The sequence below is a fragment of the Emys orbicularis genome, chromosome 3 (assembly GCF_028017835.1).
Source record: "Emys orbicularis isolate rEmyOrb1 chromosome 3, rEmyOrb1.hap1, whole genome shotgun sequence".
In the NCBI taxonomy this organism is placed as follows: domain Eukaryota; kingdom Metazoa; phylum Chordata; order Testudines; family Emydidae; genus Emys; species Emys orbicularis.
In genome coordinates this window covers 129,010,681-129,112,197 of record NC_088685.1, presented here as the reverse complement: position 1 = coordinate 129,112,197, position 101,517 = coordinate 129,010,681, and the positions used below count along the sequence as shown (strand labels likewise).

The 101,517-nt window shown below is 42.3% G+C and overlaps 2 protein-coding genes across 2 annotated transcripts; one reads left to right on the top strand and one right to left on the bottom strand.

Annotated features, from left to right (window-relative positions):
* Positions 1-4,674: 4,674 nt before the first annotated feature.
* Positions 4,675-6,936, bottom strand: LOC135876857 (C-C chemokine receptor type 6-like). The gene is made up of 2 exons (XM_065402217.1): positions 6,928-6,936; positions 4,675-5,757 (listed from the first exon to the last, which is right to left on the bottom strand). The coding sequence occupies exons 1-2, from the start codon at positions 6,934-6,936 to the stop codon at positions 4,675-4,677; spliced, it is 1,092 nt and encodes a 363-aa protein (XP_065258289.1).
* Positions 6,937-38,929: 31,993 nt separating this feature from the next.
* RNASET2 (ribonuclease T2) lies at positions 38,930-79,078 on the top strand. Its single transcript, XM_065401613.1, is given in 11 exon segments — positions 38,930-39,013; positions 39,016-39,134; positions 46,349-46,453; positions 49,305-49,371; positions 57,995-58,050; positions 60,302-60,359; positions 61,527-61,597; positions 67,583-67,696; positions 75,784-75,829; positions 76,044-76,118; positions 78,544-79,078. Coding segments are annotated over 11 exon segments (984 nt in total). The 3' UTR covers positions 78,733-79,078.
* The last annotated feature ends 22,439 nt before the right edge of the window (positions 79,079-101,517 follow it).

Genomic DNA, 101,517 nt, shown 5'->3' with positions numbered 1-101,517 from the left:
AAGATTCTGCAATCCCTTCTAGTTCTTGAAAAGACAAAAGTAACACAGATGTTTTAGAAACAATAGCCAGGAAAGGCCTGATTACAAATATGGGAACTCAAAAGGAGTTGCTCTTTGAGCTGCTCAGGAAATAATGAGGTACGGAGAAAAATGTTCAATTACAGCTTTAATGCAAAGAAGCATTGTGGTAGGCTTGAGACAAGGTGCTATATCATCATGTTTCAGTCTTGGCTGTCCTATACAATTTTAATAAGTAAGTGTATATAGGACATAGTTACTTCCTCTATTTCATATAATTATATGATCCTTCTTTTTATCATGAATAGAAGAACCAGAATATAACTCTTTACTGCATGGTAACAAGTGCCTGCTGAGAGGTAGAACGAGTGCCCTCATTCTCATTGGCTAAGTGGCAACTGAAAGCACTTAGCATTACATAAGAGGCACTCACACCTCTAATGATTGCCTTTAATGTATAATATAAACTGGTAAACAATGTGCTGGGTGAAAAAAATGAAGAGAAAGCTAAAACAAATCTAGCAAAACAAGCTAGCAACGTAAAATACCTGTTTCTGGAGCAGCTACTCTTGGCTAAGTGGCAATATACAGTTAAATTGTGGCTTTGCCACAAGCCCTGACGAAGGGCCAGCATGTAGTTGCACTGATGCAGGAGCAGATCACAGACCATGATATGATTCTTGCTGGCCCCTACTCTTCAGCTATTTCTGTGGAAGATGGTGCAATGGCCCCACAGAGGCTGCTCTCCCTCCCTTACTGTTACTAGTAATATGAGTAGCTCCTGTGTGGGAATGAGGGAGGCCTAGATCCATAATGGGCCTTACGTGCCTCAGTGCATGATTTAGGCCCCTAAGTACCAATCTCAGGAGCCAGTGAGATCCACAAGACTCCTGCTTGGTTGCCACCTAACCCCGTATGTGTCTAAACTCACCCAGTACCTAGATTTCCAGGATAAAAATTCCTTAAGTACCTACATTTCTGTCCTGTTGCCTGGCTCCTGCCTAAATCCCAGTGCAATTCAAAAACTGGGGAAAGAAAGGTGGGCAAATATGTATTTTACCTGTGGGGCCCATTCCCAAATTGGGCCACATTCAGAATCTGGCCAGAGGAGGAGATGGTAGTGCCTCCCTTATCATTCTTAACACAGTGCTTAGAGCACTCACCTAGGATGTGGGAGACCCAGATTCAGTTCAGTCCTCTGCCTGAAGGGGGAAAAGGATCAAACCTATCTCAGGAGAGTGCTCTAACCACGGAGCTATAGGACAGGGGAGGGCAAACTTTTTGGCCCGAGGGCCACATCTGGGTGGGGCAATTGTATGCAGGCCCATGAATGTAGGGTTGGGGTGTGGGAGGGAGTGCGGGGTATGGGAGGGGTTGCGGTGTGCAGGAATGGGCTCAGGGTGAGGGGTGCTGGGTGCGGAAGGGGGCTCAGGGCAGGGGCCTGGGGTGCAGGAGGGGTGAGGAGTGCGGGAGGGGGCTCAGGGCATGGGGTTGGGGTGTGGGGTGCAGGAGGGGTTTGGGGTGCGGGCTCCAGCCAGGCACCGCTTACTTCGAGTGTCTTTGCAAAAATCATAGAAGTAATATTAAACACATTTTAAATGATATTTTCTACTATAAACAGCAAAATACAGTTCAAAATCTTGTATCTAATGATAGGGGAAGGAGGAAACATTGAATAGGCTTTATAATAGAGCTTTTAAAATGAATGAGGAATTTTCAATGTAATCAAGTGACCCTGTTTCAGCTATTTAACATTAGGATAATGAAGACGGAACTGTATTATTTTTCTGCCAATCTGTTATCAAACTTTTATTTGCTGGAATTTCTACTAGTAAGAATGCTTTGCTATTTATAGGTAAATCTATCTATCTATATCTATATCTATATATAATATTCTCCTACCACTCCCGTTATATATATAATATTTGTATTTTTGTATGATGTTTGTATAATTTACAGTTAATTAACAATAAAAGCCGGATCTAATTTCCAAATTTGAAGAGAGAGTCAGAAAAATCAGACTGGTATCTATAAAATTATGACTGGTGTAGAGAAAGTAGATAAGGAAGTGTTGTTTACTACTTCTGATAACACAAGAACTAGGGGTCACCAAATGAAATTAATAGGCAGCGGGTTTAAAACAAAAGGAATTTTTTCCCCCCACACAACGCACAGTCAACCTGTGGAACTCCTTGCCAGAGGATGTTGTGAAAGCCAAGACCATAACAGAGTTCATAAAAGAACTAGATAAATTCATGGAGGAGAGGTCCATCAATGGCTATTAGCCAGGATGGGCAGGAATGGTGTCCCTACCCTGTTTGCCAGAAGCTGGGAATTAGCGACAGGGGATGGATCACTTGATTACCTGTTCTGTTCATTCCCTCTGGGGCACCTGGCACTGGCCACTGTTGGAAGACAAGATACTGGGCTAGATGGACCTTGGTCTGACCCAGTATGGCCACTCTTATGTTCTTAAGAAAAAAATAGACTTAATATTTATATCTGGAAATCTCAAACTACTTTACAAACATCGATGAATTGCTCTAATGAGAACAGTCCCCATGTAGCATGTCCCATCTGTGTTCTCCCTCAGTACCCCATCAGCACCAGCAGTACAGCTCTTGGCCCTGTCATGCTGCCACTGGCAGGCACTCTGCTGGCTCCAATCTGCTTCCCCCTTCTGCAGCCAGTTAAAATCATGCAAGGGTAGTTACTCTGCCAAAGCCAAAACTTATACTAATCTGAGAAGGGAACAGTCCAAATGCAGAAACTATTCCCCAGACACCTATGGGGATCTAGCTAGTCACTTCCCCACATTTCAGCTGTTCTGCAAAGGAGCTGTGCTTGTAGAGATTGAAGCAAAGCAGTTGCTTTTGCTCCTTTCTACACTTTGCCCCCCATCCTCCATTTCAGACTGAAATTGATTGCCTGCTATACTTCAGAACCAAAATCATTCCCTCAAAGATTCCAAGTTCCTGTCTAGAATATTCTCCTACCAATCCTGTTTATGAAGGGGTGGGACTTCTTCTCTGGTTCTCTTCTGACCTCTGTTACAATTTTATGAGCTCCCATAACAAACAGAACTTTTAATTAACCAAACAGAAGTATTAAAGAAACTCTAACAACCATTTTAAGGTAGCTGTGCTATTTACATATTTTTCTGAGTGTTGTGCATAATTTAAAAGATCAGTTAAGTTCCATCCTGAATCTTTATTGCTGAAATCTTGTGTAAATATAAAATGTGAAAAAAGCTAAATTACATAACAGATATATCCCAGTTTAATGCTGGATCATGATTAGGTTGTACTGTATGCCTCCAGCACTGACTAATAATTCTTACAGTTTATTGTATAAGTATTCAAGCTTTATTCATAACGGGTCAAATACTGAAGTCCTTACTCAGTATTAACTCCGGCAGACTTTACATTGCAGTCAATGAGCCAAATTCTGCTCTCAATCGTATCAATTTCTGAAGACTGTGGAGTTACTCCAGATTTGCATCAGTTTAGCAGGTAGCACAATTGAGCCCAACAGGAATTTTAATGCCTAATAAATACTGAGAAAAGACTTCAGGATTTTTCTCCATGTCACTGTTTGTCCAATAAAATAAAATATCAGAGTATCAAGTGAGCCAAATACTGCCCTGTTAGTCCATCTTCAATGAAAAACAGAAAGCACTCATGTGAATTTAAAATTTCATTTAATAAAGCAAATAGGCTAAAACACCATTCTGAATATTTCTCTTTCTCAAGGACAAATTTACAAAATGGTCAGTTTCAGAGGTGTCTGAAGTTCCACTGCCAAATCAGGAAAATAACTCTTCTTCTCAAATAAACCTTACTTTCTGTTCCACAGATGATAAAAACTGAGGAGATGTTACAAAACCTTTCTGTGTGTATTTTAAAAATATATATACTATTCCCTTCAGTAGCCATGCTAGTATTGGCTGTGGACAATTCAAGAAGGCACAACTATATAGGGAGGCAGCAGTCAGTAGTTAGGGCACTGGACTGCATGGGGTCTCAGGAGACCATTCTACCACAGACTTGTTATGTGACCTTGAGCATGTCCGTTCCCAGTCTCTGTCTGTCTTGGCTATTCAGAATGCAAGCTCGTTGGTGCGGGGACTGTCTCTTACTATGTGTATGTACAATGCTAGCACAAAGGGGTCCCAGTCTTAGGACCTCGAGACACTACTGCAATATAAATAATTAATAATAACATAAGTATAAATGGAGTTGGGCTGGTGGTGAATTTGCCCTTTTGATTCTTTTAAAATTGTTGTTATAATATGAGATAGCTGAAATGAGCCCTGTTTTAAAACCAAAATACTAAGGCAATGTTCAAATCAAACTTGCAATTTTTCATTAGAATCAAGGAAGTTGCTTGATAAATTTAGCTCTCTGGAGAATTTTAAGTGCCTGTATTTGAAAACAGCATAAATATTAGCTAGACAGTGATTAATACGAGTTTTCCATAGTCGTGTCATTCTTCTGTTTATGTTAATTGTTTTGATGGACGGAGCTATAGATCATAGGAAATATTAATTAGGGTGTTGGAAAGTCAAAATCACTAGCTGTGACATGAATAATGAGATTGATTTGGATTGGTGGATGAATATAATCAAAGCTCCTTCATAATAATGTTGACATCATATTACATAGTAAAGGATGACACATTGTCACTCATAATTTCACTTGTCTGCCTTGAGTGATAGGTATCAGAACTTATCCTTGAACTCTTGGTCTTGTATTTCTTGTATCTCAGGTACCACAGATCCTTCATCATATTCACAAAGTAACTTCTAAATTTCACCCCAAAAGCGTGGAGCACTGGGTTCAAACAACAATGGAAGAAGGCCAGGGCTTCTGTAATGTACTTCGCAAAGGCTATTTGCTTTTCACTATCACACGGTTTAATCAATTTACCCATATTTGTGGCAGTCACAAGAAGAACCATGTTATATGGTACTTGACAAACCAGGAAAACAATCACAATTAATACAATCAGACATATTGCTTTGTTTCTTTTGGAATTCTGAGCTTTCACCAAGGTTTTGACAATGAATGCATAGCAAAATACCATAAACAGCAGAGGGATAAAAAATCCAAATAGAAGTTGCATACCCAGCAGCAATAATTTCAACGTAGTGCCTTTTGTCTCGGTATTGGATCTGTGTTCACAAATCTCGTTTGTTTCATGGACGGAGTGGCTGTAGCTTTGACTGAATATGAAAGTGGAACTGGAAATTAAAATTGACAATACCCATACAACCAAACAGATCAGTCTACTGTATGCTAGCGTTCTAGCCCGAAGTTTAAATGACTTTGTTGCCTGTACAATAGCAATGTATCGGTCCATACTGATAAAGGCCAAGAGCAGCATACCACAATTAAAGTTGATTGCATAAATACCTCTGGTAATTTTGCATATGAAGTCACCAAAGATCCATTTTTCAGCAGCATAATTCACTGCCCAGAATGGAAGAGTGAGAACAAACAATATGTCTGCTATGGCCATGTTAAAGAGGTATATATCTGTCATAGACTTGGTTTTTTTATATAAAGCAAAGGTCATTACTACAAAGATGTTACCCACTAAGCCCAAGACACATATAATTGAGTATGCAATTGGCAAAAATACTTTTGTGAAGTTTCTGACTTCCCCCTTGTCACATGGTGATGTAATTTTGTCATAATCAAATGGATAGTCTGGATATTCTGTGTAGTTGGGTTCTACCTGCAAAAACAATACAGCCAGTTAGTGTAAACATTAGTATTTATTTCTGCGAGTTCTCTCTATTGCGTAAACAATGGAGAATTGACGGTATGAGACATAAAGGATCAAATTCTGCTTTTAGATACATCCTGGTGTCTCAATAAAAGTAATGGAAATATTTGGCCCCAACAGTGTTTGAAAGTTAAGCATACAAATACTACTCCCAGTCACTTTTCTTTCAAATCCACCTTTTCCTCATCAGCCTGACCAGCAAAATCCTTGTGCGCGCCAGTGATATGCTGTCAAAACTCAAGCAAAGGGCTCCCTCAGAAATGTTCTTCTTCAGTTGGTGATACACACAACGTTCTCTAAATAAAATTCCCTCTCCCCCACTGCATACTTGCACAGAGCACAGCTCAGACAATCCAGATCTTTATTGTCTCCTCCAGCATTAGTTCTTTCCCACAACTGTGAAAATACTCTACTTTAACAGAAGAAGAATTTTCTCAAAGTGACAGATGTGTTTGAAGGAGTCTGGAGAACAGCTGGAGAATAACTCAGAGACTTTAAGGTCAGAAGGGACCCTCATGATCATCTAGTCTGACCTCCTGCACATTGCAGGCCACAGAACCTCACCCACCCACTCCTGTGATAGACCCCTAACTGCTGGCTGAGTTACTGAAGTCCTCAAATCATGGTTTAAAGACTTCAAGTTACAAAGAATCCACCACTTACATAACACAGTCCCTAACCTTGAATGTTGTTTTACCATATTTACAAGTCTTTCTTCTAGCATAGTGTATTTTTATTGTTTTTCTTGCGCTTTAGCAATGTTACTAGGAGCCAATGAAAGATCAGCATTCTTTCTAGCATTCAAATTAGTGCTGTACTCCTTGTAGTATTGTTCATTGAGTTCCTGGAAATATAGTCACTAATGAGCATAATAAAATCGTCACTGAACTATAAGTGGGGGAGATAATCATCTGGAATAGTCCACAGAACTCCGTACGAAAACGTCAGCAGGATATCCAGTGACAACACAGTCTATGAAACATCACATCATCACAAACAACTCTCATTAGCCAATCACTCCCAAGGTCATGACAATTTGTCCAGCACTTTATAGAACTGCCACTTCCAAATCAGCTGTTTCATTGGTCTGTTAATACACTTCACCAATACACTGCTTACCCCATCCATTTTGGTGATGTGCTTCTTCTGATGAGAAAAGAATTGGTGAGGACAGTTCTGGTATCCTCGGAGTCCCTGTGCAGGAGGCAAGTGGATTGGATCAGGAGAGCAAAACAGGAAGTATCAAGAGATCAAAACAAGAAATATACAGTAACAGAGAAAACTAAGACTAACAAAATTCATCAAAATATATTGTTTTCACGGAGATGTTCTGGTTTTGATGAAGTCTTCGTTGAAAAGGTAGGACATTTTTTAAGGCAGGGGAAAGTGAGTCTTATACAGTATTCTAGAGCCTGGTAGTTAGGGCATTGGCCTATGATGTAGGAGACTCAGGTTCAAGTTCCTGCTCTGCCAGATTCAGAGTGATCTGGGATAAAAAACTCTGCTGGGGAGCAGGGACTTGAAAATTGGGTCTCCCCCACCACAGGCCAGTGCCCTACCCATGCACTCTCCCTTGATGTTTGTGAAAATGTTTGAAAGGTTTTGCTTTCATGCCAATGCAGAACAAAAACTAATGTCAACATCTCAGCAAGTTGCAGCGAAACAGAATTGTTCTCTGGTCAACTGTAGTTGAAGGTGATAGTACTATTGAACTGAAATTGAGTGTGTTTGTGTTGGTGAGGCAGAGCAGTAGTGGACTAACACTTGGAGACTCGTATTAGTTGTGTGAATTCTGCCTTAACTTATGATTTCTTTGCTTTTCAGTATTTGCATTGTTGTGAGGAAACATACAGTCAACCTTAACTCTAATTTAACAAACTTTTTTGTTTAGGAATTATTTGGATTTAAAAAAATGCATGTGGAGCTGTGGAGACTGCAGACTCATTTGTGAAGTGGCTGGAGAGAGAGGCTCTCTGTGAGTGGGACTGAGGAGATGGTCTTCTCTGTTTCAGACGTGGCACGCCCATTAGAGAAAGCTTTAACCAGTGCTCCAACTTCCTTTGCCTGCTTCTCAAAGTTTTAGTTGTGAAGCTGCAGGAGCCTGGAAGCCTGAAGAGGTTTGAGCACCTGGTGGAGGAAGCTTGAATATTATTTAAAGCTCTTTCTTGGAAATATAAAGTTTCAAACCAAGCAGATGTGATTGTTTAACAGGCTCCATTGTTTCCCCAGCTCTGCTTCCTGGCCAGCTCCACTCTCAAGACCCTCGGACAGTCTCTATCTGCTTCTTTAAGTCTTGAGTAGGCACTTTCTGTCTCCATCCAGCCATTGTCATTTGTCCACTGTCCAATCTCCATTGTCCCAGCTGATTTTCTTGTTTGCTGTAAGTATCAGCACTCACATGCAGGACAGCTGCTCCTTCCTATGGCTTAACCAAGATGCAGGAGACAGGCTGTACCTGAGTCCTTGCTTATAGTTCAGCCAATGAAGCCCTGAATTAAATAGCTGTAAGACAGAGCTATCTCTGTCAGTTTCTCCCTAGGTGATTTACCTTGCAATTATATATTAAAAACCACACACTCTGTTACAATTAATCAGTGTGAAATCAATTATTTGCCACAGTAGTTGTTGTAAAATGCATTTAACAACAAATAAGTTGAAAAATTGCATGCAATGTAAATAGAAATAGTTATGGCTCAAAGTATTTACAGACCATACACATCAATTAAAAAAAATAACCCATGCCTTAGATTTTGGAATAATCTACAAGTGAGTCTGTTCTCAATTCTCAAACTCCAGGGACCCTAAAATTAGGTTCAGCCTCCCCCCTCCCCCCCCCCCCAAGCAAAAAATCAGAAGTGGCGATTGTCACGGAGTCACCGGGTGATGCTCTGGAACTACTCCATATGAAGCCAGTCAGGACTCTGGGGGAGCATGCCTCCTCTCTCTGAGCATACTGTCTCCAGGGCAAGAAGCTTACACAGCTTCGACCTTCCTGGGTCTGACCTCAGAGCATTCAGCATTCCCTTTTCACGCCATGTGCCTCCCGCAGTTAGGGTGACCAGATGTCCCGATTTTAAAGGGACAGTCCCGATTTTTGGGTCTTTTTCTTATATAGGCTCCTATTACCCCCCACCCCCATCCAGATTTTTCATATTTGCTGTCTGGTCACCTTACCCGCAGTGAGTCTGCACAGGCGGGGCTCCTGGGGAAGCCGGAGGGCCCTGCACCCCAACTCCGCAGTCAGACGTGACTCTCAGACAGCTGGTAAAACAGAAGGTTTATTAGTCGACAGGAACACAGATTAGAACAGAGCTTGCTATTACAGACATCAGTGACTTTCAGCCAAGTCCATCTTGGGAATCCTGGGCCAGAAGCCCTGGATTCCCCCTCTTCCAGTCCCCCTCAAGCAGACTCCCCGCTTCCAGCTACTCGACCTCCAACACCCTCCTTGATGCTCCTCCTCCTTCTCTTTGTCTTGCTTCCCCTTCCTGGGCAAAAGGTGTCACCTGGTCGTTCCTGCATCTCAGGTTACATAGGTGCAAACAGCAGGGCAGCCTCACCTGCCCTGAGGGCCTCAGCAAAAATCACACACCCAATTCCTACCACCTAAGTATTGGTGCAGTACACAGGGAAACTAAGGTACACACAGTATTAGTATAGGAAAGTAAGACTCACATGCAACATAACAAGATAAATAAATCCCCACTTTGTCACAGTGATATAAAAAAGTTTATAACTCAAATGAATTAACACATTTACTTGAAAAACTCTCACAAATTATAAAAAGTAAATTCGGTCAGTTTGGTGAGGATACAGAATTTAAGCCCCATTTTAAATGGGGTGAATAATGACTGCAGTATTTAACCCTGAGTCCAAAGATTTGCCACACTTCATGCTGACTGCATTAGGACTGCACCCAGCCCTGTGTTCTGAGGCGTCGGTGAACACCATAAAGGACTTGTCAAAGTCCGGGTTTACCAGCACCGGGCCCTTGACCAGGGTATCCTTCAGAGCACAGAGAGCCCTCTGGCACTGTTCAGTCCAGACCACCTTATCTGGCTTACCCTTCTTACATAGCTCAATGATGGGGGCGGCTATGGAGCTAAAGTGGGGCACGAACCTCTGATAGTAGCCCACCATCCCAATGAAAGCCTGGACCTGCTTCTTAGTCTGGGGAGCGGGCCAATCTCTGATCACCTCCACCTTGGCTGGCGCTGGCTTTAGGCAGCCGACCCCCACTTTCTGGCCCAGGTATCACACTTCTGACATCCCCACTTTGCACTTGCCAGCTTTTATTAGACCTGCATCCCAGAGCTGGTCCAGCACTTGTTTAACCTGGGACACATGGTCCTCCCAGGTCTGGCTAAAAACACAGATGATATCAATATACACCAGGGCAAAATTCCCCTTGAGTAACTGGTCCACCAGGCGCTGGAAGGTGGCAGGTGCCCCTTTTAGGCCAAAAGGTAGGACCCAGGAACTCGTATAACCCCAGGAGGGGGATAAAAGCAGACTTCAGCCGGGCATCCAGATCCAAAGGTACTTGCCAGTAGCCCTTCGTGAGATCCATGGTAGCGAGATAACAAGCCCCCCCCCACACACACCCCCTAGCTTGTCTAGAAGCTCGTCAGGCCTAGGCATGGGGTAGGCATCGAACTTGGTGATGGCATTAAGCCTCTGGTAATCCACACAAAACCGGATTGACCCATCCTTCTCGGGGACCAACACCACGGGAGAGGCCCCAGGGCTGGAGGACGGCTGGATCACTCCAAAAGCCAGCATGTCCTTGACCTCTCTCTCCAAGTTCTGGGGTGTTTTCCCAGTGACCCAGAACAGGGAGCATCTTACAGGAGGGTGGGCTCTTGTCTCCACCTGGTGGACAGCCAGGTTAGTGAGCCCAGGCCGGTTGGAGAACAGCTGCTGGTAGGAACTCAGCACCTCTCGGATCTCTGCCTGTTTGGCAGGGGTTAGCTGGTCAGAGAGGGGAATTGATTCCAACGAAGGGCCAGCCCCGTCTTAGGGAATAGATCTACTGGGGATCATCTCCCTGCTCCTCCCACTGGCCACACACAGTCAGTACCAAATTCTCCCTGTCAAAGTACGGCAGGGAGAATGTCATCATGTTGACATGGTACACCCGGTGGCTGTGAGCCCGGTTAGACAGTTCCACTAAATAGTTTTCCTCATTCAGCTACTTGATGACCTTAAAGGGCCCGTCCCAGGCAGCTTGTAGTTTGTTCTTTCTCACGGGAATGAGAACCATCACCAGGTCCCCAGTGGCATAGGAGTGGGCACACGCTGAACGGTCGTACTAGACCTTCTGCTTCCCTTGGGCCCTGGCTAGATTCTCCCCGACCAAGTCCATGAACTCAGCGAGCTTTTTCCAGAAAGTCAGTACATACTCCACCACTGATTCTCCATCGGGGGAGGCCTTCCCCTCCCATTTGTCCCTCATCAAGTCCAGGGGTCCCCTCACTCTCCTCCCATACAGCAAATCGAAAGGAGAGAACCTGGTTGATTCCTGGGGCATTTCCCAGTATGAGAACAGCAGGTGGGGTAAATACTTGTCCCAGTCCTGTGGATGCTGGTTCATGCTTGTTTTCAGCATCATCTTTAGGGTCTCACTGAACTTCTCCACCAGCCCGTTGGACTGAGGGTGATACACTAAGGCCCAGGTGTGTCGGACCCCACACTTCTCCCACAACCACCGGAGCAGAGTTGACATGAAATTGGAGCCCTGGTCTGTAAGGACCTCGTTGGGGAACCCCACTCTGCTGAAAATGCTCAGCAGTGCATCTGCCACAGTTTTGTCTGCCTCAATAGAGGACAAGGCCACTGCCTCGGGATAACGAGTAGCAAAATCTACCATCACCAGAATGTATTTTTTCCCTGTCTGAGTTGCCTTGCTGAGGGGTCCCACAATGTCCACAGCCACCTTCTGGAAAGGCTCCTCTATGACAGGCAGGGGCCTCAGAGCTGCTTTTCCCTTGTCCTGGGCCTTCCCCACCCTCTGGCAGAAGTCGCAGGACCTGCAGTATTGCTGGATGGCATCAAAGACCTCGGGCCAATAAAAGTTCCCTAGCAGCCTCTGCCTGGTGCGCTGGATTCCCTGGTGTCCCGAGAGAGGGACATCGTGGGCCAGGTACAGTAGCCTGTGGCAGTACTTCTGGTGGACCAGTAGCTGCCTCCTGATCCCCCACAGTTCCACTTCCTTTTGGGGAGTGTGACGTTGTGCAGTCTATATGGTTTTATAAAAACTTGATAATAAGTCAATATAATGTAACTGGGATAGTTTTAGAAAAATTTGACAATAAGTGAATATAATGCAACTGGGGTATGCTTTGTGCAAAAGGTCTCTTGTAAGGTATCATTACAAAGCTCATAATCTACTGAGTATGATCATCTGATTTGTATAAATGTATCACTCTTGTAGCTAAAACTAGAAATATAAAATATAACTCTGAGGGCCTATTGTAATTATGTAAAGTGTGGGCCATTAATGATGGTTTGGAATCTTGATGACTCCCATTAACCAGGACCATTGTCTGCAGATGGCTGTTTACCTGTGAGTCTCCCTGTATATGTGTGTGCTGGCAAGTGAGTAATGAAGTCTTGCAGTGACATGTGATCATGTCACCTGAACTGGAATCCATCTTTAACCTGGTGCTTTTCCAGTGAGGGGGGGGTGGAAACCCAGAGGGACAAAGGGTTCCCGCCTTATGCAAAAGATATATAAAGGGGTGGAACAGAAGAGAGAGGGAGAGGAGCCATCATGGAGAATCCCCTAGCTAACACCTAAGCTGGAACAAGAGCTGTACCAGGGGAAAGAATTGTGCCCAGGCCTGGAAGGTGTCCAGTCTGAGAAAAACTTACTGAAGCATCTCTGAGGGTGAGATTATCTGTATTTAGTTTGATTAGACATAGATTTGCGCATTTTATTTTATTTTGCTTGGTGACTTACTTTGTTCTGTCTGTTACTACTTTGAACCACTTAAATCCTACTGTCTGTATTTAATAAAATCACTTTTTATTTAGTAATTTACTCAGAGTATGTATTAATACCTGGGGGAGCAAACAGCTGTGCATATCTCTCTATCAGTGTTATAGAGGGCGAACAATTTATGAGTTTGCCTTGCATAAGCTTTATGCAGGGTAAAACGGATTTATCTGGGTTTAGACCCCATTGGGAGTTGGGCATCTGAGTGCTAAAGACAAGCACACTACTGTACGCTGTTTTTGGGTAAACTTGCAGCTTTGGGACAAGTGATTCAGACCCTGAGTCTTTGTTAGAGCAGACTGGAGTGTCTGGCTCAGCAAAACAGGGTGCTGGAGTCCTGAGCTGGCAGGGAAAACAGGAGCAGAAGTAGTCTTGGTACATTGGGTGGCAGCTCCCAAGGGGGTTTCTGTGATCCAACCCGTCACAGGGAGCCCATTCCCAGTACAGGAATCCCTTCTCCCATAGGAATCTTTCCCGGCAGCCTTCCCCCAGGGGTTTCGCCGTGCTGTGGCCAGCAAGTTCCCTCAGCTTCTCTAAGGAGGGATCCTTCTGCAGCTTGGCCTGGAATTCAGCATCTGGGGAAGGGATGGGGACCTGCTCCCTCTCAGTGGTTGGGTCCAATGCCGCAGCCCCGCCAAGATCTGTCCCCAGTGGCTCCTTTCCCGCTGGGGTAGGAACCTGCATCCCCGGCAGGGCACCACCCCTGGTGTCAGGGCAGAGTGCCCTTCGCTGGCTCTGGCTATGGGTGATGATTAGGGTGACGATCCGCCAGGTCACCCCCATCAGCACCTCGGTTGGCAACTGATGGTGCACCCCCACATCTTTGGGCCCCTTCTTGATCCCCCATTTCAGATGTACGCTCGCCACGGGTACCTTAAACAGGGGCCCGCACACACCTGTCAGGGTCAGGTAGGTGTTGAGCACCACCTCGGGCCGGGCCAGCGTCACCTTAGCGCCCGGGTCCCAGTACCCAGTGACCAGCTTCCCATCGATCTCCAGGGGAATGAGGCACTCGCTCCTCAGGGGCCGCCCCACAGCCACCCTGCAGACTGAGAACTTTGAATCCAGAGCATCAAGCCTCCCTGAGGAGCTGACCTGGGAGACTCCTCCCTCTTGGGCCATTGCTAAACTGCCAGTCCCTCCTGCCTGGGGAGCCAGCTCCTTCTCCAGCTGGGCTCCCACCCAGTTAACCCTTTGAGGGCTTGGTTTGCTCATCCTGTCCCTGAGCTTTTGGCACCAGGCCCATCTGTGGCCCCTCTGCCCACAGTAATTACACCTCAGGTCCCATTGGTCCTCTGGGGCCGGTCGGTCACCTTGGGTACTGGCTGTGCCCCGGCACTGGGAGGGATTTATCAGAGACTCCCTTCAGGGAAGCCCCTGGGTGACCCCCCTTCTGCATTGATGAGGGCCTGTTCCCCTGGGATTCCATTCTATATCCCGACCTGCTGTCTACAAACTCATCAGCCTGCAGCCCTGAGTAGTGCAGGTCCTTTGGTCTCTTGTCCACCAGCCATATCCTCCGGTCAGGGGGACAGAGTTCATATAGTTGCTCCAGTCCCATCAGTTCAATCACGTCCTCCTTGGTCTGGGCCCCGGCCCCATTCACCCACTTGCGGGTGTATTCCCCCATCAGCATGACCAGTTCCAGATAGGTCATCCCCTGGGTCTTCTGCACACCCCGGAACCTTTTCCTCTATGCCTCAGGAATCAGCTCAAACTTGCACAGCAGGGCTTGTTTGAACAGTCCATAGTCCCCTGCTTCCACCTTATCCATCTGGCTGAACATCTCTATGGTTTTGGGACCTAGTAAGGAGGTGAGATGCCGAAGCCTGTCTGCAGGGACAACCTGGTGCACATTGCAGGCCTTCTCAAAGGCAGTGAGGAAGGCATCTATATCATCCCCTTCCTTAAACTGAGGCAGCACTTTTTTATCGGAGTTCCCTGCGAGCTTAGCCACCCTGGGCCCATTCCCACTCACCACATTAGGGGTCTTTCTGCTTCTCAGCTCCGCCATCGCCAGTTCATGCTGCCTCTGTCTCTCATGGTCCTGCCGTTCCTTCTCACAGCCCTCCAGCTCTTTCAGTTCCATTTCCAACTCCAACCGTCTCAGCTCCACCAACGGGGAACTTGGCCGTGAAGATCCCTTGCGGTCAGGTAGGTGGATCCTGGGGCTGCCTGGCTGCTTTCAGCCCTCCCGTGTTCCTGGTTGGGTCAGTGGCTGGGATGACCCCTGGAGCTGCCTGGCTGCTTTCAGCCTCACTCGCAGCCCCAGCTGGGTCAGGAACTGGCTCCGACGCCACGGTAAGGAACATCGCGGCGAACGCCCTGCGTGATGCGACAGAGAAGCGGATCAGCAGAGCCCCCTCCAACCAAGACATCGCCACCTTCCTGAGTGGCTCCCTGGATGGGGAATTCGGACGGGACGGGCGCAACATCGCTTCACTGTGGTCCCGCACTCGCAACGCCACGCGTCGCCTAGGGAAGTGCATCAGTTGCCGCTGGGAGTGGTGCGAGGAGCGCCAGGAGCTGGGAGTCCGGGTGCTGCACATCAGGTCCGACGACAACACCATCGTCACCCCGAGCGCCAGGGGCTTGCTGGAGAGGACTCTGAAGACCGCCATCCACTCGCTGTACGTGGAAACCCTGAAGCATAAACCAAACCAGGGTAAAGCCTTTGAGTTGACCAGCAAGTGGGACGCCAGCAACCACTTCCTCGCCGGGGGCGGCTTCACCTGTTTCGCCGACTGGCAGTTCATCCACCGTGCCCGGCTCAACTGCATCCCGCTCGACGGAGCTGTCCGCCACGGGAACCGAGACAAGCGTTTCAGGAAGTGCGGCTACTCCAACGAGACCCTGCCCCACGTCCTGTGCAGCTGCAAACCCCACTCCAGAGCCTGGCAGCTGCGCCACAATACCATCCAGAACTGCCTGGTGAAAGCCATCGCGCCACGCCTGGGGGAGATCTCTGTGAACTGCACCATCCCCGGTACCGACAGCCAGCTACGACCTGACGTGGTCGTCACCGACAAGGTCCAGAAAAAGATCATCCTCGTCGACGTCACAGTCTCCTTTGAGAACAGGACCCCGGCATTTCGCGAAGCCCGAGCTCGTAAGCTGGAAAAGAACGCCCTCCTGGCTGACACCCTGAGAGCGAAGGGCTACGAGGTGCAGATGGACGCCCTGATTGTCGGAGCCCTGGGCGCCTGGGACCCTTGCAACGAGCGTGTGCTGGGGACCTGCGGGATCGGTTGACGCTATGCACGTCTCATGCGGCGCCTCATAGTCTCAGATGCCATCCGATGGTCCAGGGACATCTACATCGAGCACATCACTGGCCACCGACAGTACCAGGAGGCGTGAACCAGAGTGACATCATTCTCCCACTATGAGAAAGGGACCAAGTGACCTTCTCCGTTGGATCATATGAACTGGAACCATAAACTCCCTGAACATTAAATCTCACCAAATGAGGGTCAATCCATCCTCATCATCATATCCACTCATTATACTCCACACCTGAACATAGCCACTCTATGAACTTCATACCCTCATATCTCAATGCCTGTACTTTGACCCATCAACCTTTTACCCCCAATCGGGGATATTGCAGATTATGTATTCCTTATGCCACCGGATCTTAAACCAAACTTTGCACCCTCGATAATCTGTACGTTATTCCCGATAACCAGAAACTTCTATGCTCAAACTCTGTTCACTTTTTTTTTAACATCATCTTAATAAAATTTTTAAATATGTACATACTCCACGAACTGAGCATTTGAGCTTGTTCCAGAATCTGGGATGAGCCTATGTTGTAAAAACTGAAATGCTCAAAATAGCACATGCATGTGAATGGACACAGGGTGCTAAAATTAAATTAACCCAGGGGTTCTCAAACTGGGGGTCGGGACCCTTCAGGGGGTCACAAGATTATTACTGGGGGTCGCGAGCTGTCAACCTCTACCTCAAACCCTGCTTTGCCTCCAGCATTTATAATAGTGTTAAATATATTAAAAAGTGTTTTTAATTTATAAGGGGGGGGTGGCAGTCAGAGGTTTGCTATGTGAAAGGGGTCACCAGTACAAAAGTTTGAGAACCACTGAATTAACCCCTCTGGAGCCTCGGGGAATGCAGGGGAGGGGGGTCTCCTTGGTAGGGTTGGGAAGGAGGTAGGTGGTGTAGGATATTGCTCTTCTCATGTGATCCCTCCCCCATGGCTCTCCTGGCTCTATCACTGTTAATCTAAAGTGGCTAATTTTAAATGAAGCTACCCTCCCCTGACATGAATCTCTCTATGGCACTGCTCCTTGTCCTCTCACCCCTCCCCCCCCAAAACCTCCCCAACCACCACCTTGGGACCCCACCCCCCATCAACTCCCCCTGCTCCCTGTCCCCTGACTGCCCCAACCCCTATCCACCCCCCCCCACCGAGTCCTGATAGACCCCCGGAACGCCCACGATCCAACCCCCTGTTCCCGTCCCCTGACCGCCTCCCCCAGAACCTCTGCCCCCTCCCTGTCCCCTGACTGTCCCCGGGACTCCCTGCCCCTTATCCAACCCTCCCGGCCCCCTGCCATGCTGCTTACCCCCGCCTCCCCCCTCTCCTGGAGCCTCAGTGCGCCGCGTCCAGGAGCGGCCCTGGACAGCGCTGCAGCTGCCTGGCTCCAGCGGGACCTGGATGCCATTTTAGATTTGGTGCTGGTGAGTAGTGAGGACCTCGTTGAGGAAATGGTTGTAGGGGACAACCTTGGCTCGAGTGACCATGAGCTAATTCGGTTTAAACTAAATGAAAGGATTAACACAAATAAAACTCTGACTAAGGTTTACAATTTCAAAAAGGCCAACTTTAATAAATTAAGGCAACTACTTAGGGAAGTGGATTGGGCTAACATACTTAGAGAGCTAAAGGCAGATGAGGCCTGGGATTATTTCAAGCTGAAGTTGCACGAGCTGTCCGAGGCCTGTATCCCGAGAAAGGGGAAACGGTTAATAGGCAGGAGAATTAGACCTAGCTGGATGAGCGGGCGTCTCAAAGGGGCGATTAAGAAAAAACAGAAAGCGTACAAAGAATGGAAGAGGGGAGAGATCGGCAAGGAAACCTACCTTATTGAGGTCAGAGCATGTAGGGATGCAGTGAGAAAGGCCAAAAGCCGTGTAGAGTTGGACCTCGCGAGGGGAATTAAATCCAATAGTAAGAGGTTTTATAGCCATATAAATAGGAAGAAAACAAAGAAAGAGGAAGTGGGACCGCTGAAGAATGTAGATGGAGTGGAGATTAAGGATAATCTAGGCATGGCACAATATCTAAATGAATATTTTGCGTCGGTCTTTAATAAGGCTAATGAAGGGCTTAGGAATAGAGGGAGCAGGACAGAGGGGAATAAAGGAGGGGCGATTGACATTACAGTATCAGAGGTGGAAGCCAAACTTGACCAGCTAAATGGGACTAAATCGGGCGGACCGGATGATCTTCATCCTAGAATATTGAAGGAGCTGGCGCAAGAAATTGCAAGCCCCTTAGCGATAATTTTTAATGAATCTGTAAACTCGGGGGTGGTACCGTTGGACTGGAAAATAGCTAATGTGGTTCCTATTTTCAAGAAGGGGAAAAAAAGTGACCCGGGTAACTACAGGCCTGTTAGTTTAACTTCTGTAGTATGCAAGGTCTTGGAAAAAATTTTGAAGGAGAAAGTAGTTAAGGACCTTGAGGTGAATGGCAATTGGGACAAATTACAACATGGGTTTACGAAAGGCAGATCGTGCCAAACCAACCTGATCTCCTTCTTTGAGAAAGTAACAGACCTTCTAGATAAAGGAAATGCGGTGGATCTAATTTACCTCGATTTTAGTAAAGCGTTTGATACTGTGCCGCACGAGGAATTATTGGTTAAATTAGAAAAGATGGGGATCGATATGAAAATCCAGAGGTGGGTAAAGAACTGGTTAAAGGGGAGACTGCAGCGGGTAGTACTGAAAGGTGAACTGTCGGATTGGAGGGAGGTCACCAGTGGGGTTCCTCAAGGTTCGGTTTTGGGTCCTATTTTATTTAATCTATTCATTACTGACCTTGGAACCGAATGTAGGAGTGGGCTGATAAAGTTTGCGGATGACTCAAAGTTGGGAGGTATTGCCAATTCGGAGAAGGATCGGGATATTCTGCAGGGAGACTTGGATGACCTTGTAAATTGGAGTAACAATAATAGGATGAGATTTAATAGTGAGAAGTGTAAGGTGATGCATTTAGGGATGACTAACAAGAATTTTAGTTATAAGTTAGGGACGCATAGGTTGGAAGTGACGGAGGAGGAGAAGGACCTCGGAGTCCTGGTTGATCGCAGGATGACTATGAGTCGGCAATGTGACGTGGCTGTGAAAAAAGCTAATGCGATCTTGGGATGCGTTAGGCGAGGTATTTCTAGTAGGGACAAGGAGGTGCTGCTTCCGTTATACAAGGCGCTGGTGAGACCTCATTTGGAGTACTGTGTGCAGTTCTGGTCTCCTATGTTTAAAAAGGATGAACTCAAACTGGAACGGGTACAGAGAAGGGCCACTAGTATGATCCGAGGAATGGAAAACCTTTCCTATGAAAGGAGACTCGAGGAGCTCGGTTTGTTTAGCCTAACCAAAAGAAGGCTGAGGGGGGATATGATTGCTCTCTTTAAATATATTAAAGGGATTAATACCAAGGAGGGAGAGGAATTATTTCAGCTCAGTAGTAATGTGGACACGAGAACAAATGGATATAAACTGGCCGTGGGGAAGTTTAGGCTTGAAATTAGACGAAGGTTTCTAACCGTCAGAGGGGTGAAATTTTGGAACAGCCTTCCGAGGGAAACGGTGGGGGCGAAAGACCTCTCTGGCTTCAAGATTAGGCTTGATAAGTTTATGGAGGGAATGGTTTGATGGGATAACGTGATTTTAGTCAATTAGGCATTAACGTGCCATCGCGGGTAAAATGAGGGCCCGGCTGTAGAATCTTGCCTGTATGCTCGGGGTTCTACTGATCGCCATATTTGGGGTCGGGAAGGAATTTTCCTCCAGGGTAGATTGGCAGAGGCCCTGGAGGTTTTTCGCCTTCCTCCGCAGCATAGGGCAGGGGTCGCAGGCTGGAGGATTCTGTTGTGGGTGGGTCAGCTTTTGTGGCCCGCATCATGCGGGAGGTCAGACTAGATGACCATATTGGTCCCTTCTGACCTTAAAGTCTATGAGTCTATGAGTCTAAGTGTGGAATTTCCCCTCAAACTACACTGCCTTGAGGTGGTGTAGTGGGGTGGTCACCTGCTCCGGCCTAAAAGGGCTTGCAACAGCCCAGGAGAGGGCTGTGGTTGGAGCAAGTAGCTCCCAGGCCAGGAGGGAGACACTCTCACTCTCTCTCTAGCCTTTGGAGAGGGAGGGACCAGGCTGCCTGGGGAGCTGAGGAAGGTACTGAGGGTACTGGGGAAGGGGCGGGGAGCTCCAGCCTAGCAGAGGCCCCAGGCCGGCTGCAGGCCGAAGTAAGGGCCCACTAGAGGGTACTAGGGCTGCTACCCTACCTCCGTTATAGGTAGAGGCAGCAGGTCCAAACCCAACCTTGTCTGTGATGAGTGGCTGATACTGCAGTCCGCCCCAGTGAGCAGGGGCTAGTTGGTGACTGGCAGTAGCCTACGACTGAGGTGAGGCGGAGATAGTGGGTGTGGGGTTCCCCTGGGTGGGGAGACCCACAGAAACTGTGGTGGTACTGCCTGGTGGCAGCACCCAGAGAAAGGGTCACCTGGGGTCTGGGAGGGACACGGGGGCCAGCGCAAGGCGAGACACCGGCCGACAGAGGGTGCTCCGGAGGCTGGAGAGCTAATTCCCTGAGAGACCAGCAGGAGGCGCCGCCGGGTGAGCCTGCACCCCATTACAGGTGAACAAGATTAAATCTCAGGCCAGTGATAGCTTTTCTATAGATAAAAATGTCACAATTTCAAAGTCAAATATATCATGTGTTGCAGGACTAGAGAAGGGAAATTTATACTTGGGGGGGGGAAGGAGATTCCTAGCTTCACTGTTCACTGCCAGCCCTGAAATGGCTTGCACTACTGGACTTCAATAACTTTTTCAGGAATAAAAAAACTCTTTTAGGTTATTTTTAAAGGCTTTTATGATTCCTTCTGAGACCTGCACAGTTGGACTCATGGTAAATAAGGCACTTGGGATTACAGGCAGAGACATACATTAAAAGACTAAATACATTTTTTATAATCTCTCTCAAATATTTCTGCAATAGTTTTTTTGTAACGTATATAACATATACAGAATTCATTATGGTGGTGTGGTGTAAAGGTTTTATTGGAACCCAAATTCATGGGGCTAAAACCCTTTTACTGCCCCAATTATTAAATATATAAAATAGAGAGCTAGAGTGCTTTCTTGGGTATAACTAATCACCGTAGTTTTCTCATAAAGATCGGATCCTAAAGACTCAGACAACAAAATAAAATGACGGAGAATCACAATAGAAAAGCAGAAATGAGAGAACTATTTTATCAATAAATGTGTGTATATAGAACCTGTTTTATAACAACCTCTACCATGTAGTCTATGGAAAAAATGCAAATATGAAGGAAATCAATATCATCAGGGTAATATTCCCCCAAAAAATTAAGATTAAGATATTTAATGGGAAAAATCTTGAAGTCTGCATTCTTATAAGCTATTTCTACAAATATGTATGGCTCAAAGTTAGAGGACATGAGAAGAGAAAAAAGAAGTGAAACATTAATAACAAATAAGGAAAATTGGAGAAATGAAAGATCTTCTAAAATATTTTTTTAGCCAGTGTACCATACTGCACAGTCCGGCATTAATTCTGTATCATCTTGTACATATCTTTCAATCATAAAACTCTCTGTAAATAAGTGATACTGAACACACAGGTATCCAATAATATGGAGCTGACTTGGGTTCTGAATCTGCACTTGGTACTCTGACAAAGCTTTAATTGACTTTCAATGGGTGTTTTACAAGATTAAGGAGAGCAAACCAGTGTTCCCTTCATTCTGAGACAAAAGTAATGAAAGTAACTTCAGCAGATTTAGAATATAATTGAGTCAACTAAAAATGTTTACATGTCTGTGATGCTCATTTCTGTATGATGGCACCCTGCTCCCAAGTGCATCTATGACATTTGTACATTCAGTGCACATAGAACCTTCTGTCTCCTACAAAATGCCACAAATTTATGTAGCTAGACACCCCGCATCTAGAGCATTCTAATAGTCTGACTCTCTCACTGAGGCCTTGGCTACACTTGCAGCTGTACAGCGCTGTGAGGTAAACCTGTCTTCGTACAGCTGAGTAGGGAAAAGCGCTGCAGTCTGTCCACACTGACAGCTGCCAGCGCAGTGGTGTGGCCACACTTGCAACATTTGCAGCTGTGTTGGGAGCGGTGCATTATGGGCAGCTATCCCAGCATTCATGTGGCTGCAACATGCTTTTCAAAATGGGGGGGTGGGGTGGATTGTGACAGGGAGTGTGGGGGGAGAGAGAGTGCTTTTTGGAGCATGTCAGCTCTCTATTTTGCAAGTTCCGAACTCCCAGCCCCCTGCTCATTCATTTACTCACTCAAAGCAAGCTGTAAACTGTTTGCTTTTCTCTGTCATAGGAGCTTTGAAACCAGCACTTCCGCATTCCTGCAGCCCACAACAATGGACAGGATTGGCCACTTGACAAGGTGATTAGTACAGTGCTGCAAGCGTTTATACTCACACCCATGAGTCGTGAGTCGTAGCCACTCCACTGCAGCTGTTATTCCTCTCGGAGATGTGGAGTACCTGCAGCGGTGTACCTAGGGAGATACAGCGCTGTAAGTGCCCTGCCAGTGTGGATGGGGAGTGAGTTACAGTGCTGGGGGAGGCTTTACAGCGCTGTAACTTGCAAGTGTAGCCAAGGCCTGAGTCTGGCAGCCAACATATTGGTTCAAGTTGTCTATGATGTGCAAAATTTGAGGGTATTTTAATTTGAAATACACTAAAGACCCACATCTATCTTTACTGAAATCATGTTACAGCATCAAAGGAGATACAATAAATATTACATGGACCAAAATTATTTTTATACATTTATGCAGTGACAAACATGCACGACACTTTACAGTAATAAGTAGAAAGAGTCCTTGCCCCCAGAAACTTAAGTGTGGCTCTGCTCTGAAAAGTGACTGCAAAAATGGCACCTTATTACTCAATAGATCTGCTCACTAGGTAAAATTCATCCATGTGGAAAGTGTGGGCACAAACTCTGTGCACCAATTTGAGTCCAATTTAAGCCTTCAAAACAGTGCAATTATGCAATCCCATTGTCTTCCAATTTGACCCTTAGTGACATCTATGCATCCCCATTGCTTTTAATGTGTAGCTTACTGGACATTTGTAAACAATTCCCTTAATGATTCATAAGAAGGAATAGAATCTGGCTAGCTGTGTTGGCTCTGCAGGCTTAACAGGAGTAAAAAAGCAATAAAGTTTTTTTTGGCGATGACGCAAAAGAAGGAAACAACAAGAAGTCTGGTGGGAAACCCTGGACGCCCCATCATCTCAGGCATTGGCACTCTTACAGCAGGATTATCTGGCTATTTGGACTCTCTCCTCAGACCCTACGCTACCAGCACTCCCAGCTATCTTCGAGACACCACCGACTTCCTGAGGAAACTACAATGCATTGGTGTTCTTCCTGAAAACACCATCCTGGCCACCATGGATGTAGAAGCACTTTACACCAATATTCCACATGAGGATGGACTACAAGCTGTCAGGAACAGTATCCCTGATGAGGCCACAGCACGCCTGGTGGCTGAGCTTTGTGACTTTGTCCTCACCCACAACCACTTCAGATTTGGGGACAACTTATACTTTCAAGTCAGTGGCACTGCTATGGGTACCCACATGGCCCCACAGTATGCCAACATTTTTATGGCTGACTTAGAACAACGCTTCCTCAGCTCTCGTCCCCTAGTGCCCCTCCTCTACTTGAACTACATTGATGACATCTTCATCATATGGACCCACGGAAAGGAGGCCCTTGAAGAATTCCACCTGGACTTCAACAATTTCCACCCCACCATCAACCTCAGCCTGGACCAGTCCACACAAGAGACCCACTTCCTGGAAACTACAGTGCAAATAAGTGATGGTCACATAAACACCACCCTATACCGGAAACCTACTGACCGCTATACGTACCTACATGCCTCCAGCTTCCATCCAAGACACATCACACGATCCATTGTCTACAGCCAAGCCCTAAGATACAACCGAATTTGCTCCAACCCCTCAGACAGAGACAAACACTGTGGCCTCCCATGCGGAGCGGATAAAGCACACGACCAATGTGGTTGCAAGCTGACTTAAGCTGACTTAAGCTTTGTTTATTACAAGCTTTCTTTTATAGTTTTTCTTAACATTACATAACACAATTAGGCTATAATTACACATTTACTGATTGGACGAGAAGGAGAATCATGTGTTTATCACATGTATAGCCCCACACCGATTGGTTCAATTGTTCCTTACATAAGGCCTCACCTTATATAACCACCAGGGGGCCTTACATAAGGCCTCATCTTATGTAACCACCAGGGGGCCTTACATAAGGCCATGATTTATTGCCAGGCAAGTGTCCCATCGTGACCCTTACCCTCTTATGGAACTTTACATCCCCACACCTCCCCCCTTTTTCTTAAATAAGGAAGTACAGCATTATTAGGTGTCTAGGCTGTGACAAACAATAAGTGCAGGTCTGGTGTTACTACTGGATAAGCCTCGGGCGCAAATTCCCCATCTATATGGGCTTCCCTAATAAGTCCGTGCCAACGCCTTACGGGGTCCGGGGGGCCCGAGCCGCCCGGGATATTGTTCGAAGCATGTCGCAGGGTGGAAACATCGGATGAAACTGTATATGGTCATCTGTTAGCTTCTGGCACTTTACAATGTTATTCAAGTCAGCACCCATTAAATTTGTCACAAGATACACTTCATTAAAATTTTTTATTGAAGTTGCTGGTATAACAAAAACCCCGCGTCTTTGTCCCCATTTCAGCAAACGGGACAACGCGTCAGAGGGAAGCTTCTTTCCCTTTTTTTTTTTTCAGCGATGCGTAATAAAAAATTATGCACCATCTCCTCCTCTGCAGACAAAGCAGAGCCCATTTTATGGAATGCAGCCGCTCACCTGTGAGCTCACGAACGCCTCTCTCGGACGACCAGGAGCCGGTATCCTCCGGTACCTCCTGCCGCGGCTGCCATTGAATGCAGCCGCTTACCTGTGAGCTCACGAACGTCTCTCTCGGACGACCAGGAGCCGGTATCCTCCGGTACCTCCTGCCGCGGCTGCCATCGAATGCAGCCGCTCACCTGTGAGCTCACGAACGCCTCTCTCGGACGACCAGGAGCCGGTATCCTCCGGTACCTCCTGCCGCGGCTGCCACCTCCGCCTTTTCTCACCGAACGCTTCAGTCGGCTGTGTTTGCATACGTGATAGGAGAATTTGGACAGTCTTTATCTGCATCCCCAATTTCTTTCGTTTTCATGGCTGCATCCTCACTTTTTTCAGTTTCTGTGGCTGCAGATGTTTTTATATATTTTATTCTTTTTGTTCTGGTGTAAGGTTTTTCTGCATGTTTACGTTTTTGTTTCTTTATATGTGTTTGTTTTTCTTTTTTATTATGACTACCATTTCCATTTATTTCCACCCGAGCTGTATTATTCCTCTCATGCTTTTTTTTCTTCTTTTTCCTTTTTGCATTATTGCTTTTGGAAGTTTCTTCATTTTCATTTTTAGTACCTTCCTTTTCTTTTTTAGGCTTTAATCGGCTGCCTTGATGTCCAAGTCGAATCACGTCGGGGTCACCATTTGTGGCGTCCCATGCGGAGCGGATAAAGCACACGACCAATGTGGTTGCAAGCTGACTTAAGCTGACTCAAGCTTTGTTTATTACAAGCTTTCTTTTATAGTCTTTCTTAACATTACATAACACAATTAGGCTATAATTACACATCTACTGATTGGACGAGAAGGAGAATCATGTGTTTATCACATGTATAGCCCCACACCGATTGGTTCAATTGTTCCTTACATAAGGCCTCATCTTATATAACCACCAGGGGGCCTTACATAAGGCCTCATCTTATATAACCACCAGGGGGCCTTACATAAGGCCTCATCTTATATAACCACCAGGGGGCCTTACATAAGGCCATGATTTATTGCCAGGCAAGTGTCCCATCGTGACCCTTACCCTCTTATGGAACTTTACATCCCCACAAAACACCTACAAGATCTTTATCAAGCATTCGTAAAACTACACTACCCACCTGGGGAAGTGAGGAAACAGATTGACAGAGCAAGACGGGTACCCAGAAATCACCTACTACAGGACAGGCCCAACAAGGACAATAACAGAACACTACTGGCCATCACATACAGCCCCCAGCTAAAACCTCTCCAGCGCATTATCCACAATCTACAACCTATCCTGGAAAATGATCCCTCACTCTCACAGACCTTGGGAGGCAGGCCAGTCCTCGCTTACAGACAACCCCCCAACCTGAAGCAAATACTCACCAGCAACTACACACCACACCACAGAAACACCAACCCAGGAACCAATCCCTGTAGCAAACCTCGTTGCCTACTCGGTCCCCATATCTACTCTGGCGACACCATCAGAGGACCCAACCACATCAGCCACACCATCAAGGGTTCATTCACCTGCACATCCACTAATGTTATATTTGCCATCATGTGCCAGCAATGCCCCTCTGCCATGTACATTGGCCAAACCGGACAGTCCCTCCGCAAAAGAATAAATGGACACAAATCGGACATCAGGAATGGTAACATACATAAGCCAGTAAGTGAACACTTCAATCTCCCTGGTCATTCTATTACAGATTTAAAAGTCACTATCATTGAACAAAAAAACTTCAGAAACAGACTTCAAAGAGAAACAGCAGAACTAAAATTCATTTGCAAATTTAACACCATTAATCTGGGCTTGAATAGGGACTGGGAGTGGCTGGCTCATTACAGAAGGCAGCTTTTCCTCTCCTGGAATTGACACCTCCTCATCTATTATTGGGAGTGGACTACATCCACCCTGATTGAATTGGCCCTGTCAACACTGGTTCTCCACTTGCGAAGTAACTCCCTGCTCTCCATGTGTCAGTATATAATGCCTGCATCTGTAACTTTCACTCTATGCATCTGAAGAAGTGAGGTTTTTACCCACCAAAGCTTATGCCCAAATAAATCTGTTAGTCTTTAAGGTGCCACCAGACTCCTTGTTGTTTTTGTAGATACAGACTAACACGGCTACCCCCTGATGCAAAAGAAGGAAAGAACCCAAATTGCCTATGAGATTTCAGACTGAACTTGCAGGGCTAATGGCTAGAAAAACATACTTCTTAAGAATATAAGAATGGCCATAGTGGGTCAGACCAATGGTCCATCTAGCCCAGTATCCTGTCTTCCAACAGTGGCCAATACCAGGTGCTTCAAAGGGAATGAACAGAACAGGTAATCATCAAATGATCCATCCCCGGTTGTCCACTCCCTGCTTCTAGAAAAGAGAGGCTATGGACACTCAGAGCATGGTGAATGAGGAGGAGAAAATAAAGCATCAACAGCAGTGCTTATTACATTTAAGGGAGACACTCTAGCTGAGAAAGTAACACCAGTGTTTCAGATCTTTAGAATCAAGCCATCTATTTCCCCTCCCTTCAGGTGTTAAGTGCCAACAGTATGGTATGGGCATGTAGCAAATGTTTGTAAGGGGAAAATGAGATGTGGTAAATACAGGGGAGAGCATTCCTATGGAAGTTGCATAGAAGGGGCGGATGTCAAGTATAGTAACTGTGGTGGTAATCACAGTCCGACATATAGAGGGTGTAATCTGGCAAAATAAAATAAGTAGATACAAAAGTCAAAAATTATTAGTGGCAGATCTTATGCAGAAGCTGTAAGGAGACTCTCAAAACATCAGGCGGAGAAGGAAGAGAAAATCAGCAGAGGAAAAGGGAAACTGTGAACACAGCCTCACTCTATAAAAATATGATAACCATTGTGGAAGGAATAGGCGATGATATATTAGTATTGAAAAAAGAAAGGTTTATTGCATTTATTATTGAAGTGATAAATTGCACATCACAAACAAAGAACAATCAGAAAAAAATGAGCATTGCAAGGGCAGTAGAAAAATATGTGTATGTTAGCAATCTGTCAATAGACAATATTTATATGATTTTGGATTAGGCTAATGGTGAAATGACTAGTACAGGAATCACAACCTTTTTGGAATGCACATAGTTTGATAGTTCATGGTCAAGAACTAAAAGAAAATATCCTTGTCATAGGTTTCACCCCCACTCTGAACTTTAGGGTACAGATGTGGGGACCTGCATGAGAACCCCTAAGCTGATTTACCAGCTTAAGTCAGTATGCTGCCACCACCAAATAGTTTAAACAAACGTTTATGGGAAAGTCATTTGGAAACTTTTCCTTCCCCCTCCCCACCAATTCCCTGGTGAACACAATCCAAAATCCTTGGATCTTAAAACAAGGAAAAATTACTCATCCCCCCTTTCCTGGCAGGATTTGAGTCTAATTTCCCTTCCCCCCACCAATTCCTGGTGAGTCCAGATCCAACCCCCTTGGATCTTGAAACAAGGAAAAATCAATCAGGTTCTTAAAAAAAAGACTTTTAATTAAAGAAAAAGAAACCTCTGTGAGATTAACATGCAAGGAAATCTCACAGACAACAGATTCAAAACACAGAGGGGTTCCCTCTGGGCAAAAACCTTAAAGTTACACAAAAGAAAAACCCAATTTAATTCTCCCTCTTATGCAAAAGAAGTCACAAAAGACAATAACATAATCTAATAAATTCCTTCTCTAATACTCACTACCCTGTTTGATTCCTGGATCTTTTCACTCCGGCACACACTTACAGAACAAAGGACAAAGACTTCCCTCCTTCCTCTTTGAAAACATCTTGTCCCCCCCATTGGTTCCTCTGGTCAGGTGTCAGCTAGGCTATGTGAACTTCTTAACCCTTTACAGATAAAAGAGGAATTAACCCTTAACTGTCTGTTTATGACAATCCTAGAAATGAAAATTAAACCAGATGTCATACGTATCAGGAAACATGGTTGGTTAAAAAGCTTGCTTCTAAAATTCCATTGTATTTTGCCTTTAAGCAAGACTGAAAACTGGGAAGAGGAGCCGGTGCTTGTACTTTCATGAGGGAAAGATTAAACTACATAGCAGTAGAGAACAAAGAAATAAGTTTTGAATATAATGCTGTTGAAATCTGAATGCAGAGGAGAAATCTTTCTTTAAGGAATTATAATATAGCCCACATAGGAAATTAGAAACTCAGAAGTTACAGGAAATAGTGAAGAGTGCTAAAAGACCATACAGTGACCTAAATAATCATCATAAATTGTGGGGCAGTAAGACAACTGATAACAATGGCACATTCTTAGAAAAGTTAATTGATGAAAACCATCTAGTGGTTTTAAACTGTGGCACCCCAACTAGATTTAATGCAGCAGATGATAGTTTTTCTTGCTTAGACCTTGGAATTATAACAGCAGACGTTGTAAGTAGATGCAGTTGAGAAATATATAAGGAAAAAGAAATCCCTATCCTTACTACTTTTCAAGGCCAAGGTAAGGTTGAAGGTAATAGAAAATTACCCACCTGGAATTTTAAGAAAGCTAACTAGACACTATTTACAAGTAAGTGTACTGAATTTATGAATGTTCATTGTGTGTGATGACATAGAGAATTTCAATGGCAACATAATAAAGAGATTAATAGCAGCAGTTTCAGTAGCCATACCTAAGATATTGAAGTACCCCAAAACTAAAAACTCACTTCCATGGTGGAAAGAGGAATGCAAACTGGCAATTAAAGAAAGGAACAAAGCCTATAAAAAGCAAAAGTACAATGAATAGTAAAGATCTAACAAAGTATAAAAGAAGTAAGGCAGTCGCACAAAGAATTATTAAAAAAACAAAAACAGAGAGTTGGAGGAAATACTGTGGGTGGATAAATAAAGATACCAAGACATCAGAAATGTACAGGCAAAATAGAAGAATGAATGAAATGCAAACTAAGTGTAGTCACATCTGAGGTCTTATTTGGACTGATAAAATAAGTTCTGATAATGAGAAAGCAGAAGTTTTGGCACAAATTTTCCAAGGGGTAAATAATGATGAAAATCAAAGTGCAGTTTTTCATCAAATTAAAAGACAATTCATTGAACAGAATCATAAACTATTATGTAGGTGGGGTAAATATGAAGATACTGTACTGAATGAATGGTTTTGTATGCAGGAACTTGAGAAAGTTACTCATATCAGCAAGAATACATTTCCAGGTAAACATAATATATGCAACATAATATTTAAATCTCTCTCTCAAACCAATTTGAGAATTCTCTTGGAATTATATAATATTATATGGGGAAAAGGAGCGATACCAGTAGGGTGGTAACATGCAGTAGTAATTCCCATACAAAAACCAGGCAGACTATCCACAAAAGTAGATGCTTATAGACCTATTGCTCTTATGTCCTGTTTGGGTAAAATTATGGAGAGAATGGTGAATGGAAAGTTTGGTTGCCTATTTGGAAAACAAGGGCATTATGAGTAAGGTGCAGCGTGGTTTTAGGAGAGGAAGATGTGCCATTAATCACATTGTTCCTCATTTTTTATTTTTTCCTACTTCTGTTTCTGATTTAACAAAGTTTTCATGATAGCTGACTTTCTAAATATTGCACGGGCATATGGCATGCTATGGAGGGAAGGATTGTTGTACAACATAGGTGCACCAGGGATAAGGAGAAGAATATATGGATGGATTAGAGACTTACTGAGTAAAAGGACCATGAAGGTCAGAGTTGGGAAAGTTATGTCAACTATATATAGTATTAAAAATGGTACATTGCAGGGAAGTGTTATCAGCCTGACCTTATTTAATATTATGATAAATGATTTCCCAAAACAAGTAAATGTTGAGGTAGGTGTCACTCTGTCCACAGATGATTGTGCTCTGTGGGTTAGGAGCAGAAATACTGGGGTGACAGAAAAGAGAATCAATAAAACGTTAGGCAAGACCTCTGACTGGGGAAATGCATGGAGTTTCAAGTTTTCCATTGCCAAAATCAAAGGACTGATCTGTACAAAAAGGAAAATTAGAAAGGAATGTGAACTGTATTTGTATGGAGGACAAATAGATATAGTTAAAAGGTTTACATTCTTAGAGGTAATATTTGATACTAAATTACTTTGGAAAGATCATATAGACTATGTTAAAGATAAGCGTACAGGAAGGATTAACCTTCTTAAAAGTCTTGCTGGTACTAATTGTGGGGCAGATAAGAAAATACTGCTGATGGTATAGAGAGTCTGAATCAGACTGGTTATTGACTATGGTTGCCCAGCTTTTGGGTCAGCATCAAAACCAGAACTTGAAAAATTAGATTTAATTTAAGCCTCGGCATTAAAAATTGTGTGCAGGGCATTTATTACAACATTACATGGATGCTACAGATAGCATCTTGTGAAATGCCAACATGAATGAAACAATTGGACCAAACTTTCTGGGCCAAAGTTAATGGGTATTGTAATGAGGAAAGTACCTAACAAATATATGAAGATTGTTGGGAATTTGATGGGCAAACTATAGCACATAATGTTAGAACTCCACATGCAAGTCAAGTTAAAGTGTGAATGCAGAAGTTGGAAGATAAGGAAAAACTAATTGGCATCAGAACTTTTAGTCATGGGAAAAATAGTTATGGATGGAAAGTCAGATGATCAAACATGGATTTAGATTTATTTTATAAATTTAAGGATAAAAAAGAGACAGTAGGTATTTAAAATGAAGTATACCAATATATAGATGAAAAGTGGAGTCAGTTTTGTCAAATATATACAGATGGATCCCCCCCCAAAAAGCAGAAAGAATAGGAGCAGCATATTGTATACCAAAATTTCAAATTAATATATCTAAAAGAGTGTCTGATTTTGTAGCTGTCATGACTCCCTAACTGATAGGAATAATGCTAGCACTAAATTGGATTTGGGATGTACTACCAACAGTAGTATTCTGTCTCAGGTCTCATGGTGATTAAAAAAGCGTGTCTCAGTATGTAGAAGTGATTTAATCAATGCAATTATATTTCTAATAACAGAGTTAGTACAGATGGGGATACATGTAGCATTAGCTTGGATCCCAGCGCATATTGCGATAACCTGGAATGAAATGGTGGACAAAGAGGCTAAAAACACTGTAAGGAATGGGACGATTGATATAGAATATCTTTGAATAAACACAAATTTCAAAGCCTAGACAGAAAAATATAAAAGAGGAAAGGTAAACAATTTGGATTAATGAAAAAAGAGGAAGAAGGTTTTTTGACCTGTGCCCTTGAGTTGAGGATAACGACATATATCAGGGCCTGGCTGGGAAAAATGAAGTGATTTTGTTTTGACACGAATTGGTCATTGTGGCTTAAACAAAAACTGTTTTCAAATAAATAGACACAGAGATGGACTATGAGTGCTCTGCAAAATGCAAGAAAAACTTGATCACCCTTTGTGGGTATGTAAGGGCTTTGATAAAGAAAGGGAAAAGTCTTAAGATAACAAAAATTACATTATGTTGTTTAGTAAAAATATCAGGGAAATGGGGTAGTATTAGGTGGTCTTATATTCCCTGAAGGACACAGGGCAGAGTGAGAGAATATAAGTATTCCTAAGTATCTAGGAATTATAGTTGGTGGCTATAGACTATTCAGTCAAGCCTGCTTTGCCATTAAAGAAAGAAAAGAAAAAGAATTAGGAGCCCCCATTGGCCTGGGATGGTGAAACGTGGCCAGTGGGAGCCGCGATCGGCCGAACCTGTGGAAGCAGCAGGTAAACAGACCGGGCTGCATGGCAAAGGTTGCCGATCCCTGGTCCATACCATAAATAAACATTAAATTGGGCTGGGATTTCAGTACTTTGCTGTCAAACTACTGACCGATACTCTGGCCAAAAGATGGAAGGGAGTGGGGGAAAGTGACTATTATTTGTATTACGGTAGCACCTAGGAATCCCACTTATGGACTAGGATCCCATTGTTCTAGGCACTGTAAAAACAGAGAACAAAAAGACAGTCCCTAACCCAAAGAGTTTGCAGTCTAAGGCTAGGCTATAAAATTAATAATTTGAGTTTCTTGAAAAGCCTGTAATGTGGGGATTGTGTGTTTGCAGGCACTGAATTTCAATTTGGCCTGGCAGTTAAAAAAATAAAAATAAAGCCAGGTCTCAGACTAGGGGGGAAATTCATTTTGAGAGGACCATGCCATGAAAAAGGTTAGAGGTGACAATGGATTCTAAAGGAAAACACCTTGTTATGAATTCTTAACTAATATTTCTATAAGATTCCTAAGAGTTTGCATAATCTCTCCATAGATATTTTTGTCATGTAGTAACTGTTTAAAACTCTTTAATTTCTTGTCATTCCAGTATGACTTTCGCTGTAATTACAAGCCTCATTTTATATGTGTAGGACCAGATTCTACCACTCTTACTTGTGTTGAGTAGCACCTTTTTCTGCAAGTAATTGTGTTGAAGTCAATGGGGCTATTCATGGAGTAAGGTCCTACTCAAGCTGAATAAGGGTGGCATAATCTGACCCCTAGTGAACCTAAGTATCATACACTATTATAACTGAGAATTAATTAGCTATCATTCTGCCTGGCATCTATGAGGTAAGCAAAATCAAGCGGAAGTGACAACCTCTATATTGATTTTGGTTAACTGGTACAGAAAGTACCATTCCATGGGTGTCCAACTGGAAATTTGCCAACGTAGACTATTTGCATTGGAATAACAATCACAAAGTACAAGGGTCATATCACACCAAGTCATAAAGTTTTGTTAGTGTTAATTAGCTAATATTTGTAAATCACTTAAAAATTATAAGTGAAATTCCTACATTGTACAAATACATGGCTTTCAGTTGTCTTACACCAAGGATGAATTTGTCCCAACAAACATTATATAAATGCTAAGAAATTTTTATTCTGGAGCCAGAGAAACAAATGAATAAAAATCCTTCACACTGTTAATACAGCTGTGGGAGTCCAAGGGGAAAAACAAACCAGTAATCAAAGTACAACAGCATTTCATGCTAAAGAAAAGAAAAAGCATGCTAAATTCAAGAGCCTCTGAAAAGCATAGTGGGTTTAAAAACTAGAGTAGTAATAAATAATTTTAAATTAGGAAGAACCTTTCATTTCAGGCAGCAAATTAAAAGGTTTTAATGCTAAACTGAAGTTATACCAATTTACATCAGAGATTGTTTTCCTGGGTTTTCAGATATGCTTGTCTGTAAGCTTACTCACCATTAATAAAAGGACAAACTCTTCATTTCAGAAATGATTACTTGATCAAACCCAATCTTGTTGTATTTAGCTTTTTATGTTTTAAGTTGGCTTCTACCGCAGAAGCTGACATAATTGAATTAATGGACTTTAATAGCTGTATTGTTTCCTGCCTTAGTACATCATGTATTGCAACACATAGAAATAAAGTGCAACTTGTCTTTATTTCTCATTATAGAGCTCAGCATTTGCATTGGATGTGGTGATTGATTTAACTGCTATTATTGACCTGTACACACAGTTATAAATATTAAATGGAAAGTCTTAAGAAGATAGTCCTTCAAAATAAGTCTTTGCGGTTCTCTTCCTACTTTTCTCATCCTCACCAAAAACGATATATCATATATACACACTCTCCATAACCAGAATATGTAAAATTTCCTACTGAGATCATGGCACAACAATATAACTTTTCGGTATTAATAGTTCCATAGGTTTGTGTTGTTTTATGGTAGCTTGACAGAGGGCAATTTACTGAAATAGACTGGAGAAAACATATTGAATTAAGTTTAATACTTTTGGGGTCCATTGTATTAAAAATTATTTGTTATTGTAGGATTGTATGTGACTTTTCTAGGAGACTGACTAATGTAAACCTTGGGGAAATGTGAGAAACTTCAGATAACTGTTTGAGACAATATGTACAAAGTTGGTTTCCTAAGAGGTACTTTGGCAGGCATTTTGAAGCTTCCCTGGGAAGAAAAACCCATTATCTACTTATTACCTACTTGGAAACTCCAGATCAAAGACCCCTGAACTATATAAAGGAGTTACTAAACTTTTCATAAGTGTGCTAGTTCTGAGCTGAGGCTGTTACGAACCTGTGACTATAGAAGAGACGCCCTTGTGCGGTTTGAATAATCACCCATGTCGGAGTTGGGGTAATCACTGGTAAGCTGATTAGCAGGCATGTAGGTTATTTTATTGCTTTTAATATGTTTTCTCTGTAATGCCTTTACCCTGAGAATATATAAGCTTGTCTAGAGCTGTGTGATAGCTTAACCATGGGCAGACTATTATTAGTCTATTATTATTGGCCACTGTCGGTAGACAGATACTGGGCTAGATGGACCTTTGGTCTGACCCAGTACGGCCTTTCTTATGTTCTTATGTTCTTATGTTAGTCTCTGAAGAGAAAGCAAGCAGGTATGCTTAGGCAGTCTGTCTTTTGCTGGGAATAACACAGTGAAGGCAGAGAACTGTTCAGCCTGGAGATACCCTGGTCAAAAGCGAGAGAGATACGGATCTACACGCCAGAGAGGCAATGACCCAAGAAGCCTGAGAATGGGTGCCCGTGCTCTACCACTGAGGGGAAACACAGGTGCAGTTGCCCTGAACTGTGGCAAACTGCACTATCTATTACTAGCTTAGTGGGGAAATAGCTTTGGGTTTGTTTTTCTTAAAGTGAACTAAAGTGCCAATTTGAGAGCATGGAAGTTTAATTCTCTAATTTCCCACAGAACAGGTATGGCATGAACAGCAGCAACAAAATCTTGCAACCTTCACCATCAATGCAATACAACCCGCTTCATCTCATCAGTGTGCCTTAACGTTGACCTGGAGACATTATCCATGTCCATTCAGTCCTTCTGGGACAGTTGACAAGGATTTCAGTTCGTTGAAGGTTGCGTGATTTTTTTATGTGGATACTTGGTGATGCACTAGTGGGATTTAAAGGGCTTCCAGAGACTTCTGTTTTTACCACTGTTAAACTCTTTGAAATTTCCCATACTGGCCATTGGCAGGGGCAGAATACTAAACTAGATAGACCACTGTTTGTATGCAGTATGACAATTCCTGTGTTCCTATACAAGGATGAGGAGAAAACTACTTTTGCCTCCTCCCCTCTCCCATGGTGCAAATGCATAAACAGGAGCATAACATCACCAGAAAATCTCACCCGGACAATGAGAATGTAACCTTGAACAAGAGCCTAAATAGCAAGTTTATTGAAAACAAGTCTGCCCACAATTTTGCACTTATATTAACAGAAGATATTTGAAACTTGACCAAGTGTATTCATAACCATATAATAATAATTAATCATGCTTAGTATTCAGGATGCATGTATCAAAGGGGAAACACATAACTGATTGTTGGATATTTTTCTGATTTATTACATCATATAGAAAGCTCCTAACCAAAGTGATGTGTGAGAAACTTTGTGGTTCATTCCATTGGGTTCTTTCCTGCTGGTTTCTCAGAACGTGAATGTGATCTTTTGCAACTTCCCTCATGACACTGTAGAAGAAAGAAGTACAGCTCAAACCATACACAAACTCATGTCTCAGCACTCATTTGTTCCTCTACTATGCTTACTGTACTCCATAGCACATTATTTGCTGTTTGAGTACTGTGTGTAGTGAATAAAATAATTTTTAAAGCACCCCCACTGCCTCACCAAAAGGCTCATTGTATTTCACAAATTATTACCATGTAGTCAAAATAAACAATAATTAAAATATAGAACACCCTAAATACTAAAAGAACAGACAAAGCTGTATTACAAAAATGGAGTATGTGGGAGAGTCTTATGCTTGGATATTAAAAGGGGAGCAGTAGACCTGAAAGCAGGAGCAGGTTACATATACCCTACAGCAGGGGTTCTCAACCTCTTTCTGAAGCCCCCCAACATACTATAAAAACTCCATGGCCCACCTGTGCCACAACAACTCCTCTTTTTTCTCCATATCCAGTAGATTAAAAGCCAGTGCTGGTGTTTGGGTTCCCCCCCCACACTCTGGACTCTGGGGTACAGATATGGGACACACATGAAAGACCCCCTACGCTTATATTCTACCATCTTAGATTAAAAACTTCCCCAAGGCACAAATTCCTTTCCTTGTCCTTGGACAGTATTGCTGCCACCACCAAGTGATTTACACAAAAATTCAGGTTTCAGAGTAGCAGCCGTGTTAGTCTGTATCCACAAAAAGAACAGGAGTACTTGTGGCACCTTAGAGACTAAGAAGTGGGTTGTAGCCCACAAAAGCTTATGCTCTAATAAATTTGTTAGTCTCTAAGGTGCCACAAAAATTCAGGAGAGGGTCACTTGGAATCCCTATCCCCCCAAGCCCTTTCACCCCTTTCCTGGGGAGGCTTGAGAATATACCAACTAATTGCCTTAGCAATGTGAGTACAGACCAGACCCTTTATCTTTAGGACAATAAAAATCAATCACGTTCTTCAAAGAAGAACTTTATTTATAAAGAAAAAAATAAAAGAACCTGCAAAATCAGGATGGAAGGTAACTTTACAGGGTAATGAAAAGATTTAAAACACAGAGGATTTCCCTCTGGGCTCAGCTTTACAATTACAAAACAGGAATAAAACTACCTCTTTAGCATAGGGAAATTCACAAGCCAAAACAAAAGATAAACTAATGCATTTCCTTGCCTTACTTAAAATTTTTGTAATGTTAGATGGATCATTCCAGGTATGTTTTCAGGAGATGTTGTACCTGCTTGGTCTCTCCCTCTGTCTGGAGAGGAAACAAACAAACAGAGGCACAAACAAATCCCCCCATTTGAAAGTATCTTTTTTCTTTATTGGTCCTTCTGGTCAGGTGCCAACTAAGTGATTTGAACTACTTACAGGTAAAGTGATTCAGTACAGCTGCCAAGGAGGGATTTTATGCTATCCTTTTCTTTATATTTACGACAGCTGGCATTAGGGGGTAGCAAGCCCTGGGGCTCCATGTCACAGGGGACCCCGTGAAGCTAAGTTGCCCAGGCTTTTGCTTCAGCCCCGGGCCCCAGTGAGTGTAATGCCAGCCCTGTTCTCTAGTTTATTTTCATGGACCGCCCCGAAACCTACTCGTGGCCCCCCAGGGGTCCTGGACCTCTGGTTAAGAATCACTGCCCTTGAGATCACAGCTACAATTAGGGCAACTGACCTAAATGGTGGAACCCCAAAAAGTTGGGAGGTGAATAATGGAGATAGCCTTGGGGCTCCAGGGGGAAACATGGGCAAATAGATCATTTTGCATCATGGCCTGAGTCTGGAGAAGAGGCCCTTAAGATTTGGATAGGAAAAGGTCATCAGTAACTTTTGTGAAGGTAGTTTTAAGAGGAGTGGATTTTGTTGTGTGTTTCAGTGCTCAACCCTCTGCACCTCTTTACACTTTATTTTCATGCTTTATAACATAGACATATTGGATCCCTCTGTTGTTTGGTGCATGGGCACAAGCAGATATGTACATATATACACACAGGGCTGTCAAGCTGTGTCATCTTGAATGAGGGAGTTAATATTGATATATGAATGCAGTCTTCAAATGTCTCATCTAAACCACACCCCAAAATCCTTCTCAGGCGAGCTTTTGAAAAGAACGGCAGCTCAGTGCACAAAGAAGGTGTCTCCCTCAACACTAGTGAGCCTCAGCTGGTGGGTGCTAGTGGAAAGGTGGGGTGTGTGAAGTCAGGGAATGGTGCATTAGGGTAATACAAACACATTGTGAAGCCCTAGCCGGAGCAGACTGTACCTACTTCTGCGAGATACAGGAAGGTTCAGGCTGAGATTTGCCAAGGAAGAAGTTGGACACCCAAACCCCACTGAATTTCAGGGGGAGCTGCTAGGTGCCTAACTCTCTTTGAGGACCCCAGCCTCTTTCTAACACATTGCTTAACGCTCCCAGAGATAGCCCCGCCAATGGGAGCCCACTGCACTGAATGGTGCCTCGCATGTCTGCGGCTCACCCGCCCTAGCTGAAAGGGGGAAAGGGCAGAGCAGGGGCCGGGATACAGCCCTGTCGGGCGGGGCGGGGTTTAATGCCGGCTGCTCGGAGTTGTTGACGGAAGTGGCCTCCTGCGCTGTAGCAAGGCGGCTGCTGCCTGAACAAGACCGTGTGTCCGGCGTTGCGTTAGCAAAGGCCAGGTAAGGGGTGCGCGTGGCTGGGTTCGCGCCGCGCCTCTCCTCTCTGGGTGGCGGGGGAAGGGAGTGAGGCTGGATCCCTGGTGCCTGCTTTTCCTGGGAGCTGCTGAGATAGACAAGCACCGGCCAGCGTCACCGTCGCTCCCAAAATCAAAGCTTTGTTGGTGTGACTAGCCACACAATTGCTTCCCCGAGTGTCTGTTACAGCTGGCTGCAGTGTATTGAGCAGCTGCCTAGTTTGTTGTCTGGGATCTAATCCCAGGTGTCAATTTGCCAGTGTTGTCCCTCTCTGATTGGGTAGCAAGTTGTTGCCCAGCACGATGCAAAATGTCCCATCCCTTTCCTTTCTCCTGGGATGATGCAGTTTTTATTCAGATTTCAATGTGCCCCACCAAATTTAGCACACACAAAAAATATGGCTAATGGGCCAACGACCAAAAAATATCTCCTAATTCTTAATCCCTCATTCAATCTTTCCCCTCAGAGGAACCCTTGAAGAACAGATGTGATCTCTGGTTATAAGATTATTTAGTTAGTTAATAAAACCTGCAAAGGGAGGGTGGGGAGAGGGATTGTGTTCTCCTGAGTGTTGTTATAGCAACTAGCACAGAGCAGGACAGTACTCTCTTGACATTGTTGCAAATTAATTAAGTGTCCCTGAAGGTCAACAGATCCAGACTTGATGTGTGTGTGTGTGTGTGTGTGTGTGAAGTGGGGGAGTCAATTCCAGAGCTAAGGACTAGGGCTGTCGATTAATCACAGTTAATTCACACGAGTAACTCAAAATATTAATCGTGATAAAAAATTAATCACAATTAATTGCACTGTTAAACAGTAGAATATCAATTGAAATGTATTAAATATTTTGGATATTTTTCTACATTTTCATATATATCGTATTCTGTGTTGTAACTGAAATCAAAGTGTATATTTTTTATTAGAAATACACCTCTACCCCGATATAACGCTGTCCTTGGGAGCCAAAAAATCTTACTGTGTTATAGGTGAAACCGCGTTATATCGAACTTGCTTTGATCCGCCGGAGTGTGCAGCCCCGCGCCGCCCCCCCCCCCCCCGGAGCGCTGCTTTACTGCATTATATCTGAATTCATGTTATATCGGGTCGCATTATATCAGGGTAGAGGTGTATTTGCACTGTAAAAATGATAAACAAAAGAAATAGTATTTTTCAATTCACCTCATACAAGTACTGTAGTGCAATCTCTTTGTTGTGAAAGTGCAATTTAGAAAGGTAGATTTTTTTGTTACATAACTGTACTCAAAAACAAAACAATGTAAAACTTCAGAGCCTACAAGTCCACTCAGTCCTACTTCTTGTTCAGCCAATCGCTAAGACAAACAAGTTTGTTTACATTTACAGGAGGTAATGCTGCCCTCTTCTTATTTACAGTGTCACCAGAAAGTGAGAACAGGCTTTTGCATGGCACTTTTGTAGCTGGCATTGCAAGGTATTTACGTGCCAGATATGCTAACCATTCGTATGCCCCTTCATGCTTCGGCCACCATTCCAGAGAACATGCTTCCATGCTGATGACGCTAGTTAAAAAAATTATGAATTAATTAAATTTGTGACTGAACTTCTTGGAGGAGAATTGTATGTCCCCTGCTCTGTTTTACCCGCATTCTGCCATATATTTCATATTATAGCAGTCTCGGATGATAACCCAGCACGTTGTTCATTTTAAGAACACTTTCACTGCAGATTTTACAAAATGCAAAGAAGGTACCAATATGAGATTTCTAAAGATAACTACTGCACTCGACCCAAGGTTTAAGAATCTGAAGTACCTTTCAAAATTTTAGAGGGACGAGGTGTGGAGCAATGCTTTCAGAAGTCTTAAAAGAGCAATGCTCCGATGCAGAAACTACAGAATCCGAACCACCAAAAAAGAAAATCAACCTTCTGCTGGTGGCATCTGACTCAGATAAGGAAAATGAACATGTGTCGGTCCGCACTGCTTTGGATTATTAGCTAGCAGAACCCATCATCAGCATGGATGCATGTCCCCTGGAATGGTAGTTGAAGCATGAAGGGACATATGAATCTTTAGCACATCTGGCACGTAAATACCTTGCGACGCTGGCTCCAACAGTGCCATTAAAACATCTGTTCTCACTTTCAGGTGACGTAAACTAGAAGCCGGCAGCATTATCTCCTGCAAATGTAAACAAACTTGTTTGTCTGAGCGATTTGCTGAACAAGAAGTAGGACTGAGTGGACTTGCAGGCTCTAAAGTTTTATTTTTATTTTTAATGCAGGTTTTTTTTGCATAATTCTACATTTGTAAGTTCAACTTTCATGATAAAGAGATTGTACTACAGTTCTTGTATTAGGTGAATTGAAAAATACAATTTCTTTTGTTTTTTTACAGTGCAAATACTTGTAATCAAAAATAAATATAAAGTGAGCACTGTACACTTTCTCTTCTGTGTTGTAATTGAAATCAATATATTTGAAAATGTAGAAAACATCCAAAAATCTTTAAATAAATGGTATTCTATTATTGTTTAACAGTGCGATTAATCATTTGATTAATTTTTTTAATCACAGGATTAATCGCGGTTAATTTTTTTAATCACTTGACAGCCCTACTAAGGACCATTACATTGAGAGTATCTCGCACCAAGTTTCCTCATATTTGAAACAGGAACTCATATGCAATTGTACTGTGATGTAATCTCTATGACCCGGATCCTGCAAACAGTTATATATGGGCTTAGCTTTACACATGTGAGTTGTCCCATTGGCTTCAGTAGGATAATCCACATGCATAAAGTTAGGTTTACCATGTGTAGTTTTGCAGGACTGGGGTGGCAGGTAACTGGACTCCATAAAGTTCTTTTGTAGATTAACACCTACACTATGGATCGGCAACCTTTGGCACGCGGCCCGGCCGGGCCGGTTTGTCTATCTGCCGCGTCCGCAGGTTCGGCCGATCGCAGCTCCCACTGGCCGCGGTTTGCCGTCCCAGGCCAATGGGGGCTGCGGGAAGTGGCGCGGGCCAAGGGATATGCTGGCCGCCACTTCCCGCCACCCCCATTGGCCTGGAGCGGCGAACTGCTGTAAGTGGGAGCCGCGATCGGCTGAACCTGTGGACGCGGCAGGTAGACAAACCGGCCCGGCCCGCCAGGGTGCTTACCTGGCAGGCCGCATGCCAAAGGTTGCTGATCCCTGACCTATACCTTATACTCCCCCTGAAAACAAATCAGAGGGCAAGGCAAGGTTAGAGAGCCCCAGTATAATATGCTGTCTACCAGAAGTGCTGCATAATTCTTTTCTTCCTCTCTTTTTGATGAAAAGTGTTATTTCTGGTAGTTTGAAGGAGTATCTTTCAATAACTCCTTGGTAAATTAGACAAGGGAGTATAAAATATCTTTCAGTTTCTATCTCCCTTCTGTCACATCACATTCACAGTCATACCTGTTGTGTCTCCATGGTGCTGTGTACTTTGCAATTTCAGTGTTATTTAATAAGATATTTATACATCGTCGCCATGGTATGAACACCTCACAAATACCAGTGAATTAAAGTTTGCAACACTCCTGGAGGTGTGGAGTATTATTATCCCTAGGTGGGGAAATGGAGGCACAGATCAGCCCAAGATCCCACTGGAAGTGAATGGTACAGATGGAAACAGAATGTAGATTGCCTCATTGAGCGGCTTGTGCCCTAACTATAAAACCACACTTCCTCCTTTCATGCTGTCTGTATGGGGTGATAGTCTGTCTGCCTTTTTGTTGTTTGTTTTACTGTGGTACAGTTGTCTGCTAGTGAGCAGCTTCTATTTAGGCCCCTGTAAGCGGTCTAGCCCATTGTAATGATCTATTCTGCCCAATGAGTTATATCATTTTTTTTCTAGTTATTTAAGTACTATTCAGACTTGGAAAGGGTTGTTTGTTCCACTGTTGTGGAGATTTAATATTGCTGAAGCTAAAGAGCATTGTTATATCAGAATTTAATGTGTGTTGATCCAGTTTTTGGATGAGGCCCCCTACTGCGTTGCATTGGAGAAAGTGTATGCTGTCTTGCTTGAGATGGCACCTGAAGCTTAGTGTCCATTTTTGCATGTTCATATGTAAGGGTGACTGCCATAGTTTTCCCCTTTTGGCCATCATTGCAGGAGTTCGTTTGCATGTGTAGTACGTTGTGATAAAAGTTATAAAACACACATTAGTTAATTAAATTATTTAAGCAGTTACTCTACTAGGTTTCTCAGCATTCTTTGGATCTGTGTTCCTTAACTGAAGTACAAACTGGAGAATTATTAGAAATTTGAGTTTTATAAGCCAGCCTCTCTTTTAAAGCAAATAAGAAATCACAGAAAACAAACTAAACGTGGTTAAATGATAGTGTTTACAGCATCAAAATTGAACTCCACGTGGAATGTTATGCTTTTCAAGAGATAATAAAGCAGATCAATTAATTCACAGTTTTAACATAATCTTGTTTCAAAGGCAAACTTCCCTAGTTTTAGACTAGTCTGGGCAGGTGATTTTTGATATAAACGTGGAACTATGGTTCTTTAAGCTTGATTTGAGATAAGGATCTATATTTATCTGCCAATGGAGTTACGGGACTACTGATGTCATTTCAACTAAACAATTCTAAGTGGAATTTTAAAAATGTAGAGAAGCTTCTTAATTACCAAAGAATTGTTTTATCCAGGTGACACTCATAGACAAGCTTTACCACTAACACACACACAAGATTATCAAATATTAAACCCAAATATAATATGCAGTTAATTATCTGGAAGCTTTTGTAATTTCTCTGGAATTTCACCAACACTGAAAGCTCTTGCCTTAGTTTAAACAACGGTTGAAATAGTGGTAAAACCTTCATCTTGCAAGCCAATTCAAAGCTTTTTCCTCTTTTAAGAAGCTGTCAATTCTCTTGATCACAAAATCTGTATGATTTTTAGACTGAGCTCTCAGAAACACTCTGGGTTTCTCACAGCTAATTTTTGCTGTAGGGAAGCACAGTTTCCTGTTGTAAATAGTACAAAGCTTAGTTAGTGTAATGAGTTTCTCCAGCATCAATGCTTTCCATTGAGTTAGTGATTCAGTATAGCTAAACTAAACGTGTTAGTGAAATACAAGTGCACATTATACATTTTAGTCATCCAGAGGGTTTTAACTCAGGTTTATGCTTTCTGAGAAGCACTTAGTCTAGCTATAACCAAGTCATCGTTGAGTAAACAATACATTGTTTTTATAAAAGTCATTTTGCTGATTTTTAGTTAGAACTGCAGTGAAGCTTGGTTCTCTAGCTCAGCTTCTCAGTTGCGTTTCTCTGGACTGATAAAGTTCATTCAGATGATTCACTGTTGGGATTATGACAGTTATAGTCTTATTCTTTTTCCAGCCTTCACAGTGATCTTCCTAGATAGGACTTTAAAAGTCAGAGTTAATAGACAAGATTTTAGCTTTCTATCATAAGCAGATACAAAGCAAGGGGGCACTCTAGCTAGCCAATGACAGTCCAGCTTAAAGTCTCTCTCAGACAGGTGTTTTGGCTTTGGGAAGCAGACCAGCAGGTTGAACAAAATGGCATTTCCCGCCCCACACTTTCTGCTGGGCAATGCTGCCTGGTTCTCTTCTTGGCAAAGACTTGAAATTTCCACCCAGGATATGAGTTGTGTCCCTTCTGTTCATCCAATGAGAGAAAGAGGCGTCACCTTTATGGCTTCTTGCAACTTTGTCTAGAAAACTCCAGTTTCGTTGTTCAAACCACCTTGTACTATACCGATTTGTATAATAGGAATTTGATAATAGGGAGGTACATGGAACTAATTAGGTCATTATGTTTTGCCCCCAATTTCTTTTTGTAATGATTCTGACACTGCTCATCTCCAGGGAGGCTCATTTCTCTTGAATCACCTTTTCTTGCTCTCACTGGGTTGATCTGCAGCTGATGCAAGCAGTTTCCCCAAAACAGAACAGATTTTGCTGGTCAGGAATTTAGTTGTAGGGGAAGAAGCTGTAACCACTGGAGTTGCAGATTGGCCTCTGTCATGTGACATGATATTAAGTTTTGTGTCACTGGTCCAAGTCATATGACTGAGACTAGGAAATGAAATTTGAGTCTCTCACCAGCACTCCTGCATGTTATAGTGCTGATGGGAAAATGGTGGGGAAACTACATCAAAATTATCTTATTTTTTCAGTTCAAAATTTTAATTGAAAACTTGTAGAACGGTTGAAATCTGAAAAAAAAAAATGATTAGCAATAGGGTCACACTCTTTTCCAAGAAATCATGAAATAGCTCTCTGTTTTCTAGCTCCAAACTTTCAGGACCAGATTTTCAAACTAGGTCTCCATTTTGGCAGGCACAATTTTCCACTTGCAATTAATTGTTCCCACACAGCTTTCCTGGCAATGCATTGTGGATGCAAAAGAGAAAGTCTGCGTTAAAAATCAGGCCCTCCCTATGCCTTTGATCCTACCTGAACTCTGTGCGGAAGGCTTTAAGTTCTAGTTATCTTGGGTGTTACTTTTTACAATCTCACTTTCAGATAGATGTGAGTTCTAACTTGGTGGTGTCCCCTTAATAAGCACTCAAGGTGAAACTCCACACTGTGCAAAGGGCCAGCACAAAGATTACAAACCACTTAAATGCCACTTAAACCTTATTGTGAGGGCTGAAGTGTAACTATTATTAAGTAGAACATAGGCCTTCCGCTGGCCTTCTGCATAGGTGGGAATTTCAACTGTAGAAAATAAATGATACTTTAGGCCCAATGAGCTTTCATGAAGGTCCAGCTTGGATGGGCCAAACAGAATATTAGTGTTAAATTTGAGGTTTCCTAAATTAATCACTTTGTGCATTTGAACTCAACAGTAATGTAAGTTTATGCAACATAAAGCTTATTTACATATAAATATTATGGTTCAGCTCTCAAGATATGTCAGGGGCCAGCTTTCCAATGGTATAATGTGCTGTACAAGTAAGACAAAAGACAGTGCTTTCAGCTCTGATTCTAGTGAAATATGAAATTTAACACTTCAAACAAAAAAATCATGTACAGCTTTCAATATTCATGTGTTAAAATAAGTTGTGTTGTTTGTTTTAAATTTCACATAGCATTGATAACTTCTGTTGTTTCTGTAGTGTCTGCAGGTTGTTTATTTCTAACACCTAAAACCTAGTAAACATCTGACTGGTAATTTTTACAGATTTCTTTTTCTCTTTATAGATATATATTAAATAAAATGAAGCCGGCTACAGGACATTATTTGATTCTGGGTTGTTTTTGTCTGGCTTTCTATTCTGGGTGTACTTCATATAAATTCCTGGAAAGGTAAGTTATCAGTTGGAAAAGTTTCTAATATCTTACCAAGTTTGTTTATTTGTTTTTAAAGCAGAACTTAAACTTCTGGAATATGGTCAGGTTTTTATCAATGTGAAATTTTTGTTTCATCTTGTGCTATTTTTGATGCACTATATTTTTGTCTCCTTCTGCATAGTTAGCATAATGATACTGTATGAATGAAGTTGCTTTTTTATGCCTAAAAAAATTTTGTTAATATGGTTTACATTTGTTAATATGGCAGAAAGAAGAAGGGAGGAAACTTGTTTCAGTTAAAAACATTACAGTTATGCTTCATAATTAATTTTAATCTAGTATTTGTTTTAGGCAGTGCCTATAAATAATAAATGGAAAACCTGGTCAATGTTGTGTTAATTTAGATAGCTAATGAAACTGACAAGTTTTTAAGCATGACCACTGTGACAAAGTGAAGTGTGTAATGAAAATGTTTATTAGGCCTGAGACAGACCCATTTTTTGCTGTGTTAGAGGTGGTGGTGGTAGATGTTCTTTAAAAGATATGTCATAATTTCAGTTAGTAAAGGTCCTAGGTGCTTTTGACTCACTAGCTAAGGGTATATCTACACTTAAAATGTTACAGCAACGCAGGGTACACCATTGTATCACTTCTGTGAAGACACTACCTACACTGATGGGAGGAATTCTCCCGTCAGCATAGGTAATCCATCTTCCCGAGAGATAGTAGCATAGGTAATCCATCTTCCTGAGAGATAGTAGCTAGGTCCATGGACCTAGTGTTGGCTACACTGGGGAATAGGTCAGTAAAACTACATCTCTCAGTTGCAAATTTTTCACACCCCTGAATTACTTAGCTTACCAATATCCATTCCTAGTGCAGACCAGGCCTAAGAGATGCATAGCTCAGGGGTTGGCAACGTTCGGCACGCGGCTCGCCAAGGTAAGCACCCTGGCGGGCTGGGCCAATTTATTTACCTGCTGACGTGGCAGGTTCGGCCGATCGCGGCCCCCACTGGCCGCGGTTTGCTGTACCGGGCCAATGGGGGCGGCGAGAAGCCGCGGCCAGCACATCGCTCGCCCGCGCCGCTTCTCGCCGCCCCCATTGGCCCGGGACGGCGAACCGCGGCCAGTGGGGGCCGCAATCGGCCGAACCTGCCACGTCAGCAGGTAAATAAACTGGCCTGGCCCGCCAGGGTGCTTACCCTGGCGAGCCACGTGCCGAACGTTGCCGACCCCTGGCATAGCTCAAAGTGGCAGGTAATGGCTCAGTTTTTCTGCAGTTATTCTAGAATTATCTGTTATGTGAATGGGTCACATTCAGAGAGGGAAGCTATTGTGTTATCAAGCCTAAATCCATTGTATGTTTTCTGATATTCTGGGAGAGACACTCAAATTCATGACATTTTCTCTGAGAAGTAGGTTGATAGTTCTCCACAATGGGAGCCATGTAGGTGCCAAATGAGTTTAGTTGTCACAGGATTAGGCGGCAGGTGGGGTGTGTGTGTTGTGGTGCCTGGGCTTTAAGCACCTAAATCCGTTTGTGGATCTGGCCCTAAGTTAATACAGTTTTTGAGTCTGTGTATAGGGGGTAATGTTTAGTTTTGGAATGATTAGTATAGTAGTGGAACTTCTACAATTTCAAGTCCAAAAAAAGAGAGTTTTGTTGTGTGGGGGGTTATTTTTTATTTAGAACTCACATAGCACAAGGACATCTTTCACTGTTGCAAAATATTAGAAGATCCAACAATAACTGTGTAATATAGGGCCAGTTAGTGATCTGATCTCAGTAGGAAAAATGTTGATGGTTATTATTGTGGCTATGCCTGATTTGTTCCACAGCTGTTGAGTATAATGAATTAAAAACCACACATAAATCTGAATGTCTGTTTAGTTGGCTACATTTTATCTCTTAATAGTGCAAAACCACAGATGGACAGATTCAGAATTGAGGATAACTTCATGACAACTTAAAACCATAAATATATTTTTCTGCTTCCCCCTGCTTGGGGAAAATTAATCTTCTCAAATAATTGCTTTATTTCCTTATTCTCTTTCACATTCGTTCTAACGAAGGGCATATGACAAATTGGCAGTTCACAAGAGGTTAACAGCCATTTACTCTGTCAGTTCTGCAGGTCATTCTGTTGGCTTGAGCAAATTGAGGCTTTGTAAGGTTTTAACATATGCTTTATTTAATAACTACTATTATACATGACAACCCTTTCCCCCCATTATTTCCACCCCCTGTTTCTGAATGCATCTGCATCTATCCAGTCTCCTTATTCCACTCTTTTCCTATCCCACCCCAAATTGTTAACCTGGCTTTACTCCTCAATATGAATCTGTTGTGTAAGTGCATTGCCCTTACAGTCATGTCATTTTCACCACTGCTGTGTGATCATAGTGATTGTTTTAGAAGAACACTTACCATTTCAAGAATGCTGTCCACACCCTTTTCAAATAACACAGACATGAAGAAAAATTAGGAGATTCTTGGCACCCTCTAAATGTGCTCTTATTGTAATAAGAAAAAGTGTCCAAGTGCTCTTCTAAATCTAATAAAATTACATATTACTATTTTCTCTATATTAAATAGAAAATCTGTAGGGAGATGAGCTGCCATCAGTGGAATTTGTTTAGCAATAAGTAAAATATTAATAACAATCAAAACCCACTATTTCTTTGTGCACTGCCTTATATGGCAAGTCCCTACTCCTTGTTTGGGGTCCTTAAGCACAGCTGCAATAGAAAGAATAAATAATAATTGATTAAAATCAGTGTGTGTTACACTACTTAGCAATGTGGAGGAGTTTTGCTTTTTGAAATGCGTGAGGAAAATAAATGTTTCGTCTCTTCTTCTCCAGTGAGCACCATCCTCACACTTGGAAAAAGCTGTTCCTTGTTCATCACTGGCCCGTGACCGTATGCAAGGTGAGCTTTGTTTTGTTTTTGATTTTTAAATATATCATTGTAAATGTGTAGATCATGCAGTATATGACTGAAAATAAGATGAACCTAGTATTATAGTAAAATCCCTGAAATATTTAAACCTACTTACATTTTGGTACTCTCACTTCTCTGAGTATTGGTTAATATCTGTTGTTTGTCACATCTTTCAGTGGCTCGAGAGCAACAGTAAAGAACAAGTGGCTAGTGCCATATCCATAATAGTCTATAGCCCTAAGAGGCAGCATATAAGCCTTAATAGTAAAACATACAATGAGCAATGGCGCCTCACAGTCTTAGGCTCATACAGCTATGTGACCCTAGTTCAATTTATCAGAGGGGTAGCCGTGTTAGTCTGGATCTGTAAAAAGCAACAGAGAGTCCTGTGGCACCTTTAAGACTAACAGATGTATTGGAGCATAAGCTTTCGTGGGTGAATGCCCACTTCGTCAGACGCATGACGAAGTGGGCATTCACCCACGAAAGCTTATGCTCCAATACATCTGTTAGTCTTAAAGGTGCCATAGGACCCTCTGTTAGTTCAATTTAGTGGGCAGTTACTCACATGATGAGGTCAATGGACTATTCATAAGAATAACTGTCTACCAACTTGATTAAGCTTCGCAATATCAGCTCTATTGTTTTAGTGCTGTCATTTAAATATGGGTTAAACTGAAAAAATCAATATCTATCACTGATATGCCCAGGAATTCTGGCAGGAATTCTAGAACACAGAGTTTCCAGATACGTTTGTAAAGTGCTTAGCAAATAAATGTACTTCCCTTCAGTCCCAATGACATTAAATTCTGTTAAGTGGGTTTTTTTTAGCGAGGTAGGAGACACAACAGAGATCTGCTTTTTTGCTGCTGACTTGAAATGTAAGTTTAATTTTTTGGGGGTTCTTAATCAGATTGGCTGAGGCAGGGTGGTATGATCCTGTGAGTAATAAAGAGAAGCCTCAACTAGGGCAAGTGTTACTGCTACACATCTGGAACCGCAATTCTGAGAGAAACACGTTTATACCTCTAACTGTAGCATTTGGGGGCACACTCTCTTGTTTAAGGGCAGCTTTTTAGGCTTGTCAGCCCTGTTTCAGGAATCAAATTAGGGAGAAAAGCAGCAACAGTAAAACATATACAGTGTTAAACTCTTCTGAGGGGAGCAGGAGTTGTGCTCTACAGCAGTGTTTTTCAACCACTGTTCCGCGGCACACTAGTGTGCCGCGAGATGTTGCCTGGTGTGCCGTGGGAAAAAAATATTTTCCACTACATATCTGTGTGAGATGAGCTTTTCAAGCATGATTGCTATAAAAACTAAATACAGAGAGAGACTGAGAGCTGTTGACGAAGAGCTACGTGTGTGTCTTTCTTCGATTCCAGCCAGAATATCAGCTTTGTGTTCAGCCAAACAGGCCCAGGTTGCGCACTGAATAAAGTATTTTATAATTTTTCATATTTCTGTTTACTTACTATTTCATAATAAAGTAATTATAAAATACTTTCTTTGTGTTTATTTGATTCCTATTCAAGAGAATTACTTTATATATAGTCAATATAGGCACAGAGTTAAATTTTTTAACATTTTCTAATGGTGGTGTGCCTCGTGATTTTTTTCATGAAACAAGTGTGCCTTTGCCCAAAAAAAGGTTGAAAAACACTGCTCTACAGTATTCTAAATTGGGAGGGCAGTGATAGTGGAGAAATTAACAGCCAATTTTTCAAACATGATAGTTGATTTCGGGTGTCCAATTTGAGGCATATTAGGTCTGATTTTCAGTGCTCTTGGGTGCACACAGTTCACAGTTACTTCAGTTGTACTTCTGCTGGTGTGCACTTCTGAAAATCTGGCAACAGGTCAAGCATTTAAATGGAGGCAACCCAAAATCAAGGGCCTTGCAAATCTTTGGTTAAATGAATGAGACATGCAGACCATCAAAGTAAAATATTTTACTACGGTGCATCCACCCTGGCAGCTGCTTTAAATGTTAGAACTCTGATGTTGGCTGAAAAGTTATATAACCCTCTGAGCTAAAATGGAGAAGCTGCAAGCAGGATAACTGAAGACTTGGCAAGCTACCAAAAAGGCAGGCTCTCTAAACAGTAATCCTTACAGTGTCTCATGTAGGGAGAGGAATCAACATGGATACAAGTGTATCTAATGGACTAGAGAAACTCTGAAAGAATATAATCATTAGGTGACTTTTTGTACCGTTTCACACCCTTGAGTGGTTACAAGAATCTTAACTTCAGTTCCACCTCCTATGTTTTCAAAACTTATAGATTTCTTCTTGTTAACATCATGTAATATGTGGAAGTAGGGTTCCAGAATGCAACTGTAGTTGGTTAAAAAATATAGAGTTTTTTAAGCTGCAAAACAATCTGTTTCTTAAGTGTCTTTCAAATGATTTACATATTAATTTCAGGAGGAAAATATCGCTAGCCTTGTGCCTTCTTTTTTCAAAATGATTAATAAACTACTCTGATGACTTTAAAAAAATGACTGGATACAGGAGATTGCAACACAGATTCTATCATTCATGTTTGTAAAGTGCTTTGATGATGGAATACTCTATGCAAATGATTATTATTATTATTAGGTTATATTTCCTGAAGGGGTGGAGTGGGTGGGTGTGTCTGTCAGTCAGTCAGTCAGCCACTTTGCTTATATGCAGGGCTGTTTCCAGGAGGTTAAACTCTTGCTTGGCGTGCAGATGACTTTCATCTTTATTCCTACCAGCTGTAATTGTTTGTGTGTACAGAAAAGATATTCAGAAAACTGCAGATCTTTCTTTAGTAAATTAAAATGAAATCTGCTTAATGATCACTTTGAAATCCCTTGAGTAGAGTGTACATGCTAGAAATAGAGACCATATGTACCTTAGATGTTTATACATTTTAAGCTGTTACTTTATTGTGTATGGTAACTTTTGAGTACATTTTTTCTCTGACTTGGTTAGATTGGACATTATATGTTTAGGTTTTGTGTTAATAGATTAAGGCCAGAAAGGACCATTAGGGTCAACTAGTCTGACCTCCTGCATAACACGGGCTTTAGAATTTCACCTAGTGATTCCTACAGTGGAGAAAATTGTTCTTCCTGCTCCGTAAGTGAACATTATTGAGCCCAGTAACTTGTGGGTGAACTAGACCATCTCTTTTAGAAAGGTATCCCATCTCAATTTAATGACTCCGAATGATGATGAATTTACCGCTTCCCTTAATAAATTGTTCCAATGATTAATCAACCTCCCATAAAAGTAGCACTTTGTGCAATGAATTTTTTTCTAATGTCAACTTCCTATTACTTAGCCTTTGAGTCACTTCGACACTTTCACTGCTATTTGTAATACAGAGGTAACATAAACTACTTAAAAGCTGTGCTTGAGAACTCTTTTTAAAGGAGGGGTGTGCTGTTACGCTTGACTCATCATCGTGGCTTCAGTGATGGTGAGCTAACAGTTCCTTTATGATTCTGTAGGAGTTAGGGGACTGTTCAATCCTAGGGGATTGTGAACCCTGTTAGATGGGAATGGGAACAGTTAAATAGGAAAGGTTGTCTCCCCAGCTAAGGAACTGGAGGAGGGAAGCTTTTTTGACTGTGCCTTTCTTTCTTGGAGTTGATTAAGGTAGAGGGTCTATTTTAAGTGCTGCCTGCTCTGGAGATACTTATTTTGGCAAACAGTAGCAGTAGCTGCCCTGCCATTCATTGGGAATATGGAGGCCTGTGGAGAGGGGAAATCTGTTGCAAGAGTTTGGTCATCCAGTCTCTGTCTTGGTGAGCAAGGGGAGAACAGGAAGGAAGATAAAGGCCACATCCTCAGCTCTGCTTAAATCTGCTTTGCACCACCCATAACAATTGAACAAATGAGAGAGCCACCTAGGAGAAAGGAAACAGGGCTGACTGTTAAACAGAATGCATTGGTGACACAATGGTGCCGCAATACCACCAATACCAATTCCAGGGCAGACTGCTAAAAACCAGGGCACAAATCCGTAATTGGTTGAGAGTTTTAAACATAAATTTTATCAACTAACTGCACCAAGTGCAAACTCCTCAGGTACTTTAACAGTCTTAACATGGAGTCACAGACAGTCCTTGGGTATTCCATCTGTCTTGCCACCCAGGTGAGTCAGTCTCTGTGATAGATGGTCCCTTACGCTGAGAATCACAGCAATAATCAGGTTACTCCTAATCCCAAGGGACCAGTCACTTACCCCAGGTCAATTGTGCTTTAGATCTCACACCAAAGACAACACTTGTAAACTATATGAAGTCCTATTAAGTAGGGAAGGGAAACTAGAGTTATTTACAAGGATAAAGCAAGCAAATATAGGCTCTGTTTACATTGCAATTGGACACCCATGACTGGTTCATGCCAGCTGACTCAGGCTCACGGGGCTGTTTAATTGTGGTGCAGATGTTTGGGCTGGAGCCTGGGCTCTGGGACCCTCCTACCACAATTAATTAATTAACACCACAGTTAAACAGCGCTGACTCAGGCTAAGGGGCTGTTTAATTGTGGTGTAAATTAATAAATGTGGTAGGTTTTTAATTGCAGTGTAGACATATCCATAGACACACAAATGAGTTAGTCCTAGGTTTCAAAAGGTAATATAGGCTTCTATAATCAGCAAGCTCTGTTTGTCCTTCAGGGCTAACCCAGGCTAAGCATCTAGGGATCTCTTGCTTATACCTAGAAACACCTTGCCCCGCAGAGTCCAAGCAGCATAGAGATCCTTAATTCTTTTGGTTTGGGGGTTTTATCCCCCTCCTGCCAAGTGCTCTCAGCTGATGGGAGGAGTCTGCTTGTATGACTGATGTTCATGAGGAGGAGAGCAAAACAACAAGAAGTATCTTTAGTCCTATTGACTGCTGTTGACTTTTTCTCACTCCAGATGTAGGGAGTTTCCAGTTGTAAGATCCAACCCTAGCCCACCTGGTATCAATAGGTCTCCTCTTTCAGGAGGGATGTAACGATTTCTGTAGAAGAGCATCTCTTCACAATAATTAATGTCCCTCTCCTGTATGCAGTCACAGAGGCTCACAATACAACTGCTCAAGTATTACATTACAATTTGGAACACAGATATTACAAATAAGATTAATGCATGCAGCAACTCCCAAGCATTCAATAATCTAAACACTTTCTTGAAATTCTAACAATTTCACTTTTTTCTATGTATTACTCTCCATATTTGTCACAATTATCTTATCAATATTAACCCACAAGTGAGCCAGACAGATTCCAGCTATGTATTTATCAGTGTCCACTTGAGACCCAGGGACCTTGGCATGAGCTGGCGCCTGGTCTGCCAGCATCACACATTTCATTTAAGAATGAAACCAGTTTTCAATAATAGATTCATTAACACTGGTATGATCAAAGATGTTCCTAGCTGCAGGGTTTTAGTTGTGACTGTATATTAAAGGTTACAAGAAAAAGAGACACATCAAATAAAATAGAGTTATACCAGTTCAGCAATCAGAGGGATTATGGTGAACCACTGCTGTTTTGATGTGTCGTTAGACCAAAAAGTCCTTGCTTATGGACACCAAATAAAGTTGTTCCTTTCTTCCTCTGTTAGTCATGTGCAAACGTTGCTGTTTCTAAAAATGAGTTGGCCTGATGGCCTGCAATTTTGTGTCAGTTATAACTTTCACATTTTCAAAATTATTTAACTGTACAGTTGCCTTTACAATATGTTCCATCTCTGAACTGGATAGTCTCGTATTTGAACTGGTGTTACCCAAGAGATGTGTTCCACTGTAGATACAATATATTAGTGCTCAGGGTAAAATGTATTCTTCTGGATGAGCTTGTTCTAAAACCAGGTTACCTCAGAGCAATTGTGTTATAGTTCTACACATCTGTGAGTATTTCGAGCAAATGTTTACTTGCAAGAGGCCTGTGCTACATATTTGTGAGGGACAGCTCTTTTCCCATACGGTCCCCGTAAACTACCAGCTTATATTGTAACTACAGAAGCCAGACTCTAGTTTCCATTTTCACTGTTGCTTTGGTGTTCATCCTGGATTAACTTATTTTTGTAGGATCTATATAAATGAAACAGATTTTCATTTAAACTAGATCTATTTATCATAGGTACTTATATGGCCCCCATTACAGTGGTCTCTGAGCACCTTACAGTCCTTTATGTATGTATCCTCACAACACCTTATTAAGTAGGGCAGTGCTATTATCCTCATTTTACAGACAGAGAGCTGATCCACAGAGATGATTTGTCCAAGATCACACAGGAAGTATGTGGCAGAACTGGGAATGAACCCAGGTCTCCCAAGGATAGGGCTCTAACCAACACACCATCCTTCCTTTCAATATAAGAAGTGATAGATGGGCCCTCTGGTGGCTTGCATCTGCATTCTGGTTTTACAAATACAGTTTGAAAGATGGCTTATCATACCAAATTGGACTGTGCTGTACAGTCTGATTGCCAGATGGTTTTCAAAATGTTCAAAACCAGATTGTTGTTGTTCTTCCACACCAACTACAACATCTCAAAGAACCACAGATACTGTAAGATAAGTAACTGTTCTGTCTTAATTGTGACTCACAAATCTGGAGGGTAATATAGAGAAAGCGAAATCTGTAAAAGGTACTATGCCAGCCAGTTCAGTGTGGTGGGCCTGATTCTCTGTTACCTTGCACTTTGTCCATTTACGCTTGTGCAAAGTTTGGTGTAAAATGCTACCAGATCAGAATTCATCACTCACTTGCACTCAGTTTGCATAGGTTTCAAATGATTACATAAAGTGCAAACCAATTGAATTTCAAGCCTGGTGAGTTTAATCCATGTTCACACCAGTCTAAGAAGGATTTCAATTTGAAGGACTGTCAACCTTTGATGTTTGACTTTCTAGGAATTTCAAAGCAAGGTCTTGATCCAGTTTGCACTGAAGTTAATGGAAGTTTTGCCATTTACTTTGATGGGAGCTGGAGCTGGCCCCAAGTGATTAGCAAACGTAGTGGTCCGAGCTATTTAGGTGTAAGACAGTGTTCAAGGGAAGATGTAACTTGCTGGATAGTTGTTAATTGACTGTGTTTCTGGTTTAGCTATCTGAAGTGTTTTGATTTCACAAAGCCTGTCTCCTTTGAGGAGCAATGTTGTTTGTCTAATTTCCCTTCTGGAATAAAACAGACACTGGGTTTAATTGCTGTCTAGTCACTGGACTATGTAGGTGGCAAGATCAGAGAGGAAGGAAACTGGCACACATGGAAAGAAAACGTGAAAAATTAAGAATGCTGCTTTATGCATGGCATAGGACTGTAGAAGCTTGGACAATTAGTGAGGTTACAGGTCTTATTCTACCCTTCTGCAGTGTCAGAGCAGTAGCTCTGACCAAGTGAATCACACTAATTAAGACAGGAAGGAACATGCAGAGATTAAAAGAAAAGCTAGTAGGGAGTTTTTGTTTTTTAATCAATATTTACATTAAACTATTTGGTGGTTACCAGGCAGAATATTGGAGAAAGTACAAAAATAACACTGAGTCTGACAGTCTGAGCATCAAGTTTAGTGACTGATCAGGAGCATATAACCTACACTAAAAACAACATTTTATGCACAGAGCGCTCTGCTCTCCCTGTGTAATCAAGGGCTCTGCTTCCTTTCAGGCGGAAACCCCAACCCTTATATAATACACCTCTTCCCCGATACAACGCTGTCCTCGGGAGCCAAAAAATCTTACCGCGTTATAGGTGAAACCGCGTTATATCGAACTTGCTTTGATCCGCTGGAGCGTGCAGCCCCGCCCCCCCAGAGCGCTGCTTTACCGCATTATATCCGAATTCGTGTTATATTGGGGTAGAGGTGTAGTAATAGTCCGTACTCAAGCAAGTAGTTAAACTGAAATCAGCGGGATTAGTGCGAGGGTTTGCAAGACTGGGCCTCCATATTATATTTACTGAGCTCCTGGAAAGTTCCTATATCTACTGTTCTGCCCTTTCTTTAGCAGTTAATGTTTTGCATAGGTAATTATTTGGGCTGTGAATGCTGGTGTGGTTCTCTCCCTTAATCATTGTATGTCTACTTGTATACCAGCAGTAGAATTGCTCATGGACATATACAAATTATTGTTGGCGTCAGGGCCAGAGAACACTTTTGTGCCCCCAAGAGTGGCTTAGCTGGCTAACCAGTGGAGTGGGGAAAAATGGCACAGTGGAGTGGTGCGCCCCAGGAAGTTGGCGCCCAGGGCAACCGCCCTGCTGACCTGCCCCTAAAACTGGCCCTGGTTGATTTCACTAACACACAATTGATGGCTTCTCACAACGTTTAAAATCTCTTTGTTTTGGGAACTCTGAACTCATTGAAAGGGTCTGCTGATCTCTTAAATAGGAAACTGCTGGGAACTGCAGGCCAGATCCTCATTAGATGTAAATAAGACTTAGCTGCATTCACTTAGATGGTGCTATGCTGATTTACAGTAACTGAGAATCTGCCCTTGATCTTTCAAGTATTCGTGCTGCTCATTCAGCATGTTTGTGGTAAATCCCTTAGCATGCTCTAATGTTTTTAAACCCAAAATGGATTAGGTGATCTCTGACTAAGTAATGTATTTAATAAATGTTATGGACTTTTGCTTTCTTTAGATGAGTGAAAATGACTGCAAAGATCCCCCCCAGTACTGGACAATTCATGGACTATGGTAAGAACTTAAAACAAATCCTTTTAATTTCAAATTAGAAAAGAATGCCATGTTGGTCTAAATTCAGTGCTGGCGTAAGCGGGTACAGCTTCATTGACTTCAAGTGTAAGGGCCTGATTCTCCTCCTATTTACACCGGTGTAAATCAGAAATAACTTCATTAGAGACAATGCTGTAAAATGAGTTTGAGGGAGAGAAGAATCAGGCTCTTAGACTTGGCGGGGAGGGTCAATGGATCTGTACCCACTTAAAGCAGCACTGAATCTTGTCTATATCCTTAGGCATTACAGGGATTAGTTATTTGATTCTAGACAGGACTTTGAAGAAGAAAATGTTCATATTATGTGTCATAAGGATTAATACGCAGACTTTCAACAACTGTAAACAGCTCCAAACTGTGGTCTGTAATCCAACTAAAAGCATCACCAGCCTTGATACGAATGTAACTTCTCTAAAATTTGTCTTATCAGTTTTATTTCTGCTTTCACTGCAAATTTACCCAGTAGGATGCATATTAAAATGCCTAATTATAGTGTGTTTCTCCTTGAGTTGCTTGATTTTATAGTTTTATGTAGGCATTTTCAGTAGCATAGGTCACAGAGGTTTAATAGCATGACATATGACTTCTAATTTTGATAATAAAGTCACATCAATTTAAGATATGTTTTCCCCTTTTCCATTCCACCTATGGAAAGGAAATTATGAGAAACTTCTGAAGTGTGTTTCTAATCTGAAAAATGACTTTGTAAACATGGGATTGAGGATTACATGTTTGTTGTGTCCAAACAATTTTCTTATTAAATGTGCTCATTTTACAAGTTCAAATGTTGTTTTCTATCAACCCTACAAATTCACTTGGGTTCTGAAGGCCCGATTGTCTACTCATGTAAATCTGCTCAAGTCAGTGGATTTACATGAGTGTAAAACCAGAGCAACATGAGAATCAGGCACTGAGAGTTAAGATGGGTTTTTTCCTTCTCCAATAATAAAAGTCCTACAGGTCCAGTTAAGACCTCTGTATTACCATCCCATTGTCTTCAAATTATGCTCTCGTTGGTGCCTAAGCAACCAGTTACCATCAAAGGGATCTTCGCAGATGTAACTGATCAGATCTTAGTAAACAATACTGATGATGATGCATCCAAAAAAAGACTTCAGTTCATTCTCTCTTCTTAGTTCTGTTGGCTCTGCAGAGCTAGAAATAATAATAATAATAATAATAATTAATAAATGATACTTTTGTCTGCTGATCTGACTTTGAATACACACAGGGAGCAGATCTGAGGAGGGAGAAATGATCATGTTTTCCACAGGCAGTTTTCAGAGCAAAATCCCATTCATCACTGAATCTGTGCCTTTGCAGGTGCAAGTCAGACCTCTAACTTACTAGGATTTTTAGTTTTTGTGCTGGTGGATGCTCCACTGATCTGCTCTGTCTTATGAATGTGTAGTGTATTGAAGTATAAGAACCCTGCTCTAGCCAGAGACCAAAGTTGTATAGTTCAATACACCGCTAACTTATGATCTCACATGCTTGGTGATCATGTGCAGGCACACAAATCAAATTGCAGAATAAGCTTTTTTTTAAAGGTCTATTTCCAAAGTTGCTAATGTAAAGGGGAGTATAACTTCCTCTTTTTCTGAGTTCAGAGCACTTATTAGTGTCTCATGACTGAATGTGGCCTGAGGAGTCTAAACATGTTACAAAAAACTCATAGAAACCTGTGAAAAACATGTCTGTCTCAAAGGAAACAACTGGCTGGAATCTCTGTGAAGATGTAGAGACTTTTCATAAAAAAATAAGTGATTGGAAGAAAACATACAACAGATTGGTCGCCTATCCTCTATAAAACTGTCAACAGCATTACAACTAGGTTCCAAGGCAGTTGGAATTTGTGTGGGTCTGGGGAATCGTAAGTTGAGTGACTCAGGGTGGAATTGACTTCATTGGAGAGGGCCCAGGCAAAGTCCTCCACACCACTCAGGCACTTTATGCATAGCTAAAGTGGTGTGAAGGGCACAACAGGGTCCTCTGCACTTAAAAGAGTTCAGCCACAATTAGTACGTAATGAATTTTAATGAGTTTGTGATGGTTAAAATGCTGTAGAGATTGACTTGGGTTCCTTGGATTTTTAAACTCAAATTTCAAAGCTATAATCTTGTAACTTTGAAATGTAGCTCCGTGACACGACTTTTTCCACCCAGTACCTAATAGTGGGCATTCTGTTTTCATTTGTATATTTCTTCCCTAGGCCTGATAAAGTAGACGAGTGTAATAGAACATGGCACTTCAATGTGACTGAGATTAAGGTAATTTTAATTTATTTAAATTAAAATGTTAATTCTGAGCAGGATTGAACACAATTACCTTTTCAAATCCCAAATATATATAACTTCATAGCATATCACTTCTGATTTAATTTGTAATCTGAGATGGTTATGCTTTTAAAAATTCCCATTCCAGCATTCATTAGGTGCTTTATTCCCTTATTCTAAGTCTCTATGAAGTTCAACGACTCCCTCAAATCACCATTGGTTTTGTATACACACATGGCTTGAGTCATTCCCTAGTCTTTTCAAGTAGAAACTGGCAGAACACTGGCTCTGGGCCTCCCGGGGCAAAAAGTCTTTCTGGAGGGCAGCGTTAGAGTGACCAGACAACAAGTGTGAAAAATCGGGACGGGGGTGGGGGGTAATAGGATCCTATATAAGAAAAAGACCCAAAGGTCGGGACTGTCCCTATAAAATTGGGACATCTGGTCACCCTAGGGAGGGTACAACTAGAGCACCCCTTGCAACTTCTGTGCTGCTGGGCAGCCCAGCACCTAGGAGTGCATTTTCCACATAGCATCCAGTAGTAGGACTCCTGTTGAGTATCATCTGTTGTTTAAAGCTGTTCCCCTGATGGAACCAATAAGGGAAGTGAAAGCAGTGGTGGCTGCAGCCTGTCCTTTCCCAGAAGTGAGGTGCATCTGCAGGCAGGGATGCAGGGAATGCAAATTAAGGAGAGCTGAACAGTAAGCTCTATGATGAATTTGACTTCTTTCAAACCATAAAGAACGGAAAAGTCCATTTATCAGTCAAACATTGCTTTATAATACAGGGTGGGGGATTAAAGGCTGGAGATGAGTAAGACAGGAACTGTACAATTTAAGAGGATTTCCGTAGGGTTGCAGAAATTAATCAGTTAATTAAACAGTTACAGAAATGTATCTGATTTCAAGAAAGGAAATATTTTTGTTCAGTGTTTCAAAATCTAATTGTACATTTGCATCTGAAACAGCCATAAGGATACATTTTCACAGGGCACAAAACCTCTTACTCACCTAGCAATAATTTTTTTCCACCTATATAACGGGTTTCAGCCAAGAATCTCCAAGGAGATTGGCAATGTTTTGAAAATGTATCCATTTATGTATATTGAGTATGAAATCCCTTTTCAGCTACACAGGGTAGATACATATTTTTAATTTCTAGGATCTCTTGCCAGACATGAGACAATACTGGCCTGATGTACTCCATTCATCTCCTAATCGCACCCAGTTCTGGTGAGTTCAAGCTACAATGGAAAATCATTTTGGATGTATCTTATAGTCTTTCTAAATGACTTATCTGAAGGAGCATTTGGTACCAGGCTTTAGATGCTTGCTGTAGTTGCAACAAAAACCTTGGAATAACAACTTTAGAAATGATTCTGCACTTTCCTTCTGTGTTTCTTATGCTTCGTCAATATTAATATTTACATGGAAGCAGGATCTCTGGCCTCAGTCTTCCAAAGGATTACCTGTGTAGACCCTTACACCACTGTTGTGTCCCAAGGACTACAGTGAGACGCTGTGCAGTCATCTAGACCTAATAAGTGTCATATACAGACCTCTTGTAGGTGTATCACACATTCCTATAGGACTGGTAAAATGGCACACATTTAGAGAGACATTGAAATTCCTCATACAAGAAGTATATGAAGGTGCAGAGAGCTACTAATCAAGAACCCATGAGTTCTTGTCAAACAAACTTGATAGTGTTCTTTCAGATTACAAGTTTGGTTGACAAAGGCAACCGTGTTGATATCCTACACATCTACTTCTGTAAGGCATTTTGATATAGCACCACACAATATCCTGAGGTGTTTTTTTTTTTTAAAGTCACTATACAAAAATCGGTGCAGCCCATATTGGATTGATTTAAAAACTGGTTAACTGATAGATCTTAAAAAAAAAAACCCCAAAAAATGTAAATGGAAGTCATCATCCAACATTGGTGTTTCTAGTGGTGTCCCACAGGGACCTGTTCTTTCCCCAGCACTATTCATGATCTTTATCAATAATCCGGAAATAAATATAAAATCAGTGCTGGTAAGATTTACAAATGGCCCACAAATTGGTGAAGCAATAAATAATTATAAAGATAGGTTTGATCCAGATTCCTCTGTAGAACTTATTGTAAACTGTCCTCACTTAACAACATGCATTTTAGTACAGCTAAACACAAGGGCATACCTCTGGGAATCAAGACTGTAGGTCACATTTATAGGATGGAGGACTGTGTTTTGGAAAGCAGGACTGCAGTGTGGGGTCCAATATTAGTAACAGGATAAACATGATTCTTATTGTGTATGGTATCCTGCAGGGTCTTTGGTGTTTGCAGTAGGTTAAGCTTGTTACCATGGTTTCCATGTCTCCTCTGTGTTCAGTCAAATAAGGGAAGATAAAAAAACTGTTTTCTTTCTTTGTCCCATTGCAAATGTATTAATTCTTCATATCTGCTTGATATATGCTTGAAGTTGCTGGCTCACTAGAGAAATTGTAAGTCTGTCTCACAGCATGGGTTCCTTGTATAGATGTGAAAAGGAGACAGAGCATGCCTGTGAATGAAGAGCCTTTCCTACCCAAAACCTCAACCCAAAAAGTTGATGGACTCATTCAGTATTTTATTAGATTCTCCCAGCTGCTGAGTTAAAATCCTTCACTGACTTAGTATCAGAGGGGTAGCCGTGTTAGTCTGTATCCACAAAAATAACGAGGAGTCTGGTGGCACCTTAAAGACTAACAGATGTATTTGGGCATAAGCTTTCGTGGATAAAAAACCCACTTCTTCAGGAGACTCCATGCATCTGAAGAAGTGGGTTTTTTACCCACGAAAGCTTATGCCCAAAAACATCTGTTAGTCTTTAAGGTGTCACCGGACTCCTCATTGTTTCACTGACTTAGTTTCTGAGGTGCTTTTCATTAGGATTGGGTGGGTTATCTCCACCTAGAGGACTGAAAATTCTCTGGGGCAGTATCATAAAGCAGGCAGGGAGAGTGGCTGTCCTTTTGACCCTGCCTTCTCCCTACACAGAGCCCAATCCCCGCATAATCCCAGGGCGAGAGAAACATGTCACAGAACTAGCATTTCCTGTACCCTGATCAACTTCTCTTTACTCCACTTTGCTCATCTAAACAGTTGGGAGCTTTTGGCCTGAAAACAGTATATAGGAGCTTCTGTTTTTGTTTTTTTTTTTCTGAGGGGGAAAGTCAAGATATGATGTCATGGTAGTGGACAGCAGATCTTGATAAATACAAGTGAAATATTTTCATACAAATTTGTTGGTAAAAAATGACTATTTGATCAAAATGAAGAAAAATCCTTGAAAACTTTGAATCTACTCTAGTCCCATATATCATCATGGCTATTGATTCCATTTAGCATTTCTGACTCAAAGGCTAGCCAACAGCAGTCTTGCCAGAAGTTGAAATAACCTGGGGTTACCAGCAGTATAAAAGCAATATGGCAGTTGGTTTAGGTATGTTTTAATTTTTTTCTGTGACCAGTATTTGTTGACTGTGAGAAATCCTTCCCTTTAATACTGGGAGCTGTTTAATAAGGGACAGTGTTGCCTTAAATATGGCTCTTAATTACTGATTTTATGAACCTACAAGCTTTTAGCAAACCTAACACCGCTGAAATGCTTCCACATTTTTTACTTCAGTTAAAATAGTTCTTATGAAACAAATAAACAGTCTTGTAAATATTTCTTTTTAGAGTATAAAACCTTGAAAAATTCAGCATGAAGAACCTAAAAGTGAAACGGACTACATAGATTTTCATTGTTGAAAGCTAAATGAAAGAGTTATATTAAAGAGCATACAAAGTGACAAGTAAATGGATTTTAAAAAATCCTTCCACTTAAGAATCATAGGAAAGAGAAATGTATGTATTCTACAATTTATGATTTTTAAATTGAAAGTGTCCCGTGTGGAGTAATTGTTTAGGGGGAAATTCTTGAAAAGATTGTTCATCCCAAACACATAAGGCTGTAGGCTCAACCCAAATGTGTACAGCGCAGAAGAAAGAATCAACAGACCTGGCAACTATCTGCATCTAATCCCCTTTGAGTACTGCAAGTTATGGACAGCTGTGGGTTGCAGCTCCTCATTATTCCTCCCGCAATATCTATATGCCTGTGAGCCACTGCATTTGTTTAGTTCTCAGACCCACCTGATATCTATATGACTCTAGCTTTGTCCACCACACACTCAGGCTTCAGTGCTCCTGCAAAGTGGAGCAGAGCTCTGCAGTGCTGTTTGGGAGAAAGTGACATCCCATCTTCCCTCTACAATGGTGAGCACAACAATTTTTGCTGCATTGTGGGTATTCTGCAGCGCTGCGTAGTGCAGAGGCAGAATTACTCATGTCAGCACAAGGTCAAAAGTGATGGAGCAGGGCAGGTTGCACAGGTTGCATAAGTGAGTGCTCCTGCGTGCCCATTAGCAGAAGGAAATCAAAAGAGGGAACTGCCTAGCTTTGAATGCTGAGCATTTGAACTCATGTCTCCTCAGACACACCTGTTGTGCACTAATGCCTTGCCTCTTCTTTCCCCCCATGCTGCTGAGGGTCAGAGAGATCCACAAGAGGTTTGTTGTTGGGTAGTTTGTTTATTTACTCATTGCTGCCCGTACGGAGGACTGTCCTGCATCCGTATTCGACACAAGCATGAGCTGATGCTCAAGTGCGGTGACCTTGCCTTTCTTGCTGTTTGCCACACAAGCGCTTTGAAAAATCAAGGCCTTTCTGAGCATTAGACAAGAAAGAAATTGGTCTCTTATTTTTCACTAGGAATTTCTGCAGTTTCCATAGTTTCCTTAGTTGTGTTTTGTTAAGTGCAAGAGGTGAAGGTAAAATGCCACATTCCTATACCCAACAGTTAGAAATAATGAATTATTTCTACATCTTTTCTCTTCTTTCATGTAGTTGTGCTGTGCAAAATAGGTAGCTTGTCTTTAGGAAGGGTTATCTTAATTTTTTTGTTGCAAGCTGGGGTGAGCACCCCCTCCTGGACACTCACCAGGCTGTAGTGAACCCAAACTTTGGGTCCCATGAGTTCTTGCTGGGCTGGGCTGGGCAGAGCTCTGGGCCTCTTGGCAGTGGAGACGCTACAGTCCAGTTGCCAAGGCCCTAAAACTATCAGCAGTTCTCCCAAGCAGCTGCTGCATGCTCCTAAAGTTCCACCAAATCTGCAGACCCTCTGATTTGTAGTTTGGCATGGATACCTACAGATATACTTTGATCTGTCACATTTGTAATAACTCTAGAGAAACAACGCTATAGGAATGAGAGAAACATTTTCATTCTAAACCCCTAATTTCAAGAACTTATACAGTCTTCCAGTTACACATAATCACCCCCATCCCCAAATCTTGAACTCAGTCTTCATGCTCACTCCCAGCTCAAAAGTAAATGTGCCATTTTTTCCAATTCCAAGTATTTAATAAGAGTTTTCGTACTTTAAGTAAGTTCTTTAACTTTTCTGGTAAACACATAACTCAAAGGCATCCTGCAAAAGAAAAAAAAATTGGACTTGTGCCCCTTCTTTGTGATGTATAAAGGGGACATCACAAGAGTCAAGGGATTGAAAGCAAGGCATCCAAAAAGCGAAGGGATTTTTAATCATTCATTACAAGCTTTTTGTGTTTTGTGCTGACATCTATTTAACCCCAGTCACTAATGAACATTTTGGGAAAAGGATGTCCGTGTTAAAGATTCCATACCTGCATCTTTCACAGTAAATATGCCTTGAGATATAGCTGAATTTCCTGCTTTGTATGTGTTAGTCCACTGACAAAACAGAGTATGGCTTTATTTTTTATTTTATTTTTTGCATTCTGGGATACTGATAGGCTTGACATTATTGTAAGGAACCAGGTTTTAGGACATCTTCATTGCATGGCCTACTATGGTAGTATACAAGACCTCACTAAAGTTTATACTAAAAGAAATTTAGAAATGTTAACACTTGAGGCAAATTCTCACAGTTTAACTTTCTGAACATGACTCATTTCTCATAATACAACATTTTTTATCACACTAGTATGACTAAATTTTGTCAAGCCGTGACTAACTTGGGTATGTTCTGCTTACCTAAGTTAGCCCACAATGCATATTTTTCAGATATTTTTCTGTATCTGTTTAAGCTATTTATATGGGCCACCATCACCATAGTTCCTGGGCACATCACAATCTTCAATATGTTTATCCTACAACACTCCTGTGAAATAGGAAAGTATTACTTATTCCTAATTTACAGGTGGAAAACTGAGTCACAGAGAGACTAATCTATTTGCCAGGGTCATACAGTATGTCTGTTGCAGGGTAGGGAATTGAACACAGATATCCCAGTCCCAGACTAGTACCTTAACCAACGGACCATCCTCTTTTTCTCTCTTGTATAGTTTATAGGACAGTCTGAAACTCTCTCATGCAGTGTTACTGAAAAAAATGTTCCCAGTTCACCAGCCAGATAGAACTCTGTTTCTGTACTAAATAATAAAATCTCATGGAGGCAGGGCTTTTGTATTGTACGTTCTACTGTATGTGGCACTAAATTATCAGACTTGAAAAATATATCCTGTCACTGGATGGCTTCATAAGTCTTGTTACATTTCAGAATCCACAAAACCATGAAGCACAATATGTAAAATGTAGCTCTGCCACTGACTGTTACATTTATGGTCTCAGTCAGTGGGCAAGTTAGCGTCTCTCTTCTTTTGCCTCATCCTGATATTTCCTTAGCAATTTGCACTAATAGAACTGTGAAAATCTGCCCTCCTACAGCAATGTTTTCTCTTTGTGTTATGTACTCTACTACATGCTAGGGTTCTCTGCCTTATCACATCTAATCGAGTCTCAGTCTGAGATGCTGGCACCGGGAATGGGAGGCTTCTCATTTTTTGCACCTGGCACCTGTGGCAGAGTGAACAAGATGTATTTGTAGAAATCAGTATCTCTGCTTACTTGTATTGAGGTGCAGGGCGATACAGGGAGAGGATTTGGGGGGGTTTTGCCTACGCTTGCTGATTGTATGTGCGGTTGTTTGTAAGAGATGTGATGATTTTCTCCTGTTACAGTTATGAACTTCATCTGTCAGATGCTTGTTCTTACACTAATATTTGGATAAGAACTCTTTACCTTAAAGGGACGTTCTCTTTGCATTCTGAGTATACCTGGGCAGATTCCATGTCTCTTAAAAACTGAATTTAGCTTTGTTCCCATAGGAAGCATGAGTGGGAGAAACATGGGACCTGTGCAGCCACAGTGGAGCCTCTTAATTCTCAAAAGAAATATTTTGGTAGAACATTGGATCTCTACCAAAAACTTGACCTCAACAGGTATGGAAATCTACCCCTTCTGTCGGTTTATTATTTTAGTGGTGCAAAAGGCTTTGATGTACACTTAACAACAAAGAAAAAACCCTAAATATTTCACTCTGCAGTGGAAAAATGACTGTTGATGCCAGTTGTCTTTAATACTGTACTCTAGAGCCAGAGCAAGGTTTATTCTGCTACCATTTTAAGTTGTAGTACGGTCTCCTTTTCTCATCACATGATACTAGGACCAATCCAACTTCCATTTCAGTCAGTAAGTGTCTTCATTGTCTCTAATGAGTTCAATTTTGCCATCCTTTTTAGGTAAAACTCCCATTGACTGCAGTGGGAATGGCAAGATTGACCCTTAAGGTAGATTCATTTTTAGATACCATAGGCTGCCATTTGTTTACTGAAGTCCTGATCCTGCACACACTTACACATGTGCTCAACTTTACTTCTGTGAGTAGCCCTACTAATTTTTATGGGATTACTCACGGCAGTAGAGGTAAGTATGTGCAAAGGCATTTAGGGCCTGAGATATTTGCATGGTGTTATAATAGACAGTCAAATTGGGAGTCAAGTTTTGGCTGCTATACCTTTTAGAAGTGTTGTAATGTAACCAGAAACATTCTTGTAGATTTTTAAAAACCTATATACAACATAGTGCTTGAGAAACTCAATTTTACAATAGTAGGGCCAATTAAAAAAAATTCAGAAAATTTAGAAAATAAAATGCATGCATCGTTTCTCTTAGTGGAAAAGGACAAGCCAAGGGCAAAACTCTTGTTCAGCTTCTGAGAGAGAGAATAATAGACTAGGATTTAGGGACTATAGAGGAAGGATCCAATAGAAACAGAGGACAGCCTGAAACACCGATGTCAATCAGTGCCAAAGCCCCCACCATGCACTCATAAGCAATTAACAGTGTGTTATGTCTTCCTATTCCTATTGGATGATCCCTTCTCACTGCTCCAACACACTGGTGGCTACACACACAAAATTTAGATGGGAGATAACAACTTGTCCTAGCTCCTTAGGTATACATTAATTAGGAGCCGTTTTTAAAATGCCCCCCTGTGTAGTGACTAGCAGGCTGTTCAGCTTCTCATTTCCCTGCTTGAATGTGCAAATTTGCAGCATACAGATGTCCCATGTGAAACCTACATGAAATTATCAGCCTGGGAGCGTTTTTTAAATATTTAATATTGATTGCCAATATTTAAAAAAGAGAAATCGGATGACCCAGGGAATTACGTCTGACATCAATCCTGGACAAGGTAATGGAGCGGCAGATAACAGACTCAATAAAGAATTAAAGGAGGGTAATATGATCAACATGGGTTTATGGAAAATAGATCCTGTCAATTTACCTTGATATCTTATTTTGATGAGATTACAAGGTTGGTTGATAAAGGTACTAGCCGTGCTGTAATATACTTAGATTTCCATAAGGTGTTTGGCACTGCACAATATTTTGATTAAAAAACAAGAATTATATAAAATTAACATGGCACACATTTTATAGATTAAAATGTGGAAACTGATGGGTCTCATGATTTAACTAGTAGGGGTCCTACAGGGATTGGTTCTTACCCCTATGTATTTTAATATTTTTATCAATGATCTGGAAGAAAACAAAGTAATCACTGATAAAGTTTGCAGATGACACAAAAATTGGCGGAGTGGTAAATAATGAGGAGGACGGGTCATTAATATGGATGTGGATCACTTGGTAAGCTGGGAGCTAAATGTCAATGTATACATCTAGGAACAAAGAATGAAGGCTGTACTTATACTGTGAGGGACTCTATCCTGGGAAGCAGTGACTGTGAAAAAGATGTCGTCGTGGTGGATAATCAGCTGAACATGAAATACTAGTGAAACACTGTGGCCAAAAGGACTAACATGATCCTTGGATGCATGAATAGAAATCTCGTAGAGGAGTAGAAAGATTATTTTACCTCTGTATGTGGCACTGGTGCAACCAGGGCTGTGTCCCGTTCTGGCATCCACAATTCAAGAATGGTAGAATCATAGAAATGTAGGACAATGTCATCAAATCTCGCCCCCTGCACTGAGGCAGGATCAAGTAAACCTAGGTCATCCCTGAAAAGGGTTTGTCCAACCTATTCTTAAAAGCCTCCAGTGATGGGGATTCCACAACCTCAGTTGGAAGCCTGTTCCAGAGCTTAGCTGCTCTTATGGTTAGAAAGTTTTTCCTAATATCTAACCTAAATCTCCCTTGTTGCAGATTAAGCCCATTACTTCTTGTCCTACTTTCAGTGGGCATGGAGAACAATTAATCATTGTCCTCTTTATAACAGCCCTTAACATATTTGAAGACTTATCAGGTCTCTCCTCAGTCTTCTTTTCTCAAGGCTAAATATGCCCAGCTTTTTTTAACCTTTCCTCATAGGTCAAGTTTTTCTGAACCTTTTATCATTTTAGTTGCTCTCCATGTAAAATTATTTGTCATAGTGAGGTCCTGCCTAGCGCACCCTCTGGCAGGAGGCCATGGCACAACAGGCATGCCTGCCTCAGTACGCCTGCCTCTTCAAATCCCTCACTAACTCTACAACAGCTCTCTTGCCTTAAGAACATCTTTCTCTGGGGCCGTACTGCAAATCCAAAGCCGTACTGCAAATCCATCCTTTACAAAAAGGCCCAAGCATAGTCAATTTCCTATACTCAGTGGATATAGTCCTTAAAACACTGCTTTTCCCAGCAGGAACCCCTGCCCTCCCTCCCCACACCCCAGCATCTCTGCTGGGAGTCCTTCCATATTAGATTTTGGTGTCTTCCACTACACCTAAGCTCCTTGTCAGTCCTCTTCTGTTCCTCTGAATGCAATTCCCAGAGGGACCCCCCCCCCCCAAAGCTTCTCTTTTGGGAGATTGTTCTTGCCGGGGAGCATCCCTCCCTCCCTCTGGACCTCTCATTGTTCCCCCGGATCCAGCTCTCCAGCATGGAGATGTCAGCTGATGAGCCTCTCTACTGTTCCCTGCCTTCAGCCATCTCCAGCCCTCAGTTTCCAACTAGGCGACCAGGCACTTCCTTCTGCTGCTACTCCTCTTCTCCCCTTCAGCCCTCTGGCCCTGGCTGAGGGAGGTCAGCCAGCATACCCCTCTATTCTCCTTGCCTTCAGCCTTCCCCCAGGAAACACCTTCTGTGTCTGGCAACCCTTATCTCCTGCCAATCTTCTCCTCCTAGACAGCCCTCACTCAGAGTCTGTCTGATCAGGTTTTGCTCCTCTCGGATTCTCTGTGGTTCTCTAAAACCCCCAGGTGCTGCCCTGCTCTCTGAATTGGCCAAATTGAGAGCAACTGTTCTGGCACAGCGAAGCTGAACCTACTTCAGGGCCAGCCACCCTGTCACAGTACTTTACTCTTACTTTTTCTCAGTTTTCTGATTGGTCCAGTGCTGCTACAGAGAAAGGCAAAAAGAAAAATCCTAGGTCCCTGCCTGTTCACTGGATGGGGAAAATGTCTTCATGGCTCCATATCTGACAATCAAGATACCCTCTATAACAAAACAGCCTTCTAAGAGAAGGGGGGAAATCCTTCAGTACTTAACCTAAATTAGCTTTTTTTTTAAAATTAGTTTTGTTGTTGTTGCTGTCTTAATTCAAACAGCTCCTTACCAAAGTCTTTTTTACTCCCTTTACATACACAGAACAATATGAAATAGCGATTTTCATCCCCTCCAGTCTGTGTAGCTGCCTTCTAATATCCAGTCATAGATTTTTCTAGACCTAAGTCCTGAGCATTTCAAATGTAATAATAAAAGCAGTTTAAATATGTCTGATTAGTAAATTGCCTGTGTTCTATTGTCCTGGGTAGCTTTTACAATGTGACTAAGGAATGAGTTGCAGATGAATGGTGACCGACAGTAGAGCTCTTTACTTTGAGTGAATGTTGCGCTGTGAAACAAAGAACGGAGACTGAAAAATTTTGAAGTTAACAGCTAGTGGGTTTTTTCTTATCGCTTAAAAAAAAAGAGCATTAACATTCTTCATTATTCTTCCAGTGAATATTGAATTAAACATTCTTATTGCACTGATTTGCAAATTTCAACAGGAAAATGTACAGTTAGAATTGCTAAAAGATTTCTTTTTTTAATTTCTCTTCTTTCAACCTCTATATAAAGGTACACGTTTGTTTGTTTTTTAATTATTTTCTTTGAGGTAACAACTCCAGGCTGTTGTAAGAATAACATTGTATCTTCCTAGTTACCAACCTGCAAAAATCTCAAATGACTGAGTTAGACAGTCACTTATTGGGAAGATGCCTTCAGTCAATTTGATTAAAACTGGTGTGTACAGGACCTGATCTTGCCAGGTGCTGAGCTCCATCAGCTTTCATTTGACTAAACCCTGAGAACTGCTGAACACTTACAATTCCTCTTGAACTCCTATTGTTGGGATATGGCCCATTGATTTCCTTAGCAATTGAATTGTTGAGCTCCTCATAGGATCAGGCCTAGAGGAATGAGGTACACCAACTTCAGGTTCTGGAGGGTGCAATCCATTAAGGGACTAGGCATCGCAATGCTGAGTCCATGGCACCTAACTTTTAGGCACCCAGAAAAAACAGGAACAACGCTGAGTTAGGCACCTAGGGTCCCTATACAATGAATGGGGAGAGATAGGTGCCTAAGAATGCAATCCACAAAAGCCAGCATGATAGATGGGGAGCTGCCTAAGCTAATCTGAGGGGGATGTATTAAGCTTTCTTGGAGATAGGCACCTAAGTCCAGGCTGCAGAGAGGTGCCTAAGGACACCTGCTTCCTAGAGTTAGATGGCTTAAGCAGAAATGAGTTGGGTGCCTGCCTCTTTCCACACAAAATGCCCTAAGGAGGTGCCAAGGCTGTATCCCCACTTTGAACTTTAGGGTACAAATGTGGGGGCCTGCATGAGGACTTCTAAGCTTAACTACCAGCTTAGTTCTGGTCCGCTGCCACCATTCCCTTCCCTGGGAAGCTTTGAGAAACTTTTCACCAATTCCCTGGTGAATACAGATCCAAACTCCTTGGATCTTAAACAAGGAGAAATTGACCCTTCCCCCCTCCTTCCTTTCACCAACTCCTGGTGAATACAGATCCAACTCCCTTGGATCTAAAAACAAGGAAAAATCAATCAGGTTCTTAAAAAGAAGGCTTTTAATTAAAGAAAAAGGTAAAAATCATCTCTGTAAAATCAGTATGGAAAATAACTTTACAGGGTAATCAAACTTAAAGAGCTCAGAGGACCCCCCTCTGTCTTAGGTTCAAAGTACAGCAAACAAAGATAAACACTCTAGTAAAAGGTACATTTACAAGTTGAGAAAACAAAGTAAAACTAAGACGCCTTGCCTGGCTTTTTACTTACAAGTTTGAAATATGAGAGACTTGTTTAGAAAGATGGGGAGAACCTGGATTAATGTCTGGTCCCTCTCAGTCCTAAGAGCGAACAACCCCTTAAACAAAGATCACACCAAAGCCTTTCCCCCCCCCCCAAGATTTGAAAGTATCTTGTCCCCTTATTGGTCCTTTGGGTCAGGTGTCAGCCAGGTTACCCGAGCTTCTTAACCCTTTACAGGTAAAAGGATTTTGGAGTCTCTGGCCAGGAGGGATTTTATAGTACTGTACACAGGAGAGCTGTTACCCTTCCCTTTATAGTTATGACAGGAGGAGTGGATGCTACCCACCTTATAACTTTTAGTCCACTGGTTAGAGCATTTACATGGGATGTGGAGACCCAGATTCAATTCCCCCTTCTCTGCTAGAGGGGGAGAAGGGATTTTAAGAGGGGTCTCCCATCTCTTAGGAGAAGGCTTTAACCACTGACCTGTGGGCTTGTGACAAATATTGCAGTTTCCTGCAGTATCTTTGGGAGATCTTACTGTATTAAGTGTGTATCACTGTGGGCCAGGGACTGTATGTAGTTCCATGGGGGAGGGTAACCACAGCCCCTCCAGGAGCTAAGAACAGTGGGGGTGATTAGGCAAATTCACTCAGGTTGTAACACCTCCAGAGAGGCACCACCTCCTAAAGAGGCTCACTTATGCTAGTTCAAGCAGCATTCTCCAGAGGCCAGCGGACAAAGAAAGGACTTTTGGTTAAATACCCTGAGTTTAAACTGACTCAGAGCCTTCATTCTAATCCAGCAAAGACAGGACGTCTGGTCCAAAGGGGGGCCCCAATCCTTAGGAAAGGTTTCGAAGGACTGACATGGACCAGAGCCCTTTTTGGAGATTGGGGTGGGGGAGCGCAGGGAGGGAATCTCTGATAAGCTTATTAGCATGTGTAGGTTCTTTTATTGTTTGTAATATTTTCTCTGTAATGCTTTCACCTTAAGAATAAATGTGCTTGCTTAGAAAGGGGTATGTGGTAACTTATACCTGTAGGCAATTATGCTGTTTATAACCTCTGAGGAAAAAAGCAAAGCAGGCCTGCTTAGGCAGTCTGCCTTGCTGGGGAATTCACAGTGTAGGCAGGGGACTGCGCTGCCTGGAAATACTCTGATCAGAAGGCAAGAGGGGTGATGGCAAGGGAGCTGGAAGCCTGAGAGTGAGTGCCCTTGCTGGAGCACAAGGGAGAAATACAGGTGAAATTGCCTTGAACCATGACAGGGATATGCAGATGTGGGATTCCCTTAGTCTCTCCTGTTGAAACTGTGGATAAATGAGAGGTTAGAGCTGGGGTATTGGTCCCTGGGGTCTCCCACCTCCCAAATGGGTGCTCTTACCACTGGACTACAGCATCATTCTCTCACTTTCTCTGGTCCAATGACATTTTAAGTATTTATACACAGTGGAACAGTCACTGGAGGAGAGAGAATGAGTCTGTAATCTGTTGGGTAGGGTACCCACCTGGGAGCTGGGAGACCCTGGGTCCAGTCCACCTGCTCCAACCATTATTTCATTATCTATCCACAGTGGAACAGCTTCATCAGGAGAGCTTGAAAGAACCCCATATCTGAATACCCCTAGCTCAGTGGTTTGAGCACTCTCCTGAGAGGTGGGAGACCTCTGTTTTTAATCCTTCCTCCCCCTTTCACAGAAAGGAGGGAACTGAACGTGGGGTCTCCCACCTCTCAGGCAAGTGCTTTAGTCACTGGGCTAAAAGTTGTAAGGTGGGCGGCAGCACCACCACCTCGTCCTCCTCTGGCAGAATTTTGAATGGGACCTTTCAAGCACACCTACTGGATTGGGCACTGCCTCTACTTAGGTGGGCTAAGGACTATCTTCCCCTGATTCATGGATCACTCTGGGACTTAGGCAGGAGACAGGTGTCAGAACACCTAGAGGAAGGCAGCAGTGAACATGCACAGAGACAGGAACATAGGTACCTACAGAACTTTTACTATGAAAAACTTAGGTGCTGAGTGAGCGTGGGTGCCTACAGGGTTCAGTGGGAGTATTGAGGATCTCAGTGGAGGCAAAAGAGGGACTTGGGTCCCTAAAACATGGACTCAGATGTCTAAAACAGGGATCCACCTATCCTGCTTAGCTTTATTGAATGACTTATAATTTAAAAATATGCTTTTAATATTAAATAAACTGGAAAACTTGATTATTCTCAGCTGACAATGGTCCTGAATCGCAAGCCACACTCCAGCCGCTTTGTGCTCTTCCAGTGGTACAAAGTGACCTTAAACTTGGCAAATCTCCCCATGTACAGGGATTTCCAGTAGCACACAGTGACCATAACAACTCCTACTCCTTGCTCCCTCTGGTCAGCTGAGGGAAAAGAGATGTGACCTGCTGCTCTAACCTGTATCAGGTGACTGGCACACCATAGCTCATGGATTTGGGGAGTGCAGAGAATGCCGTGGGCCCCCTCCCAGCTGCAACTGAGGATCTGGCTCTAATGGTTAAAGTCAATTCAAGCAGGAGAGGAGGGAGTTCTCACTGCACCAGCCAAGGGGTAAGGGGAATGCTAGTTACCAAGCTTGGGAAAGGAGGGGAAGTTGAGCTTCTCCCATTCTCCTTGCTTTAATCTGTCTATCTAGCTCCCTCACTAGGATTTTCCATTTACCCATTGATTAGCTGTAGTATATCTACATGCAGTGACTCCCATGAAATGTAAGATGTATTACTCCACAAAAGGCATTTTGTATTCATTTCAGTTGTCTCCTGAAAGTTGGGATAAAGCCAAGCAGTACCTATTACCAGGTAAGACGCTGTCATACTTATAAAGTCATTTTAATGTACCGCTGCTAGAAGGAGTGGGTAGCTTCAAACCTGCTGCAGATAAGCAATCTCTTCTAATTGTATAGCTGTTTACAGTTGTTTTTCATGCAAAAGGCTTTTTGTGACTATACAAATATGGAATTTGTTGAAGTGATGCTATATGCCTTTCAACTCTCTCTGGCTTTTAAATCTTCAGATGACAGCCATAAAAGAAGCCCTTACAAGTGTTTATGGAGTAACACCAAAGGTTCAGTGCCTTCCTCCAGAAGAGGTAAAACTTTCTTTTATTTTTCCCTTATTGATTGAAGTAGTAAACAAAAGTTTACCTTGATGAAACTAAATTTATTAACTTCTGATGATTTTCCTCTCTCTTTTGCTTCTATGTTGGGACATTCCAAATATCCCCTGAAATATATTTACTTCAAAGCATACAGTACTCAACTGACTCATCTTAAGCCAAATTTTAGCTCTGTCCTACTAAAAATAAAAAGACTTTGCCTGATAGCGCATGTGGATCAGGCAAATTCAGAAGCTTACCCGGTGTCCCCAAAGAATTCCTGTTTGGAGAAGTTTAAACAAAGTTTTATGGCTTTTCCTATGATTCGGAAAGACAGAGTTAAATGGTCTGCCTTCTCCAGCCAATGCTGCCTAAAAATCTGATTCCATTTTCCCTTTCCATGCCAGCAACTGATCTGTAAATTAGCGTGCAGTAGTGAATTTAGTGTGCACAATCAGTACATTATGGCACAAATATAATTCTACCTATCTGTACCAAAGTAAAATAAACAATATATTTAAGCTACAAAACAATGCACATGACATTGAGTTTAGTTAGCTATATAGCTGTGATTTCCTCCTCCCTTTTAACTATCACTTTGTGATGTGACCTTTCCTAAAAAGGTCACAGAACAGCTCTAACAATCACTAGACTCCCTTTATCACAGTTTAATAAAGCTGTTTTGCTGGAAAGCATTTGGTGGAGTTAGCCCACACATGCAGAAAGCTATTTCATGTAAACCATTCCAAGTTAAAATTGCTTTTAGAGTTGAATATCTTTTGTGTTGTCAAGTTAATTTGCTTTAGTAATATTCTGAGTCTTTGTGCTCAGCCTCTCCTTTCTCACATTTAAACCCACTAAATCATAGCCTCTAAGGTCAGAAGGGACCATCATGATCATCTAGTGTGACCTCCTGCACATTGCAGGCCACAGAACCTCACCCACCCACTTCTGTAATAGACCCATAACCTATGGCTGAGTTACTGAAGTCCTCAAATCATGCTTTAAAGACTTCAAGTTACAAAGAACCCACCATTTACACTAATTTAAACCTGCAAGTGACCCTTGCCTCATGCTGCAGAGGAAGGCAAAAAAAAAACCAACCCCAGGGTCACTGCCAATCTGACCCAGGGGAACATTCCTTCCTGATCCCAAATATGGCATCAGTTAGACCCTGAGCATGTGGGCAAGACCCACCAACTATCAAAACCGGTTGCCTCCCTTTTAAGGGTTTTTTAAACAACAAATTAAAATTGGTGTTTTGCCATCAATTTCAATGGGAACAGGAAGTTGCTCCAGTGCTTTTAATCAAGGGAGGCTGTATACGTGGGAACAGGTTAAAGACTGGTTATTTGTATTCTGGGAAAGGAGTAATAGGGGAGGCAATGATAGTGTTGCAAACAGTGATTGCTGTCATGAAGACTGCTCAGATGCTGCTATCACTCTTATATTTGTAATGCAACAGTATCCAAAGGCCCCAGTCATGATTGGTGCCCCATTGTACTAGGTGCTGTGCAAACGTATGTGGAAATATGCTCCCTGCCTCAAATAGCTTATGGTCTAATTACAGAACAACAAGCGGCTGCTAGATGAAATAAAAAATGATAAAGGGAAATACATCTTTATAGAGCATGTAAACAAGCTGTGAAATTGCTCCTGCACAATATTTAAGTAGTGGGTTAATTAAGAAAAAGATTTTACAAGAGTCTCCTCAGGCTTCTAACTCCATTCCAGAATTACCTTGGGTCTGAGTTATAACAGTTTCTTATTGTGTATGCGAGAGGGCATTGCTGTGAGAGTTTGGGATTGCTGGCAATGACAGGGTTGAAGGCGTATGATTAAGACAGTAGTAATAGTTACAACAACATTGGGACCCAATCCTGCAAACACTTACTACCCAATAATACTTGTCACTGTAAGTTACCCAACTGAAGTCAGTGGGGCTTCTTCTGGTAGTAAGTACAAGGATCAGGAGTGTTTGCCAGATTGGATCCTTAATTTATGACATACACCAGCTGTGTATGCATTTACTTCATTACAAAAAAAATCCAATATATTCCTTCGTTTTGTAGGATGACCAAATACTACAGTGATGAAAAATCTCTTTATCAGTGTAAATTAGACCTTCCCTCTACTAAGAATCTTACAAAATGATAGCCAATATCCTAGGTATCCAAATGGATTCATTTACCTGCACCTTTGTGAATTGCATAAGGGGAACAAGGTGTCTGTACTATGAACTGTATGCAGTAGATACTTCTAGAAACATCATCCACCTGTACCTTTGCTTGTTCTTATGGTATATTGAAGATATACCACTGTAATCTGTATCTAGAGGATTAGCTTATTGTCTCCTCTACAACAAGAAGCCTTTGTAAGTGCCTTTAAAAGCTGAGTATCTCATTTTTACTGTTTCTAGGGTGAAGAAGTGCAAACAATTGGTCAAATTGAATTCTGTTTCACCAAAGAGTTGGAGCTGAGAAACTGTACAGACTCAGAGGCTGACTCCTATGTAATGCCAAACAACTGGCATTTTGGACCTGAGGAGTTGTCTGTCTGTAATGACACCCTGACGTATTACCCTGCACAGGTTCAGTTTTACAACTGAAGCCTCCAGAACTTGAAATACTTGGTAACAGATACCTTTTTTAAATGAGATACTTTGCAAAGCAATGGAAAAAGCTGTTTTGAGTAAGTGATACTATGCTCGCCTACCTCACAGGAATGTTGTGGGGATTAATGTTTGAAGTGCTATAAGTATAAGGTGATTCTTTTGTATTAAAGAGGCAATGGGCCAGATTCTAATGTCAGATACATAGCTGGAAATCTACAGTAATTGCACTAGTTTAACTAAGCTCGGAATCTGATTGTGTTTTTTACAATAGGAAACACTGTTTAAAAGAGAAATGACTTCTCAACGTTCAGAATTGCATTAAAGTCCAATTCTTTATCTGGGCACTCTTTTTTGTTTATTTGTTTGTTTTTTTGGAATTGCAAACAGAGCATGAATTAATCCCTCAGCCATACTGGGTCAGACCAAAGTCCATCTAGCCCAGATACTGTCTTCCAACAGTGGCCAATGCCAGGTGCTTCAGAGGAATGAACAGAACAGGTAATCATCAAGTGATCCATATATCCCATATGAGGAATTTTTTAAAGGGCCAGGACTTTTTGCATTGTTGCATCAATAAAGAATAAATCACATTATTTTGTAACACTTTAATATTGTAAAGCAAACTGACTTCAAAGGATGCTGGTATTATATGGTTTGGTACGTTTCAGTGATTCCTGTGTGGGGTGGCTGAATACACTATTGAATTTTACTAATAAATATTAAGAGACAAATTCTGTTCTTCATTTTGTAGGTGGGTACTCCAGCTGAGTTCTGTGGGAATTTTGCATGTATATGAAAGAGCACAGATTGGCTCAAAGATCAGAAATAATTCACTGCTTGTCAGTATTACTTTGAACTGAATCCAGAGAAAGTCAGTGAAACTTTCAGGGATGGTACTTTGTCTTCTGCTAATGCTGTGAGCATCCATAGTTCTTTCATCAGGACTGATTTAGTAATGAAGAAGGTATGAAATGATCAGTAATAAGAGGAAATCTCTGTTTTGGGATCTTTTAAAATTTCAGTATGTATGTTTGTCCAGTAACACATCTGTTCGTAATGGCGAGTGCTAGTGCAGGATCCCTTAATGCAATGATTTTCAATAGAACTGTGTTGGTATTGTTGAATAACTTCTCAATGCACAGTAAAGAGTTATAGGGACATGGCCTGCTACTGGTAGGGCCCAAAGTCAGGGCTGGCCTTACCATGAGGCGAACTGAGGCAGCCACCTCAGGTGCCAGACTGTGGGGGAGGGGGGAAGGGGTGCCACTAGGACCCAGAGTGTAGAAAATTGTGTCTGCTGCTGGTGCATATGTATTCTCTCTGCTCTAGTTGCACAGAGATGGTGGAGTGCTGTGCTGGAGGAAGGAGGGCACAACATAACAGGCAGGCAGGAGAAAAGGTGAGAAGGAATAACAGAAAGCAGCAGGAGCTGCAGGGAGAGAGAGGAGGAGGAGCCTCTTATGTACCTCTCTAGCATCCCCAGGAGCCTGGACTGATTAACACCAGCTTCTCAGGGAGCTTCTTGTTTCCTGCTGCTTCCCTGAACCCACTTGAGGAGAACAGGCAGTCAACTGAAGTAGTAGGCGCCAGTTAGGCCCTTAAGACACTGATATCTTCCCTCACTCAGGCCTTGCTACCAGCCTGCTTATTTGTCCCCTTCAACTGAGTGTTGAGAGCCACTATAGCTGGCACAGAACAGCAGTCATGTGTGAAAGAAGAAAACGCCCCTCTGGGGCAGCATTCAGAAAAAGGAAGCAAGCAAAGGAAGCTTTTCTAGCTAAGCAGGAAGGAGCTCTCCTGAGATACATAGACACAAATGTTCACGATGAGCCTTCCGGCCCCAGTGAGGATGTGAGTGGTGAGGAAATGCCTGATCTTCCAGTTAGTCAGAGTGCAGGTGACCTGGCAGCAACTGCAGCATCCATATCTCCATCTCAAATGGATGTAATTATGCACATTCCTGAAGAAAAGTGTAGATCAGAGAAGAGTGTGGTGGAGGCGCAAGAAACAGCTGCTGCTGAGTTTAGTTCCTTAAGTCTAGGACTGTGGACCCACTTGAGCAGTAGCCTGAGGGACTTCCTTGTACTGCATGGGCCACAGCAAGTGAAAAACTTCATGTTCCCCAAAGACAATGAAAACAGAAGTTTCCATCCAACACATTACTGGCGTGAAATCCCCAATGGTGACAAAGTGGAGAGGCCATGGCTTAAGTACTCAAAAACCCAGAATGCTGCGTACTGTTTTTGTTGCAAACTTTTCCAGTCTAATGTTCCAGCTACATTGGGTTCTACAGGAACTAAGGACTGGAAAAATCTGGCTAGAAATCTGGCATGCCATGAGAAGGCAGCAAATCACTAGAGAGCATTCCATAGGTGGAAAGAGCTTGAGATGAGACTAAGGTTAAAGGCCACCATAGATGATCAGCATCAAGAGATGATTGCATCAGAGTCTCTTTACTGGCAAAATGTTCTGAAAAGGCTCATTGCCATTGTGAGAATGCTTGCTACCCAAAACCTAGCACTCCGTGGCACTTCAGATCAGCTGTATGTGCCAAACAATGGAAACTTTCTTAAAATTGTGGAGCTGATGGCTGAGTTTGATGGGAGCATCTAAGAAAAGTCACCACCCAAGAAATGTACACACACCACTACCTTGGAAAAACAATTCAAAAAGATATCATACAGTTACTGGCAACAAAAGTCAAACAGGAGATTGTGGCAGATATGAAGTCAACAAGATATTACTCTGTTATTCTGGACTGCACACCTGACATCAGCCATACAGAACAAATTACTTTAATGGTGGTGACGGAGAGCATTTTCTAGAATTTATTGACATTGATGATACTACAGGAGCTGGTATGACAAATGTGCTTCTTAAAAAGCTGGAAGATATGGGAATTGCGATAGCTGACATGAGAGGTCAGGGCTACGATAATGGTGCCAACATGAGAGGAAAGAACAGGAGTGCAGACACGGATCCGAGAGTTAAACCCTCAAGCTTTTTTTTTTTTTTTTTTGTCCCATGCAGTTCTCATTCATTGAACTTGGTGGTCATCGATGGCAAATTTTGAAGCAACATCTGGGAACATCCTCTCTGACACTGAAACCACTAAGTGCCACACGATGGGAAAGTCGAGTGGAGGCAATAAAGCCTATCAAACACCAAATTGGGAACATAGATGATGCCATCGTTGCCATTATGGAGGATAATGCTATGACAGGAATTGTTCGTGGGAGAACAGTGGCAGAGGGAAATGGAATCACCAGAAACATACATAACTTCAAATTTCTGTGTGGCTTAGTGTTGTGGCATGACATACAGTTTGAAATAAATGTTGTAAGCAAGAGACTCCAAGGCATTGACCTTGATATATCTGGAGCAATGGAACAACTGGACAAAGCAAAGTCATACCTACAGTCTTACCAGTCAGATGAGGGATTTCAAAACGTTCTTAAGAGCGCACAGAATTTGGCAGAGGAACTTCACACTGAAGCTATTTTCCCACCCATTCAAGAATACAAGAGTCACCAAAGAAGAAGACATTTTGATTACAAGGCACGGGATAATCCCATAAGAGACCCCAAACAACAATTCAAAGTTGAATTCTTTAACCAGGTGCTAGTTACAATACCTGAAGAAGACCTACACCAGCAATGCAGGGCACTAGAGACAGTGTTGACACATGATGACATGTGCGATATTGATGCGAGTGATTTAGGTCCGTGGTTCTCAAAGCCGGTCCGTCGCTTGTTCAGGGAAAGCCCCTGGCGGGCTGGGCTGATTTGTTTACCTGCCGCATCCACAGGTTCGGCCGATCGCGGCTCCCACTGGCTGCGATTTGCCGTCCCAGGCCAATGGGGGCTGCGGGAAGCGGCGCGGGCCGAGGGATGTGCTGGCCGCCGCTTCCCACAGCCCCCATTGGCCTGGAGCGTGAACTGCGGCCAGTGGGAGCCACGATCGGCCGAACCTGCGGACGTGGCAGGTAAACAAACCGGTCCGGCCCGCCAGGGGCTTTCCCTGAACAAGCAGCGGACCGGCTTTGAGAACCACTGATTTAGGTGATGAACTGAAAGCCCTTTCAAGATACATTTCAGCAGGATCAACTCCAAAGGCTGTTCTGGAATATATGTGCACAAATAAGATGACCACCCTCTTTCCAAATGCTTTTGTTGCTCTGCTCATACGTCTAACACTTCCTGTAACAGTTGCCAGTGGACAGCGCGGCTTCTCCAAGCTGAAGTTAATAAAAACACATCTACGCTCCACAATGACACAGGAGAAGCTGGTCAGCCTTGCAACCATCTCAGTAGAGCATGAGCTGGCCCAGACTGTGGACTTTCAGGAAGCAGTTCAAATCTTTGCAACCAAGAAGGCACGGAAAGCATCACTTTGATTATTCAAACAGATAAAAATGCCAGTGTTTGCTATGCAGACAAGAAAAGTTACATTTGCTGTTCAGGCGTTTGAAAGTTAAGTGTTACTTAAAATTTTTGAACAAGGCATTTTAAGTTGTTAGTTCTTCTTTATTGGGGTAGGTAGCAGAGCAGTACCATGAGAGGAGTAGAACAGGAAGAAGGCAGAATTGAGACCTTTCAAAGTTTTGGCCCAAGCGAGGGGGCAGGAGGGCGTCATTTGAGCTCCCCGCCTCAGGTGCCAAAATGTTGTGGGCCGGCCCTGCCCAAAGTTACATTTAAATCAGGCTTTTGGAAAATACATTTTCAAAAGCCTGATGGAAATGTTTGCATGAAACTAAACAAATATGTTTGCTGACTAATGATTTCCTGTAAAGTTGTGAATCCAAACTACAGTACTGTGTGAAGTGCACGAAACTCAAAGTGAAACAAACCTTCATCCTAGAAGCTTGCACTACATGCAGAGTGCTCATTAACATTCCATTTTAGGTCCTTAAGCTTTCCTCAGTTCATGCCAGAATTTTCCAAGCAATCGTAACAGTTGAGACTTACCTAAAATGCATGAAATAACGAGAACATACTTGCTTTCAACAGAGTCTTTCTGAAACCATTAATATGGCTTTTTTCTTCTAATTATGGAGAGCTATCTTTGACAGGTAGGGAGACTGGCAGAAAATTAATCCCTGTTGGGTGAAATTCTGTTCTGTGCAGAAAACCAGCACAAAGCTTATGTGCTTCTTTAATACCATTTCAACTCTCAAAATAGGGCTTCAGTGGTGCATAAGCTTTGTGCTGGTCCTTTATGCAGATGTTGATTTCATCCCAGTATGAACAACAAGTTGTATTGCCAACCCCAGGGATTTAAAAAAAATCCCATGAATCAGTCAGCTGGGTTCTTTTTCTTTGTTTTCTGGAGCTGGATCCGTCAGGCTCTGTGTTTTCAAGCTTTGCTACACAACCATGAGGGCTGGAAACATTTCTTCTTCAGTGAAAGCTGTGATTCTCACATAACATGAATCTAGGAGCCAGGGCTTAAATACCACATATAGTGAGACTCATGATAAAATCATAGGAGTTGGCAACACTGATAAGCCCTCCCACTTCAATTATAACTTGGGCACTTGAAAGTCTAAAGCTACTGGTTTTAAGTTAGTGTACACCTCAAAGGCTTCAGCAATAAGTACTCTAGGGTACTTTTTTAAACTGCCTTCATTTTATTCTGCTATTGGAAACTTATTGGCCCAGTTTTGACATTTTGTGATACTGTCCATTATCAAAAGTACAATCAGCAGCTTTCATTCATAATTCAGGATATAACGATTGAGTTTAACTGGCCTTTTGAAAGTCTTTTTGAAAAATACGTAAGTTGTAGAATAAGAGCTTGATTACATGTGGAAGCTACTGCGAAATAAACTAGGGTGTGAATTTAAAGTGCAATAACTAGTCCACACTAAATCCCCATGTGGACACTCATATTCTGCACTAAGGGTGCCTTTTTGTGGTTTAGCTTAATCCACTTTAGGTTAATCAAAGTGCACAAAGGTATGTTTAGTGTGGAATAAGCGTGCCTACACAGGGAACTATTGCGGAATAACTATTCCAAGCTATTTCCCAGTGTAGACAAGCCCTAAGAGTCACTTTTGCTAGGTGTAGAAAATGTTTATTAATTGGGGATTGGCTAAAAAGGGTACCTGATCTGTGTTCTCCATTGCCCCAAGAACTTTCAAGATACTACATCTTAGTATCATTGTTTACCTTTTTAATGGAGAGAAAACAATGACATGATTCAATAGCTGCAATCTCCCCAGAATCTCTCATGGAGATCTAGTTTAACATTTTCTATCACTTCTGAGTTTTATTATTAACTCAACTGTGTCATTAACCCAACTAAAAGAAAATAGAATGCTCGAGACTTGACAGTAAATATGGCTTCCTTGGAGCCTACATTTTCTGCAGGCCTTTGTTTAGTGCTAACAAAAGTGGATACAGCATGGAAAAAATCATACCAGCAAATGCCGAATGCTGTATTGTACAGTTATCAGTTGTTGTTTGGCTGAACTTCTGCAACTTTTTCTCAGTCATACTAATACCTGGCTGTCAACAGCCAGGAAGGTTTTTCAAAATTGAGAAGTGGCAATAGAGTTGTTGATTCATGTTGTACAGATTGTTTAGTGGACGTTTAAATCAATAACATAGTGTTCAGCTTTCTTCTTCTCTTCCTGTATCACAGGATGCTGCTAAGAATAATATCTTTATGTATAATGCCAAACAAAAGTTGGGGGGGGGGGGGGGCGTAATGTTAATACCTATAACAACTCTCTGTAAAGACTAGAAATCTCTAATACAAACCAGTTTTAATAAAATCTAGGCGAAACAATCAAGAGTGCAAATATGTACTTTAAATGCAGGGAAATAAAAAAACAATTGTCTAGATGTGACACGCTAGCAGACAACCTTGCCACAGTGAAATATACAAAGATAAAGCCAACTCTTCCCAAATACAGAACCAGTGAAGACAAACAAGTATAAACTGGAAAGTACAAAGCACATTGCCAACCCAGAGAGGAATAATTGCAACTAATGTAACAGAGGAGAGATTGTGATTGACAAGCACTTGCTATGCTAGTGTACAAGCTTCCCATTACTGTGAGAAATATATTCCATACCTTATCACAAATGTGAGACTTTTCATTTAAAAAACTACATAACTGAAGGAGAAAGATGGCAGAGATAGCATCGTGCTAAGTAGCAGCCTGCTATTGCATATAAAAAAATTAAAAATAATCATGAGTCAACACAGGAAATTAAACACCAAACTCACGCTGAAGTCCTGTTCTGGGCACATGCATTTACCTTAGAGATCCCCTCCAAGATCTTGGGTTCTGTTACACTTTGGCCACACTTATATATCTCATATTAAAAAAAATATTTTGAATTTGCTTTGCCACTAACAGTTTAACAAAACCCTACAGCTGTTAAGTATAGTACCTTGGTTTTGGACTAAACTACCTGCTTAATTTCAAAGTCCTGCTGCAAGCCATGGAGGTATGAGGATTCTTTGTAAATAGTCAGAATTTTTGTATTGGAAAGCATTAGGCAACCTTAATATTGAGGTCTTTGCTGCTCACCCTACAATCCAAAACATTACAAAAATCCAGGTGAAGTACAGGATATACTTAAGTCTGGGCCAACATCTGACAAGCTCTCTCAGATTTATCCACAGATATCTTAACACTAAGAACATAAGAACAGCAATACTGGGTCAGACCAATGGTCCATCTATCCCAGTATCCTGTCTTTTGACAGTGGCAGGTGCTACATGCTTCAGATGGAGAGAATAGAAGAGGGTAACTTACTGAGTGGTCCATCCCCTATCGTGTAGAGCCAGCTTCTACCAATCAGAGGTTTAGGGACACCTAGAACATGGGGTTGCATCCCTGACCACCTTGGCTAATAGTCATTGATGGATGTATCCTTCATAAACCTGTCTAATTCTTTTTTGAACCATGTTATACTTTTGGCCTTCACAACATCTCCTGGCATGAGCTCCACTGGTTGAGTGTGTGTTGCATGAAGAAGTATTTACTTATGTTTGTTTTAAACCTGCTGCCTATTAATTTCATTGAGTGAACCCCTGGTTCTTGTGTTATAAGAAAAGGTAAATAACACTTTTTCCTCCACACCATTCATGATTTTATAGACCTCCATCATATCCCCCATCAGTTGTCTCTTTTCAAAGGTGAATAGTCCCAGTCATTTTAATCTCTCCTAATATGGGAGCTGTTCCATACCCTCAATCATTTTTTTGTTGCCCTTCTCTGTACTTTTTCCAATTCTAATATATCTTTTTTGAGATGAGTCGACCAAAATGGCATGCAGTATTCAAGGTGTGGTTGTACCATGGATTTATTTTGTGACGTGATATTTTCTGTCTTATTATCTATCCCTTTCCTCATGAGTCCTAACATTCGATTAGCTTTTTTGACTTCAGCTGCACTTTGAGCAGATGTTTTCAGAAAACTATCCAGAGTGACTCCAAGGTCTCTTCCTTTAGTGGTAAAAGCTAATTTAGATCCCATCGTTATGTATATAAAGTTTGAATTATGTTTGCCAGTGTGCATTACTTTGCACTTAATATTGATTTTCATCTGCCATTTTCTTGCCCAGTCTCCCAGTTTTGTGAGATCCCTTCGTAACTCTCTGCAGTCAACTTTGGACTTAACTAGTTTGAGTAATTTTGTATTGTCTGCAAACTTTGCTTCTGTCAGCCAACGGTGATGAGGGCAGGCAAGCCCAGTGGCTGGAGCAGGCAGCAGACCTAGTAGCTGGAGTCAGAGCCAGAGTCAGTTGTTGGGAGACAAAGCCACAAGTAAAACTGGGAGGCAGAAACTGGGTGCCAGAGCCAAGGGTCGAGCTGGAGTCCCTAGTCAGGAGCCAGAGCCAAGAGTCAAACCAGAGGTCAAGAACTGGAGCGAGCATGGTAGTGGGCAAGAAAGGGTTCACGGCAGGGACAGGACAGAGGCAAGGCTGGGTGCAAAGCAGGAGCAGCAGGAACAAGGTAACACAGGAGCAGGCACAGTGGTGGGCATGAGTTGAGAAACCAGCGAGCTGCTGCTGGCTTAAGAGCTGGCCTGCTAGCCTCTGCAGCCAATCAGGTTGCATAGCTAATCAGGCTGCCTGCTGCAGACTAACTGCACTGATGAGGCTTCCTGGAGACTAGCTCTGCTGCAGGCCCTGATTCCTGACAGCGACCTCACTATTTACCCATTTTTTCCAGATAATTTATGAATATGTTGAAGAGCACTGGTCCCAGTACAGAGCTTTGGGGGACCCTGCTATTTACTTCTCCCCATTGTGAAAACTGACAATTTAGTCCTATCCTTTGTTTCCAATTGTTTATCCAGTTACTGATCCATGAGAAGTCCTTCCCTCTTATCCCATGACTGCTTACTTTGCTTAAGAGCCTTTGGTGAGGGACCTTGTCAAAGGCTTTCTGAAAGTCTAAGTACATTATATTGATCACCCTTGTCCACATGCTTATTGACCACCTCAAAGAATTGTGATAGATTGGTCAGGCATGGTTTCCCTTTACAAAAACCGTGTTGACTCTTCCCCGACACATCATGTTCATCTATGTGTCTGATAGTTCTGTTCTTTACTGCAGTTTCAATCAGTTTGCCTGGTACAGAAATTAGGCTCTACCGGCCTCTAATTGTCAAGATCACCATTGGAGCCTTTATGTAAAAAAAAAAAAAAAAATCGGCATCACAAGAGTTCTCTGCCAGTCATCTAGTACAGAGACCAATTTAAGCGATAGGGTATATACCACAGTTACTAATTCTGCAATTTGGTATTTGAGTTCCTTCAGAACTCTTGGGTGAATACCACCTGGTCCTGGTGACTTATTACCGTATAACATATCAGAACACCTCAATCTGGGACAGTTCATCAGATCTATCACCTAAAAAGAATGGCTCAGGTGAGGGAATCTCCCTCACATCCTCTGCAGTGAAGACTGATACAAAGAATTCATGTAGCTTCTCCACAACAGCCTTCTCTACCTTGAGTGCTCCTTTAGCACCTTGATTGTCTAGTGGCCCCACTGATTGTTTGGCAGGCTTCCTGTTTCTGATGTATGTAAAAAATTTTTTTGCAGTTAGTGTCTTTTGCTAGCCACTCTTCAAATACTTTTGTGGCCTGCCTAATTATACTTGACTTACCAGGGTTTATGCTCCTTTCTATTTTCCTTGGCAATTACCTTTCTAAAGAAAACACACCACCTCCATCCTCAGTCATGTCTGCATTCTTTAAAAGCACAAAGAAAATCTACTGTCAGCCTTGCAGAGCCAATACAGCTTCAGGAGAGTGAGCTGGATTATTTTCTGGCTCATGCATCATCAAGAAAATCAACTAAATTCCAATAGCAAGATCACCTGTGCTACCTCATTGATTTAAAATTATATGGTTAGTTCCATCTGTGCCACCTCATTGAAGCTGGTGTGCAGAATTTTTATTACTAATAATGATGCCGTTGCCCACTCTGACACCAGTGGCCTGTTTGGACATCAGTGGTGCCCCTCTGCTGAGCGGTAGATGTTCAAGGCCTTGCAGGTTAGTTTCCCAGTGGGGAAAAAAGATGAGTGATGCTGAGTCTGGTTTTACCTTGTGTAACTTGCTTTATTTCCACAGAAGCAGCAGTCCAGAAATGAGATAGTCAAACGGCATGCAGGGCAAGCCCTTCGTCCAAGAATCTCAGCCCAGTACCAATGCCCAGATCTCATGGCGCAACTCTACCTCAAGAATGGCTTTGGGTGCTGATTAGAGTTAGAAAGCAAACTCTCCTGCTGTTTGCACAGCTTCCTCTCTCCCAAAGCTGCTTCTACAGACAGCCTTGCATAATCCAAAGCTAACACCACCGCATGTTTTATCAAAAGTTAAAACTTCCTCTCAAGCTAAGAAAAAGAACCTGGAGGATTGTGTAATAGCAGCACAATATCATTGCCATGGAAAATTGTTCAGGCCAAGAATTTAACAAGATTCTTAAAGGGTTTGGACACTTACCCTGGTAACAAGAATATCTAGAGTTGTTATAATTAATATCAAACATTTCAAGGCTTAAACCAGTCTTTAACTAGTAGAGACTAGGATGAGACCCTAATGTGTGGCATGGGCAGATTTCCCTACATCTTGCCTGCTGCAGAGCTCTTGTATCTTCCTCTGAAACATCTGGTACTGGTCACTGTCAGAGACAGGATACCGCAGGACTGATGGGGTATGATAATTCCTATGTAACTGATGACATCAGCTTTAACGATACATTAAGCAGAAAAAACCCCCACAGCTTTGACTGTCAGAGACAAGATTCCATTTGCAGAGCTGACAGTTAACTCCGCTTTTACCTGTAAACTGAGCAAATTTGATATGAAAATTGCTGAGAAAAAGATAGTGTAAAATAATTCTATGATGTTGTTTGTATAAAGTCACTTTTCAGAATAGAATCACACTTTGTAGAAAACAGGCGGCTAGTTTCTATGGTGCCCACAATTGTCCTTTGTACCAAGAGCTTACATAAATCAGACAAGATAGGCCAGAACAGAATCGGCAAGAGCTAAAAGCTCATCAGTTATACTGTAATGATTACAAACTTCATAAACATGTCTGAGATATTCCAATAGGCAGCTTCTATCAGATCAGCTACTCTGCCAAATAATTATTAAAGTTGCCATCATCAGATTGTATACTGAGAGAAACTGTTACATATTTCCATCACAGGCATAAAACTTCCTCTTGTTGACCTATGTGGCAGTATTATCTGGGTAAAGTCTCACTTTAACCCAAAGACTCTTCCACAGGTTAAAGTGTTAAGGGTTCTTTCCCATGTTGGGAGAGTTGCACAGGTTATAACCATCATAGAAGTTGTGTTAGTCCAGAAAGCTTTTGCTGTCAGTCCCCCAAGACTAGATTCTTGGAGGCTACTGTTAGAGCAGTCTCAGTAAATGGACCCTGGCCCTGAAATCACTTTCTGTGGGATAATCAAAGCTAGAGTTTGACAACATCCAAGTTGTGTTGCAAATCCTTTTATTTTAGATACTTACCAGATGATGGAGGCATGCAGTTTTGAAAGATTTGTTGGCTATCAGGTAGGTTGATTAATAGTGTGATTATTTGTTTTGCTACCTAATGTGGGAAACAGCATTGTGGTCCATTGGGTGCTTAGATACTTTGAAATTAAAATTAACAATTTTAAAAAAATACCACAGTTGCTGGACACTGGCTTCACTTTTATGTAAATAATGGTTCTTGCTGCTTTTTGTTTGTCTTTAACCTTCTGAGAAATTCTCATAGGTTTCATTCTCTAAGTTCTAGAGGAGTCAACATCTGGCTCAGCCATAATGGAACCAAATTCGGGATCTTGGGGACCCATTGACCCTGTATACAAACCACCCTGTAATTTCAAATACAGTAGAACCTCAGAGTTACCAGCACCTCGGGAACAGGAGGTTGTTCGTAACTGAAATGTTTGTAACTCTGAAGAAAACATTATGGTTGTTCTTTCAAAAGTTTACAACTGAACATTGACTTAATACTACTTTGAAACTTTACTATGCAGAAGAAAAATGCTGCTTTCCCTTTATTTTTTCAGTAGTTTACGTTTAACACAGTACTGTACTGTATTTACCTTTTTTTTTTTTTTTTGGGGTCTCTGCTGCTGCCTGATTGCGTACTTCCAGTTCCAAAGGAGGTGTATGGTTGACTGGTCAGTTCGTAACTCTGGTGTTTGTAACTCTGAGGTTCTACTGTATGTAGTTTTGTTTTCAGTTAAACCCACTTCATAATCGATAATGACTTCAGAAAACCAAATTCTTATATCAAGTCAAGTGCGAAAAAATTTCATACAATCTTTCAAACTAGTGAATGTTCCTTAGCAGTGATGTTCTGAGAGAGCCTGACAACTGGATCCCTTGAAATTCGGAGGAAGGCATGTGCGCCCATTAATGGTTCTTAATCCTTTATTTGTGTTTCCTTCGTGTTCTAAAGACTGCAGCTAAAGAATGCTGACTGATGGCATTGGTTTGTTGTGGGGCATCTTACTGACTCACAAGCCCCCTGACAAGATCACAAATAACATCATCAGCATCTCCAAAAACTAATAGGAAAAAAAATGGGAAAAGCAGACGGGGGCGGGAGACAATTCAAATGGTACTCCCACTGAGGGCATCCAAACTAAGCAACTACACCACCTAACTGCCACTCTAGATGCTTAAATCCAAAATTTAGATCCTCAAGGCTCCTACTCAGGTGCTGCCTAACCATGTAGGTACTTAAGTTCCACTGGTAAAATCCACTAGGTTCCAAAATCTCTGCTGGTGGGCATGCAAAAAGCCAGCTCTGTCCTGACATGCACCTTACACCTAAGCCCTGGCGGGATCCTCAAACTAGATATTTTCCTGCTTATCTTGTCTGCGGGGCCCGATCTGGTCAGGGTTCTTGGAGCACTCCTACCAGAACAGGGCCAGTACAAAACAATGGTGGTGGTGCCACCGAACCCAAACCTCACACCAAACAGACCAGTGGATAGGACATTCACCCAGGCTGTAGGAAACCCAGGTTAAAAACCTCACTCTGTTTGAGTTGGAGTAGGGACTTGAACTTAGGTCTCCTATGCCTACCTCCTACATAAGAACCCTAACCACTGGAAGAGTTCATGGGTGTGGCTCTCTCAATCTCTCCTGTTGAAGTTGTTCCACTTTTTATAAAATCCCTGACTGGTGAGTGAGAGTGACTCTATAGGCCAGTGATCAGGCACTCAGCTGGGAGACCCAGCTTCTAGGCCCTGCTCCAATAAATATTTCATACAAAGTGGAATAGCTTCAACAAGAGAAATTTTCCCCAGCTATCTTATATCCCAGTAGTTCGAGCAATCATCTGGGAGATAGGATACCTGGGTTGCCAGGTGGATTTGAACCCAAGTCTTCCCCATCTTGAGTGGGTGCTCTGGCTAGTGAGCATAAGGGAGACACTGACACCTCCCTTTTTTCCTCAGAAAAGGACTGATCTGGCTTAGGTGCTGAACTCCAGGAGAGGTCTCACAGCTGAGGATCCTAAATGGAGGCAGGCACCTCCTGTTAGGCACCTAGCTCCTTTTGAGGATCAGGGCTTAGGATCAACCCTTCTCCTTGGCATTTCCTATTGGGTAGCTTAATTGGCTCCCTGCTCAGCATGCTGGCTTTTGTGAATCCTTCCCTTAGGGACCTGACTCTCCTCATCTATTTTATAGGGTGCCTGAGCACCTAACTCAGAGCTGCGGATTCCACCAGGGGGGAGGGCACCTAAAAAGTTAGATGCTGTGATGCTGAGTCTAAGTCCCCTTTGTGGTTCTAGTCCTCTGAGGCTGGTGATCAGAGTTCCTGAGCTCCTGCTTTCCAGTTGTCTTCCACTGGAAACTGCCAGTGAATCTAGGGACAGAGGTAGGAAGTTTTCATGCATTGGCAGTTTTATATAATCCCTCATGTGACAGATTCAGACAGATTTTATATTTGAAAAAACAAATACCATACTTTTAATTCAGATTACACAGTCCCTCCAGGTTTGCAAATCAGTAAGACAGGCAATAGTTTTTAGTCTGATACATACTGCACATTCTAATAACCCACTGTCATTTTGAATGTGAGGTGATTAAGCATTCAGTATACAAGACTAATGGAGACTCATTACAGTCACTCAGAGAGTGAGAGTGTACCTGTGCTTAAATTACAGATATTTAGCATCATACAAAGATTATTTTACTAGATACTTGGGGGGGAAAAAACTATAGCTTCCTTATTATTCTGAAAAACTAATGCCTGCCTTACAACAGTTGTTCTAATCATTTCTCATTACAGTAAAAATCATTGATTGAAATTGGATGTAGGATGACAGAATGTATCATTGTAAAATGAGATCATATGTTCACTATTATCTGATGAAAGCAGTTTCCTGCTGAAATACCAGCTTTAAAAAAAAACAAAACTCAACAGTTATTAGCTTTTGTGATTAACTGAATTAAGATTCTTCAAAGTGCATGTCTGGTCAGAAATGTGATTATAGAAAACAATTTCTTACCAAACCAGATCTGTTCCTTCAGAGTTCTCCTTTCTGTTGACTTTTTGACTAAAATGCATTTTTACTACTTTTTACTCCTGTGAACACCAAGAACTAATTCAGCATTGTGAGAGGGAGCTAGATTTTATTCTGACTCAGCCATAGAGGCCTGATCCAGCACCCAGTGAAGTAAAGATTTCCACTAACTTCCAGTGGGTGTTGGATCAGGTCTGCGGCCCTCACACGTGTTCTCAATGCATGCACGTAGTCCTTTTGAGTTACAAGATGTGGTCAGCCTCCATGGGCCAGTCAATCCTTGTAACTCTACTAAGACTGCTGCTAAGGGTAATGCCATGCACAAGGACACCTGTGCACATTGGAACTGAATTGAGACCACTCTGGTTAAGGAACTAGCTTAGCACTTGGGGATCCTTTTAAGGTTCTGATCCTTCAGTTCATAGCATGCAAAAAGACTGCTGTGCCCATATGGAAGTAATAGATCTTTGTGTTAGCTGTGGCGGTTTCCCAATGCACTACCAGCTGTAGGATTAGAGCCAAAGATAGTAGCCATCTTCCATTGTAAAAGTCTGTAACTATGGCTGGGGAAACTTGATTTGCCTGAAAATTGTCGTATTTCCTCTAAAGGCAAAGGAAAATGTTTCCAGAAAGTTTGAAGAAAACTCAAATAGTGTGAGAGTTGCAGGTTTTGTGTATAATTACCAGATATGAAACCTCAACTTTAATCTAAAGTATTTTGGGGTCCCTTTAGCTCAAATTTGGCTTGTTAATTACCCTGCAAACTTTTTATATTATTAAATCTCTCTGAAAATATCATGTGTCAACTCTATTTGAAGAAAATTAGTTGTAAGCAAAACTATGCTTTTTTTTGTAGTTAGTTTTGGGCCCAATCCTTGTTCCCATTGATTTGAATGGGAGTTCTGAGCCCAAGCCTACTCCAGTTGATGCCAGTGGGAACTTTTGCCATTGACTTTAGTGGGATTAGGCGAGCATGTTGCCCTATAGTGAATGAGTACAGGTTAGAAAGAACATAAAGGCATTTTCTATAGGCAACCATGATCTTCCTTTAGCGCATGCAGTAAAGGCCTGTGGGTTTGGAGCTGCTGGCCCAAGGTTCCAGGTATGTGTCTTGTTTTGTTATGGAGAGATATATTTAAGGTGGTTGACATGGTCCTCTTATAGACTTGACCACGCTTGTGACTCCAGAAAAGAAAGAAAAAAAATCTTTTGTATTTAGCTTGTGTTTGATTAACGTGGAAAATTATGAGAATCTTCCAGTATTAAAGGGCTCTCTGTCCCCAGTGAAATGAGGAATTCAAAGTACATTTAAATACAAATTGACATGCAATTTTTCTATGACTTCAGTTTTACTCTCCATTTTTTGTAAGATTTATACCGTATTGATCATCTTTTTAAATGTTTAGCTAAACTGTAAAAAAACTGCTATGAACCAACTATCAGTATCTGGGTAGTAATAATAAATTGCAGCCAAGGAACTGGGCTCAGATTAGGAAAGGCTTTCACAATTAAATATTATATAATGAGAAAACAACCAATCTAGAAAAACAGGAATAGACTGGGGATACTTTTCCTAACCTGTTTAGCATTTTCGTCTAACTTTTTATGGTGATAGAAACCCACTGCTATTGGTTCTATTTCCAGGATTAGAGGGCTGGACTGCTTTAAATCACAGTTTTGTTATTATTTGAGTGTCTGCAGTCAGACTCTACTAATCAATAATCTCTGCATTAGGCATGGTTTACAGTAAAGCTCTAGCTCAGATTCCCTGTGTTCAGTAACAACTCCCTCTTCCAAGTGATCTGGCATCATTCATATTTATGCTGATCATCAGCCTCATTTTTCTCATTTGTTCTTTACAGAGACATTGTTCCTATTACCATTTCCCGAAATCTTCTCACAAGCCACTCAATTTGAGTGTCATTAAGAGACATTATTATTCCAAGATAGCTGGAAACCGTACTTGGGTAATATAGCAGAAAGCTTTGCAGGGTGAAGCCTAGTTATGAGGTATTATTGTCTCAGAGAAGTATTCAATTTCTTGATTCCTTGTTGCTGTTATCTCTATAATATCTGGTTTCACTGTTCTGCACCAGTAGTTCTAGTTCCTCCATTTTGTTACCCATTGGTGTACAAACATCTTAGTTGTTTCTACTTGGCTTTGCCCAGAGTCCTCACCCAACTGGGTACATTCATTCTACTGCCATTATTGCCTACCTGACTGTTAGCTACACTGGTATCGGCACTATCTTTCCTTTTAATGTCCATTCCTCTACCCATTGCTATTCCTTTCACCATTGCTGTATCTTTCTTCCTTGATTTTCTTCCTGCTTAATGTTAGAATCAGGCATGGAGAGTATATGAGCCTCTCCCCTGAGTTCCTAGTTTAAAGCTCTTTTAATCAGTTGTGCCAACCTCCATCCCAGGAGTCTGTTTCTCTCCCTACTCAGGGGGAGTCCATCCCATGGAAACTGCTCTGTCCATGAATGCCTCCCAGTGGTCAAACATCCCAAAGCCCTCCTTGTAGCACCACGGCCTGAACCATCTGTTGATCATAATCTTGTGTCACCTTCATTCTCCTCCTCTAGGGACAGGTAGAATTCCACTGAAGATCACCTGAGCCTCCATTTCTTTAAGCGTCTTCCCCAGCCTGGCATAGTCACCATTGATGTGTCCCAGCAAGAATCAAGCAGTATCATTTGACAATCAGTGGTTCTTCTTCGAGTGGTGTCCCTGTGGGTGCTCCACTCTAGGTGTTGGTGTGTCCCTGCGCTGGAGATCGGAGATTTCTCACAGCAGTACTCGGTTGGAGGAAGGGCACTCACAGGAGTCGTCTCGTGCAGCCACTGGCACCTCCTGTAGCGCACAGACCCCCGACCGTCCCCTCAGTTCCTTCTCAACCGTCCTCAGCTGCAGACGGCCCTCCATGGCAGTGCTCTCTTTGATGCTTTACACCATACCAGATGTCACGAGACACCTCGTTTAACCGTCAACAACCATGATACTTCACTCAGAACAGACCCTAACAACGGGTTCAGAGACGACGAGCTCCACAGAACCAGGCCTCGTCCATCTACATCTAAGCCACAATTTTGAAGTCTTGGTCGAGGGTATGCACGACCTCCCCACACCTCTACGCCAGCAGATACCCCCATATCACAATTTTGGTCACCGCCTACACCCATTTTACCATGCCTGGGCTGCGATAACCACAGATCAATGGGTTTTGGAGATCATACAATCTGGCTACACCATTCCTTTCACAGCCATCCCCCCTACCCTCCTCCCTTACCTGTCCATCCTCAGGGACCCCTCTCACGAGCACCTTCTGCAGCAGGAAGTAGACCACCTCCTACTCCTGGATGCTGTAGAACCAGTACCACATCAATACTGAGGGAGGGGTTTTAATTCCAAATATTTCCTGACAGAGAAGAAAGGAGGGGGATGTAAACCTATCTTAGCTCTCCGAAAACTCAACAGGTTCGTACGCAACCACAGGTTCAAAATGGTCACTCTGGCCACAATAATCCCAGCGCTAGATGGCGGGGGGGGGGGGACTAGTTTGCAGCCCTCAACCTCCAAGATGCATACTTCCATATTACAATACATCCTGCCCACAGATGGTTCCTGCGGCTCACAGTAGGACCCAACCACTACCAATACAGGGTCCTTCCCTTCAGACTGTCCACTGCTCCCCGTGTATTCTCAAAAACGCTCACGGTAGTAGCAGCACATTTATGACGCAATGGAGTCATAATCTTCCCCTATTTGGATGATTGCCTTCTCAAGGGTGCCAATTGACAAGAAATGGCAGGCATGCTGAAGACCACAATAGACTTGTTTCACCAGCTAGGTCTACAGATAAACGAAAAGAAATCCACCCTGGAACCAACCCAGCAACTGGAGTTTATCGGCGCCAACCTAGACTCCATACAAGCCAAGGCAATATTGCCAAACCACAGATTCACTACATTGACCAATCCTATTTCCATGGTGACCATCAGCCCACAAGCTTTGACTTTCGTAGTAAAGTATGCCAGACTCCATATGTGCTGTCTGCAGCACTGATTGAGCACAGTCTATGCACCCAGCAAACACTCTCTCAGCAGACGTGTGACACTACCACCAAGGGTTATCCTCTCCCTACAATGGTGGACACAGCCAGGGAATGTATGCTCCGGGATTCTCTTTCAACAAGACCCCCCTATCAGTGACTATTACAACAGATGCCTCCCTGATAGGTTGGGGCGCCCACTTGGGTCACCACAATGTACAAGGCAAGTGGTCTGTGATGGAAACCTGACTACATATCAATCTCCTGGAACTCCATGCAGTACACAATTCATGCCGACACTTCCTCCCACTCATACAAGAAACCTCAATCTCTATTCTCACCAACAATGTGGCGTGCATGTTTTACATCAATCACCAAGGAGGAGCCAGGTCTCACTCACTATGTGTAGAAGCCATGAATTTATGGAACTTCTGCATTCGCAATAATATAAACATCACAGCTTCATACCTACCAGGGTGCCAAAACACTACAGCCGACAACCTCAGCAGGCACTTCTCACAGGAACACAAGTGGGAAATCAACAACAGTGCTCTCGGCACGATATTCCAAAAATGGGGACACCCAATAATCGACCTTTTTGCCTCAGCGACAAATCACAAATGTCCACTATTTTGCTCCAGGGCAGGCCTGGCACCGGGATCGTTAGGGGATGCCTTCCTCATCCCATGGAACACATCACTCATGTACGCCTTCCCGCCGATATCACTGATCCCACAGGTCATCCGCAAGATACGACTTGACAGAGCATACATCGTTCTCATTGTCCCCACATGGCCCAGACAGACTTGGTTTCCATACCTCTTACATCTAACAGTCTGTGCCCCACAACTGCTGCCTTTCCAGATGGACCTCCTGTCCCAGAACAAGGGCCTGACACTCCATCCAGACCCAGCAAAACTCCATCTCAAAGCATGGCTCCTCTCTGGTTCCAACATGGGGAATTGAACTGTTCGGAGAAAGTAAAACAGGTATTACTAAATAGCTGTCGCCTCACCATTAGAAATACTTACCGCCACAAGTGGAGAAGATTCTCCCTTTGGTGTCAGCTGCAAGTCCTCCCTTCTCTATTTCTCTATTTCTCCTTCACTAGTCGGTCTTTTCCTCTGCCTGATTTTCATAGTCACATGCTTCCACTGGCCACTTTCTTCACCCAACAGTCTCCCCTCACAGTTCTCCAGTCAAGCTTACATCTGTGAGTCTTGACTTTTCCCTTCAGCCTTCTCTTGCCTTCCCTCCCTCATCTACTTGAACCCCCTTCAAAACTCAACCATAGTTTCCACCTGCATCTCCAAACCTCAGATTTTCTCTTTCATCAGCTCTAACAGGTGGCACTTCATATAAATAAAGCACTTTTTGGGTACCTACCCCAGGGTAATACACATCCTGCGGTTTCCACATCTGGTCATCTTCATTGTCTTTTCCATTCCTGGGGTCACTACCACTCCCACTTCTGTATCTATTATAGTCTTTTTGCCTAACTTCCTCTCAAGGAAAAGAAAAAGACCAGAACCCCCCCCCCCCCAAAAAAAACCAAAAACACCCCCACCAAAAAGCAAAACAGCCAAACACCACACATCCCCAAACTCCCCTTTCTCAGACTCCCCTGTTTTCAGATCTGTTTGCTGGCTCCTGTTCAGTGTATTTTAATTAGTTTGTCTATTCTGTTGCATAGCATTTGTGAGGACTTGGCAGGAAGAGTCTGTGTGAGAGAGGGTTTTATGAATAAAGTTGTTTTGGGTGTATGGGAGTTGCTTGATAAATACAATTATTATTGCAGAAGAAATGCAGAACTCTGATCTCAAACAGTTGGCAGTTTACAGTTGAAGTGCATTTATTTGTAATTTTAAGGCTAATCACGTATTCTATTAATGATTTCAAGATGTACATTTTTAAAGCATTTTTTTTAAAAAGCCTTTCAATTCACCTACAGTGTTTTACCTCAGGCATTATACACTGCTTATGTCAGTGTTCGTCTGTGTTGTCCTTTAAATCTTACACATTAGAGCTGAGGGAGTATTTTCAACTAAATGAAATTTCATAGAAATATGCTGTCTCATCAACGCATTTCCTGGAAATATGTCTGTTTCAATGAAGTTTTCATCAAGGTTTTTTGGTTCAGAAAGAGCTCTCATGCTTGATAGCCTGGTTGGCTATCAGGGGGATATGGTCACAGAGTGATTGGACCCTTTAAGAGGAGTCAGGGGCAAGCCCAAGTCTATCCCTGATAGGCTTCTTTAAGAACAAGCCCATCTCAGCCCACCTGTAGCAATTAATTGCCTGGGGGGGAGGGATAGCTCGGGGGGGAGGGATAGCTCAGTGGTTTGAGCATTGGCCTGCTAAACCCAGGGTTGTGAGTTCAATCCTTGAGGGGGAAATTTAGGGATTTGGGGATTGGTCCTGCTTTGAGCAGGGGGTTGGACTAGATGACCTCTTGAGGTCCCTTCCAACTCTGATATTCTATGATAGGTAGCCATTTGGCAACTAAGTGACAAATGAGTACCTGGGCCTGTTAAAAGGCTATCAGCGCTCAGTGGGGTGCTCCTAGAAGAAGTCTCTCTGTTTCTCCAAGCCTATGGAGAAAGTAGGGAAAAGAGGCTAGCTGAGTAGAAGCTGGCTGAGGCCTACAGCTGGCTTGAGTTACCGCCCAGCTCTGGGAAGACTACTGGGGATTCCTGATTAAAAGAGACAGTGACTATTTGCCACTTAGCTCTGGGAGGAGGGCTGCTGGGAGCTCCTGGTCCAAGGAAGAGAGTGATTGTTTACAACCCGGCCCCAGGAGGAGGGCTGTAGTATACCTGAATTATCACACAGGCTCAGATGAAGGTTCTTGGGCTCCTGGATTTAGAAGAGGTTGGAGGCCTGTTTTGATTAACACCCAGGCTCCCAAAAGAAGGGTGGATTTGAGGACTGAAGAGTTTGTACCCTGTGTCTCACTAAGGATCAAATTTTGATTTAAGTACTCTGGTCTGATAGTAAATCATTGCAAGGCCTCAAGCCAAAGAATCCAAGCTGGTACCAGGCTTATGCTGTGGCACACAGGAAGTGTGCCAGGCCAACCATAGAGACCTGTGTTCAAATCCCTACTCTCCTTAATTGAGTGGTCTGGGATTTAAACAGGCCCATATTCTGGAGCAGGGAGTTGAACATGGGTCTACTACAAACCAGTACCCCCACCACTAGACCATACAAGTACGTCTGGCCTGCTCCCTCGTGTTTTGATTTTAAAAAAAACCAGACACTTCAACACAACTTCATTTTCATGAAAATGTTTGAAAGGGTTTGTTTTTGTTCCAATATGGAATGAGACCAAATTTGCAGTTGCTGCAAAGCAGAATTGTCATCCTCTGGCCAGCTTTATTGGAGATTTTTGCTATTAATCGGAGAGAAAGTGGCCAGTACTGGGAATTCTTCTATCACCTCAGTGGTCATTTTACTTCTAATTCTAAGCCTTTAGTGACTGGTTTCAAGATCCTGTCTGTTAATGCAAAGCTCACCAATTAGAGGAAATCAGGAACTAAATGAGCTCTGAAAGAGCACAGCAGATATAGGCTTAATTCATGAAAGCTAATGAAGTAATAAGAGCATGACAAATAGGCTCAGTGATGGCTAGGCTGGGTATTTTATACCCCTGGGGAATCTGTCAATGCTGGAGTTTGTGCTCTTGATCAGAAA